Here is a 144,179-nt window from a genome sequence, read left to right on the forward strand (position 1 = left end):
GGGTTTAACTAAGTTGATAGAGGGATGGACATCAGAGTGATAGGGCTGAGGATTGGGCAGTTGGTATACAAGTAGATGCAGTGTGTGGTGAGATGGTGAGGAAGGACAAGCAGATGATGGGGCAAAATTGTCACTGGGATGAGGTGAAACGTAACATGGGGGCAAAATTGAGGGCAATGAATACAGAGAAGGTGGTGTTACATTTGAATGTACACAGTATAAGGTAGATGATCTTGTAGCACAGTTAGAGATTGGTTGGTCATGGCTGAAAAAGGATCATAGTTGTGAGCTTAACATCCAAGGATATACCTTGTATTGAAAAGATGGACAGGTAGGCAGAAGGGGTGGGTGACTCTGTTGCTCAAAAATGAAATTATATCCTTGGAGGTGACATAGGATCAGAACATGCAGAATCCTCAATAGTAGAGTTAAGAAAATGCAGGGGTAAAAACAAACAGCCCCCAGTAGTCAGGATGTGGGATATAAATTTCAACAGGAAATAGAAAAAACATGTAATAAGGGTAATGTTATAATAGGCATGGAGGATTTCAATTGCAGGCTGATTGGGAAAATCAGGTTGGTACTGGATCACAAGAACAAATTTGTAGAATGCCTATGTGATTGCCTTTTAGAGTAACTTGTGGCTGTGCTCACTAGAGAAAAGTTAAGTCTAGATTGGGTGTCATGTAAGGAACCAGATTTGGTTAGGAAGATTAAGTTAAAGGAACCCTTGGGAGGCTATGATCATTATATGATAGAGCTCACCCTGCAGTTTGAGGAGGAGAAGATAAAGTCAGAACTATCATTATTATAGTGGAGTAAAGGGAATTATGGAGGCATGGGAGGGAAGCTGGCCAAAGTTGATTGGTCGTGGACACTAGCAATGGCTGTGCTTTCTGCGGGTAATTTGGAGGGCACAGGGTAGATACTGTATATCCCAAAGATAAAGTATTCTCAAGGGAGGATGAAGCGACTGTGGCTGACAAGGGAAGTCAAAGAAAACAGATCACATATAGAAAATTAGTGTGAATTTAGAGCATTGGGAAATGTTTAAAAATGTACAAAAGTCACCTGAAGAACCATAAGGAGAGAACAGATGTAAGCTAGCCAAAAATATCAAAGAGGATACCAGAAGATTTTCCTCAGATATATAAAGAGTAAAAAAGGGGCAAGAGTGAATATTGGACCGCTGGAAAATAACACTGATGTAACAATGAGTGAATACAGAAAAGGCGGATGAACCTAATAAGTATTTTGCACCAGCCTTCACGTAGAAAGCACTTTCAGTATGCCAGAAACTTGAGTTTCAGGGGGCAGAAATGAGTGTAGTTTCTATTACTAAGGAGAAGGCGTTTGGGGAGCTGAAAGGTCTGAAGGTAGATAAATCATCTGAAATAGGGTCAGAAAGAGGTAACTGAAGAAATTGAGGAGGCATTAGTAATGATCTTTCAAGAATCACTGGATCCTGGAGGTCTAGAAAATTGCAAATGTCACTCTATGCTTTAAGAAGTGAGGGAGGCAGAAGAAAGGAAATTATACATCAGTTAGCCTGACTTCAGTGGTTGGGAGGATGTAGGAGTCCATTATTAAGGATGAAGTTTCGAGGTACTTGGAGCTCATGTTAAAGTAGGCCAAAGTCAGCATGGTTTCCTTAAGGGTAAATATTGCCTGACAAGTCTGTTGGAATTCTTTGAGGAAATAACAGGCAGGATAGACAAAGGCGAGTCAGTGGGTGTTGTTTACTTGGCTATCAGAAGGCCTTTGTCGCACATGAGGCTGCCTAACAAGATATGTTACTTATATGTCCATGGCATTACAGGGAAGACACTAGCATGGAGAGACTCAGAATAAAGGGTGCCTATTCTCGTTGGCTGCCAGTGACAAGTGGAGTCCAAAGGGATGGTATTGGAACCACTTCTTTTCACGTTATATGTCAATGATTTGGAAGATGAACTGATGAGTACCTCTGAGAACCTAACCTGGTCCCAATATATGGATGCAGCTATAAAGAAGGCAAGACAGCGACTATACTTCATTAGGAGTTTGAAGAGATTTGGTATGGCAACAAATACACTCAAAAACTTCTATAGATATACCATGAAGAGCATTCTGACAGGCTGCATCACTATCTGATATGGGGGGGGGGGGGGGGGGGGTCACTACTGCACAGGACCGAAAGAAGCTGCAGAGGGTTGTAAATTTAGTCAGCTGCATCTTGGGTACTAGCCTACAAAGTACCCAGGACCTCTCCAAGGAGCGGAGTCTCAAAAAGGCAGCATCCATTATTAAGGACCTCCAGCACCCAGGGCATGCCCTTTTCTCACTGTTACCATCAGGTAGGAGGTACAAAAGCCTGAAGGCACACACTCAGCGATTCAGGAACAGCTTCCTCCCCTTTGCCATCCAATTCCTAATTTAACATTGAACCCATGAACACTACCTCACTTTTTTAATATATATTATTTGTTTTTGCACAATTTTTAATCTATTCAATGTATGTGTACTGTAATTGATTGTATTTTTTTTCTTTTATATTATGTATTTCATTGAACTGCTGCTGCTGCTAAGTTAACAAATTTCACGACACATGCTGGTGATAATAAACTTAGTTCTGATGGCATTGTGGCCACATTTGCAGGCAAAACAAAGATAGGTTTTGAGGCAGGTGGTGTTGAAAAAGCAGGGAGTATGCAGAAGGACTTGGACAGATTGGGAGAACAGACAAAGGAGTAGGAGATGGAACATAGTGTAGAGAAGTGAATGGTCATGCTCTTTGGTAGGAATAAAGGCATAGACTATTTTCTAAATGGGAAGAAAATTCAAAAATCTTAAGTGCAAAGGGACTTGTGAGTCCTTGTGCAGTATTCCATAGGGGTTAACTTGTGGGTTGAGTCGGTGGTAAGGAAGTCAAATGCAATCATTTCGAGAGGGTCAGAATATAAGAGCAAAGCATTGAGGCTTGATAAGGCATAGGTCAGAACACACTTGGAATATGACATGCAGTTTTGGCCCCTTATCTGAGAAAAGATGTGCTGGCATTGGAAAGAGTCCAGAGGAGGTTCACGCGAATGAAAGGGTTAATGTATAATGATTGCTTGATGGCTCTGGGCCTGTACATGCAGGAGTTTAGAAGACTGAGATGGGATCTCATTAAAACCTATCGAATATTGAAAGGCCTATACAGAGTGTATATGGGAAGGACATTTCCTCTAGGACCAGACGGCACAGCCTCAGAAAAGAGGGATGTCCATTTAGAACAGATATGAAAAGGAATTTTTTTAGCCAGATGCTGGTGAATCGCCGACAATCAACACCTGCTCACCTCAAGGATGCGTGCTTAGCCCACTGCTCACCTCTCTATACACCAATGAAAGTGCGGCTAGACACAGCTCAAACACCGTCTATAAATTTGCAGATGATGCAAATATTGCTGGCAGAATTTCAAATGTGATGAGGAAGTGGTTTTGCAGCAATAACCTTACACTCAACATCTGTACGACCAAGGAATTGATTGTGGACTTCAGTACGGTTAAGTTGAGGCAACACACACCAGTCCTCGTCAAGGGATCAACAGTGGAAAAGGTGAGTAGTTTCAAGTTTCTGGGGTGTCAACATCTCTGAGGATCTATCCTGGGCCCGATATATTGATGCAATTGAATATAAGGCATAACAGCAGCAATATTTCATTTGGAGTTTGAGGAGAATTGGTAGGTCACCAACGACACATGCAAATATCTACAGACATACCATGCTGAGCATTCTAACTGGTTGCATCACCATCTGGAATGGAGGAGCCACTACACAGGCTCAGCTAAAGCAGCAGAAAGTTATAAACTCAGCCAGCTCCATCACAGGCACGAGCCTCCCAACAATCCTGTACACCTTCAAAAGGCGATGCTTCAAAAAGGTGGCATTCATCACTGGGGACCCCCATCACCGAGGATATGCCCTCTTCTCATTGCTACCATCAAGGAGGACATACAGGAGCCTGAAGACACACACTCTCAACATTTCAGCAACAGCTTCTTCCCCTCTACCATCAGATTTCTTAATGGACAATGAACCCATGAACACTCCCTCAGTATTTCCCCCCTCTCATTTTGCATTACTTACTTAATTTCTTTTTGTATATAAACTTTTTATTGTAATTTCTAGTTTTTATTCCGCTGCATTGCAAAGTACTGCTGCCGCAAAACAACGCATTTCACGACATAAGCCGGCAATATTAAACCTGATTCTGAATCTGAGTAACTCATTAGGGGTACAGGGTTTTTTTTTATAGAATATGACGAATAAACAGGAATAGGATACTAGGATGGTCAAAGATGGGAGGGTGAAGTGTAGGTTTGTGTGTGTGTGTGTGTGTGTGTGTGTGATTGGGTGAAGGGATTTAGAATGTATGTCTAGTGCACATTCTGGAGCAGAGGGTGGCGGTAATGCACCATTAAGCTGGATGCCAACCGCCGTAAAACAAGATACAGACAGACAGACAGAGTAACTCATTGCCAGGAGTGGCTGTAGAGGCCAAGTCATTTAAAAGAGAGGTCACTAAGTTCTTGATTAGTTAGGGCGTCAGAGGTTACAGGGAGAAGGCAGGAAAATGGGGTTGAGAGGGATAATAAATCAATCATGATGAAATGACTCGATGGCCTAATTCTGCTCCTATGTCTTATGGTCGTACCGTATAAGTATGGAACCCCTATAAATACGATGCAAGTGCAGTTTCAGAAATCAAAAAGAAAGCGACATCTCTATTTGATGATGACGAATTTCGCTTCTTCCACTTACTGATCTGCTGCGTGGCTTTCCAGTTCACGACATCTTAAATTTCTAGCAACCCTGGCACACGCTGCGGATCCTGAATAATCCTCCGAGGAATTTTTCAACAATTGATGAATTGCCAACAGGGCAGTTATGTAATTTTTAATGTTAATTATACTGCGATAAAAGTGAATTCAAGTTTTGAAAAATCACAATCAAAATACTTTAAAATGCTCAAAAGTATATCAACTGAGCATCAGAAAACGATGCGGTGCTGCTAAACACGCTGTACTTTGAAAAGATCTATCAGTTAATAAAGTACTCTAATTGAGTAGGATTAATGGAACTGTGCCCACAGAATGATTTGGGTATCTTCAAAACTATGAAGGGAAAGAAAATCACCAGTTGTCTGGAAAATTTAAAGCAGATTCAATAAATCTACGAATGAACACACAAAAATATAGTTAGCCCCCAGAGAGACGGCAGTGCGAAAACAAGGAATAGCATAGATGCGGGAAGAAGGAAGGAAGAAAGAAAACAATAACAGATGCAGGATGGCCTGAAATTGGGTGGGTCAAGTTGTCAGGTTTCGGCAGAATAGTTAACGGAGCTTGTACTTACTGACAAAAATTCCACTTTTTTTGTTTTCAGTCGCATATTTTATGTGGGTTCAGGTTTTGCATGAATGGGTGGGAGCAGGTGGGAAACTTCGAGCCATCGTGAACCCCCCCCCCCCGCCGCCCCCGATTTATTGACAGTATTCCAGCAAACAACCCACAACCCTGCCTGTCAGGTCGCTCCAAACCTCTCCTTTTGGTTTCTAACAATGCATTTACATAGCATCTCTTCTTGAGGCCTTTTGGACTGTGTCACAACGACTGCATCCCTCTCAAACACCGTAAATGCTTGAACGCCTGTGATGTAGTTTAAAACCCGAGCTTCCGCCGTGGTTCGGTACCAGGAACTGGGCTCGAATCTCTTCACCACAGTGGTGAAAAATGAAGCCGATCCCACGCAAAGATGCAGCTAAATATACAGCCAGAGCGAAAGCCTGGAAACGTCGATTGCGTTTCTCGCCGCACTGATGTCGGACCTGCTGAGTGATTTCGTTCCAAATTCATGCATCCTAGCTCAAGACTACACCTCTCTTGGGCCGCGAAAGTGTGAGCTTGGCAGCGGCCGGACTCCGCCGCGTTTCAATCGCCGCCTAGCAACGGCTCAGCCCTGGGTTCTACTCCCATTGTCTGGCTCTGCGCGGAGCTCCCGTCTGTCTCGACGTTCACTTTCATTGGCAGCGGCCGCAATCAGCGCAGCTCAGTGGGCGGAGGGTGCCTGATAGTGACGCAGCCGCCCGCTGATGGAGTGCGATCGCTTTCGTGGTTAGGCTGCCGGATGCAGCCACTGCTACCTTTGTAGACGATAAGGAGAGAAACAGAGAACATTGGACAGTGGATCTCGGTTTTGGGTAAAGAAGACGGGAAAAAGTAGAGAATAAACCTCTTCCGCTCCCAGCTTCCCTGGACAACCGGAGGTTAGCCTCTGTCCGCCTCGATAGGTTTTGCAACTGAACCCAAACAAAGAGACAAAGGTGGGTCTTGCATCTTAAAATCTTGAATGTCTCTGGCATGACGAGACAGGATGTGAATCTCTAGTAGTTCATGGTTTGGGCCTGTCTCTTTGCCCTTTATGCAATTAGCAGCTTGCGGCTCTCCTGACATTTCGGTAATAATGTCATTACCCCTCTGAACTGGGACTTCCAGTTGGCCGAGGCAACCTTTGTAATTTGCTAGATTCTTCGTAAGTATTAATACTTTGTTAATCTCGCAACGGGAAGCGAATTTTCATGCAATAAATACCGCTAAAAATTAGGAGCAATGTATTTTTTTACACTCTGTCCCTTGTTGCCCAATATTTACAGCTGCATCTCAATTGACAGGAGCGGTTTGCACCGATGGTAACCAGTTTGTATATTTATCTTCGGACATTACACTGACAGTACTGTACTTTGTAAAACCGGATAAATTTCAGTTTTTAAATTGCACGCAAGGATCGAAGTGCCAAGTATCAACTCCTCGATAGAATCGAACCCACAGATAATATAGTTGGTAGATTTTGCCTAAGCTATCCCAGTTACAGCTGTTATAGAAAAAAACATAGATAGTAATTAATATATTTCTTATACCAAACATTAGTTTTTTTCCATGACGAGTGTCAAGAAACTGGATCGGTTAGCACCAATTTTTCATGTACGGTAACACAATTTTAACCCAGTGTTGATTGTCGTTGCGTCGATCGGGAAAATGGACCAGGCACTAACGTGCGTCGCTCAATCCAGTATGATAAGTGATTTTCCGGTTTAAGACGCGCACCAAATTACTGCACTGTGTTTGCAATGACCATTTCTGCCTCTTAACGACGTAAATTGGATCTTAAAAGTTTAACCTTTGACCTTAGTGGAAAGCTGTCAAGTAGGAGTGTATTCTGCGACTTTGTTGCCATTCTTATTTTTTTTAACCGACCCGCTTCGCTGACATCGGGAGCCTCAGAACTGACTGCAGGCTGCTCACCTTCCAGTGGCATACGATGCTAAATTTGAGCAGCATCTAGTTGCTTACATGCTTCTGCTATGGATATTTCAGTGAGGACGTCATTGGCAGCAGTCCTTTTCTGGAGAAGTCATTGTAGTTGGTGTTGGTGTTTAGCCACGGAATAAATTGTAGAGCTTGGGGCTGGAGAGAAAGAAGCGCTTCACACTTGAAGACTTCTAGAGGTACCACTTCAGAAGGATGACAAGAATGAAGGTGGGGCCGCTAAAGGATAAAGAAGGCAACATGTGCCTGGAGGCGGAGGAGGTTGGGGAGGTCCTAAATGAATACTTCGCTTCAGTATTCACAAGTGAAAAGGACCTTGATCAGGGTGAGGCCGAAATAGAACAGGCCTGTGTGCTGGACAATGTGGAGATTACGGAAGAAGAAGTGTTGGATCTTCTTAAAAACATCAAGATTGATAAATTCCCAGGGCCGGACGTGATATACCCCAGGTTGCTGTGGGAAGTGAGAGAAGAGATCGCTGTAGAAGTAGCTATGATATTTGAATCTCTTTGGCTGTAGGGGAGGTGCTGGAGGATTGGAGAATAGCAAATGTAATTCCCTTGTTTAAAAAAGGTAATAGGGAGAATCCTGGGAACTATAGACCGGTGAGTCTTACATGGGTGGTCTGTAAACTATTGGAAAGGATTCTTAAGAATAGGATCTACGAGCACTTGAGGAAGTACAGTCTACTCAAGGATAGTCAACATGGCTTTGTGAAGGGAAGGTCGTGCCACACGAGCCTAATTGAGTTTTTTGAAGAGGTAACAAAAGAAATTGATGAGGGTAGGGCGGTAGATGTGGTCTATATGGATTTTAGCAAGGCATTTGACAAGGCCCCCCATGAGAGACTCATCCAGAAAGTCATGAGGCATGGGATCATTGGAACCTTGGCTGTTTGGTTAAAAAATTGGCTTACAGGAAGAAAGCAGAGGGTAGTAGTGGAAGGAAAGTATTCTGCCTGGAGGTTGGTGACTAGTGGAGTGCCGCAAGGATCTGTCCTGGGACCCCTGCTCTTTATGATTCTTATAAATGACCTGGATGAAGAGGCGGAAGGATGGGTGAGTAAGCTTGTGGACGACACGAAGATTGGAGGAGTTGTGGATGGAGCTGTAGGTTGTCGAAGGTTACAAGACGATATAGGCAGGAAGTAGAGTTGGACAGAAAAGTGGCAGATGGAGTTCAATCTGGATAAATGTGAGGTTAGATTAGATTATGAGGACACTCAGTCCTCGTTTATTGTCATTTAGAAATGCATGCATTAAAAATGATACAATGTTCCTCCAGAAAGATATCACAGAAACACAGGACAAACCAAGACTAAAACTAACAAAACCACATAATTATAACATGTAGTTACAACAGTGCAAAGCAATACCATAATCTGATAAAGAGCAGACCATGGGCACGGTAAAAAAGTCTCAAGTCCCAGTAGCCCCATCATCTCAAGCAGACGGTAGAAGGGAGAAACTCTCCCTGCCTTGAACCCCCAAGCGACGCAAATTTGCCGATGCATTGGAAGCACCCGACCGCAGCTGACTTTGAGCCCGTCTGAAAACTTAGAGCCTCCGACTAGCCCTCCGACACCGAGCACCATCTCTGCTGAGGGCTTCGACCCTGCCCCAGCTGCCGAGCAACAAGCAAAGCCAAGGACTCGGGGCCTTCCCCTCCGGAGATTCTCGATCACACAGCAGCAGCGGCAGCGAAACAGGCATTTCAGAAGTTTCACCAGATGTTCCTCCGTGCTCTCATGTCTGTCTCCATCAGATCAGGATTGTGCACGGCACCCTACTTGACAGATAACAGATATAATTCACTGGAGTGGCCGCTGCAAGCTGCGTCGCGCCGCCATCTTCTCCTCCTCTGTGATACATTTTGGAAGGACAAACCAGAAGGCTGAGTACAGTGTTAATTGTTGGTTACTTAAAAGTGTGGATGAACAGAGGGACTTTGGGGTTCAAACCCATACATCCCTCAAGGTCGCTGCACAGGTTGATAGGATAGTTCAGAAGGCCTATGGGATGCTAGGCTTCATTATTAGGGGGATTGAGTTCAAGAGTAGAGAGGCCATGTTGCAACTCTACAAATCTCTGGTGAGACCACACTTGGAGTATTGTGTTCAGTTCTGGCCACCTCATTATAGGAAGGATGTAGAAGCTATGGAGAGGGTGCAGTGGAGATTTACCAGGATGTTGCCTGGATTGGAAAACAAGTCTTATGAGGCAAGGTTAGCAGAGCTGGGTCTTTTCTCTTTGGAGCGTAGAAGGATGAGAGGGGACTTGATAGAGGTCTACAAGATTATGAGAGGCATAGATAGGGTGGATAGCTAGTACCTGTTTCCCAGGGCACAAATAGAAAACACCAGAGGGCATATGTACAAAGTTAAGGGAGGGGAGTTTAGGGATAAGTTTTTTATACAGAGGGTTGTGTGTGCCTGGAATGACTTGCCAAGGATGATGGTGGTGGAGGCTAAAACATTAGGGATATTTAAGAGCCTCTTGGACAGGCACATGGATGAAAGAAAAATAGAGGGTTACGGGGTAGTGTGGGTTTAGTACGTTTTTTTAAAAGGAATATATGGGTCAGCACAACATCGAGGGCCGAAGGGCCTGTACTATGGTGTAGTATTCTAGTGTCTAGTGTCTAGACCAGCTGTTTCTGATGAACAAAGTACTTTTAGGCCTGAGTTGTCATTCGCTAGGGTGTGTGAAATGTTGTGGGGATACCTTTGATGAGTCTTCTGTGCCTAGTGGCATTCCCTGGTTTAAGCAAGCTCTTGTTGACTCTCAGCTTCCTCACACAAGTTAATTCCAAGGAACTGCAGCAGATCCCCACAATGATTCTCAGTTTGCTGCTCACTAGGGCATCACAACAGAGTAGATGGAACATGCCTTCAGAGATGAGCCTGTGAAACCATAACCCCACAATAATATACTGCACTCAGTCACCGCAAGGGGTGTCCAAACACTTTGATTCATGTTGTATTGCTATGCAGATTCACCTGCACTAACTGACTATAGGATGTCAATGAATGAATCCCTATCAAGTTACTGAATTAGCTGGCAGAACTGTTCTTGGGTTGTTTGAAGCTCACTTTAGGCTTTTATTTATGAGGAAGAGTGCATTGGGAATTTGAATGAAAACCAGAAAGGGCTGGAAATTCTCTGCATGCCATGGAGAGGTAAGCAGAGCTACAAAACATTCCAAGTCAAACAACACTTTGATCTGCTGTGTTAATTTTTTTCACTGACCCTTCACCATTGCCAAATGAGTGTGGTAATACTGCAGGCATCTCCTGCCAGGATTTTCAAATGTTATCCTTAACTCATCTCCTGGCCTCCTCATCACTGAAGTTTAACTCACATATATGTCTTTCCAAGTCTCCTTCACTGAATTCCAAGCTCCTGCAGCCTCCTTCCTTGATGATTACTGCTGCTGTGATCCCACTGAGAATTGTGTAGATCATGTTTTAGCACATAGCAAGGTATAAGCCACCCTAACTGTCTCAAACATCTTCTTGGCCAATTGCACAGTTGTGGTTGTTGGGTCTGGAATGGAAGACAATGTCTGAGTGTGCTGAAAAAAGCTGAAGTCCACAGCATGGAGTCATACACCATGGAGAGAGGCCATTTGGTCTAACTCGTCCAAGGATCTCTGTCTGAGCTAGTTTTACGTGTCTGCATTTAGCACATATCTATTTAAACCTTTCCTATATTGAATCTGTCCAAGTGTCTTTTAAGTGTTGCAGTCATACCATAATACCATATACCATAAGATATAGGAGCAGAATTAGGCCATTTGGCCCAACGAGTCTGCTCCACCATGTCATCATGGCTGATTCAATTTTCCTCTCAGCCCCAATCTCCTGCCTTCTGCTTGTATCCCTTCATGCCTAGCCAATCAAGAATCTATCAATCTCTGCCTTAAATATACATAACGACTTGGGCACCGCAGCTGCTGTGGCAGAGAATTCCAGAGATACACCACTCTCTAGCTAAAGAAATTCCTCCTCATCTCCGTTCTAAAAGGATGCCCCTCTTTTCTGGCTGTGTCCTCTGGTCTTAAACTTCCCACCATTGGAAACATCCTCTCTATATCCACTCTGTCAAGGCCTTTCACCATTTGATAGGTTGCAATAAGGGCACCCCTCATTCTTCTGAATTCCAGCAAATACAGGCCCAGAGCCATCAGATACTCTTCATATGATAAGCCATTCAATCCTGGAATAATTTTCATGAACCTCCTTTGAACTTTCTCCAGTTTCAGCTCATCCTTTCTCAGATAAAGGACCTAAAACTGCTTACAGTACTCCAAGTGAGGCCTCATCAGTTCTTTATAAGTCTCAACATTAAATCCTTGCTTTTATATTCTAGTCCTCTTGAAATGAATGCTAAAATTACATTTGCCTTCCTCACCATAGACTCAACCTGCAAATTAACTTTTAAGGAATCCTGCACAAGTGCTCCCAAGTCCTTTTGTACCTCAGATTTTCGTATTTTTTTCTCCACTTAGAAAATAGTCAACCTTTTCATCTCTTCTACCAAAGTGCATGACCATACACTTCCCAACACTGTTTCCATCTGCCATTTCTTTATCTATTCTCCTAATCTGTCTAAGTCCTTCTGTAGCCCCTCTACTTCCTCAAAACTACTTGCCCCTCCACCTATCTTCATGTTGTCTGCAAACTTTGCAACAAAGCCATAATCCAAATTATTGACATATAATGTAAAAAGAATAGGTCCCAACACAGGCCCCTGTGGAACACCATTAGTCACTGACAGCCAGCCAGAAAAGGCACCCTTTATTCCCACTCTTTGCCTCTTGCCAATCAGCCAGGCTTTCTCCATACATTATACCCACCTCTACAGCTTCCTTTGGCAGCTTGTTCGATACATCCACCACTCTCTGTCTGGAAAACCTTCCCTTCGGATTCTTTTTAAATCTTAACCCCCTCATGATAAACTGTTTAGTTTTAGACTCCCCCATCCTGAGAAAAATAAAGACCTTATCTATGCTCTTCATGGTTCTATAAATCTCTATAAGGTCACCACTCAGTCTCTTATTGTTAAGGGAAAAATGTCCCATCCTGTCCAATTGCTTCTTATAACTCAAGTTCCCAGTCCTGTTCAAAGCAGTGGTTAATTCACGATAATGTCATATGTTGCTTGTATTTTGAACAAGGTTGATAATTTATCTTTGATACAGATCACGGTATATGTCAAATTTCTGGATATACCTGTTGAGTTTATTTCCCATTAGATTCTGCGAAATGTTCTTTTCTACATATTTATTATTTGCTTTCAAAGTGAGATAATTAATATTGAACATTGTTTCCATTTTGTAATCTACAAATAAACCATTAGACTGATCATACTGTATAGATTTATTCATGCTGTTGTTATGCAACTCTCTTTATTTTGTGAAGTAAAGCAACTCTTCATTAATATTCTCAAAAGAATTGAGCCATACCAGGAATCATAGAGAGACCGTAAGACTTTTAGAGTAAAGATTGTAGGGTTAGTGCATTGGAAAGTAGAGTGAAAGTGAAAGATTGGCCATAATCTTATTAACTGGTAAGCAGGCATCAGAGACTGAATAGTGTACTAATGCAAAACACACAAAATGCTGGGGGAACTCAGCAGGTCAAGCAGCATCTATGGAAATGTATAAACAGTCAATGTTTTGGTCTGAGATCCTTTAGCAGGACTGGAAAGGAAGGGAGAAGAAGACAGAATACAAAGAGAGGAAGGAATACAAGGTAAAAGATGATAGGTGACGTCAGGTGGGTGGTGGAAGGGGAATGAAATAAGAAGCTGGGAGGTGATAGATGGAAAAGGTAAAGGGCTGGGGAAGAAGGAATCTGACAGGAAAGGAGAGTGGACCATGGGAGAAAGGGAAGGAAAAGGGGCACTGGGGGAGGGGATAGACAGGTGAGATTAGGTAAGAGGGGGACCAGAGTAGGGATTTGAAGAAGGGATGTGTCTATAGTGTACATCCATGCCCATTCATTATGCCTCCTTTTTGTTGTGTATGATTGGCACTTATGGCTTTAAAGTCAACATTCTTCGGGTACATGTCCAGACTGTAACAGAAACATCGACATAAAATAGAAACTCATATTGTGCCTTGTAAGTAAATGCATTCAGGAAGCTAAATTTTGTAGGGCACAGTTAGAATGAGTGATTGATCATTTTGAGAAGAATTTTGAATGGCTGCCGGAAATGAAAAGACTGGAGGAGGTTCAGGTTGCAAGTTTGTCAGAAAGTGGAAAGATGTTAATTGAAATTTGGAAGAAGAGGCCAACATTAGGCCTAAAGATGTAAGAAGAGGCACAATGTTGGGGTATGCTGTGCATTTGCGGACAACATAGAACAGCAAAAGGCCCTTTGGCCCATTGTATTTGTGCTGATCATGATGCCAATCCAAACTAATCTTATTTGCATGCACATGGTCCCTATCCTTTCATTTTCTGTCTGCTCAGGTGCCCGCCCAAATATTTCTTAAACATTCTTAGTTTCTGCTTCCACCACTTCCCTTGGCAGTGTGTTCCATGCACCTACTGTTCCCCGTGTGTAAAAAAAATCACCTCTTAAATCCTCTTTAAACTTTCTCTGTCTTGCCTTGAAGTTATGCCCTCAAATATTTAACATTTCCATCCTGGGGAAAAAGTCTGGCAATGAAGAGGACTTCAAAAGCTACAAAGAGCCACAGTGTGATGGGTTTAAACATCTTAATGTGAAATTCTTGCTCAAATACCATTGGATTATTTGTTCTTTGTAAACTTCAGTAAGATAGCCCTTCAAACATGCTAGGTGAGACTTGCAGGTTGTACAGAATCATTGATTCGGAGGTTAAAAACACAACATTATTTTCATTTACAATCATGTTTCACATGACTAATGGTTCATATTTTGCTGGATTTTGTCTGTTGCTCTCAATGTCTGCTTACCATCTCCCTGCACCTGTACTGTCCTGGCCTGGATGTGGAGGGCCTGTGGATCCTATAGCAGGGCTGACTGGCGGAATACTACCCAGAGCTTCAACAGCCAGTAACTTTGAAGCAAATAATTTTTTAAAAAAGTTTTGGGAAAGTAAAAATATTTAAAACACATAAAACATGTACAAAATTCAGAAACCTTATGCCAAAACAGTATTTAAGAAGGAACCTGTCTTCACCATTCCCTGTATAATTCAAGCACTGAAATTTCAGTTGTCATTAGGTGACTCATGCCAGATCAAGAGATAAGTTTTCTCCAGCATAATCACTCTGGAATATCAGCAGTACGGAGCTCAGTGTGGTGGTGAAGTTTTTAGCATTCCAGATTTATCAATAGTTTGGTACTTCCCCATGGAGTTAAGCTCCAGGTTTACTTCCATTTAAGCAGCTAAAATGTCGGCGTCTTATCAGTCACCTCTGAACCCACAAAACAAGAGCGTAAGCAAGGCATCCTTGCTCTTGAGGGGCGCTTGAGAAGAATAGATGTCAGTTGTTCAGTTCAAGTCTCTGACAATTATCTGCAGTTGAGACTAATAGATACTGATGCTTGGAATCTGAGAGAAACTTGTTCAACATGGAAAAACAAATTCTGAGATCTGCTGGGTATTCATTGATCCACATGGTTCAGAGTTGCCCTGACGGGATGGTGTAAGTGACAGGGCTGTTTATCTCATTGACTTGTATGGAATGTTGTTGATGTCAGGCAGCAGAGTAGCGATGGATTGTGTTGGTACACACGGGATTAACACTGTCAGCTGATGTATGCAGTAATTTCTTACATCATTTACACTGTTGTGATTGAAAATGTTCCCGAATATGAAAAGCAAATTAGAGTTGAAGCCTTTTTGCATCATTGTTGTGAATGACAGTCAAACAGATCTCCTGCGTATCGTGCTCTATGCTATTGTTGTCTGTTCAATTCAAAGTTCAAAGTAAATTTTACTATCATATATGTTTCCATATACAACCCTGAGATTTATTTGTCTGTGGGCATATTCAGCAAATCTATAGTATAGTACTTCATAGTCATAGTCATAGTCATACTTTATTGATCCCGGGGGAAATTGGTTTATCATTTATCACAGAATCAAAGAAAGATCAACCAGAGTGCAGAAGTCAACAAACTATTCAAATGCAAATATAAATAAATATCCATAAATAACAAGAAAATGAGATAAAGGATTCTTAAAGTGAGATCGTTGGTTGTGGGAAACATCTTAATGACTGGACAAGTGAAGTTGAGCGTAGTTATCCCCTTTTATTCGAGAGCCCAATGGTTGAGGGGTAGTAACTCTCATTGAACCTGGTGGTGCAAGTCCTGAGGGTCTTATACCTTCTACCTGATGGTAGCAGTGAGAAAAGAGCAAAGCCTGAGTGGCAGTGATCTCTAATAATGGATGCAGCTTTTGTATGACAGCATTTCTTGTAGGTGTGCTCAATGGTTGGGAGGGTTTTACCCATAATGTGCTCGGCTGAATCCGCAACCTTTTGTAGGATTTTTCATTCAAAGACATTGGTATTTCCGTACCAGGCCATGATGCAACCAGTCAATGCACTCTCCACTACACATCTTTAGAGGTTTGTCAAAGTTTTTGATGTCATGCCAAATCTCCGCAGGCTCCTAAGGAAGTAGAGGCACTGCCATGCTTTCTTTGCAATTGTGCTTTCATGCTGGGTCCAGGACAGATCCTCTGAAATAGTGACACATAGGAATTTAAAGGTCCTAACCCTCTCCATCTCTGATCCTCCAGTGAGGACTTTCTCATGCTCCTGAAGTCTATAATCAGTTCCTTGGTCCTGCAGACATTGAGTGAGAGGTTGTTGTTATGACACCACTCAGCCAGATTTTCAGTCTCTCTCCTGAACGCTGATTTGGCCCATAGCAGTGTTGTCATCAGCAAACTTGAACATGGCATTGGAACTGTGCTTAGTCACACAGTGATAAGTGTAAAGCAAATAGAGCAGACATTGAGCAGACAGCCCTGTGGTGCACCTGTGCTGATGGAGATCATGGAGGAGATGTTGTTGCCAATCTACTGACTTGGGTCTTCAAGTGACGAAATCCAGGATCCAATTTCACAAGGTAGTATTGAGGCCAAGGCCCTGGAGTTTATTGATTAGTTTTGAGGGGATGATAGTATTGAATGCTGAGCTGCAGTCAATAAAGTGCATCCTGATATACAAACAAAACAGGTGGGAATCAAAACAGGTTGAGATAGGTAGGAATCAAAGCAGGTTAGAACTGCTTTTAAATACAGACTCATGTAAGTAGGCTTTTATTAAAGCTGAACATGTGTTGTTATATAATTTTGCCTATTCCATAGGTATCTACTGTGTAAAACACCTATAATTGTACAATGGAGAAATAGAGGAAATTGGCAGATGTGATCCTGAGCTTCAGCTTGCCTTTCAGTTCATTTCTTTACCCTGTTGACTGTCTGATCTCTCCCTATCATCCTCATTTTCTGCAAGCTCAAGAATCTTCAGATACAGTTTATAGATACTTGTAGATGAGTTAAGTGAATGGCAACAAGTTGGCAATTGGAGTATAATGTGAAGTTGTTCATCCTGGAAGAATAAAGAAATATTATTTAGATGGCGAAATATTCAAGAAAGCTAGAGCTCAAAGACGGTTAGATTTTCAGAAGGTCTTTGACAGGTTGCCGCACACAAGGCTGCTAAACAAGATAGGAGACCATGGTATTACAGGAAAGACACTAGCATGGATAGAAGATTGCTGACTGGCAAGTGGCAAAGTGTGGGAGTAATGGGGGCCTTTTCTGATTGGCTGCCAATGATTAATGGTGTTCTGCAAGGGTCAGTGTTAGGACCAATTCCTTTTACCTTATACGTCAGTAATGGAATTGATGGCTTTGCGGCCAAGTTTGCTGATGATACAAAGATAGGTGGAGGAGCAGGTAGTGAGTGCTGAGGAAGCAGGGAGGATGCAGAAGGACACAGACAGATTGGCAGAATGGGCAAAGAAGTGGCAGATGGAATACAATGTCAGGAATTGTAAGTCATGCACATTGGAGGAAGAAATAAAAGTTTAGACTATTTGCTAAATGGGGAGAGAAGTTCAGCAATCTGAGGTGCAAAGGGACTTGGGAGTCTTTGTGCAGAATTCTCTAAATGTTAACTTGCAGGTTGAGTCAGTGGTAAGGAAAGCAAGTGCAATGTTAGCAGTCATTTCAAGAGGACTAGTATATAAAAGCAAGGATATAATGCTGAAGCTTTATAAGGCATTGGTCAGACCACACTTGAAGTGTTGTGAGCAGTTTTGAGCCCCTTATCGAAGAAAGGATGTGCTGGCATTGGAGAGGGTCTAGGGGAGGTTCATGAGAATGATCCTGGGAATAAAAGGGTTAACGTATGAGGAGCATTTGATGGCTCGAGGCCTGTACTCACTGGAATTTAGAAGGGAGGGATCTCATTGAAACCCCTTGAATATTAAAAGATTTATATAGAGTGGACTTACAGAGGATGTTTTCTAAAGTGGAGGAATTTCAGACCAGAGGGTATAGCTGCAGAATACAAGGAGAAATTTTTTAGTCAGAGGGTAGTGAACCTATGGAATTCATTGCAGCAGATGGCTGTGGAGGCCAAGTCATTACATCTATTTAAAGCGGAGGTGTTAAGTTCTTAATTAGTAAGGGCGTTAAAGGTTATTGAAAAAAGGCAGGAGAATGTGGTTGAGAAGGATAATAAATGATAGAATGGTGGACCAGACTCAATGGATTGAACAGGCTATTTCCGCTCCTATGTCTTATGGTTGGTGGTCCCTTGTGCAGGGAAGATCCAAGCATAAGAGTTAATAGAGAACCTTATTTATAAACCATTGCAGGCTAAATTCCAGACCACAGAGATCACAATGCACAGAGTTCACCATGCAACCAATCAGCGACGAGACCCCCTCCCTACATCAGAATTGAGTTTCCATGATGATAACCAATCAGCTGATTATAAAGGCCAAGCATTCAGAGGATACACCATAATTAACAGCACACTGATGATGTCTCCTCCTATTGTGATTAAATGTTTGCAAATGAATTGCCAAGATTGGAGAACCACTCAGCCCAACCAAGGTAATAGAGAATGCTGAATGAATATTGGTGCTTATTTCAAGGTATATAGCAAGGTCACATTGAGAGTACAGTGAACAAATTTATTCACCCCATTTAGGGAATGATGATATTTCATTGGAGGTGGTTCAGAGGAGATTCACCAAGATGAAACTAGGATTGGAGGAGTTGTCCTATGAGGGGAAACTCAAACAGATTGAGATTCTATTCATTGGACTTGGAAGAGTGGGATGCTCAGTTTTGCTTTCAGAACATTTTGGTTTACGTAGTGGATCAAAATTGAAGTTAAAGTGATTTGTTCTTGATACTATGTTAGTTTTTGACTAAGTGTAGCAACAAAGAAGTCCTGGGAAAACGTGAAGTCAGCGGCGACTCTGGAAGAAGCACTCCACTTGATGATGTGTAAATTTCGCACAAAAGATGTGTCTGTTGTGTTGCGTGCCAGTATTCCCAGTTGTAACATTGATGCAGAACTCCGCAAGACAGTGTCTAAAACCAAATCATGACCAGCCTCTTTACCAGTAATCATTGCTTAACATGTGAGAGTTTCCGTGAATGTGTTCATATATTCATAATTCCTCAGATAATGGAGTCAATGCCCTCTTGCCTCAAGACCTGTGTAATTTCAGGACTTAGGCCAATAAGTTGACGAGTACCATTCATGTCACACAAATGTCAGGTAATGACCATCTCTATCAGTAGAAAATTTGGACGTTTTTGCTATATGTTCAGTAATATCAATTTTGTCAAGAGCCACCAAAATAGTGGATAAGGGTAGGCTATACTTTGACCAGAAGCATTACCAGACCAGTCATGCAAGTATTGGACACTTTACTGGATATTCAGTGGCAAGAAGCTCACCTTTTGATTCACCAAAGCCTTTTCACTACTGACAGGGCATGTCAGGATTGTGTTAGAGTACAGGTTATTTGACTAGGTGAAGGCAACTCCAGTAACATGAAGTGCAAAGCCGACCAGGACAAGTAGACAAGTTGATTAGCACCACCTATCACAATAAACATAGAAAATTACAGCACAGAAATAGGCCCTTTGACTCACCTAGTCTGTGATGAACCATTTAAACTGCCTACTCCCATCATCCTGCACTGGGACCATATCCCTCCATAGCCCTGCTATCCATGTTGCTATGGAAATTTCTTTTAAAGGTTGAAATCAAACTTGCATGAACCACTTGCACTAGGAGATCATTCCACACTCTCATGACCCATTGAGTGAAGATGTTTCCTTTTGTGTTTCCCTTAAACTTTTCATCTTTCACCCTTAACCCATGACCTCTAGTTGTAATCCTACCAAACCTCAGTGGAAAAATCTGCTTGCATTTACCCTATCTATATCCATCATAATTTTGTATGCCTCTGTCAAATCTTCCCCCCCCATCTTCTTCTATGTTCCATTAAATAAAGTCCTCATCTATTCAATCTTTCCTATATCTCAGACCCTCCAGTCCCAGCAACATCCTTGTAAATTTTCTCTGTACTCTTTCAGCCTTATTTATATTTTTCCTGCAGGCAGGGAACTGCACAAAATACTCCAAATTACGCATCACTTTCAACTTCAACATAACTTCCCATCTCCTTTACCCAATACTATTATTTATGAAGGCCAATTGCCAAAAGCTTTCTTTTTAACCCTATCTACCAATTATGAACCTGTATTCCCAGATCCCTTTGTTCTATAGCACTCTTCGGTGCCCCACCATTCATTGTGTAAGACCTACGCTGGTTGGTTCTACCGAAGTGCAACACAACCTGCACTTTTCTGCATTAAATTCCATCTCCCATTTCTCAGCCCATTTTTCAAGCCGGTCCAGATCCAGCCGCAAGTTCTGATAGTCTTCCTCGCTGTCCACTACACCTCCAATCTAGGTGTCATCTGCAAATTTGCTGATCCACTTAAACACATTATCATTCAGGTATATATAATATAGATCATCAATATCAACGGACCAGCACCGATCCCTGCGGTACTTCACTAATCAGAGAGGCAACCATGTACTAGCGTTGTCTGGCTTCTCCCACAAAGTCAATGTCTTATCCAATTTACCACTTCATCTTGAATGCCGAGTGACTGAACCTTCTTGACCAACCTCACATGCAGGAACCTTGTCATGTGCTTGGCAAAAGTCCATGTAGATATAGAAAAAACATAGAAACCTAGAAATCTACAGCACATTACAGGCCCTTCAGCTCACAATGTTGTGCAGACCGTATAACCTACTCTAGAAGCTGCCTAGAATTTTCTTACTGCATAGCCCTCTATTTTCTAAGCTCCACATACCTATCTAAGAGTCTCTTAGAAGACCCTATTGTATCTGCCTCCACCACCTTCGCTGGCAGTGCATTCCATGCACCCACCACTCTCTGTGTGAAAAACTTACCTCTGACATCCTCCTTACCTACTTCCAAGCACCTTAAAACTATACTCCCTTCTCTTACATTTCAACCCTGTGAAAAAGCCTCTGACTATCCACGTGATCAATGCCTCTCATCATCTTATACACCTCTATCAGGTCACCTCTCATCCTCCAATGCTCCAAGGAGAAAAGGCCAAGTTCACTCAACCTATTCTCATAAGGCATGCTCCCGATCTAGGCAACATCCTTGTAAATCTCCTCTGCACTCTCTCTAAGTATCCACATCCTTCCTGTAGTGAGATGACCAGAACTGAACACAGTAATCCAAGTGGGGCTAACCAAGGTCTTATATAGCTGTAACATTACCTCACAGCTCTTAAACCCAGTCCCACGGTTGATGAAGGCCAACACACCATAAGCCTTCTTAACACTGCCAACCTGCACAGCAGCTTTGAGTGTTCTATAGACACGGACCCTAAGATCTTGAGGATCCTCCACGCTGCCGAGAGTCTTACCATTAATATTATATTCTGTCTTCAAATTTTACCTACTGAAATGAACCACTTCACATTTATCTGGGTTGAACTCTATCTGCCACTTTTTAGACCAATTCTGCATCCTACTGATATGCTGCTATAACCTCTGACAACATCTGCTGTCTTGCTTTCATCAGCTTTTCTGGTAACTTCCTTGAAAAATTCTATAAGGTCGGTTAGACATAACCTACCACACACAAAATCATCATGACTATCCCTAGTCAGTCCCTGTCTATCCAAATACTCATATCCGATCCCTTAGAATACCTTCCAGTACTTTTCCCACTACTGAGGTCAGGCTCACCAGCTTATAATTTCTTGGTTTATTTTTAGAGGCTTTCTTAAACAGCGGAACATTAGCTATCCTTCAATCCTCTGGTATCTCACATGTCGCTAAGGATGATTCAAATATCTCTGTTGGGGCTCCTGCAATTTCTGCACTTGCCTCCCACAGGATCTGAGGGAACACCTTGTCAGGCCCTGGGGATTTATTCACCTTAATTTGCCAAACATCTCCTCCTCTGTGATCTGTATCCATGACCTCGCTGCTGCTTTGCCTCACTTCTGTAGATTCCATCCATCTCCGGAGGAAATACAGATACAAAAAAAGTCCATTTAAAATCTCCCCTATCTCTTTTGGCTACACGCATGACTTATGATCCTGATCTTCCAGAGGACTAATTTTGGCCCTTGCAATCCTTTGCTGTCTTACATTTCTTATAATCCATAAGCATATTTGATGTACCTGTCTGCCTGTATTTGCTATGTACCTCCTTTTTTTGCTTAAACCAGGTCTTCAATATTTCTTGAAAACCAAGGTTCCCTACACTTTTTATCTTTACCTTTTATCCTGACAGGCACATACAAGTTTTGTACTCGCAAAATTTCACTTTTGAAGGCCTCCCATTTAGTAAGTACACCTTTGCCAGAAACCAGCCTGTCCCAATACGCACTTGCCAGATAATTTCTGATATCATCAAAATTGGCCTTTTTCCATTTAGAATCTCGACCTGCGGACCAGACCTATCTTTTTGCATATTTGCTTTGAAAGTAATGCCATTATAACCACTAGATGCAAAGTGTTTCCCTACACAAACTTCTGTCACCTGTCCTGTCTCATTCCCTAATAGCAAATCAAGTATCGCATACTCTCTCATTGACAGTTGTATGTACTGATTAAGAAAACTTTCTTGAACATATTTGACAAACTCTATCCCATCCAGTCCTTTTTACAGGTATGGGAATCCCAGTCAATATGTGGAAAGTTAAAATCACCTGCAATAACAACCTTATGTTTCTTGCGATCTCTCTATAAATTTGTTCCTCTAAATCCTGTAATTCCTACCCATGTCATTGGTACATATATGGACCACAACCACTGGCTATCCATCCCCTCGCTTAAGAACGCTGAGGACTTGATCCCAGGTATCCCAGACTCTGGCACCTGGGAGGCAACAAGCCATAAGACCATAAGATATCAGAGCAGAATTAGGCCATTTGGCCCATCGAGTCTACGCTGCCATTTCATCTCAGCCCCAACCTCCTGCCTTCTTCCTGTATCCCTTCATGCCCTGACCAATCAAAAGTCTATGAACCTCTAAATATACATAAGGACTTGGCTTCCACAACTCCTTGTGGCAAAGAATCTCGTATTTTCACCACTCTTTGGCTGACGAAATTCCTCCTCATCTCCGTTCTAAAAGCCATATGGGAATCTCGTTCTCGTCTACAGAAGCTGCTGTGTGTTCCCCAATTAATGAATTCCTTATCACTACAGCTTACCTCTTCTGCTGCCTTCCCTTCTGAGTGACAGGGCCAGACTCAGTTCCAGAGATCTGACCGCTGTGATTTTCCTCTGCTAGGTCATTTCCCCAACAGCATCCAAAGGGTTAATGTGTGTTTGTGTGTGTGTGTGTGTGTGTGTGTGTGTGTGTGTGTGTGTGTGTGTGTTTGAGGCAGATAGCCAGAGGGGTACTCTGCCCTGGCTATTAACCCCTTTTCCCTTCCTGACTATCACCCAGTTTCCTTTGTCCTGCACCTTGGGTGTAACTACCTCTCTATATGTCTTATCTAGCACTCCTTAGTCTCTTGAATGATCCGGAGTTCGTTCAGTTCCAGCTCCAACTCCTTAATGCGTATTGTTCGAAGCTGCAGCTGGATGCACATCTCTGAGGTGTAGTTGTCAGGGACACGATGCCTTCCCATATCCCACAAGAAGAACATTCAACTATTCTGCCTGCCGTTTTAAGTGAGCAAATATACAAAGGAAAAACAATAAATAAACTTTAGGGAAAACAATCTGCCTACAGCTTTTCGCTTTCTCTCACTCAAGCCTCGAAGAGCTAAAGCCTTAAAATCCCCACTCTAAAACTGTCCACTCCAAAAATGGCTGTTCAGCTTACCTCACCTTATTTTCATTTTTTTCTTGCTAATCAATCCCAATCACTGGCTGCTGCTCAAAACACCAAAATGTCACAACTCAATGCCCTATGTACTCAATCGGTGAACTTGAGTGAGCTGCGTCTTGTTCTCTCTGTCACAGACCCAGTGTGATTTCTATGTGTGCCACCGTATGGTGTACTGCAGCAACTAATTAGAGATTCTTTAGCTGCATTTCCAAAAGTGCATCTTCCAATATCTTAAAGGGCAAGAGCAGCAGGAACATGGAGGCAACACCACCTCCAAAGACCCAAGTCACATGACTTTCCATAAATAAGAAAATAAGTCTCTGCATTTGTACTTGTTCAATAAAGTATTTGTGTATATTGCATTCGGCTTCCAAAATTAATTTTTTATTTGAAGTATGAGGATCTTCCATTGCATTTGAACATGCTTTGAAGGAAATATCAGAGCTCAGAATAATAGATTTCTCAGGCATATGAATGCTAATGGCTAAAGTGCTGAGGTGGATAAATCACACTGAGGTACAAGTCACGTGTGATCTGCTATATTGGCAGTGGGATGCAGACTTGCGTAGTTGCAGAATGGAGAGAGGAAATGCTATGGAAAGCCTGGGGTTAGTAAATAAGTTTGGAAAACAAAGGAAGTGATTTTGGAAAGTGATAAAAACAAATGCTTTTGGAAAAAACGGTAACAGCAGTTTGGCAGTGTTTAGCAGTGCATACTTAATACAAGGAATGAAGGGAAAAAAAGCCAAGAACTGAGGGCAGAAATGAACGATGGGAAATGTGATATTTTAGCTGTTACTGAATTTAAGCTTCACATGGAGTACGAATGGCAGTCTTCTGAACTTCTGATTTACAGTGTTCATCTTATGAAATGAAGACCAGGATTAAACAATGCTGAAGGAACAGGATTGGTTAAAGACATAATTACAGCTGTTAAAGGATGTTATGATTGAATGATGAACAAAGATGAGTTCTATGTTAATTGTTGAAGGTGTACTACAGTCCCTGGAAGGGTCAGGTAGGAGGAAAAACAATACTATCAGTAAATCTCTGGGTAGTGAAAAAAGTGATTTCAGATAACCATCTGGGACAGAAAATAGAGTAACACTAAAGAGGGTGCAGAGATCTTAAGAGCCATTCTTTCAATTAGCACATAACAAGTTCAGCATGAGAGGGGGTAGTTCTGAATTTAAGCTGAGATTGTCAAAGGTGTATTTTGAGGCTAGTGACTAATTCAGCAAATGTATTATGTTTGTCAATGGATAAAGGTAGACCAAAAGGCAAGGGCCATTTTTTCAAGTCTAAAATGCATTTTAGTGGAAGTGGACTGCAAGCAGCTTTTTAGTGGGAGTAAAGCTCCAAGAGAGTTTGCAGGCTTGCATACTGCCAAGGACCCAGAGAGCTTTGTTGGCTGAAGTTAGGGCTTTGTGCTTTGGCTCTTGGTAGGGTCACCCATGCCAAACAAGTCAAAGGGTAGAGGCCAGACGAAGAGTGGTCCACTGGTCTTCCAGGATCAGGGGTTCAGCTCAGGGCTGTCAACCCTGACTGGTAAAACAACATTGTTACAAAAACAGCAATGAAGCGTCATTCTACATCTGAGTGTGACGGTATTCTTGAGTCTCCACCCAGGACTTGAGTGACTGACAGCAGTGAAAACCGAGAGGAAGCTACTGACCTGATGAAGGAAGTCCTGAGCACTGCCAGAAATGGAAGACCTTCATTGCTGCCCTAAACACCAGTGGCATAATGGGCAGGAACTAACCGAGTGGGAGTAAAGATTCAGCTCAGGAGGGTTCCCACCATATAGGTTAGGATTCCAATTCTAGATTGTTTCACCACTGCTCCATTCTGTGTGGAGATGCATACATTGTAGGCTATTGGAAAATAAAGGGAGTTTATGTCTGAAACCTCGAACTCAATATTGAATAAAACCTAGAGGAATGTAGAAAATGTAAGGTTGAAATTTAGAAGAAAAATACAGTTGACTTTAATGTCGTGTGCATGATGAGTGAGTTTGGATATTTTGCATGTATGGGGTATGTCTGAGGACAGAAGACTGAAGATAACAGACATCCCCCCCTCTCCTGGAAGTTCCGGGAGTCTCCCGCATATGAATAGTGGCTCCCTGATGCCCGCAAATTATATACAATATTATGGAAATCAATTTTTTTGAGAGCGAGCGAGCGAGAGAAAGCAAGAGAGAGCGCGAGAGCGACCACGAGAGAGCGTGCACGCGAGAGGGAGCGAGAGCGCGAGAGAGAAAGCAAGCGAGAGAGAGAGCGCGAGAGAGAAAGCAAGCGAGAGTGTGCTAGCGAGAGAGAGAGCGCGAGAGGGAAAGCAAGCGAAAACGCAAGAGAGAAAGCAAGCGAGAGAGAGACAGCACGAGAGAGAAAGCAAAGGAGAGCACAAGCGAGAGAGAGAGAGCGCAAGAGCAAGCAAGCGAGAGAGAGAGCGCGAGAGAGAGCAAGCGAGAGAGAGACAGCACGAGAGAGAAAGCAAAGGAGAGCGCGAGGGAGAGAGAGAGAGCGCAAGAGCAAGCAAGCAAGAGAGAGAGCACACCATGGCAGAGTGTTCCAAAAAAATATAAAACATACGTCACCCCAGACTACACTAAAGTGTACCCCTGCCTAATAGGGGTCAAAATAATGACAGTGTTGCTGGCTGCACAGTTTGCAACAGTGACTTTTCTATTGTCCATGGTGGGTTAAGACTGTAAAAGACATGTTGAGGTGAGTTTAACAGGTGTCATTCGTTCATTAGCATAGCTAACGTTATTTAAACTAGCTGGCCAGCTGCGAAGGAGCTACTCTATTGCAGACATCCCACCTCTCCCGGAAGTCTCCTGCAAATTGACGGTGCTACCTCCCTGAAATGAGTTTTTGCAGGCTGGGATGTCTGAGATAAGACCAATGGACACAGGCATGGTAGGATGCTAATGAAGTTTTGTCCAAAGAACTGTGTGTTAATACATTAGGATATTGAAAAGTGTAGAGGATCCTTGGAGTACATTTCCATAGGTCTCTGATAATGGCAGCAGTTAATGTAATAGCTTATTAGCTGAGGCATGGGGAATGGTAACAGGTTAATCACACCAGGATTATAAAGTCATTGTTAAGCAACAGCATTGATACAATACTAAATGTTGGTTATCACTGGAAAAAGTTTGGAGAACCATGGCCAGATTTGGCTATGGAGATACAAGACTGCAGGTGCTAGAATCTGGACCAAAAAAAACTAATTGCTGGAGCAAATCAGTGAGTCGAGATGTGGGGTGAGGGAGGAATTGTCCAATTTCACGTACTGACGCAGGGTCTTGACCCGAAACATAGACAGTCTGTTTCTTCTCATTGATGCTACTTTATCCAGTGAGTTCCTGCAGCATTTTGTGTAACTCCTAGTTCGGCTAGCGGCTTAATCTAGGGGAAGACAGCCCTGGGCCCAGCCAAACTTAAGAAATCTTGTTTGGGTAGATGCTGTGTGATGTGTCCCCGTTACAAATCAGTACCACGAAATAACAAACAGTACACAATATGCGATTAAATGATTTGTAATTTGACTATATGGTTAGTGAAGAAATGAAAGAAAAGGGTCCATTCTCATGAAGCCATCTAATGCGCAATATTGGAGCTCATGGTTCAGTCCACTGGTTTCTCACCACCCCCTCCGAGTGTAGCCGACCCTCGGACCCTCACTCCGTCCACTCCGTCCGGTGGTCTACCTACTCTCTCCATTCGCGTCTTCTCTCCTCATCTCTTCCTGGCAAAAGACTGTGAAATTCCTGCTCCTAGACCCACAAGAAGGAACAACATCCCTCTCATTGGATAGCCCCACATTCCAAAGCCCTGTTATCTCCAGTCATAACGGAAACATTGCTGCTACAGAGGAACCATTACATTAGCAGTGAAACCTTACAGTGCATTACATTTGTTTTTCTGCATGAGATTTACTCTGATATTTCCACGGTTGGAAGTGTTTAGGGTCTTTGGAACAGGGGAGACTATGGTGGTTTAATTGAGATGTATAAAGCTATCAGAAAACCAAATAGGTTGGATAGACAAGATCTATTTCTATTAACACAGAGGATGAGGTTGGTAACTGGGGGGAATGTTTATTCATATTATCAGGCAAAATGATTTGAGGGGTGTTATGGAACTATTCAAAGGAGAACATCTCAGCTGGTGATTATCTATCAGTCAGCATCATCAAAAGATGTTGTGTGATCATTAACATGTTGCTGTTTTGTTGGCAACTCACTAGTTACAGCCCTGGTAACCAGTTAAGGGCCTTCAGAAGTCATTGTGCTTCATTTCTGTTCTTTGCGGTGACTTGCACTTGTGAAAGTTGGAGGAGCAATGCCTCATATTCTGTCTAGGTAGCCTCCAACCTGATGGCATGAACATCAATTTCTCCAACTTCTAGTAATTTTTTTCCTCTCATCCTTCCCTCTTCATTTCCCCACTCTGGCCTCTTATCTTCACCTACCTATCACCTCCTCCAGTGCTTCCCATCCTCTCCTTTTTCCCAGATACACTCACTTCTTCTATCAAATTTATTCTCCAGCCCTTTGTCTTTTCCACTTATCACCCCCAGCTTCTTACTTCATTCACTCCGCCCCACTACCACCTGGCTTCACCTATCACTGTTGAGCTTGTCCTCCTCCCCCTCCCCCCACCTTATTCTGGAACCTTCTCCCTTCCTTTCCCGTCCTGGTGAAAGGTCTTGATCTGAAGCATCAATTGTTTATTCATTTCTGTTGATGCTTCCTGACCTACTGAGTTCCTCCAACATTTTGTGTGTGTTGCTTGGATTTCCAGCACTCGCGAGATCTCTTGTGTTTATGTAAATGCTAGTCTAAAATGAAATTAGCACCAAAAATGGAATGCTAGATGAAAGTGTGAATTGGTGTGCATAATTTTCTTTCCCTCTTGCATCAAAATGCAGTTGCACATTAAATCAATAGTAGCTGGCTCAACAGTAATTTAGTTGTTCAGTGGAATTATTTTCTTCATAAATAATGCATGAGAGGAAAATTCCATGCCACAAAACTGAAATGTGGTACTCGTCAAACATTAACATATTTGTGTTCCAGTACTGTTTAGAATTTCTGTGAAGTGTCTACTTAGGAAATAATGAGTGTGATGGCATGTGAACGGAGGAGGTGTGAGGGGGATGATTACAGCCATTGATTATTTTTAATACAAGCCACTTATCGTGACTACCTGTATGTGAACATTGGAAATTGTATGGTTTAACAATGATCCTTACTAAATACTATTGCCCAGATGCAAATAAAGTGAACATAATTACGAGAGCTTTCCCAATGATGTGATTGCAGCTTCCCTGACTATTCAACTAACAGGCTACTTTAACATCAGAGACAGTATGCAGCAGCATTATGTGGCATTTATCGTTTTGTGTCTGTGAATCTATGATCAACTTTGTTAGGCATTTGTGGAGATTGGGTATGTCACCAAAGACTCACAAGTTTCTATATATATGGTGGAGAGCATCACAGCCCGGTACAGAGCCTCCAATGCAGAGCACAAATTCCTATAGATCTATGGTGGAGGGCCTCACCCCCTCATATACAGCCTCCAATGCAGAAGATTGCAAGAGGCAAGCTGTAGTCTCAGTCAGCTCCAGCACAGGCACAACCCTCTGCACTTCTCCGAGAGGTAGTGCATAAAGAAGGCGGCGTCAAAAATTAAGGACCCTCACCATCTGGGACATACATATTCTGTTTGCTACCTTTGAGGAGTGAGTAGAGGAGCTTGAAGACCCATACTCAACAATATAGGAACTGCTTTTATAGCTTCTTCCTCTCTGCCGTCAGATTTCTGAACGGCCATGAATACTATGTTGGATCCGACTATTTAATTCTTAGATTAGACTGTTAAATCGTTATTTTATTTGCAGTTTAACAATTAGTTAGCTGCTTGTATTTTACATAGAACTTGTTTACATGTAACAGTTTACTATGCCTCTAGTGGCTATACAAAGTACGAAAGCTCTAGAAGCTTCTTTGTTCTGGAGTATTTGAATAAGTGCTTTCTCATTGGTTGACACTTTTCTACAAATTTGATTGGAATTTTCCTTATCTCAGTAGTATAAAGGTAGCTGCTCCATGCTGGGTGCCATTTTATCAAGTTAGTCACTTGTCTTTGAGCCTTAAACATAGAAACATAGAAAACCTACAGCACAATACAGGCCCTTCGGCCCACAGAGTTGTGCCAAACATGTCCCTACCTTAGAAATTACTAGGCTTACCTATAGCCCTCTATTTTACTAAGCTCCATGTACCTATCTAGAAGTCTCTTAAAAGACCCTATCGTATCTGCCTCCACCACCATTGCCGGCAGCCCATTCCACGCACTCACCACTCTCTGTAAAAAAACTTAGCCCTGACATCTCCTCTGTACCTACTCCTCAGCACCTTAAACCTGTGTGCTCTTGTGGCAACCATTTCAGCCCTGGGAAAAAGCCTCAGACTATCCACACGATCAATGCCTCTCATCATCTTATACACCTCTATCAGGTCACCTCTCCTCCTCCGTTGTTCCAGGGAGAAAAGGCCCAGTTCACTCAACCTTATTCTCATATGGCATGTTCCCCAATCCAGGCAACATCCTTGTAAATCTCCTCTGCACCCTTTCCTTGGCTTCCACATCCTTCCTGTAGTGAGGCAACCAGAACTCAGCACAGTACTCCAAGTGTGGTCTGACCAGGATCCTATATAGCTGCAACATTACCTCTCGGCTCCTAAATTCAATTCCATGATTGATGAAGGCCAATACACCGTACGCCTTCTTAACCGCAGAGTCAACCTGCACAGCTGCTTTGAGAGTCCTATGGACTCAGACCCCAAGATCCCTCTGATCCTCCACACTGCCAAGAGCCTTTCAGTTAATACTATATTTTGCCATCATATTTGACCTACCAAAATGAACCACTTCACACTTATCTGGGTTGAACTCCATCTGCCACTTCTCAGCCCAGTTTTGCATCCTATCAATGTCCCGCTGTAACATCTGACAGCCCTCCACACTGTCCACAACACCTCCAACCTTTGTGTCATCAGCAAATTTACTAACCCATCCCTGCACTTACTCATCCTAGTCATTTATAAAAATCACGAAGAGTAAGAGTCCCAGAACAGATCCCTGAGGCACTCCACTGGTGACCGACCTCCATGCAGAATATGACCCGTCTACAACCACTCTTTGCCTTCTGTGGGCAAGCCAGTTCTGGATCCACAAAGCAATGTCCCCTAGGATCCCATGTCTCTGTACTTTCTCTATAAGCCTGACATGGGGTACCTTATCAAATAACAGGAATTCTGCAGATGCTGGAAATTCAAGCAACACACATCAAAGTTGCTGGTGAACGCAACAGGCCAGGCAGCATCTCTAGGAAGAGGTACAGTCGGCGTCGGGACCCTTGGGTCTCGGCCTGAAACATCGACTGTACCTCTTCCTAGAGATGCTGCCTGGCCTGCTGCGTTCACCAGCAACTTTGATGTGTGTTACCTTATCAAATGCCTTGTTGAAATCCATATACACTACATCTACCGCTCTTCTTTCATCAATGTGTTTAGTCACATCCTCAAAAAATTCAATCAGGCTCGTAAGGCATAACCTGCCGTTGATAAAGCCATGCTGACTATTCCTAATCATATTATACCTCTCCAAATGTTCATAAATCCTGCCTCTCAGGATCTTTTCCATCAACTTACCAACCACTGAGGTAAGACTCACTGGTCTATAGATTCCTGGGCTATCTCTACTCCCTTTCTTGAATAAAGGAACAACATCTGCAACCCTCCAATCCTCCGGAACCTCTCCCGTCCCCATTGATGATGCAAAGATCATCGCCAGAGGCTCAGTAATCTCTTCCCTCGCCTCCCACAGTAGCCTGGGGTACATCTCATCCGGTCCCAGCGACTTATCCAACTTAATGCTTTCCAAAAGCTCCAGCACATCCTCTTTCTTAATATCTACATGCTCAAACTTTTCAGTCTGCTGCAAGTCATCACTACAATCACCAAGGTCCTTTTCCATAGTGAATACTGAAGTAAAGTATTCATTAAGTACCTCTGCTATTTCCTCCGGTTCCATACACACTTTCCCACTGTCACACTTGATAGGTCCTATTCTTTCACGTCTTATCCTCTTGCTCTTCACATACTTGTAGAATGCCTTGGGGTTTTCCTTAATCCTTCCCGCCAAGGCCTTCTCATGGCCCCTTCTGGCTCTCCTAATTTCCTTCTTAAGCTCCTTCCGATTAGCCTTATAAACTGCTAGATCTCTAACATTACCTTGCTCTCTGAACATTTTGTAAGCTTTTCTTTTCTTCTTGACTAGATTTATTACAGCCTTTGTACACCACGGTTCCTGTACCCTACCATAACTTCCCTGTCTCATTGAAATGTACCTATGCAGAACTCCACACAAATATCCCCTGAATATTTTCCACATTTCTTCCGTACTTTTCCCTGAGAACATCTGTTTCCAATTTAAGCCTCCAATTTCCTGCCTGATAGCCTCATAATTCCCCTTACTCCAATTCTGCCTTCTGCTACCAGTTTCTGTTTCCTTTGTTTTATTAACACTTAATAAACTGTTTGTGAAGAAACAAGTGTTGTGCCTCTTTCCTAACTTGTAAAGCAGCCCAACATTAGAATCCAACAAGTCTCATTTTTTTTAGTATTTATTATGTAATTTATAGAATTTTATGTTTTCACACCATACTGCTACCACAAAACAACAAATTTCATCCAATTCTGACATTCTCTTCTTAGCTTGTTGAACGTAAACTATTGTATCCTGGTTGAATTTCATGTTAATAAGAAAAGTTTAAATGCCAAAATGTACGAGGTGTGTATGTGCAAAGTTAAAATTGAGCAAGGAAAATCCTTGAAGTATAATTTAAAGGCGCATGATTTTGTTACATTTTAATTTGAATTTTACTATTCCTGTGAAGTGTGTCGGCTAATCGAATTACAGTCCTATTGTATAATACTTGCAAACATCCTGGGAAAACTTAGAGCCCTATTTTTTCCTCATCATTCTAGAATTTTACTTTGTGTAACTTTCTGAAGTAAAATTCTTATGTCATTTTGTTTTGTGATGTCAAAATCAAATAGTCAAGCTTTGTCTTGTCCCTGTGCAGACTAAATTGTAGTGAGCAGATCAAATGCTAAATGTGATCTATTAATGTGCTCACATTCCAGAAAGAAGTTAGCTAATTTGAAAGTTGGACTAGGATTGATTAACCTATATGAGGGTCAGTATAGCTGAATGTTACTTCAACATGTTTATTGTTCAGTCTTGATGAGGTAAATATTTTATTGCTATTTGATCTTACCTGTGATTGACATCCACCTGACATCTGATTTGGTACTTTTTTCCCCTTTGTTTCTGTGCTTATTTTGGGGAGGAATGTTTTTATGTTGTTAATTTTTATCTTTCTTTTGTTGATGGTTCCCACTTAAATTTTACCACTTTTTCATTTCCTGTGTTCCCACTGTGCTGGATCCTATTATAAATAGTATGCACTGCAATAATGTATTAACAGATTTTCCAACCCAGTGTAATATATGATCTTAAAAGTCTTGAAGTAATTTCAGATGGCTTTCATCAAAATTGCTAATGAAGTGGTATTTCTGTGACTGTATTGTTTACAGGGCTGCAATGAAATAGCGAGTTTGCTCTGGGTTAGACGTTCCCTCCATGAGGTGTGTATGTTTCATCTGGTGGCTCTAGTTTCCTCCCATAGCCCAAAGACACAGGTTAATTAGTCATTGTTAATGGTTCTGTGATTTGATAGTGTTAAATTGATGGACTACTGTGCAGTACAGCTCATAGGGCCAAAGGGCCTGTTCCACACTGTATCTGTGATAAATCACTAGAATCCACTGTACCCGATAAGCTAGAGATTGTGTTTCTTTTCAAAAGGCAAGGCAATAGTTGTTGCTGTAGAACATTTGATTTAATCTTTACCCTTTTGCATGTTTCATAACCTCTGAAAAGAGAAAAAAATATACCTTTAATATTGAATAATAAAACTTAATAGGAAATTGAGGGAGACACTGAGTGTATTTTAATATTTGCACCTTTTCAATGTTCAGAATTTTGGTGTGGTACATGCAGTGCCAATAAAAAGTATTCAACCGCCCCCCCCCCCCAGAAGTTTTCATGTTTTACTGCATTAGAAGCATAGAAACATAGAAAACCTACAACACAGTGCTAGCTCTTCGGCCCACAATACTGTGCCGAACACGTACTTATTTAGAAATTACCTAAGGTTACCCATAGTCCCGAATCACAGTGGATTTAATTTGTTTTTTTGACACAGATCAACAGAAAAAGACTCATCTCAAAGTGAAAAGTGATCTAAATTGATTACAAATGTGAAACACAAAATGATTGATTGCATAAGTATTCACCCCCTTTAAACCAGTATTTAGTAGTTACACCTTTGGCAGCAGTTACAGACTTGAGTCTGTGTGGATATCAGCTCTACCAGCTTTGTGCATCTGGACACTGCAAATTTTCCCCATTCTTCTTTACAAAACTACTCAAGCTCTGTCAGATTGCATGGGGATTGTGTGTGACCAGCTCTTTTCAGGTCCAGCAACAAATTATCAATTGGATTGAGGTCTGGACTCTGACTTGGCCACTCCAGAACGTGAACTTTGTTGTTCTTAAGCTATTCCTGTGTAGCTTTAGCTTTATGCTTGGGGTCATTGTTTTGATGGAAAACAACTCTCTTCCCAAGTTGCAGTTCTCTTGCAGACTGCATCAGGTTTTCCTCCAGGATTTCCTATATTTTGTTGGATTCAGTTTGCCATCTACCCTCACAAGCCTTCCAGGACTTGCTGCAGAGAAGCATCCCCACAGCATGATATAACCACCGCCATGTTTTACAGTAGGGATGGTGTGTTTTTGATGATGTGCGGTGTTTGGCTAAACACAGCATTTAGTCTGAAAGCCAAAAAGCTCAATTTTGGTCTCATCAGGCCATAGAACCTTCTTCCATCTGATTTCAGAGTCTCTAGCATGCCTTCTGACAAACTTTCGCCAAGATTTTATGTGAGTTTTTTTTCAACGGTGGCTTTCTCTTTGCCAGTCTCCCATAAAGCTGTGACTGCTGAAGCACCTGGGTAACAGTTGTTGTATGCATAGTCTCTCCCATCTCAGTCTCTGAAACTTGTAACTCCTCCCGAGTTGTCATAGGTCTTTGGTGGCCTCCCTCACTAGTCCCCTTCTTGCACGGTCACTCAGTTTTTGAGAATGGCCTGCTCGAGGCAGACTTACAGCTGTGCCATATTCTTTCCATTTCTTGATGATTGACTTAACTATACTCCAAGGGATATTCAGTAACTTGGAGATTTTCTTGTATCCAGCTCTTGATTTGTGCTTTTCAATAACCTTTTCACAGAGTTGCTTGGAGTGTTCTTTTGTCTTCATGGTGTAGTTTTTGCCAGGATACTGACTCACCAGCAGTTGGACCTTACAGATACCGGTGTATTTTTACTATAATTAATTGAAACACCCTGACTGCACACAGGTCTCCAAAAACAGATCTCCATTTAGCTAATTATGTGACTTCAAAAACCAATTGGCTGCACCAGTGATGATTTGGTGTATCATATTAAAGGGGGTGACTACTTATGCAATCAATTATTTTGTGTTTTATATTTGTAATTAATTTAGATTACTTTGTAGAAATCTATTTTCACTTTGACACAAAAGTCTTTTTCTGTTGATCAGTGTCAAAAAAGCCAAATTAAATCCACTGTGATTCAAAGTTAGAAACATAGAAAACCTACAGCACAATACAGTCCCTTTGGCTCACAAAGCTATGCTGAACATGTCCTTACCTTAGAAGTTACCTAGGGTTACCCATAGCTCTCTATTTTTCTAAGCTCCATGTAGCCATCCAGGAGTCTCTTAAAAGACCCTATCATTTCTGCATCCACCACCGCTGCCAGCAGCCCATTCCATGCACTCACCACTCTCTGCGTAAAAAATCTTACCCCACACATCTCTGTACCTACTTCCAAGCACCTTAAAACTATGCCCTCTTGTGCTAGCCATTTCAGCCCTGGGAAAAAGCCTCTGACTATCCACACGATTAATGCTTCTCTTTATCTTGTACACCTCTATCAGGTCACCTCTCGTCCTCTGTTGCTTCAAGGAGAAAAGGCTGAGTTCACTCAACCTATTCTCATGTTGTAAATCAATAAAAGATGAAAACTTCCAAGTGGGATGAATACTTTTTAAAGCACATGTAAGCCGGGAGTTCTTCTTGAATTGTAAGAATTCCATCAGCAGTCAGCTTCTGAATTCAGAAAGTGTAAATTCAAGCCGATCTTGACATAGCTGTGGCTTTTTAGTAGTTGTGGATTTTGGATCCCTACTTTGTTTTTCGCATTTCCAATCCTGATCTTGTCATTGTAGATTGCGACAGCTTCTGTATCAGTGGCTTTTAGAGATGTGAAAGAGAGCTTGCAAAAGTAACTTCATCTGGTGTGAACTGCCTCACTTCTGATTTCTGGTAGATCAGCTTTATTGTTCTTAGAGTTATCAGCACAATACCAAATAGTGTTGGGGCCATGGGTGTTCCAATAACAGTAAACCTTATTCCTGGAAGTTACATCAAACTTTTCATGTTGTTCTAAAGAAAACACAAGGGGACGAGAACTGGCAATGTATGTGTGGTTGGTGGGGATGGGCTGTCTAAATTATATTTGGCTTTAACAAAGAGAATTAGAACCATCTTCCATTTGATGGATTAGGAGATCTAATGTGTAGTTTATTGGCTAGTCTTGTCTATTCTCTTGAATGGTAGGTTTGTACATATCGTCTAGGTCTAGTAAGTATTTGCGAATTGCTGGTTGTGAGCACAGCCAATATTTGAGCTCTACCCTCAAGAACGCTTAATGCCATTATAAGATGTGAAGACTTATCTGAACCGTGTCTTTCACCTATAAATCTTTAATGTGGTTAAGATGTCCAGAGGCTCTTTCTAGCAGAGGCATCAACACATTGGACTCCTTATCTTAGAAAGGATATGCTGAAACTGGAGAGGGTTCAAAGGAGGTTCACGAAAATGAACCTGAAGAGCACATGAAGAGCTTTTGATGGCTCTGGGCTTATATTCGCTGGAATTCAGAAGAATGAGGGGTGACCTCATCGAAACCTCTCGATTGGTGAAAGGCATTGATAGAGTGGATGAGGAGTGGACATTTCCCATGGTGGGAGAGGACACAGCCTCAGAATAGACGGGTGTCCTTTTGGAATGGAGATGAAGAGGAATTTCTTTAGCCAGGGAGTGGTGAATCTGTGGAATTCTTTGCCACAGGCAGCTGTGGAGGCCAAGTATATATGTGGAAGGATGATGGAACTACACTGTCACATGGGACTACAGTTACTCGTGTGGAGGTTAAACACTAGAATGTACTGGATGGGGCAATTGTTAAAAGTTCAATGTAGCCATTATGTTTACACTTGTCTGAAAGTCGTTTATACTTCACAGTATTCATAATCCAAAACTATGCTGCTGGTATTTGTTAGCTGCCCCACAACCTTATTGGTGGATAACTTTTTGTCATTTAATTACTTGCGCTTTAAATTGGCTGAATGGCCATTCCATGCATAATTGTTTGAAATATGGTTAGACTCTTTATGTGATAAGCTGACAATATAAATTAAATTCTGCATTAATCAAAGCACTTCTCAGTATCCCAAAGGATCGATTATTTCTGTGCAGAGTAATGAAGCTGCAAATCAAATTCCCATCAAGGACAATTAGTTCATTGATGAGTTTTTTTCAAAGATATCAGAATAATTGTTGGGTTGGGTACCTGATGAATGCAGACAAATGATCAAATTCTGGAATATTAATAGATTACTATAATTCCTGTGTCCTTTCTGCTACTTGACAAGCTAATTCTCATATGTCACCTGTGGTTAACTGATGAGAGTAATTAGTAAATGATAGCTTGATATTTTGTTTTATTTTCCCAGATTTACTTTGGGAAGCAATTAACCAATGGGGCAGAATCAAGTTTCTTAGTTTCTGCCCTATTTAATTCCTTCAAAAAGATGATGGTCAGAAAGATAAAGGGACTTGTGAGCTGAATGGCCTTTTCTTTCCTGCAACATTTTTCTTATATTGGTATTTCTCGTGCAGCTATGGAGGAACAGTTTCTTTGAGTAATTAAACAGTGCATCAGAGCAATGGATCAGCAAGTGGGCTTCCTGCTGTGCACCTTTGCCATTTACCAGAAGGACGTTGTTCAATAGTGGAATAAGAGGTAATGCATCTCTTAAGTCTCTTTTTTAGTATGTTGACTGCAGACACCAATTCTTTTCATTCATTGTAATCCACTTTACATTCTAATAGTCTTTGTAGTCTGATTGTACAGTAACTTGCTAAATTTAAATACAGAGCATTCTTGATCTGCTTTGTAGTTTTTCCAGTACAAATATGTTTGATCACGGAGCATATGTAGAACTGATAAGATCCTAATAATGAAAATTTCAGAGTATTCAAGATCCCTTAGACTTTCAAATTGTTTCGTGTCTTTTATTTTCAATTGAAGACAATTGCATAAAATTGTAAAGCTGCGACTTCTACCCTGGTTTGATTCTGGAAGTTGCTTTTGGTTATTGTGGAGAAGAAAGGTGAAAGTTTATTATAGAAATTATAATTGCAGTTCTTTTGACTGTTAAAAGGTTTGGGGTAATTTTATACCTGATTGCCATATTAAGCAAAGTTGAATTGTGCAGAACAGCTGTCTGAAAATTAACCTGCCGTTGAACAGCTGGCAAAAAGTATTTCAAGCCGAGAATGCCAGTGGGTGTGTGAGAAGTATGTTGTTACTGAACAGGGAATGTAACGACTTAAATCTTTACATTTTGTGACCTCTGATTCCTGGTTAAGAAACAGAAGAGAAAGGATATTCATCAGAAAGACTGTTGCTTAGAAATTCATTCCTTTTCAGTAGTACTACGTATATAGTATTATTATAGCAATATCAGCACACTGCATACAACTTATGAAATTCATTGAATGAAGTTAATGGAATGAATTTTGTAAACTGATTTCAGCATACTTACTTTACACAATGTTTACCACTGTCAACCACGAATGTATTTTGAGGCATATATAGTTTGTGTTGTAATGGGTTTTGAATGGGTTAGTTTTGAAGTTGGAACTAAAACTGCTGAGTGGCCATCGTATTCATCATGGTCCTATCTTGAAAGATGACCAAGTACGAAATCAATTTTTAAATCAAGTTTTCCCAAAGGGAACATTATTATCAATCTGCATTTCAGCCTCATTGTAAAAAGGAAATTCAATTAAATAAATTTATGAAAATTTATGAATGGTGTGCCACAATCTATCAGTCAATGTTCTTTTGTCTATGTTTGAAAATGTTAAGTATTCTGAAAATGAACTAGATTTTTAAAGAACAGATTTGGTTAAATAAGGAATTAAAAAAATTGCTTTTGGGAATATTTTTAGAAAATACTTTTCTTATACGTTGTGCATATTAACTAGAATAAAATGCTAACATTGTAGCGGTGTGCTACACACAGCGCTAGAATAACCACACGGAGTCCGTGAGTTAGAGCTGAGATGAAAGAGATTTATTCAAACTTCGTGGCCTGCTTTAAAGCCTTCCCCTTCCCGCCCTCCCTGGGGCGGGACTGCTGTGGGGAATGCATATTCCCAGACCCTTTCTGTGCGCGGGATTTTCCCCCTGCTGGTGAAGATGGCCGGGCGCCCTTTTTGGGGCTGGCCCTCTGCCTGCGCGCGCTGTTGTGAGCCGGTTCGTGTGCGCCAGAAAGTGGGTCGCCACATAAACCCCCCCCCCCAGAACCGGCGATACCTCCCCCAATGTCCACAGTCTGGATCGGCCTCTGTTTAGGAGGTCTGCCTCTGTGCCACGGTGCCTGAGCCTGGACCGGTTGCACCAAGTCCACATGGGCCGGTTTGAGTCGGTCCACCGTGAAAACCTCCTCTCTCCCCCCAATGTCCAGCACGAACGTGGACCCGTTGTTCCTGATCACCTTAAACGGCCCCTTGTAGGGCCGCTGTAGCGGTGCCCGGTGTCCGCCCCGTCGTACAAAAAGAAACTTACAGTTCTGCAGGTGTTTGAGTACGCAGGTCGGGCTCTGTCCGTGCTGTGAAGTGGGTATGGGGGCCAGTTACCAAGCCTCTCCCGTAGTCTGTCCAGGACTGCTGTGGGTTCTTCCTCTTGCCCCCTTGGGGCTGGTATGAACTCTCCTGGGACTACCAGGGGTGCGCCGTACACCAACTGGGCCGACGAGGTGTGCAGATCCTCTTTGGGCGCCGTGCGGATTCCGAGCAGGACCCAGGGAAGCTCGTCCACCCAGTTAGGCCCCTCCAGGCGGGCCATGAGAGCCGACTTCAGGTGACGGTAGAAGCGCTCCACTAGTCCGTTCGACTGTGGGTGGTAGGCAGTTGTGTGGTGTAGCTGAGATCCTAAAAGGTTGGCCATAGCCGACCACAGGCTGGAGGTGAACTGGGCGCCCCTGTCGGAGGTAATGTGGGCTGGTACCCCGAAGTGGGCTACCCAGGTTGCGATCAGTGCTCGGGCGCAGGATTCGGAGGTGGTGTCGGTGAGCGGGACTGCCTCTGGCCATCTGGTGAAGCAGTCTATCATAGTTAGGAGGTACCGCGCTCCTCGTGACACTGGCAGGGGCCCCACGATATCCACATGGATGTGGTCGAACCTCCGGCGGGTGGGTTCGAACTGCTGCGGCGGAGCCTTGGTGTGCCGCTGCACCTTGGCCGTTTGGCACTGCATGCACGTTTTGGCCCATTCACTGACCTGCTTACGAAGTCCATGCCACACGAACCTGTTGCCGACCAGCCGGACGGTTGTCCTGATGGAGGGGTGCGCTAAGTTGTGAATGGACTCGAAAACCCGCCGGTGCCAGGCTGCTGGGACGACGGGGCGGGGTTGGCCAGTAGCTACGTCACATAGTAGAGTCCTCTCACCTGGGCCTACGGGGAGGTCTTGGAGCTGCAAACCGGAGACTGCAGTCCTGTAACTGGGAATCTCAGCATCTGCCTGCTGTGCCTCTGCCAGTGCTGCATAGTCCACCCCCTGGGACAGGGCCTGTATGGTAGGTCTGGAAAGTGCGTCCACCACAGCGTTGTTCTTTCCAGAGACATGCCGGATTGCCGTCGTGTACTCGAAGATGTAGGACAGATGTCGCTGCTGGCGGGACGACCAGGGGTCGGACACCTTCATGAACGCAAAGGTAAGTGGTTTGTGGTCTGTGAACGCGGTGAAGGGCCTACCTTCTAAGAAGTACCTGAAATGCCGGATTGCCAGGTATAGTGCCAATAGCTCCCGGTCGAGAGCACTGTATTTGAGTTCAGGTGGTTGTAGGTGTTTGCTGAAGAACGCCAGGGGTTGCCAGTGGCCCTCGATGAGTTGTTCCAGCACTCCACCGACCGCTGTGTTGGATGTGTCCACAGTGAGGGCAGTAGGAATGTCCGTTCTGGGGTGCACTAGCATCACGGCGTTTGCCAAGGCCTCTTTGGTTTTAACGAAAGCGGTTGCGGCCTCTTCGTCCCAGGTAATGTCCTTGCCCTTACCCGACATTAGAGTGAACAGGGGTCGCATGGTTCGGGCTGCTGAGGGGAGGAAACGGTGGTAGAAATTCACCATACCCACGAATTCCTGCAGGCCTTTGATTGTGTTGGGTCGGGGGAAGTTGCGGACCGCGTCTACCTTGGCGGGCAGCGGGGTTGCCCGTCTTTAGTAATCCTGTGGCCCAGGAAGTCAATGATGTCGAGTCCGAACTGGCATTTGGCTGGGTTGATTGTAAGGCCGAATTCGCTCAGGCGGGAGTAGAGCTGGCGGAGGTGGGACAGATGCTCCTGCCGACTACTGCTGGCTATGAGGATGTCGTCCAAATAGATGAATGCAAAGTCCAGGTCGCGTCCCACCGTGTCCATTAGCCGCTGGAAAGTCTGTGTGGCATTCTTTAGACCAAATGGCATCCGGAGGAATTTGAAAAGTCCGAACGGGGTGATAAGTGTTGCTTTGGGGATGTCATCCGGATGTACAGGGATTTGATGGTATCCCTGGACGAGGTCTACCTTGGAAAAGATCCTTGCGCCGTGTAGGTTTGCTGCGAAGTCTTGAATGTGCGGCACAGGGTAGCGGTCTGGCGTTGTAGCCTCGTTCAGTCTGCGGTAGTCACCGCATGGTCTCCAGCCCCCCGTTGCCTTGGGCACCATGTGAAGGGGGGAGGCCCATGGGCTGTCGGACCGTTGTATGATCCCCAATTCCTCCATCTTCTTGAACTCCTCCTTCGCCAGTTGGAGCTTGTCCGGGGGAAGCCTTCGAGCACGAGCGTGGAGGGGTGGTCCCTGGGTCGGGATGTGGTGCTGTACTCCGTGTCTGGGCATGGCTGCCGTGAACTACGGTGTCAGTACTGATGGGAAATCCGCCAGGACCCTGGTGAATTCGTCGTTGGACAGTGTGATGGAGTCCAGGTGTGGGGCTGGCAACTGTGCTTCACCCAGGGAGAATGTTTGAAAAGTCTTGGCGTGGACTAATCGCTTCCCTTGCAGGTCGACCAGCAGGCTGTGGGCTCGTAGAAAATCCGCCCCCGGGAGTGGTTGGGCCACGGCGGCCAGTGTGAAGTCCCACGTGAACCGGCTGGAGCTGAACTGTAGCCGTACCGTGCGGGTGCCGTAGGTTTGTATTGTGCTGCCATTTGCGGCCCTCAGGGTGGGTCCCGGTTCTCTGTTGCCGGTATCATAACTCGTTGGAGGTAAGACGCTGATCTCCGTTCCGGTGTCGACCAAAAAGCGGCGTCCCGACTGCTTGTCCAGACATACAGGAGGCTGTCCTGATGGCCAGCCGCCGTAGCCATCAGCGGCGGCTGGCCCTGGCGTTTCCTGGGAATTTGCAGGGCGGTCTGCAGCGGCGGGCCTCTGTGCCCCACCGCTGGTGGTAGAAACACCGTTGTTCATTGGGCTCCTCACTCCCGTCGCCGGGTTTTGTAGGCTCTGCTGCCGGGCCTGGTCTGGTCTGTCGTTGGGCACGCGGCTTGGTGATCTGTGCGATGGATGCCCTTCTCTCTTTCCTGGCATTCCACAGCACATCTGCTCGGGCCGCCATCTCCCGGGGGTTGCTGAAATCTGCGTCGGACAGCAGCAGCCATATGTCCTCGGGCAGTTGCTCTAGGAACGCCTGCTCAAACGTGAGGCAGGGTTTGTGTCCTTCAGCCAGGGCCAGCATCTCGTTCATTAATGCTGATGGCGGCCTGTCTCCCAAACCATCCAGGTGCATTAAGCGGCGTGCTCGTTCGCGCCGTGAGAGTCCGAAAGTCCTTATGAGCAGGGCTTTGAATGCTGTGTATTGGCCATCCTCCGGGGGCAACTGTATAAACTCCTCAACTTGTGCAGCTGTCTCCTGGTCGAGTGAGCTCAGCACGTAGTAGTAGCGAGTGGACTCCGAGGTTATCTGCTGAATGTGGAATTGAGCTTCTGCTTGTTCGAACCATAAATGGGGTCGCAGTGTCCAGAAGCTTGGCAGTTTTAATGAAACTGCGTGAACAGATGCAGCGTTGGTCATCTCTGGTCCAACTATCGTTTGGGCTGTCGGGGTCACCAATTGTAGCGGTGTGCTACACACAGCGCTAGAATAACCACACGGAGTCTGTGAGTTAGAGTTGCGATGAAAGAGATTTATTCAAACTTCGTGGCCTGCTTTAAAGCCTTCCCCTTCCCGCCCTGCCTGGGCGGGACTACTGTGGGGAATGCATATTCCCAGACCCTTTCTGCGCGCGGGATTTTCCCCCTGCTGGTGAAGATGGCCTGGTGCCCTTTTTGGGGCCGGCCCTCTGCCTGCGCACGCTGTTGTGAGCCGGTTCGTGTGTGCCAGAAAGTGGGTCGCTACAGCATCTTTTTCACAAGTTTATTCCAACATACTGTATTTCAGTCTTTCAAAAACAATGTGGAATGGTTGATGTCAAATTTATTTTTGATGGCCTCTAGTATTGAGTTCAAATTTGACTGAGAGTAAAAATAGAAAGTGGTAGAAATATCTGCAGAACTTAACAGCGCCTGAAATGTTTTGGATCTCGCTCAGTGTTGTGAATGTATTATAATTGCACATTTGGGTATTTTCGGAGATCATTATTATTAGAGCAACCCATGAAAATTTTAAATGTCATACACTGCCGCAGGAAGAGTGCTATTTAGGAACAAACACTGTAAATCCGTGCTAATTCCAAAGTAAAGTGGTACTTCATATTCTATAAAAATAAGTTTGTGCAGGAAAGAATGGCTTTGATGGAGAATTAAAGAACAACAACTTTTAATAGAGTCCAATGAAGATTTATTTGCCTAAACTCACTATATGTTGGATGAATGAGATAACCATAACCGTATAACCATATAACAATTACAGCACGGAAACAGGCCATCTTGGCCCTTCTAGTCCGTGCCGAACTCTTACTCTCACTAAATATGATCTCATTAAAATGTACAGGATTCCAAAGAGCTGGAGAGCTGGGATATTGGGACAGAGGAGTGCAGTAGTCATTTAGTATTGAGCTTGCAGAGAGGGTTTAAATCTTTGGAGTTCTCTTCATTGGGGAGCTGTGGATGCTCTGAGTATGCTTAAGGCTTTAAGATTTTTGGACCCCAAGGAAATTGGGCTAGGGCTTTAGCTGTGGTAGTGAATTGCAGTCGTTTAGACTGTTATGTCCTTTGAAATTCTGCCTCCTCTTACTCCCATCTCAGCTACTGTTTATAAACAAGCATTTCCTTTGTAATTACTTATTTCCTTTTTTTAACTGTATTTGCAGTGTCACATTTATATTAACACATTCTTTCTCATTTCTATTTCCCTTTCCAGTTAGCAGGAGAGTAATTGTCTTGAGAAAGATACATGTATGACTGATCGTACATGTGTTAACATTCAAGCAGTAGGGCTTTGTCTCCAGCTGCCTTGGACTCTTCGATTTTGGATTAAGATCTAACTGTCACATCTGTGTGGTATTTAACTCACATTGAACCAACTCGCATATGGGCAAGTTTCATTCTACAATGTGAAGTTCATTAATCATAGCTTGGGAATTCAGATGTTTGACATTGACATCATTAGGTTGGGAGAGTTGGGCAGGAGATGGGCAGCTTGAAGGATAAGCTGTAAGGTGAGCGCTGTCTTCAAGTGTGAGCCAGTCTGGTATGTCTAAAAGTGTGCACTTCATGACCCTTGGCTCAACCTAATGTGGAACTAACACATTGCAGTCATTAGTTCATATTCCTCAATCCTAGTAAAAATAGGAAATTGCCCAGCATTCCAGAGGGAATCAGGCTAAGTCTTTGATGGTGACTATATTGAGAAAATAGTGAAGGATAGAATCCTCTGGCAAGGTATGAAGGGAGAAGGGTGGGCTAACTTTGAAAGAGTCCTCCTCTTTACAAAATTCCTGTTGTTCCATTGACATGAACAGAAAATCTTGTGGCAATATCCCTACATCAAGTACAGGCTATCATAGCACAAGTAGCAGATCACCCTTGCCATGGTGGGCACTAGTAACTGTTGAAGCAACCACTGCTTTATTTGTTGTGCTACCATCATTAACCTTTGCCCCTTAGGTAAATGCATCAACAGAAGAATTGCTGCAAGAAATTTGTTGTGTAAGGATTTGAGAACTTCACAAAGATATCTTATCTCAGACTCTGCCGAATGGCTTCCAAACAGCATGAGCTGTAAAGTGTACATTGTGTTTAGTCTGCCCTGAAGTCCACCACAATTAGCTCCTGTGAGGAGACTCCTGGTTTATCTATCAGAACACACCAGGACTGGTTCTATGAGAAGGACCAAGAGATGCAGGAGCTGTGCAGCACTGCCTTGGACTGGAGAATATTCAAGCTTACGGACACCTGAGGGCCGAGTTAAAACAGCCAACTCATGGTGGGAGCAACTAACTCACTGTTATTATATACCTGGATTCTTCTGCAGTATCAGGGCCAAATGGAGAGATGGTGAATACTCCTTGGAGGGAACACTTTGCGAGCAACTCTTCTAGTCTGACTTTCCTTGACATGAGCGCCCAAGACTTGTTGCATTAATTGGTCCAGCTTTGCTGACACATTTGATGGGCAAGAATCTAGGAAGGCCTTTGACAAAAAAACAACAACACCTCAGGTACAGATGATATTCCTACTGAAGTTATAAATTCACAAATTTATTAATGTCACCTCCCATGTATAGGAAGTAGAGGACATGCTGATGGACCCCACAGGTGCCATAATAGTGTCAATATCCAAGAAAGGAGATAATTCTGGTTGCAGAAACCAGACAGCGGTCTCTCTGCTTTCTGCTGTAGAAAAGTCGTCCTCAATTGTTTTCTCCCAGTGGTTCCAAAGGTGGTTCCTTGGAGATTCCAGCAGCCTTGTGTCACAGCGGACATGATCTTCACCTTGCATCCATTCTGAGCGATTTATTAGATTTTGAGTGCAGAATACAGCTACTAACATTTGTTCATAGACTGAACTGCATGTCATCAACCATTTGGTCACGGAAACATGCGCAACATGCACATAACCGTAACCATTGCGTTCAATGCTGGTGAAACAAAGTTTTTCTAGAAAGCAGTTCCCATTGACTAACAACGCCCTATGACAATTGGGGTCCACAAGGAGAAGCTGGAAAATGTGGATTGTTCCTTGTACCTCACTGTGTTCATTGGCCTGACTACAACATTTTTACCCTCAACACCAAAGTCCTGAAACATACACCCTACTGCGAGCTGTCATGGCAAGAGAACAGAGGATACACTTGAATTCCTCCCAAACCTCAATGGAAAAGATGTCACATTCTGGCTGACTCATCCGAGGTTAATGATTGAACAAGATGGAGAAGAGCATGAGGCATGACGCTGAAGACCTTGAGCTTCTTGACTGAAAAAATGGCAGCCCGGTGTAAAGTGTGAAAGAATGTAATGTCTCCCATCTACTCCTCCCTTCAAGCTCCTCCAGTCAGAGTTTGGGAGTTACACATTGACGTTAGCATTACCTCAGGATCCACAAAAGTAGAGTGGAGGTAAATCGCCTTTAATCTCTTGGGATTGACAAATAAGGCACTCTAACATAAAAACAAAAACTGAAGAGCCACTGGACCTCAATTGCACTGTAATAGTGACTGTCTCTAAGAGAGGAGATAAAGCCAGTTGCAGGAGCTAGAGAGGAGTGTCTCTGCTCTCTGCTACACCAAAATCGTCACTGGTGAACTCCATACACAAAGCAGTATTGGTGAGCAGACAGTAAGCATTTCCAACAATGTCCTTTCACCAGAGCACGGGAAACATTACTTTTGTGCTTGCCATAAATGTTGATTGTCTGCTAAGTATTTCTAACATTTTCAGATTTTCAGCTTTTGTATTTGCTTCCATGTTCAGATTTTGGACTAAGCACCAATGGAAATACATCTCTTTATCTAACCTATAAAACTATAATTATTTTAAAATATCTGTTAGATCACCAGCACCTTTTATTTTACAGAGGGGGCAGCACCACTTTGTATTTTTTTCCTGGAACCCTGAGAGTCTGTCAGTTCCAATACACATAATGATCTTGTTTATAACTATACCTTTCTCATGCCCATATCTTATTCTGCTGCAAGATCACTGACATAAAACAATACAGTACATTTGTTTTTCTCTCCAATGTGCTGCCTAATCCCCAGCATTTTCTGCTTGTATTATGTTCTCCATTATCTTGCCCTCTGTCTTGCTCGTTCATTTGAAGGCTGATGGTTTTAGCCATCCAGCTATCAGTCATCATCAGTCTAGACTGGGCATAATTGGGTGGTGTTGGAAAAGAGGAGGTAGACTGTAAGGCAGGTCTTTATAAATTAACTTTGGAGGCAAGTGTTCTGGGACGTCAGATGGTTCTGCTTCCCTGCAGGCCATTGGCTTCACCAGATTAGTCATCAAACCTGTATTACTAAATGGAATAATTTTGCATTTCCTAAAGGAGTATCTGTGGTGAGGGGTAGTTGAGTTCCCAGAAAACACTCCGCTGGTGCTTTTATGTGATGTGAAGCTGGAAGCCACAAGCTGAGAAACAGTTCCTTATTTTTACTTTGTTTTCACATACATTTTATGTAGTTACTTTTATTCTTGAGTACAAAGAAGGGAATGCCTTTTCTGGGAGAGAGGAAACCATTCCAGAAAAATAAGTGTGCCACCTGAAATAAAAATTCTGCACTGAGCATGTTAGTAAGACACAAATGATCTCAAAGCTTTTCAGAGGCACATCCTGGCTTGCCTGGTTATTTTAACAACAATAACGTTTTAAGCATAAGAAGGTCATTGAAGCAAACAGTTGTTACGACCTCTGCTCTCAGGAAGTAACACAAAGGAGGCGAGCCACAACAGGAATTACGAACAAAAGATACTTATTAAAGTTAAGGTAAAGGGAAAAAGGGTGTGGTAGCACTGGCTGCAGAATGAGAGAGAGAGTGGGAGTGGGAGTGACCTTGTTTTTGAACATTCCACAGCAGTACCAGCAATGTTGGTAACGTTGGTAGTGGGTAAGTTATTGGATGGAGTACTAAGAGACAGAATCTACAAGCATTTGGATAGACTGGGACTTATTAGGGAGAGTCAACATGGCTTTGTGCGTGGTAGGTCATGTTTGACCAATCTGTTGGAGTTTTTTGAGGAGGTTACCAGGAAACTGGATGAAGGGAAGGCAGTGGATATTGTCTACATGGACTTCAGTAAGGCCTTTGACAAGGTCCCGCATGGGAGGTTAGTTAGGAAAATTCAGTCGCTAGGTGTACATGGAGAGGTGGTGAATTGGATTAGACATTGGCTCAATGGAAGAAGCCAAAGAGTGGTGGTAGAGAATTGCTTCTCTGAGTGGACGCCTGTGACTAGTGTTATGCCACAGGGATCAGTGCTGGGTCCATTGTTATTTGTCATCTATATCAATGATCTGGATGATAATGTGGTAAAGTGGATCAGCAAATTTGCTGATGATACAAAGATTGGAGGTGTAGTAGACAGTGAGGAACGTTTTCAGAGCCTGCAGAGGGACTTGGACCAGCTGGAAAAATGGGCTGAAAAATGGCAGATCGAGTTTAATACAGACAAGTGTGAGGTATTGCACGTTGGAAGGACAAACCAAGGTAAAACATACAGGGTTAATGGTAAGGCACTGAGGAGTGCAGTGGAACAGAGGGATCTGGGAATACAGATACAAAATTCCCTAAAAGTGTCGTCACAGGTAGATAAGGTCGTAAAGAGAGCTTTTGGTACATTGGCCTTTATTAATCAAAGTATTGAGTATAAGAGCTGGAATGTTATGATGAGGTTGTATAAGGCATTGGTGAGGCCGAATCTGGAGTATTGTGTTCAGTTTTGGTCACCAAATTACAGGAAGGATATAAATAAGGTTGAAAGAGTGCAGAGAAGGTTTACAAGGATGTTGCCGGGACTTGAGAAACTGAATTACAGAGAAAGGTTGAATAGGTTAGGACTTTATTCCCTGAAGCGTAGAAGAATGAGGGGAGATTTGATAGAAGTATATAAAATTATGATGGGTATAGAAAGAGTGAATGCAAGCAGGCTTTTTCCACTGAGGCAAGGGGAGAAAAAAACCAGAGGACATGGGTTAAGGGTGAGAGGGGAAAAGTTTAAAGGAAACATTAAGGGGGCTTCTTCACGCAGAGAGTGGTGGGAGTATGGAATGAGCTGCCAGACGAAGTGGTAAATGCGGGTTCTTTTTTAACATTTAAGAATAAATTGGACAGATACATGGGTGGGAGGTGTATGGAGGGATATGTTCTACATGCAGGTCAGTGGGACTAGGCAGAAAATGGTTCGGCACAGCCAAGAAGGGCCAAAAGGCCTGTTTCTGTGCTGTAGTTTCTATGGTTTCTATGGTATGGTTTCAATGGAAGGGTAGTTGCAGGTGTCCCAAGGAACGGCAACACAGGTTAGAGGAAACACAGGCCAGGGAATGTACATGAGATAACAGACTGATATTTACTTGAATGTCTATTGCCAATACTGAATTTCACAACTGAGAGCCCTGATCACTCCATTATGGAAAATCCCTCTTTCTCTTGTCTCGCTCGGCTGTATTGTTGTTTTGCAGCTCAGATGGCTTAGCTGTACACTGGCAAAGGTTTGGATTTGTGCTTTCAAAATTTATGTAGACCTGTGATAATCAGAGTGTGAGCTATCACAATTATTTATGTAGTCTCTATCTTGAGAAAAACAGTGATTCTATGAGTCTTCAGGAGCTATTTGGATGTTGTCCTCCCTTCCTCCTCTGCAGCAGATTGTTCTGTCCATCTTGTTCCCTTCTTATTCATAGTGTAGGAAGGAGAGGATCACTTTGGTAGAGTTCCTCCCCCAACTCTTCTTCACCATTCCCCATTCCCATTTCCCCCTCTCACCTCATCTCCTTACCCACCCATCACCTCCCTCTGGTGCTCCTCCCCCTTTCCTTTCTTCCATGGTCCTCCACCCGCTCCTTTCAGATTCACACCTCTCCAGTCTTTTATCTCTTTTACCACTCAACTTCCCAGCTCTTAACTTCACTCCTCCTCCTCTCCCAGTTTCACCTATCACCCACCACTTCTTACTTCTTACCCCACCTTCTTAGTCTGACTTCTCAACTTTTTTTCCCAGTCTCGATGAAGGTTCTTGGCCTCGACTGTTTACTTTTTTCCATAGACGCTGCCTAGCCTGCTGAGTTCCTTCTGGCATTTATGTGTGTGTGTTGCTTGAATTTCTAGCATCTGCAGGTTTTCTCGAATTTGGTACAGGGCTTGGGTATCAATTAGTTTACCAGTTTACTAAGTTTACCGAAATTGCTTTGTAAAATTAGCACAGAAATCACAGCCTGCTCACTCCACTGATCCAGCATGGGTTATGAGAGCTACATATTTGTGGAAACCTATGCACGAGCTTGACTGTAATTGTAGCACAGAGCACAGGGATTGTGTCTCACATCACTTTTTCTATTTTTGTGTAAGTGCCGCTGAATCTGCAGCAGAACCAGAAGGAAAGAACCTTACGTCAAAGTTAGTTGAGGACTTCACACTCAAGATACAGTCCATATGCTAGAGGTATGGATTAGAAACGTCTGAATGTTCGAAATGTGCTGAAAATAACCATCAGCTTTCGGTTTCCTGAAATGCAGGAACGGCTGTTATTCTAATTGCAATATTCAACGCATGCTTGATAGATGTTGTAGATTGCAACAGTAGATGATTGACAATTCCAACACACAGGAATGTAAGAGGCTGTGGAAAGTAGTGGATGCTGCCGGTTACATCACGAGCACAGACCTTCCCGCCATCTACATGGGATGCTACATCAAGTAGGGGGTATCTTCTGTCAAGGATTCCTACCATCTAGATCATGGCCTCTTCTCGCTGCCACCATTGACTCAGCAAGCACAGAAGCCTGGGGTTCCACCACCAGGTTCAGGGATAGTTAATGTTCTACAATCATCGATTCTTGAACCAATATGTACAACCCTGTTCCAACCCCAGCAATGGAACACCAGAAGCTGCCTCTTGCACTAACACAGACTTGTCTCCGATTGCATTTTAGTTTTGCATTAATGCCTTGTTTTGTACGGTTTGTTTTCTTCACTCTGGTGTAATTTATGTTCTGTGTGTTGTCTGAATCTATGTGGCTATGATGCTGCTGTAAGCAAAATTTTTCACTACACCTGTACCTCATGATATTGGTGCATATGACAATAAACTCTACTTGACTTTACCTTGCAATCTGTATGCTTGTTTTATTTGGCACTTGTATAAAGGTACTGTATCTCTCAATGAATTTGAATTAAGTGATTTGTTGCCATTATCCAAAGTCAATTCAATGTCATTTAAAAAAAAATCAGAAAGAAATAAAGTTGTGAAAAAGCAAATTTAAAACCGCTGATTTATAGCACATGTAGTTTGTCGAAATAATTGCTATAATAGTGTGAAAGAGTTGGAAGTAGTTCCCAAGATCAAAAAAGCTATCAATGGTATTCAGTTTGAATTGCATTAGATGGACCATTATGCATCACTGAAGTACCTTTAGAGTCAAATTGATTTAGGTGAGTTTGGGTAATTCTGTTTCCCTGAATAACGTTAGATTTAAAGTTGTTGATCCAACTGAAGTTCCTCAGCATTGTGCTCCTCCAGTTTCCGTACATATAGGCATTAGAGGTTTGACCTGATCTAACTCTATATCCTAACATTTTTCTTATGATTCAAACAAATACAGGTGCACATTCCTTTAACCGAAATTCTGAAATCTAAAAAGCTCGAAAACGGAAGTTTTTTTTCGCCAACAGCTGACGTCACTCAGGTGTGACGTGGTAGCACTAGCAGCGACGGACAGATGTCAGCTGTGGCTCAGCGCTCATACTGGTTACACGTGCATTTGCTGTTTGCTGATATTTTGTGTTCACTGTTGACTTTGTGTTTAATTTCACTATGAAAATGTCAAAAAGAGCTGCAGATACCCCTATGGGTAACAATGAGAAAAAGAGAAGGAAGCATCTATCATTATCAATAACGCAGAAAGTGGAGTTATTGCAGAAGCTTGATCGTGGTGTGTCTGTGCGGCGTCTTACTGAAGAAAATAGTGTCGGAACTACCACTGTATATGATTTAAATAAACAGAAAGAAAACTTACTGAAGTTTATAGTGACAGTGACGTTTTACATTTATTCCAATAAGTCATTCACCATGTGTTTGATTCGGTTTGTTTGAAGCTGTATATTTTTATGTTTTATTGAATGTTTTTGTTGGAGATAAAAATTTTTCTTGTTATGATTCCCTAAACAATACAGTATAACAACTATTTACATAGTATTTACATTGTATTAGGTATTATAAGTAATCTAGAGATGATTTAAAGTATACGGGAGGATGAATGTAGGTTTGGTGTGCCGCTGGGTCCTAAAGTCCACCGCACTGAGACAGGTTAAATAAGGGACTTGAGCCTACATGTATCTTGGTAACGGGGGTGGGGGTGTCTGAGATCCAAAAAATTCTGAATCCCGAAATACAACTGGTCCCAAGGATTTCGGATAAGGAATTGTGGGCCTGTATTCGCATTTCTGATACCTTTAAATGTCTCTTTGCAGCTAAGATGCCAAATTGTTCATCATATTGCAGACATGAGAATTAGTATTCTGTGGTAACTAAGTGCTTAAGACCCAGCAAAATTACTGAGAAGATTTATGTTGAAAACCTAAATGCGCATGTGATAGAAGTACGTTCATTATAGAAGAAACATGTTTATAAAAACAGACTTGTCTTGGTCACTGAGACACACCCAGTCAAAGTGAAATCATTATGAACCACACTAATAATGTCCCAAGTACACCATGACACTCTTTCATTCTGTAGAATGTAACTGTTACAGGTCTAAGTTTGCAATATAATATGCAACTTGACTTCGCTTCTGCAAAAGCACAGTTAAAGTTAACTAGATTGTATTGAAATGTGAATATTTGGTGAATCACCTTAATAAAATGCAGAGATAGTTCATTTGGGGCTGGTCAAACCTCTGCTGAATCTTGCATTGAATCTGAAAGATTTCAGAAGATTCAGCAGTCTTAAAATTTGAGGGGTAGGTGATAGTCCAGAAGCCTGTATGATTCTGGAGTTTAGGAATCTAATAGGAACCGGTTTTGTATTCAAAAGAAGACTCTTATCTTTACTCAATAAGATAAGCAGCATACTTCCTTCAGTCATTCTAAAAATGGCATAAGGGAAGTGTATTGTTTACCTTATTGGGTAAAGTAGACGCATTCTTTTTTAGGCCCTGTATTCATGCCTGAAGTAGGCCATTGGTTATTTGAAAATGCAATGAGAGGTTGAATAACTGTTTTGTGATGATTTTATGTGGTATAGTAACTCTTTCTTCAAGTTTTCAAGTTTGGGATGATTTGTGAAAATGGCCTTGTGCATTTGATTCAGGCGTTTTGCCGACTACAGGAGAGAAATTCTCTTATGCTTCCAACACATAACTTTTCTGAGTTCAGGAGTTCACATAGTATAACCATGCACATCTTCAAGAGTCATTTGAGAAGTGTAACATGATAACAGTGACTGGCTCCTGCAGGTCCTGTGTTCAAAGTGGAATAAGGCAGAGCTGGAATGCTGGAACCAGGAGAGATAGGATGAAGATGGCGCCTAGCATCCCAGATCTCTGATGTGTACATTGATGACAAAGTTCAGCACCCAGGAGAAGCAGAGGAGTGATTGGGCTGTCTTTCTCCTGCCCATTCAAAGAAAGAAGGAAGCTTTACATTGACCTTGCAGACATCTAGTGTATTGGTAAAGATTTTATTAGTGGTTTTGAGGGGGACACCTCAGCAGGCACTGTAACATACACACAAGCAGCCCTCCATCCTCCCTTTAAAACCTGTTCCATTGGCCAAAACTCAATTCCATCGCCGACAAGTGTGGACTGCATTCATAGATAGCTACTGCATTTGCAATGATATCTGGAGTTTAAATAATAATCATTTACCATGTAGTTGAACTCATAGGGCTTTATTTTAGGATTCCATGGATGATTATGATTTGGCAGAAGAGAAACTAGAATTGTTCGGGGTTGGGAACCGAACTGAAGAGACTGGGGAAGAAGAGGTTAGCTTAAAAACAGAGAAAGCTTGTAGACAGTGCGTGAGGGAGGTGATAGAGAAGGGACGTGCTCAGACCGAAGGTTTGAGGTACATCTATTTTAATGCAAGGAGTGTTGTGAACAAAGCGGATGAGCTTAGAGCGTGGATCAGTCCTTGGAGACATGATGTGGTGGCCATTACAGAGACTTGGATGGCTCAGGAACAGGAATGGTTACTTCAGGTGCCAGGTTTTAGATGTTTCAGAAAGGACAGGGAGGGAGGCAAAAGAGGTGGGGGCGTGGCATTGTTGATCAGAGATAGTGTCACGGCTGCAGAAAAGGTGGACGCCATGGAGGGATTGTCTACGGAGTCTTTGTGGGTGGAGGTTAGGAACAGGAAGGGGTCAATAACTTTACTGGATGTTTTTATAGGCCACCCAATAGTAACAGGAATATCGAGGAGCAGATAGGGAAACAGATCCTGGAAAGGTGTAATAATAACAGAGTTGTCGTGATGGGAGATTTTAATTTCCCAAATATCGATTGGCATCTCCCTAGAGCAAGGGGTTTAGATGGGGTGGAGTTTGTTAGGTGTGTTCAGGAAGGTATCTTGACACAATATGTAGATAAGCCTACAAGAGGAGAGGCTGCACTTGATTTGGTATTGGGAAATGAACCTGGTCAGGTGTCAGGTCTCTCAGTGGGAGAGCATTTGGGAGATAGTGATCATAGTCTCCTTTACAATAGCATTGGAGAGAGATAGGAACAGACAAGTTAGAAAAACATTTAATTGGAGTGAGGGGAATTATGAGGCTATCAGGCAGGAAATTGGAAGCTTAAATTGGAAACAGATGTTCTCAGGGAAAAGTACGGAAGAAATGTGGCAAATGTTCAGGGGATATTTGTGTGGAGTTCTGCATAGGTACGTTCCAATGAGACAGGGAAGTTATGGAAGGGTACAGGAACCGTGGTGTACAAAGACTGTAATAAATCTAGTCAAGAAGAAAAGAAAAGCTTACAAAAGGTTCAGAGAGCTAGGTAATGTTAGAGATCTAGAAGATTATAAGGCTAACAGGAAGGAGCTTAAGAAGGAAATTAGGAGAGCCAGAAGGGGCCATGAGAAGCCCTTGGCGGGCATGATTAAGGAAAACCCCAAAGCATTCTACAAGTATGTGAAGAGCAAGTGGATAAGATGTGAAAGAATAGGACTTATCAAGTGTGACAATGGGAAAGTATGTATCGAACCAGAGGAAATAGCAGAGGTACTTAATACTTTACTTAAATATTCACTATAGAAAAGGATCTTGGTGATTTTAGTGATGACTTGCAGCAGACTGAAAAGCTTGAGCATGTAGATATTAAGAAAGGGGATGTGCCGGAGCTTTTGGAAAGCATCAAGTTGGATAAGTCGCTGGGACCGGATGAGATGTACCCCAGGCTACTGTGGGAGGCGAGGGAGGAGATTGCTGAGCCTCTGGCGATGATCTTTGCATCATCAATGGGGACGGGTGAGGTTCCGGAGGATTGGAGGGCTGTGGATGTTGTTCCTTTATTCAAGAAAGGGAGTAGAGATAGCCTAGGAAATTATAGACCAGTGAGTCTTACCTCAGTGGTTGGTAAGTTGATGGAGAAGATCCTGAGAGGCAGGATTTATGAACATTTGGAGAGGTATAATATGATTAGGAGTAGTCAGCATGGCTTTGTCAAGGGCAGGTCATGCCTTATGAGCCTGATTGAAATTTTTGAGGATGTGACTAAATACATTGATGAAAGAAGAGCAGTGGATGTAGTGTATATGGATTTCAGCAAGGCAATTGATAAGGTACCCCGTGCAAGGCTGATTGAGAAAGTAAGGGGGCATGGGATCCAAGGGGACATTGCTTTGTGGATCCAGAACTGGTTTGCCCACAGAAGGCAAAGATTGGTTGTAGATGGGTCATATTCTGCATGGAGGTCGGTCACCAGTGGGGTGCCTCAGGGATCTGTTCTGGGATCCTTACTCTTGGTGATTTTTATAAATGACCTGGACGAGAAAGTGGAGGGATGGGTTAGTAAGTTGCTGATGACACAAAGGTTGGGGGTGTTGTGCATGGTGTGGAGGGCTGTCAGATTTTACAGCGGGACATTGATAGGATGCAAAACTGTGCTGAGAAGTGGCAGATGGAGTTCAACCCAGATAAGTGTGAAGTGGTTCATTTTGGTAGGTCAAATATGATGGCAGAATATAGTATTAATGGTAAGACTCTTGGCAGTGTGGAGGATCAGCGGGATCTTGGGGTCCGAGTCCATAGGACGCTCAAAGCAGCTGTGCAGGTTGACTCTGTGGTTAAGAAGGCGTACGGTGTATTGACCTTAATCAATTGTGGAATTGAATTTAGGAGCCGAGAGGTGATTTTGCAGTTATATAGGACCCTGGTCAGACCCCACTTGGAGTACTGTGCTGAGTTCTGGTCGCCTCACTACAAGAAGGATGTGGAAGCCATAGAAAGGGTGCAGAGGAGATTTACAAGGATGTTGCCTGGATTGGGGAACATGCCTTATGAGAATAAGGTTGAGTGAACTTGGCCTTTTCTCCTTGGAGCGACGGAGGATGAGAGTTGACCTGATAGAGATGTATAAGATGATGAGAGGCATTGATCATCTGGATAGTCAGAGGCTTTTTCCCGGGGCTGAAATAGTTGCCACAAGAGGACATAGGTTTAAGGTGCTGGGGAGTAGGTACGGAGGAGATGTGAGGGGTAAGTTTTTTACTCAGAGAGTGGTGAGTGCGTGGAATGGGCTGCCGGCAACGGTGGTGGAGGCAGATATGATAGAGTCTTTTAAAAGACTTTTAGATAGGTACATGGAGCTTAGTAAAATAGAGGGCTATAGGTAAGCCTAGTAATTTCTAAGGTAGGGACATGATCGGCACAACTTTGTGGGTCAAAGGGCCTGTATTGTGCTGTAAGTTTTCTATGTTTCCGTGTTTCTAAGAATGCCTGTTTGAGGCTTTTCAGAATCAGGTTTATTATCACTGACATGTGACGTGGAATTTGTTAACTTAATAACAGCAGTTCAGCAATACATAATCTAGCAGAGAAAAAAAGATAATAAGCAAGTAAGTCAATTACAGTATATGTATAATTAATAGATTTTTAAAAAATGTACAAAAACAGAAATACTGTATATTTTAAAAAAGTGAGGTAATGTCCAAAGATTCAATGTCCATTTAGGAATTGGATGGCAGAGGGGAAGAAACTGCTCCTGAATCGCTGAGTGTGTGCTTTCAGGCTTCTATACCTCCTACCTGATGATAACAATGAGAAAAGGGCATGTCCTGGGTGCTGGAGGTCCTTAGTAATGGATGCTGCCTTTCTGAGACACTGCTCCCTGAAGATGTCCTGGGTACTTTGTAGGCTAGTACCCAAGATGGAGCTGACTAGATTTACAACCTTCTGCAGCTTCTTTCGGTCTTGTGCAGTAGCCCCTCCATACCAGACAGTGATGCAGCCTGTCAGAATGCTCTCCACAGTACAACTATAGAAGTTTTTGAGTGTCTTTGTTGACATGCCAAATCTCTTCAAACTCTTAATGAAGTATAGTCACTGTCTTGCCTTCTTTATGACTACATTGATATGTTGGGCCAGGTTAGGTCCTCAGAGATCTTGACACCTAGGAACTTGAAACTGCTCACTCTCTCCACTTCTGATCCCTCTATGAGGATTGGTATGTGTTCCTTCGTCTTACCCTTCCTGAAGTCCACAATCAGCTCTTTCGTCTTACTGACATTGTGCCAGGTTGTTGCTGTGACTAGTTGGCATATCTCACATCTGTATGCCCTCTCATCACCATCTGAGATTCTACCAACAGTGGTTGTATCGTCAGCAAATTTATAGATGGTATTTGAGCTATGCCTAGCCACACTGTCATGTGTATATAGAGAGTAGAGCAGAGGGCTAAGCACACACCCCTGAGGTGCACCAGTGCATCATCGTCAGTGCGGAGGACATGTTATCACTAATCTGCACAGATTGTGGTCTTCCGGTTTGGAAGTCGAGTGTCCAATTGTAGAGGGAGGTACAAAGGCCCAGGTTCTACAACTTCATAATCAGGATTGAGAAGTGAGATAGAGGGAGCAGTTTCTGCCACACCTATCACATGCTTGCCGAGCTTCCAATGTACATATTTCCAAAGTGTCTGCTGTGTGCTCCAGTCAAATGGGGTATCTGTCGTGGTAAATAACATTACCTCTGGGAGTAGATATTAGTTGGATTAGTAGTAGTCGTATTTTATCCAGGTCACCAGCTGATTTAAGAAGCAGCTTTCCATTGTATGTGGACTCTGTGTGCCTGATCACATTGAGATTTGCCTGAAAACTGTTTTGCAAATTGCAAGCTCTTGCCTCTTACACTAAAACCACCTCACAAAGCTAAATGTTTCATCATTTTCCTTTCTATTGTGACTGGCTGGGCTTCAGCACCAGACCTCTGGCTTAATATCCTACTTGAAATACGGCAAAATGCTGCAGTTAGGCATCATCCTGGACTTTTAGGCTTGAATGTCTGGACTGGGGCAGTGAGACTTGATTCATGGCTTACTGACTTAGAGGTGAGAATGCTTCCATAAATGACTTTCCATTCCCAGGGAAGTGCTATAATCCATCTTCCTCTGCTAGATTTTAATTGATACTGTAGATGGAGCCATGTTTCTCCCAATATACTTCCTTTCTAAATGAGCATTTGCACCCTCCAAAAGTTAATGCTTTTTATGGCCCATGCCAATGTCCTTTCCACATCCATAGTAAAGATTTTTGAATTCCTTATGTAATGCCTCTGATATGGTGGGTAGGGTGTAGATACAGGACAGGAAGATGTTTGGTAGTTTCAAGTTTAGCTTGTTGTGCAATGATAATTATGGTCTTATACAGGTGCTGTGGAGACCCAGTCATCAGGTATATTTAAGGCAGAGGTTGATAGACTCTTGATTAGTCAAGACATGAAAGGATATGAGGGGAATGCAGGAGAGAGAAAAAGGATCAGCCATGATGAAATGGTAGAGCAGACTCGATGGGCCAAATGGCCTAATTCTGCTCCTATATCTTATGGTCCCATGGTCCAATTTATATAGCCATGCATGAAAAGTATTCCAGTTCCTGACAGATATACATATAGCCAACTGTTTTTGTTGTGGATTGGACTACGTAATAATTGTATGGAAACACATTTAGCTGCAATGTTCAAGATTACAAGGACTGTGAAATGACATTCAGGATTTTTCTAGAACATTTGTTGGGTTGTTATTAATTCACAACTTTAATAACATTAAAAAAATTGCATTTTATGATCCTGCTGTCTTTCCCTGAAGACATTTACACGCTTTGTCACAGACAATAGCAGAGTCGTCATGCAACGAGACTACAGCTGCCATGACCTTGCTAACCATTTTTTTCCATCTACACGATTCAGTTTGCCTGTCTATGCCTTTCTCTGTATCTCTTTATCTTGGTAACTATATCTGACTCCAGCAACTCCTCTGACAGTGAGTTCTGGATATCAACCACTCTGTGTTTAAAAAAACTTTACTTTTACAAATCTCTTTTAAAGCTCCTTCCTCTGATCTTAAACCTTGTTTTTGAGTAACATTACCATGGGAAATGATTTCGACTGTATCTTATCTGTGTCTTTATAATTTGCACACCTCTATCAAGTGCCCCCTCAACCCCCTTTGTTCCAGGGATAACAAACTTCATTTCTTATACTCCGTCTAGCTAGCTTCCAACCTGTTGGCATGAACATCAAATTCTCGAACTTCTAGTAATGCCCCCACCCCTTCACTATTCCCCAATCCCTTTACCCTCTCACCTTATCCCCTTATGTGCCCATCACTTCCCTCTGGTGTTTCTTCCACTTTTCTTTCTTTCATGGCCTTCTGCTCTCTCCTGTCAGATTGCCCTCTCTCCAGCCCTCTATCTCTTTCACCAGTCGACTTCCCAGCTCTTTACTTCAACTCTCCCCCGCCACCCCAGTTTCACTTATCACCTTGTGTTTTTTCCTACCCTCCCCCCATTTTCTAACTCCTCATCTTTTTTTCTTCAGTGCTGATGAAGAGTCTTGGCCGAAACATCGACTATAGTCTTTTCCATAGATGCTGTCTGGCCTGCTGAGTTCTTCCAGCGCTTACACAAATCTCCCCTCATAAGTAACGTCTTCCAAACTCTGCAACCACATCCTATCGATAGTGTGCCAACTGGAACTCCCCACAGGGCTCCAAGCAAGGTCTAACTCGCGTTTTGTGAAGTTGCCATATAATGAATCAACTTCTATGCTGTTTTATTCTATTAAGTTGAACTGCATGTTTGTTACAAAATTCTACCAGTGAACATTTTTGGGCCACACTTATAACTAGCAGTTTGCTGTTCACAAATATCCAAGGTAATTTAAAAATTAAAATGACTGGAATTTTCTGATGTATCTTGCATTGTAAGTTGAATATAATTTTTCACTTTGCTTTTATTTTTCATCAACTTTGCACATTAGGATTAGCAATAAGATTTAATGAAGTTCCACAGGCAGCCCCTGAATAATATATTATATTTTAATAGCGAATATATTCATTTTGTCTATAAACCTTAAATGGGAGTGATGCTTTGAGGTTTGTATCAGGTTATCTGTGATTTGTAGTCCAGCCTATGTGTTTCTCTTCACTGGCCTGAATGCTGAACTAATAATTGTGGCATTGAAGCCGCTCTTAGAGTTTTAAACTCTGGGCGTTTCCCGGTTACTGGCTACTGAGCTGCTTGATAGAACTCCTTGGATTAGAAACCTTAGCTCATATTCTCAGAAAGAGGACATATGTGGAAAAGTATGTGCTGGGAAATATAATCGGTATAAACAACCAGAGTTCTTTTGCGCAAAATACTGCAGATGCTAGAAAGTTGAAGTAAAACAGATTAGGCTTGAAGCAACACATATAAAAATTGCTGTTGAACGCAGCAGGCCAGGCAGGACAAAGGGTCTCGGCTCGAAACATCGACTGTACCTCTTCCTGTAGATGTTGCCTGGCCTGCTGCGTTCACCAGCAGTTTTTATGTGTGTTGCTTGAAATTCCAGCATCTGCAGATTTCCGCATGTTTGTGCAGATCAGGCTTGAAGTGCTCAACAAGAAAGGCATCACCCATGGTGAAAGAAACTGAGTTTTCATTTCAGGTACAAGAAAAGGTATTGGGTTATCTGAACATGCTTTGAGACAACAATGCTACAACATCTTCTTGTAGACGGATTGCATGATCTATTTCATCTGTCTATCCACTACTTGCTATAAAACAACACTTTATCTACTAACATACATCAAAGTTGCTGGTGAACGCAGCAGGCCAAGCAGCATCTATAGGAAGAGGCGCAGTCGACGTTTCAGGCCGAGACCCTTCGTCAGGACTAACTGAAGGAAGAGTGAGTAAGGGATTTGAAAGCTGGAGGGGGAGGGGGAGATGCAAAATGATAGGAGAAGACAGGAGGGGGAGGGATAGAGCCGAGAGCTGGACAGGTGATAGGCAAAAGGGGATACGAGAGGATCATGGGACAGGAGGCCTAGGGAGAAAGACGGGGGGGGGGTGACCCAGAGGATGGGCAAGAGGTATATTCAGAGGGACAGAGGGAGAAAAAGGAGAGTGAGAGAAAGAATGTGTGCATAAAAAGGAGTAACAGCTGGGGTACGAGGGGGAGGTGGGGCCTAGCGGAAGTTAGAGAAGTCAATGTTCATGCCATCAGGTTGGAGGCTACCCAGACGGAATATAAGGTGTTGTTCCTCCAACCTGAGTGTGGCTTCATCTTTACAGTAGAGGAGGCCGTGGATAGACATGTCAGAATGGGAATGGGATGTGGAATTAAAATGTGTGGCCACTGGGAGATCCTGCTTTCTCTGGCGGACAGAGCATAGATGTTCAGCAAAGATGTTCAGATCTACGCTCTGTCCGCCAGAGAAAGCAGGATCTCCCAGTGGCCACACATTTTAATTCCACATCCCATTCCCATTCTGACATGTCTATCCACGGCCTCCTCTACTGTAAAGATGAAGCCACACTCAGGTTGGAGGAACAACACCTTATATTCCGTCTGGGTAGCCTCCAACCTGATGGCATGAACATTGACTTCTCTAACTTCCGCTAGGCCCCACCTCCCCCTCGTACCCCAGCTGTTACTCCTTTTTATGCACACATTCTTTCTCTCACTCTCCTTTTTCTCCCTCTGTCCCTCTGAATATACCTCTTGCCCATCCTCTGGGTCACCCCCCCCCCCGTCTTTCTCCCTAGGCCTCCTGTCCCATGAACCTCTCGTATCCCCTTTTGCCTATCACCTGTCCAGCTCTCGGCTCGATCCCTCCCCCTCCTGTCTTCTCCTATCATTTTGCATCTCCCCCTCCCCCTCCAGCTTTCAAATCCCTTACTCACTCTTCCTTCAGTTAGTCCTGACGAAGGGTCTCGGCCTGAAACGTCGACTGCGCCTCTTCCTATAGATGCTGCTTGGCCTGCTGCGTTCACCAGCAACTTTGATGTATGTTGCTTGAATTTCCAGCATCTGCAGAATTCCTGTTGTTTACTTTATCTACTAGTTGTAGTAGGACAGCTTTTTTGGCCCAAATTGCAGATTGCTTTTCCTTTGACAATTTTTTTTTGTTCCGGTTTGAACAATTATGGTATATAACACCATGGTGGCTGGGCCAGTGCTGAGATCCTGCTCACGGATAAACTCCTTTTGTTTGGATGTGTTCGCTGTGACTAATCTGGCACAATGTATGCTTCCTGGTTTAAGAGATTCACATTGCAGAAGTAGGCAGGTCAAATAAATGCAATTACTTTCCAGTTTTACAGCTGGTGTGGTAATGGAAGATCCAGCTCTGTTTATTTAGTTAATCTATTACATATATTTTATGTGTCAGTACTTAGATTAGAGGCATATAATCATGTAGGCAGCAAAGTTCGAGTTTTTTTAATGTTAAAAATCTAGTTATAGTGTAAAATTATAAAAATAGGTGCAATAATGCTAAGACTTATTAATATAATTTATACAGCAGGTCAGCATCAATTTATTTGCTTTATTTTTGAATACTCTCAATTAATTTTGCTCTGAATTTGCAATCTCTCACCTGAAACCATGGTTTATTATCCCTCTAAGTTTATCCACTGTGGTTCCCCAGCTATATCCACGTTAGTCAGTAACTAGCTGGTGGTCTGAATCTTTAAAAAAAAGCACTAGTGCTTGACAAATATGCTGATAGGGACAGTAAAGATCAGTGAGTCTGACACTTTGCCTGGCCCATTGCATCCAGTTTGCCTCGTATCTGCTGAGAATTGTGGTGTGCAGCTGAGGAGGCATGCTCCAAACCTCCATCACCCACACTTCGAGGAAGTGAATGCCTTCCTGAAACTAAAGGGAGAAATATGGTATGGGTAAATCTTTAAAGATGTGTTACATGATGAGAAGGTTGCTAATGCAATTGGAATTGTTGGGTTTATTGTACTAAGTACAAAAGCAAACAAGCTGCACCGTGCTCTGGTTAGCTACAGCTGGAGATTTGTGTCCTTTTCTGAGAACTGCACTTAAGGGAGATGTTAAAGCATTGGAGAAAGTCTGGAAGAGATTTTACAAAATTGTATCAGGAATGACTTGCAATCAGTGGCCACCTGCTTGTCAATGCAAATATCTAATCAACCAATCATGTGGCAGCTGCTCAATGCATAAAAACATGCTGACATGGTTAAGAGGTTCTAACACTGCCTGGAAGGGTGGAAGAAGCAGTTTCAGTGGCAATTTCTGTAAGATGATGGATATTATGGAAATATAGGGAAAATTGCACCAATCTGATGAAAGAATTTGAAAGATTATCCCAATTGGCCTATTGGTGAGAAGGTAAGGTCTTCATATACTGTATCATTTTTGGTTCTATGTTAATTAAGAGCTTGCCCAGAAAAAGTGATAAGTTATGTAAAATAAATAAACTCAAAAAAGTAGGTATGGGAATGTACTTCAAAATTTCAGCTAGATTTTATGTAGGTGGTAACTTATCTTTACTTATGTTACCATAGATTTGGATGTATATAGAATTGAGTTTTAATGATACTTTTGAAATGTGTTACACAAAAATATTTGTCTAACTCTGCTTATTCCAGTTATAGTGTTATAATAGAAACTTAAATTTTGAGAGTGAGTTGTTTTGAAACTTTTTGATTTAGCTAAAATTCAGTGTGAGATTTATAGCACCAACTTAAGAGTCTTTAAACCTTCTCACAATTTTCTGCATGTCATTTCAGATCAATTTCATGATATATTTACGAACAGCCACCAATGACCTCTTTGTTCTCCGGCCTGTTTGGAACTTGGTCCACCAGTAAGTAGATTACTACAGCTAAATTTGAAAACATGAAGGAAAGAATTGATGTACAATTAAAACTGATTAATATAGTAATTTACAGAAATTGAACATGTTAGTAAAGCCATGTAGCAGCATATGTTATGGTTATCAGCATTTTCTGCTGTTGGAAAAGAGTGGAAAATGTTCAGACTTAATAATGAGTTTGAAGGCCTATGCTGCACTGGGAGCCAAGTGCTGAAGAAGTTGCCTGTTAAATCAGCATGTTAATAAACCATGTTGCATACTTCTCAAAGTTTTACAGAATTTTCCACTAATATTTCCAAGCTAATGATATTAGGATATGTGCATTATCCAACTGAAATTTTGAGGAAAAAAGGTAAGGAAATTTAGTGACATACTGTGAGGATTGGAAGATCTATTACTGTATTTCTGAATCAGTTGAGCACCGCACACATGAAGATATGAAGACATGGTGACCTCCAGCAGTGTGCCATGTGTCACTGACGCCATTTCCATGTATCTTGCTAATTTCTTGGTATGTGAGGCGGCTGCTGCTGCTGTGAAATTGCTTGAATAGATCCCAGCTGCTGGAAACTTATTTTTGGTTGGCCCAGTTGAAATTATTGATGTCTCCTGACTATCTGAATCTGTTTTTCATCCACCACATCACCAATATTTTCCACACCCACCCTTGATCTATCTGATTATGACCTGAACGTTCTTTTCCACCTCCCCCTTCTCCACCTCCAGCTGATTACAATCTTGACACCCCACTCCAAAGCCAATCCTGACTCTTGAGTTCCCCAGCACCAAAGCTAGCACCTTTCCCAGGCAATGATGAGTGGAAGAAAGATCTTTGAAGACATGGTGTGTAGCCCCTCTCTTTTCCATCTGGTCTTTTCAAGTGGTGGGCCTTTACATAAAAATGTCACCAGCACACTTGAGACTGCATATATCTTGGTGGCAAAGAATATTTAAGACTTGTCATCTAAATTGGATATGATGTTGCTTACTGAAGGAATTAATTTACTTGTGGACTTGGCACTTAAATATTAAAGCAGGTTTTCAGATCACTGTCTAATCTGAAGTAGTACTACAAAGATTATTGAATTAAAAATGGTTTAAAACAACTAAATTTGTTTTTTAATCACTGAACTTACTGAGTTAATACGTAACAAGGTGAGAATATTTGGAATTGTTATTGCTCATCAATGTAAATTACTGTAAGTAATTTCTCATGCACGAGAAAAAGCTTCCACTGTGCAATTTAGAATCAAAACCAGAATCAAGTTCATTATCACTGACGTATGTCATGACATTTGTTCTATGACAGGTGTGTATCTCAGATGGGTAGATTGGGGTTGGTGTATTTTGATCTTTATCATGAGTGAGGCAATTACTACTTGATTAATTGATGATTCATCCCATGAAAATTTAAGACTGACTTTCCTGGTGGTGATGATGATCATTATTCCTGGTGTTGGAGGTAGCTTCTCTTTTTTATTCTTTCTGGGAACTGCGACCGCATTTCAATTGTAATTTCAGGCAGGGCTTGATGGGTGCAGATGGATATTTTGGTGGCAGCAGGGTGAATCCTGAAGAGAAGTCATCATTGTGCACTGCGGAATGGGCCCATCATGCATGTGCTATCTCTCAAAATAATCATTTGGTCTCATTGCCCTGATACTTCATCAAGGCTTTCTGTTAACAATTATTTATCTACTTCCTTATTCTGCTTTTATAAATTAAGCCCTGAGCCCTGTTTTTGATGGGGAATTCTATATGCTAACAGTCCTCATTATATCAATGTTGCCTTTTTAAACCTAATGTGTTGTTTAGCGAAGGATTTAAATTGCTGAGAAAATTCTGATAATATTTTCCCCCCCAAATTGCCTTTTCAAAGCTTGAAAGTAAAATGAAACATGGGTTTGTTTCTTCAAATTATTCTGAGTTAGTGAGGCTAATTATAATGCCCAGAAATCAGTTGAGGTAAGATAATTTTGCACATAGTGGTCAGTAAACTAGGAGTTTCCTTATAAACAAACATTTCTAGAGGCAGGGTTTTAAAAGTAAATTGGCTGTAGCAATACAAAGTTGTGTGGTTTGACATGTAGAGCTCTTCCAAGGTGACATGACCATTTGACAAAGATTAAAAAAGAGATAGGTATTTGCAACCCTTCACTGTGAATAGATGCAGATAAAAGCCAGATAGTCATGCCATTTTTTTTCCCTATATAAGATGCTGGTTACAAATTAGCTAGAGTACCATGTGCCATTTTAAGATTTCAAGACTGTAGAGAAGATTTATCAGGGGTGTAGGCTTACTTACAGAACTGGAGAACCTGTAGGTTGTTAGAGCGAAGTTGAGAGACTTTCAAAAGGGAGAGTGAAAGAGGAGAATCTACAACCACTGGCAAGAAGGGCAATCACAAAGAAGGAGCAAAATTGACCAAGGAGATGGAAGTTAAATGAGTTCAATATGCAGAGAATTGTTATGATCTGGAATGTATAGGCTGGAAGTTTGATGGGGACAGGTTGAATAAGAACTTTGAATAACAAGTCAGATAAATGCCTTGAGGGGAGATGGTTATGATGCAATGAAGAAAACAGTGTGCTAGGACTAACAGGAGAGCTATTTCAAAGAGCTAGCTCAGCCGCAGTGGGCCAAGAGACTTTGATGTAAGGTTGAACTACAATTTTCCACACAGGTTGTTTGTTTGAAAGTGTCATGAAATCCTAGCATGTTTAAAAATTGAAATAATCAATTCCCTTTTAGCTAATGGAGAATTTGAACCCCCCTTCCCCCCCCCCCAAAATGAAGTTGGTAAAACTATGCCTGCAGTGATGTGTATGGTGTACAGCTCAGTTTTACCTCCCAAAATAACGTATTTACCTGCCACGTTATGTTCTGCACATTGTAAACATTAAATGTGACTAAAGCTGTTTAGTTTGAGGAAATTCATCAATGTCAGTATCACATTTCATAGCTCTGTTGTGCTTTTATTAAAAAAAATGAACGTGATTAAATTGTTGCACTTGCAGGTATTTTCTTTCTTCCAGATTCAACATAGAATGACAACAGAAAGGTATAGGCCTACATGGGACCTGGCATTGGATCCCCTTGTATCCTGTAAACTGTGCCTTGGGGAATATCCTTTGGAGCAAATGACAACAATATCACAGTGCCAATGTGTATTCTGCACTCTGGTTGGTATAATTATTTTTGTTACTCTCTTAACAATTGTAGGTACTTGAACCAATTTTGCAAAGTGTTCATTTGTCCCATATGCAATAGTCTTAATAGATTTGACACTTTCATCAATTTCAATTATAAAAATTGCAGGAAGCAGAATTTATCACTGCTGAATTTGTACATCAAAGCATGAAATAGCAAAAATCTTTTAAAATCACAGAATGGGAAGAATAACTTAAAATGTTAATATTGTAATCAGCTTATTTAATATACAGTGGATTCCAGTTATTTGGGCCATCAGTTAATCAGGGCAGCCACTTATTTGGGACAACTCTTAAAGAACAAAACTAATTGTGGAATAGCCAAATTCCCTTTGTTTATTTGGGACATCATGCCACTTATTTGGGACAGGAACTTGTTGAACAGATTCTAACTAGTGTCAGTTGCGTGCACTTGTGTGGCTGTTAGACACTACACTGTGCTTAGAGTGAACAGTTTTTAAATAGTGCCAGTTGTGTGTATTTGTGTTCAAAAGGTAGTGATTTTTTATCACAGGAAGTTGGTGAGAAATAGGCAGTAAGACAATTCCGAACTGTATATTGCTCATTGTGGTTTCAAACATTGAGGCTTGGAGAAGCCGGAAGTGGCCGGGAGTGAAAATTTCACTACTTCAGCAAGTTAGCGACTACGAAGAATTTGAAGGTATCGACAATATCTTGAATATTACAATGAAAATGAAGATTTAGAAGATTATTGAAATCATTGTATGAAGGTGTTTGGTCTGATTTTGTTATTTTACAGTCAATCAAAAGAACCAGATGAATTCCTCCATTGATAACTATTGGAACTAATACCCAGTTTTATAGTATTGTGGTTGTGTTTTAATTTGTTCTGTATTATGTACATAATTTGTTACTCTGTTAAACAGCAGTTTGTCTTTTTCATTCCTTTTTAATGATTTCCATAAAGCTTCAGCTAATTGGGTCAAAAAGTATTGGTCCCAATGCGTCCTAATTAACTGGGAACCAGTGTAGTAATTTAATTCACAGTTCCTCCAAAATTAAATCTTTGTCGTTTCTGGATTTTATTTTTATTTCACTGTTATCGGTGTGGTGCTTGATTTGGTATGATTATTAAATGATTTGTTCCAATTTTGATTTTGTAAGATATTGCTCAATTTGTTTTACCAATAATGCTGAATCACCTTATATTTTATAATTCAAAAGGTAGATTTATTTTGCTTTGTAGTAATTTTCCACATTGAATGCATCATCTCCTGTGGATGGAACTCAACAGATTTTCTATTTTAAGAGCTTTTGGCATTGAGATTTATTTTGCATCCTGTCACGAATTTTGGATTATTAATATATCTGGTCTCTATTACTTATTGAATTTAAAATGATTAACTTTGTGTTTTTAATGTAATTGTTAATGATTTTCTTTAGCCTATAATTTTTTTGACACAATGCATTGAGGAAGCTGGGCATGGCTGTTGTGGCTTCGCACAAGTAATCCCTCAGCTTTGACTCCATTTCCACTAAAGTTACCATGCTGCTCTAACCCATTATCCCACAGAAATCCTTCTAAATCACCCTTCTCCCATGAACAATGATCCTTAAATACTACCCCTTTCCCAATCCCTTTCCAAATCCATGAGGCTCTTGGCTCAAAGAAAATGCCTTGTCGATGAAGAAGCACATTCTGTAACACCTGCTCACATGTCCTCAGTCTGGTGAGGGCATTGTAAAGGAGATATTCGGCTGTGACTATGAATCCGATTGACACCGTGGTATCATCCAGATCTTATTGCCCTGCAGTATTGAGTGGCTAAGAGTGAAAAATGACACACATGGTTGTTTCTTTTGCACTATCCTTGTTTGTTCCCCAAATCTAATTAGCCTTAGCTGTAAAATAACAATCACTTTGCCTTTGCCGATAAAATGGCTTATATGAGAGGAAAACATCCCGGAGGAGCTCATCAATAACATAAGATTTAATGGGATAAGTGTGATGGATCGCTTTACTGAAAATCACAATATAGACCATTTCATAGGAATACAACCCTTCTGTAATATGGCCAGCTTAGATAGAGATATCGTCATGTAAGATGGGATAAAAATTGACAGGAGTGGCTTTAAAGTAAGCTTGCACTGAATATTATTTTGGAGTAAGCCAATGTAATTTTAATTTGGTGAAAGGCAAAATCAAACTTAAAAATGCGAAGTCTTCAAGTCCTTGTGAAGGTGCCTCCAGGTTGTATTGGTCAAATCTAGCATAAAAGGCATTGAGCTCAACTAGGTGTGAAACCTTGTTGTCGCCTATGTCATTTGGTTTTAAGTTGTAGGAGATGGTAGCATTCAAGCCCTGCTACAGCCATCAAGCATCCTTCTCTGATTCATGATTGTTCCAGAATTGCCACTTGTGTTTGAGAAGGCTTTCTGGAGGTTGTACCTAGACCTTCCTTGGTCACCAGTCCTGAACGCCAGCAATCTAGCTCTCAGCAGATTGTGGATCACTTGGTTCATCCAGGGCTTCTGGTTGGGGAAGACTCCGAATGATTTTGTGGGAACGCTCATCCATGAAGCCTGAGAACATGGCTATCTAATGACTCAAAGCAATCCCAAAGTCATTCCTTTGTCTCTCATGACAATCTGTTTATTGTCCTTGTCTCTGGCGCCGTGCTCTTTAGTCTCTACCTGTATGCAGGTAGGAGGAGGACAGCAAGGTAATAAGATTTCCCCAAATACAGTAGGTATTCCTGATGGTAGTGTAACAAGGTTTGAGTGTGTTGGGACCCCTGGTGCTGCAGGTGGAAGACCTTAGCAATGATATGAAAAGTGTCAGGGTAGGCTGTTCCTTGTTTGCTAATCATGGCACTCAGTATATAAAATGCTTGCTTAACATCTGCCTTTGGGAGTCATAATCACAGAGGAGAACTCGCTTTGTAATTCGAATAGATGGCTCCTCATTAGATGTTCCAGATCGGGAGAAAAAGAGTGAGTCAAGACCACTACATCTGAGTACCACAAAGAATTTGTCATGAAACACAAACCCCCACCCCTTGCTTTCTTTGAATCGCGAAAGCCTCTGGCTGGGCTGCCATACCTAGTGTCCAGAGTGAGCCATCTCTCTGTAAAACAGAGAAAGCAGCAATCCCTCTTTTTCCTCCAATACAGAAATGTTGCAGTTAGGTTTTCTATCTTCTTCAGTTACTGTATATTAGCTAATAAGATTCTGGGGAGAGGAAGTTTCATACCCTGAAACTTTAGTCTGGCTTGAAGTCTGTGTGATACCTGCATTCTTGAGAGTCAAGTTCAAGTACTGCAAGAGGCTGCGCTCCTCCATCCCCGCACCAGGAAAGCTTCAAAGCCCTCCACTTCTTCCTGAACACCAGACCCAACCAGTTCCCCTTCACCACCACTCTCCTCTGTCTGGCAGAGCTGCTCTTCACTCTCGATAATTTCTCCACTTCCTTCAAGCATAAGATGTAGCTGTGGGGATTTGCATGGGTCCCAGCTATGCCTGTCTGTTTGTTGGCTCTGTGGAACAGCCTATGCTCCAACCCTACACTGGTATCACTCCCCCACTTTTCCTACACTACATTGACAACTACATTGCTGCTGCTTCCTGCACTCATGCTGCACTTGTTGACTTCACCAGTTTTGCCTCCAACTTCCACCCTGCCCTCAAATTTACGTGGTCCATTTCGCTCACCTTTCTTTATCTGTGGAGGCAGATTATCCACTGATATCTTTTATAAACTCACTGTTTCTCACATCCACCTGGACTATTCCTCTTCCCACCCGGTTACTTGTAAAAATGCCACCCCCTTCTCTCAATTGCTCTGTCTCTGCTGCATTTGCTCTCAACGTGCGACTTTTCATTTCCGAGCTAATGAGATATCCTCCTCCTTCAAAGAAAGGGGTTTTCTTCCTCCATCAACACTGGCCTCACCCGCATCTTTCCTTTCATGCACTTCTGCCCTCACCTGTTCCTCCTGCCACCCCACCAGGGAAAGGGTTCCTACCACCCCATTAGCCTCTGCGGCCAGCACATAATTCTCTGTAACTTACACCATCTCCAATGGGATCCCAGCACCAAGCACACCTTCCCCTCCTCACTTTCTGCTTTCTGCAGGGATCACTCCCTACGCGACTCCATTGTCCATTCGTCTCACCCCACTGATCTTCCTCCTGGTATTTATCCTTGAAAGTGGAACAAGTGCTACACTTGCCCCTACACCACCTCCATCACTACCATTCAGGGCACCAAGCAGTCCTTCCAGGTGAGGTGACACTTCTATTGGGGTTAGCTACTGTACCTGCTGCTCCTGTATATTGGTGAGATCTGATGTAGATTAGGAGACTGCTTCGCTAAGCACCTATGCTCCATCCACCAGAAAAAGTGGGATTTCCTGATGGCCAGCCATTTCAATTCCACTTCCCATTCCCATTCTGACATGTCAGTCCATGGCCGCCTCTACTGCTGTGATGAGGGCACACTTGGGTTGGAGGATGACGTGAACATTGATTTCTTGAACTTGTAGTAGTAGACCTCCCCTCCTTTTCCTTCACTATTCCCCATTACCATTTCCCTTTCTCACCTTCTCTTTACCTACCCATCACTTCCCTCTGGTGTTCCTCCCCCTTCCCTTTCTTCCATGGCCTTTTGTCCTCTCCGACCAGATATTCCCTTGTCCAGCCCTCCATCTTTTTTACCAGTTGACTTCCCAGCTCTTTACTTCACCCCTCCCCGTCTCCTGCTTTCATCTATTACCTAGTACCTTGTACCTCTTCCTTTCCTCCCCCAATTCTTATTCTTACTTCTAATCTGCTTTTTCCAGTCCTGATGAAGAGTCTCAGCCCAAAATGTTGACTATTCACTCATAGCGATAGTAGTTCAGAAGAAGTATCTCTAGAGGTTTTGTGTTTTGCAGGCAAGCCATCATGTATCACCAATGCCATCTTAAAATTCACCTGAGTTATGGGCCTGTGGGATTAGGGCCATCTCCTGCTTTTAATCCAAACTGCCACCTTACCATAAGAGAGGAAGGAGAGGATATTGCATTCTTGATTGATGGTAAAATTGGATCTTACTGCTGTCATAGCTATATGCAATCAGTATTGTCCCTCACCCAATATCACTAGAACAGAATGATCGGTCATATGTTCATCACTATTTGTAGATTCTTGTGTGCAAATTGTTTGCAAATGTATAATAAGAGTAGACTTAGGAAAACAAGGTACTCAGTGCTAAAGCACTTTGGTTATGAACAGCACAGTATAAAGGGTTTTACATGAGTGCAGTGGTTAGTGTAAGCCTTTACAGTGCCAATGACCAGGGTACAATTCCACTGCTGTCTGTAAGCAGTTTGTACATTTCCCCTGTGACCGTGTGTGTTTCTGTTTCTTCCACATCTCAAAGACGTGCGGGTTAAGTGGTCACGTGTGTAATTGGGCTGACCAGGTTTTTTGAGTGAGAAGGGTCTGTTACTATAAGAGACCATAACCTCGGAGCAGAATTAGGCTATTTGGCCTATCAAGTCTGCTCTGCATTTTTACTGTGCTGTATCTCTAAATAGAAAATAAATCAACTCAAGTCTTTCACTTTTTTTTAGCTAGCTGAAGTTGCTGGGACAAACGTCTCTATGTATTGTAAGTTTGTCAGTTTTAATCCAGCTTCTATAAGCTATTCATCCATAGCACAAGCCTGCTAATACCCTGCTACTAACTGGCAATCTTATTTGAAAGCTTGCATAATATCTCTTGAATCACATGACACCACAACATACTGCTGCTCCAATGTTAAGACTTGCTGAAGAATGAACTCTTCTCAGACTTCCAGTCAGTTACAGGTATTGATTTTTAACTGATGTTTCAATGACAAACTCTGCCATCTTCATCAGGGATGATGCCTGGGCATATCTAGTTTGGTGGTATTTATTGATATCCTGATTGGTTAGTCCTCATCTGCTTAGGTTTTCACTGTCCTAAACAAGGGAAGGCACTAGATCCCTTTTTTTTTTGCTGAAGAAGGTTTATCTGAAACTGTAAGGCCTGACATGGTTTCAGATGCGTATGGATGGGGAGGGGTAGGGGTGGGTGGAACTGGGCACAAAGTATACTTAAATCATGTGAATTTCAACGGCCTTGGCATATCTAGATGCAATGAAAATTCACCCATATAGTGGAGAGAATATATCTGTCAAACTTCTCTCTGGTTTGCCAACAGTGTCTGAAGCAATATGTGGAGCTTTTAATAAAGGAGGGCTTGGAATCTGCAGTTAGCTGTCCTGATGCTGCTTGCCCTAAGAGAGGCCACCTACAGGAAAATGAGGTATTTCTCAAATTTAATAATAAAGAAATTATATAAATTACAAGGCTTTTGTAACACTCTCCATGTCGCTATGCACTCACCAGAGTGAATTTTTGACTTTCTCTTCATCCCAGAAATAATATTTAGTATTGGATTATTACATCTTGGGGGCTTTCTCATTACAAATATACTGACATAAATTATTTCAAAGTATAACACACAAACTCCAAAACTGTTCTCAGAAATCTTTACTGAGCACTTTGTCATCCTTTTAGCTTGTTTTTTTCCATTCCATAACTGTTTCTCATTGTTTATCTTACGAACAGATTGAATGCATTGTAGCAGCAGAACTTATGCAAAGATATAAAAGACTGCAGTTTGAAAAAGGCAAGTAAATTGTAATATATACTGGTAAATGCTTTGTATTTTGTCTTATTTTTCAAATTCTTTTTGATTTTGGTTGTAATTCTTGTATTTGAAGATTTTAAACAACCTGATTTTGGAATACTGGTCAAATTTACCAATCATTGCAGCATATAGTAATAGACGGTTTGTCAATATAATTGCCTATCCTGCTATTTTGCTTTCCCATTCATTTTGGCTAAACACTGTTTGTCAAGAGAAAGGGAACCTGTAGCATTGTTTCATTTTCATCTTGGAAAATGATGAAGCAGCTCAGGTCCTGATTCAGCAAGACAACAGTCTGGCTTGCACGAATGAGTGCCAAGCAACAAACACTCTACACATTCTAATCTCTTACTAGCTCTTCCTTCCGTTAGTCCTGACGAAGGGTCTCGGCCTGAAACGTCGACTGTACCTCTTCCTAGAGATGCTGCCTGGCCTGCTGCGTTCACCAGCAACTTTGATGTGTGTTGCTTGAATTTCCAGCATCTGCAGAATTCCTGTTTACTCTACACATTGGCCAGGCAGTGACTGTTTTCTTATTGAGAGAATATCTGAGTACCTTCTTTTGATATGCAAGACCATTGCTTTGCTAAAACACCCCTCATCAGAGCATGATGCTCATAAAACTGAGGAACTGTTGTGGTATAATAGGCCCATCAAGTCTTTGCTGGCTGCTGGTGGAGCCAGCATCAGTTGAATTCCCTTGCTTTGTTCAAAGTAACATCATCTTTTATAAACTGCTTCAAATGTGCATGTACATGGTTTTTAGAAGAACATCATATGTCACATTATTAATATAAAAACAAGTTAGAAAACTTATAGCCCTTTAATACTTATGGATGTAAAGAAGAAATATGAATTAGAAGATTTGTGAAACCATTTATCGAGTACATGCACCCTGCAAGCTGACTGCGTAGTACAAGGGTGTAGTGTGTTTTAACTTTGAACTATAACTGGCCTTGTACTACCCAGGACAAGATATGTTTTAGCCAGGTGCTAGAATATGATTTGGTAGAACAGCTTGAATAAAGGGAAAAGTATTAATTCTAGCGTAGAATCAAAGTGCATATATGGATCATAAAAAATACGTGATGGCTAGAAAAAAGCAAAACTTTTTTATTTGAAGATAGACTTTTGTGTGCTGCTCTGCTGGTCCACATGCCTGCTGAACTCCAGTGAGACTTAATGGGATGAAATTGATTTCCATTGTTTAGCATGAAACTATCAAGGTTTAGGAGGCAAACATGAGGAAATCTGCAGATGCTAGAAATTCAAGCAACACACACAAAAAAATGCTGGTGAACGCAGCAGGCCAGGCAGCATCACTAGGAAGAGGTACAGTCAACATTTCGGGCCAAGACCCTTCATCAGGACTAACTGAAAGAAGAGACAGTAAGAGATTTGAAAGGGGGAGATCTGAAATGATAGAAGACAGGAGGGGGAGGGATGGAGCTAAAAGCTGGAAAGTTGTTTGGCAAAAGGGATACAAGGCTGGAGAAGGGAGAGGATCATGGGACAGGAAGCCTAGGGAGAAAGCAAGGGGGAGGGGAATCCAGAGGATGGAGAGCAGGCAAGGAGTATAGTGAGAGGGACAGAGGGATTAAAAAGAGGGGAAAATTTATAAAAAAAAAAGGGATGGGGTACGAAGGGGAGGAGGGGCATTAATGGAAGTTAGGTTTAGGAGGGTGTTCCACTCACTGGAGAGAGCGGTGTCATATCGTAATGCAAAGGCGTATTTTTATCCACACGTTATTCAGTTTTAAAGGAAAAAAAATCAGACATACAGAGCCATAGAGCAGGAACTCTATTAACTGAAGCTATTACTGTTATGGAAAAGTATTAATGCATTCAAATGGCTAGGCTCTAAACAGCATCAAAAACATCGATTGTGGGTGTGTTCAGTATTCAAATGTGTATGTAAATACACATGTAACTAAACAAGTGTTTTTGATTTCTCATTTGCTTTCTTCATGGAGCTGTGATCATAGGTGTAAATCATAGTCATAAGTATAAAGCAACTCATCTGTTTTTGTTTGCTTTGTAGCTGAAATAGTTTGTCTTGAACTCTTTGTTGGCTAGGACATTGCTTGGTCATCCCAAGTATTTGCCTTGATTAACTATCAAGCCCATAATTTGTACAGCCTTGACCCAATCCTCTCTTCTTTTTTCACTGCTAAATTGGATTATATTAGATCACATGTTTCCCAAAGATTCAATCCAATTTTCTCTGCCTGCGAGCAAACCTCAAATGGAATTCTGGAAGCTGCTCTTCAAAGATAATGGAAAATCTTCCCACTTTCTCAATTGACAGCTGGGGAAAGTAGAAATGTTCCATGTTGAACCTGCAGGCTGTTTCCAACCACAGCATACTTGCACGGTCTGCATCCTTCTCCCTCTTCTATCCAAGTACTACTGTGGATCTAGTGCCAGAATTTTTAACAGATGAACTTCATTCTTGCCATGACCATGAATTTCAACATGAGAATTGCATCCTAAAAGTGTAACTGGACCAAAAATCCAATTATGTGTAATCAAAATCCATGCACACAGCTGTGTGTGTTCTTGCCCAATAATAATAATAGTTTTCTCTGTATTTCTGTAGTGGTGGAATTTACCCCCTGGGGCTCTGGTGTGTCCATCTGGTTTAAGCATTTGTATGTTCAGAGGTTAATTATTCTCTTAAAGAAAATGCCAGACAGTGTTAAGCAGCCCATGAGAAAACAAACAGTTTATGAGTAACAATGTTACTTGGACATGGTGAATGATTATAACAAGCAGTTAACTCTGCTGGATGTCAAAGTAAATCAATTACTAGGTGAATAACTAGTAATAAGCCTTTGGTGCAGCATTTATTGGTGGGGATTGGGATACAAGATTCCATTGCTGAGTGCGTTGCATAGGAAACATAACATGTCAGATGGGAAATTAAACTAGTGTTTAGAAATTAGATTATACTCCAATAGGTGGCTATGATTAGCATTAACAAATCAGAGATAACCTGTAGAAAGTTGTGAAGTTTGTTGAAATGACAACCTAGCTGACATCTGTTCCCAGAAACAAGCACTGAAATGGGTCCTATGTGATTCCACATTTTCACATGCCAAGCTTCAAAGTAAATTTATTATCAAAGTATATATGTCACCTTATACAGAGCCTATTAAAAGGTACTTGCCCTCCTTGGAAATGATCAATTTTTATAGTTTCAGAATATTGAATTGCAATGGATTTAATTTGGCTTTTTTTGACTTTGATCAAAAGATTTGTCAAAATAAAAACAGATCTCTACAAAATGATCTAAATTAATTACAAATATTGAACACAAAGTAATGGATTGCCTAGGTATTCACCCCCTTTATAATGACACACCAAATCAACACTGGTGCAGCCAATTGGTTTTAGAAGTCACATAATTAGTTAAATGGAGATCACCCGTGTGCAGCCAAGGTGCTTCAATTGATTGCAATAAAGGGGGAGGGGGTAGTAAAAATACACGTGTATCTGAAAGGTCCAATGGCTGGTGAGTCAGTATCCTGGCAAAAGCTACACCATGAAGACAAAAGAACACTCCAAGCAACTCTGTGAAAAGGTTATTGAAAAGCACAAGTCGGGAGATGGATACAAGAAAATGTCCAAGTCACTGAATATCCCTTGGAGTACAATTAAGTCAATCATCAAGAAATGGAAAGAATATGGGACAGCTGTAAATCTGTATAGAGCAGGCCATCTTCAAAAACTGAGTGACCATGCAAGAAGGGGACGAGTCAAGGAGGCCATCTAGGTACCTATGACAACTCTGGAGGAGTTACAAGCTTCAATGGCTGAGATGGGAAAAGACTGCATATAACTGTTGCCTGGGTACTTCACCAGTCACAGCTTTATGGGAGAGTGGCAAAGAGAAAGCCACTGTTGGGGGTGGGGGGGAAATGCTCACATGAAATCTTAAATAGAATTTGCCAGAAGGCATGTGGGAGACACTCAAGTCAGCTGGAAGAAGATTCTGTGGTCTGATGAAAACAAAATTGAGCTTCTTGGCTACCTGACTATACGCTATGTTTGGTGTAAGCCAACCACCGCACATCATCAAAAACACACCGTCTCTACCATGAATCATGGTGGTGGCTGCGTTGTGCTGTGGGGACACCGTGACAATGACTCCAAGCATAAAGCCGAAGCTATACAGGAATGGCTTAAGAACAACATTCATGTTCTGGAGTGGCCAAGTCAGTGTCCAGACCTCAATCTAACTGAGAATTTGTGGCTGGATTTGAAAAAGACTGTTCACTCCCAATCCTCATGCAATCTGACAAGAGCTTGAGCAGTTTTGTAAAGAAGAATGGGGAAAAGTTGTAGTGTCCAGATGTGCAAAGCTGATGGAGACCTATCCGCACAGACTCAAGGTTGTAATTGCTGCTAAATACTGACTTGGGTGAATAATTATGCAGTGAATTATTTTATGTTTAATAATTAGAATAAGTTTAGACCAATTTGTAGAAATTTGTTTTCACTTTGACAGGAAAGAGTCTTTTTCTGTTGATCAGTGTTTTAAACTGGTTGATGTGAGTTGGCAACAGCACATGATGAATGTTGAGCTCTATAACAGCCTACTGTTGCTCTCCACTAAAATCGAGGTGAGAAGACTGCAACTAGCAGGGCACTGTCTACCTCCCTGAGCTACCTGCCAGCCTAGTCATCATATGGGAGCCCAAGCACGGGAGGATGAACCCTGGGTGCCCTCCCAAGACTATGGTCAACGTGCTCCTAGAAGACAATGGCGCGGCTAATGTAGATGAACTAAACACACTGATGAGAGAAGTGGAGAGTCTGTCATTGTTCCCGAGGCCGGCCCCCTAGGCCTGAGTCGATGTTGTAGTAGTAGTGTTTTTAAAAAAAGGCCAAAAAATCCACTGTGAATCCACTGTTGTAAAACATGAAAACTTCCGGGGGTGGGGGGGGGGAGCACGGGGGAGTGATGAATTGGCATTGTACAGCCCTGAGATTCATTTTCTTGTGGGCATACTCAGTAAATCCAAGAAACATAATGGAATCAATGGAAGATCGCACCCAACAGATCAACCAATGTGCAAAAGGCAACCAACTGTGCAAATACAACAGAAAAAAATAATAATTGATAAGCAATAAATATTGAGAACATGAAGAGTTTTTGAAAATTGTGGGAGCAGTTCAGGGGTGGGGTGAGTGAAATTATCCCTCTGGTTCACAAGTCTGATGGTTGAGGGGTAATAACTGTTCTTCAGTCTGCTGTTGTGGGTCCCGGGGCTTCTGCACCTTTTGCTTGATGGCATTGGTGAGAAGAGGGCATGGTCTTGGTGGTGGGAGTCTCTGCTAGATGCTGCTTTCCTGTGACAGTATTCCATGTAGATGTGCTTAGTGGTGGGGAGGCCTTTTCCCATGATGGACTGGCCATCATCTTTTGCTTTGCCATGTTTTAATCACAGAGGGCTCACCCATTAAAGGCACCCATCACTCCCATGGCTGCTATTCAACAGCTATAAGCTTTGGGAACCATATAGGAGATCTAGATAGGGAAGTAGAATCCAAATTCACACAATGGGACGTGGAGGTTTGGGTCAATATGGCTGGAGTAAGGTTCTGCACACTGGAGTAGGGGGTGATGAGGAGCAGGTTGGGGAACAGGACACCTGCCAGGATCGCTGTAGGAAGAGCCGTATAGGAGAAGGCTGCTGTGGTTTCCACCAGGAGACAAATTTTGCACCCAATAATGCTGATCAAAATTTCATGATCTTACCATGTACATCAAGGTCACCTACTTGGTTCCTTACTCCGTAGACTGGGGGTCCTCGCAGAAAACCTAGAAGCTTCACTTGCTTAAGTAGAGTGTCCTTTTTCAGGAAATGCAAAGATGTTGTTTCAAAAAAAACATTTAAATGAGTACAGCAGGAATTCATTCCTTCACATGTTGCATTCATGTAAGTGGTTTTATGCATCCCCTGAGATCTCCCAGATGATTATTGGTATACTATGTTGGCATTAGGAAGAGACGTTTGATTTGCTTTAGGGGATTTTATTTTGCAAAAATCACATCTGTAAGTAGACTCTTGTGTCACTGTAGTCAATGCCTGCCTCCCTCTGGCCACTGAAAGATAAAATTGCAGGTGTTCAGCAAGATATTCTGCTGTCTCCAGGTCTGTCTCATGGTCCTTGGGTTCCATGGCTCCCTGCTCATTCACCTCTGGCAGCAGCTGCTGCCTTCACTTGGTATAGAATGCAACAGATAATGGATGTGCTGCAATTGCCCCCTATATGTAGCCATCAAAATCTCATACTCGAGAGACCTGTGGCCTTGACCTCAAAGACTTGCTGTTGAAGGTGTGGAATGTTGCTTTAACCTCCTAAGAAAATTAAGACACTGGCACACTTTCTGATTGAGTCTACACCCAGTGCCACACTATACAGGACACCTGTACACCTGCTTGTTAATCAGCCAGTCCTGTGGCAACAACCCAATGCATCAAAGCATACAGACATAGTCACTAGGTTCAGTCGTTGTACAGACTAAACATCAGAAAAGGGAAGAAGTGTGATCTAAGTGACTTTGACCATGGAATAATTGTTGTAGTATCTCAAAGTTGAACTCTTGGGATTTTCATGTAGTTTACAGAGAATGGTGCAAAAAACAACAAAAAAAAATCTAGTGAGCAGCAGTTCTGTGGGTGAAAATACCTTGTTAATGTCAGAGGTCAGAGGAGAATAGGCCAAAATGGTTCAAGCTGATAGGAAGACGACAGTAACTCAAATAACCATGCATTACCATGGTGGTGTACGGGGAGCATCTCTGAATGTATGATATATCAAACCTTGAAGTGGATGGGCTACAGCAGCAGAAGAGCATGAACATACACATAGTGTCCACTTTTTTAGGTATATCAAATACGTAATAAAATGGCCACTGAGTCGATGTGTTGGGCCCAAGATGGGGCTTGTAATATGTTAATGCATTGTTATGTGGGGGTCATTTTATTTGTTGGTCAAAAACAGCTTCTATCGCTTGAAGTATGCAACATTTCTTTCCCATTGGTTGTATTGTATGTGTACTACAGCAGCGGTCCCCAACCACCGGGCCGTGGACTGGTACCGGGCCACGAGGAAGCTATATGATGTGGTGATATGAGTCAGCTGCACCTTCCCTCATTCCCTGTCACCTCCACTGTTGAGCTTCAACGCACGCGAGGTTATTACCCGCACGTCATCCGTTTCAGCGCGGGAAGGAGATCATCAACTCGAGCTTGCAAATGACAGCGGGCTGAAAAGTCTGCTTGACATAACATCTCTGCCGGCATTCTGGATCAAAGTCAAGGCTAAATATCCTGAGAAAGCCATGAAAGCACTTAAAACGTTGCTTCTATTTCCAACATATCTCTACAATGAATGCAACGAAAACTAAACTGCGGAATAGACTGGACATAAGGAACCCCCTTCGAGTATCGCTGTCTCCCATCACCCTTCAATAGGACCGTGTTGTTGCAGGAAAACAAGCCTAGTGCTCCCACTGATTCAGCGATATTGGTGTGTTGCAATGATTTTATATGTTCATATGGGGAAAATACGTGCTGTGTGTTTAATATCCAAACATTACTTAAAATGTTATGATGCTATTGACTTATATAACCATATAACAATTACAGCACGGAAACGGGCCATCTCTGCCCTTCTAGTCCGTGCCGAACGCTACTCTCCCTAGTCCCACCGACCTGCACTCAGATCATAACCCTCCATTCCTTTCCTGTCCATATATCTGTCCAATTTTTCTCTGAATGATAATAATCGAACCTGCCTCTACCACTTCTACTGGAAGTTCATTCAACACTTCAAGCTCCTCTGATAATTGACTTATCGGCTGGTCCACAGTGTGAGAAAGGTTGGGGACCCCTGTACTACAGCACCTGTGTCGGGTTTCAAGTGCCTGAAGGAGGCTTGGCCTCTTTCCTTTGTCCTCGGGGTCTGTTTGATACTGAGGTCGTGACCAGTGCTGAAGAACCATTGGGAAAGTATGCTCCAGGATTAAGGCCCACCCGCATGCTTAACTAAGTATCTGTTTGTTGAATATTTAGTTTTGTAGTTTGTGCAACTTGGGAGAACTTAGATGTTTGGTCAAATCTTTTGCTGGTTGTAAATAAATGATTAATGAAATTATTCATAATCAGTGTCTTCTGTCTCGCTCACCAAATCCCTGCTTCCATGTTACAGGCATATAAAGTTTATTTATAATTTGAAGTTGTTTATATATAATTCATTCATTATGTGCTGTGCCATATAAATGGGGCTGTCATGGTTTTTCCATGACCATGATTGTTTTTGGCAAATTTTTCTGTAGAAGTGGTTTGCCATTGCGCTCTGAGCAGTTTCTTTACAAGATGGGTGACCTCAGCCATTAACAATACTCTTCGGAGATTGCCTGGCGTCAGAGGTCACATGACCAGGAATTGTGATGTGCTCCAGCTGTTCGTATGACCATCCACCACCTGCCCATGTGATCCTGATCGGAGGGGCTGACCAGGCGCTACCTGTCCAAGGGTAAACTGCAAGCTAGCAGAGGGAAAGAGCGCTTTACACCTCCACCCTGGTAGAGATGTCATCCCTATTTTATATAAATATAAAATTTATATTTACATTATTTACATATAATTTAAATTAACACATATAATTTAAAGTTGTTGACTGAGTCCGCTGCCAAGTACCTAGTGTACACTGCCCGATGTTTGTCCTCCTATGCCTTCCTGAAGTCAAGAGTCAGCTTTTCTAGATTTGCTGACGTTGGGCGAGAGGTTGTTGTGGTTTCCCTCAACCAGGTATCATGTCTGCTCTAATAACTCATTGACTCATTGCCACCTGATTTGCCCAACAGTAGTGCCATTATCGTATTTGAAGATGGCATTGGAGTTTTGCTTAGCCACACAGTCACGTAGAAAGCAGAGTAGACCGCTCCTATCCATCTGCTTGACCAAATGACTTTTAAATATTGTTATTATACTGCCTCAACCACTTTCTCTGGCAGCTCTCTCCGTATATGCGCCAGCCACTGTGTGAAGAAATTGCCTCTCAGATCCCTTTTAAATATTTTACCTCTCACCTTCAAACTTTGCCCTCTAGTTCTTACTTATCCTTTCCTGTATCAGGACAATTTTGACCCTCAACACCCACGTATCCTTTCCCTCACAGATGCTGTTCTACTCATTGAAATCCTCCAGCAATTTGTTTGTTGACAGGTCCTATACCTTCTGGTTACTATAATGATACTGTTCTACTTCTAATGTCTCAAAACTAGTTTTGCAGGCTAATAAGATGAGCACAGATAACTCTGAAATTTAATAATATAGCTAGTTGCATGTTCTGATTATATTGTAACCTTATTCTCTCTGCATCTGCTCCTTTTCTAGCAGATCTTTTCAAATAACTAATGCCATGTGTAAAAGTCTATGGGAGGTTGACATTCATTATAAAGAAAGTTGGATTTTTTGTGTTGTGTCTATACTGACCCTTTCCATTGTCCTTTGCAGCATAATCTGGACATGTAAATTATTTTGCCTGACTTGGCCTATTTTCTTTAGCAAATAAAGTATTTGGGAAACCTATTTTAGTAGGAAACCAGAGAGGAGCACAGTAGGTATTTTGAGCCGAATGTTCTGGACATCATAAGAATCTGCCTTTGTAAACCCACATTTTTTACTGAAAAAAGTACAACTAATAAGTTACAAACTTTGCAAATAATAGCTACTTTTATCAGTTATTTATTTAAAGTTCTCTGCACCGTAACCACTTCAATCTAAGTAAGTAACCTGAAAATATTCATAATGTCAAAGATAATGGGTCTTTCAGCAAATACATGCTGTGGGTTGTAAAGAATTACTGCCTTGTGTTTGCACAATTGGTTACATAACTAAATGTCTTTCAGACAACTCTTCCTTCAGTTAGTCCTGACGAAGGGTCTCGGCCTGAAACGTCGACTGTACCTCTTCCTAGAGATGCTGGCTGACCTGCTGCGTTCACCAGCAACTTTGATGTGTGTTGCTTAAATGTCTTTCAGAAGTGCTTTTGGATCCGTACCGAACTTGGTGCCCGTCCTCTACTTGCCAGTCCGTCTGCCAAATCAAGGAGGTGGAGTTGCAGCAGGCCCAGATGGTGCAATGTGCAGCCTGTAACTTGCAGTTTTGTTCTCTCTGCAAAGCAAATTGGCATCCAGGGCAGGCTTGCCAAGAAAACATGCCCATTACCTCATTCCTTCCTGGAGAAAGAAGGTACTCCTTTGCTTTACTGACAGCAGATGCTGCTTTTGCATTTCTTTATGCCTCTTCTGCTGATACATTGACAGATCTGTAGCACTTCTGCTTGTAAAGTTGGGGGGGAAACTGCAGAGAAGATTTCCATCTTGAGATGGTCTTATATACAATATTATTTTGTGAGTGAATTGGAACTACAAAATTGACATCATTCCACTTTTCAAAATAGTCATATAATTATTCATCCTTGAAATTATCAAAATAGTTTTATTGCTACATTTTTTACATCAGTATAATTTGCAGAAAATGAAATTAAGCTTAATAGTCTCAAAGGTAAAGGTTCCCATCACAAAAGAAAAGACGCAAGTGTAATGCTTTGGACTGTGGCATGGTCCTGGAGGACTAGAAAATTGCAAATGTCATTCCCACTCTTTAAGAAAGGAGGGAGGCAGCAGATAAGAAATTATAGACCAGTTAACCAGACCTCAGTGGTTGGGAAGATGTTGGAGTCAATTGTTAAGGATGAGGTTACAGAGTACTTGGTGACACAGGACAAAGTGGGACAAAGTCAGCATTGTTCCCTTAAGGGAAAATCCTGCCTAATGAACCTGTTGGAATTCTTTGAGGAGATTACAAGGAGGATAGATAAAGGGGCTGCAGTGGATGATGTATATTTGACTTTCAGAAGGCCTTTGACAAGGTGCCACACATGAGGCTGCTTACCAAGTTAAGAGCCCATGGTATTACAGGAAAGGTACTGGCATGGTTGAGCATTGGCTGATTGGTAGGAGGCAGTGAGTGGGAATAAAAAAAAATCCTTTTCTTGGTAGGCTGGCAGTGAGTAGTGGTGTTCTGCAGGGGTTGGTGTTGGGTCCGCTACTTTTTATGCTGTATATCAATGATATAGATGATGGAATTGATGACTCTGTGGCCAAGTTTGCAGTTGATAGGAAGATTGGTGGAGAGATAGGTAGTGTTGAGGAAACAGGTAGGCTGCAGAAGGACTTAGACAGATGACACATGCCAGTGAGAATAAACCTGATTCTGAGATTAGGAGGATGGGCAAGAAACTGGTAAATGAAATACACTGTTAGAAAATATACAGTCATGCACTTTGGTAATAGAAATAAATGTGCAGATAATTTTCTACAAGGGGAGAAAATCCAAAAATCTGAGATTGAAAGGAACTTTGGTGTCCTCATGCAGAACACCCTAAAGGTTAATTTGCAAGTTGAGTTGGTGGTGAGGAATGCAAATGCAATGTTAGTATTCATTTCATGAGGTGGTGGGGGAGGGGTGGAATCTCACTGAAACGTTTCGAATGTTGAAAGGCCTAGACAGAGCAGATGTGGAAAGAATGTTTCCCATGGTGGGTGGTGGGGGGGGGGGGGGTTGTCTGGAACAACAGGCCACAGCCTCAGAGTAGAGGGTCATCAATTTAAAATGGAGATGCAGAGGAATTTCTTTAACGAGAAGGTGGTAGATTTGTAGTATTTGTTACCACAGGCAGCTGTGGAGGCCGGGTCATTGGGTGAGTTTAAGGAGGGGATTAATGGGTTCATGATTGGCCATGGCATTGAAGGTTATGGGGAGAAGGCCAGGGTTTGGTGCTGAGGAGGGGAAGGAAAAGATCAGCCATGATTGAATGGTGGGGCAGACTCAATGGGGCAAATGGCCTAACTCCGCTCCTGTGTCTTATGATGTGTTGAAATATGCAGGGTAGGTGCAACTGCACCATAAATCCAATTGAAACGTGTGGAGCTTAGTGATAACTAGCAGTGGTGGTATAAAAGGTCTGAGCCCAGTCTGCCAGTTCAGAACTAGAAGCAATCTTTAATGAATTTTGTGTATACAGTTACAGTATATCAACTGTGCTGACCTTTGTGACTGGTCTAGATGGACAGGATTTGCCCCAAACCTGGCATAAGGTTCCAATTTTACCAGTGCAGCAAATTGCAATTATCATGGTGCTTTAGCATGATTTGCAGATGTATGTTTTGGCTGAGAACAAGGTTATAATTTAAGCAGTTGTAACGTAAAGGGGTATGGATTTAAATGTCATTCATTGTTTTGTAACCTTTGATACAGCACAGTATTTTAGACATTTCATCTCATCAGAAAAGTGTGTCATCTGTGCACCCATTTTCATTTTCTCAGTTATGTTTCTCTTGTTTACTTTTCCCACTGGATCCTTGCTCTGTCACTTCTGTGCAAAATTAGCTCTAGTAGCTGTCCCAGAGGCAACATTTCTGAAATAAAGAAGAAATAAATAGGGTTACATTTATGTCATTTCTCATCACATCTTTTGAGAGTCTGACACACATTATACTAAAGAACCAATATTAACACGGACAAGAGAGAATCTGCAGATGCTGGAAATCTAAGCAACACACAAAATGCTGGAGGAACTCAGCAGGCCAGGCAGGTAAAAAGTACAGTCGCCATTTCGGGTCAAGACCCTTTGGGAGGACTGGGCAAAAAAAGATGGGGAGTAGATTTGAAAGGTGGGGGAGGGTAAAGAGAGATGTGATAGGTGAAACCGGGGTGGGGGGGAGGTGGGAAAGGAGGGATGAAGTAAATAGTTGGGAAGTTGATTGGTGAAAGAGATGCGGGGCTGGAGGGGGGGGTGGTCTGATGGGTGGGGATAGAAGGCCATGGAAGAAAGAAAAGGGGGGGAGGAGCCGCTAGAGGGAGGTGATGGGCAGGCAAGGAGGTGAGGTGAGAGAAGGAAAAGAGGATGGGGAATGGTGAAGGAGAGTGTGGGGGGGCCACAACACAAAAGTTTGAGAAATTGATGTTCATGCCATCAGGTTGGAGGTTACCCAGACGGAATATAAGGTGTTATTCTTCCAATCTGAGTGGCCTCATTGTGACAGTAGAGGAGGCCATGGATTGACGTATGGGAATGGGAAGTGGAATTAAAATAGGTGGCCACTGGGAGATCCCACTTCTGGATTCTTTTAAATCCGCTTTTTAAATCTACTCATTTTTTTTTCTCCAGTCCTGTTGAAGGGTCTCGGCCTGAAACATTGACTATACTTTTTTTCCACGTATGTTGTTCCGCCGGCTGAGTTCCTCCAGCACTTTGTGAATGCTAACAAGTGCTCACTATTTGCTTTATTGGAGCTGTCAATTCGGAACAGTGCACTCTCCCTATGGTGTATATAGCAGTCTTCAATGTTTGACCAAAGTTAAACAATTAGCATTTGATTCACCTTTTTATACTTGTACGTATGTCTGGTCATTTTGTAAGTTTGCCATTTTACAAACGTTTGTAAATGCCGTTTACAATATTAGTATTGATATTTCTGAAGACTCAATAGATCTGTCAAAGGTTCCACTGTGTGGTATTCCTTATTCAAAGTTGTCAGAAAGTTTATCTGGTCATTTGCTGTGTGCAGGATATTGCTATGCTCAAGTTTAGCAGTTACGTTAACTTATAGAAACATAGAAAATAGGTGCAGGAGTAGGCCATTCGGCCCTTCGAGCCTGCATCGCCATTTATTATGATCATGGCTGATCATCCAACTCAGAACCCCGCCCCAGCCTTCCCTCCATACCCCCTGACCCCTGTAGCCACAAGGGCCATATCTAACTCCCTTTTAAATATAGCCAATGAACTGGCCTCAACTGTTTCCTGTGGCAGAGAATTCCACAGATTCACCACTCTCTGTGTGAAGAAGTTTTTCCTAATCTCGGTCCTAAAAGGCTTCCCCTCTATCCTCAAACTGTGACCCCTCGTTCTGGACTTCCCCAACATCGGGAACAATCTTCCTGCATCTAGCCTGTCCTATCCCTTTAGGATTTTATACGTTTCAATCAGAGCCCCCCTCAATCTTCTAAATTCCAATGAGTACAAGCCCAGTTCATCCAGTCTTTCTTCATATGAAAGTCCTGCCATCCCAGGAATCAATCTGGTGAACCTTCTTTGTACTCCCTCTATGGCAAGGATGTCTTTCCTCAGATTAGGGGACCAAAACTGCACACAATACTCCAGGTGTGGTCTAACCAAGGCCTTGTACAACTGCAGTTGTACCTCCCTGCTTCTGTACTCGAATCCTCTCGCTATAAATGCCAGCATACCATTCGCCTTTTTCACCGCCTGCTGTACCTGCATGCCTACTTTCAATGACTGGTGTATAATGACACCCAGGTCTCGTTGCACCTCCCCTTTTCCTAATCGGCCACCATTCAGATAATAATCTGTTTTCCTGTTTTTGCCACCAAAGTGGATAACTTCACATTTATCCACATTAAATTGCATCTGCCATGAATTTGCCCACTCACCCAGCCTATCCAAGTCACCCTGCATCCTCTTAGCATCCTCCTCACAGCTAATACTGCCACCCAGCTTCGTGTCATCCGCAAACTTGGAGATGCTGCATTTAATTCCCTCATCCAAGTCATTAATATATATTGTAAACAACTGGGGTCCCAGCACTGAGCCTTGCAGTACCCCACTAGTCACCGCCTGCCATTCTGAAAAGGTCCCGTTTATTCCCACTCTTTGCTTCCTGTCTGCTAACCAATTCTCCACCCACACCAATACCTTACCCCCAATACCGTGTGCTTTAAGTTTGCACACTAACCTCCTGTGTGGGACCTTGTCAAAAGCCTTTTGAAAATCCAGATATACCACATCCACTGGTTCTCCCCTATCCACTCTACTAGTTACATCCTCAAAAAATTCTATGAGATTCATCAGACATGATTTTCCTTTCACAAATCCATGCTGACTTTGTCCGATGATTTCACTGCTTTCCAAATGTGCTGTTATCACATCCTTGATAACTGACTCCAGCAGTTTCCCCACCACCGACGTTAGGCTAACCGGTCTATAATTCCCCGGTTTCTCTCTCCCTCCTTTTTTAAAATGTGGGGTTACATTAGCCACCCTCCAATCCTCAGGAACTAGTCCAGAATCTAACGAGTTTTGAAAAATTATCACTAATGCATCCACTATTTCTTGGGCTACTTCCTTAAGCACTCTAGGATGCAGACCATCTGGTCCTGGGGATTTATCTGCCTTCAATCCCTTCAATTTACCTAATACCACTTCCCTACTAACATGTATTTCACTCAGTTCCTCCATCTCACTGGACCCTCTGTCCCCTACTATTTCTGGAAGATTATTTATGTCCTCCTTAGTGAAGACAGAACCAAAGTAATTATTCAATTGGTCTGCCATGTCCTTGCTCCCCATAATCAATTCACCTGTTTCTGTCTGCAGGGGACCTGCATTTGTCTTTACCAGTCTTTTCCTTTTTACATATCTATAAAAGCTTTTACAGTCTGTTTTTATGTTCCCTGCCAGTTTTCTCTCATAATCTTTTTTTCCCCCTTCCTAATTAAGCCCTTTGTCCTCCTCTGCTGAACTCTGAATTTCTCCCAGTCCTCAGGTGAGCCACTTTCTCTGGCTAATTTGTATGCTACTTCTTTGGAATTGATACTATCCCTAATTTCTCTTGTCAGCCACGGGTGCACTACCTTCCTTGATTTATTCTTTTGCCAAACTGGGATGAACAATTGTTGTAGTTCATCCATGCAACCTTTAAATGCTTGCCATTGCATATCCACCGTCAATCCTTTAAGTGTCATTTGCCAGTCTATCTTAGCTAATTCATGTCTCATACCTTCAAAGTTACCCCTCTTTAAGTTCAGAACCTTTGTATCTGAATTAATTATGAAAATAATCTTCTGCAAAGTAGATCTTTTTTTGCTTCTCAAAGTTCAAAGTACATTTATTATCAAAGAATGGATAAATTATGCAACCTTGAGATTTGTTTGCTTGCAGGCAGTCACAAAGCAAAAAAAAAATAAAGACCAACACTTGACGCGTAGAGAAAGAGGGAAAAACATAAATCATGCAGACAATAGAATTGAGCAACAACATTACGAACCAAAATGAGTCCTTGGATCTGAACCCTGTAGCAGCCTGGAATAGGCCCAAGCCTCAGTATCAATTCATCATAGTAGTGGGCATGGAGTACAACAGCTGGGGGCAGCCTTCGTAGCCTCAGTGCCATGGAAAGAGGAGCGAATATCATGGGAGAGCAAGTAAAATCAGCTCTCATCTACAATCCAGATTACCTGTCTTTCCAGTATCCTTTAAATTGTCCGAACGGCATATTGTACCTTGCACTAGGATCTGGGCACTGGTGCAGCAAAAGGCTCCGGGCCTAGAACACCATTTGAACAGAAAAAACATGCAAAGAACAGATAACATTGAAGGAAATGCCACTTCATTTCAATTAGTTTTGACAAAATCCCTTAAACTTGTGATTTATGAGGTACCTTGCACTGAAATTACAAATGGGCTGCAAGTTTACTTTATGAGAGTGTTTTACATTCAGGTGCAGATAACAAATGAAAATCATTGCTTGAGTAGAAATTATTTGCTGATTTTTCACACTGGTTACAGTATAGGGTGGGTCCATTTTTGTTGTATTGCTTGAGATACTTGAAGCAGGTATTTGAAAATGATTTTCTTTTCTCCATTCATCTAGTTCATTCTTTGAAAATGATGAAGGGGATGATGTCCCAATCAAACGTTGTCCAAAATGCAAAGTCTATATCGAAAGAGATGAGGGTTGTGCACAAATGATGTGTAAAAATTGCAAGCATGCCTTTTGCTGGTACTGCCTGGAATCCCTTGATGTAAGTGAAGCAACGATTGATTCAATGAATGAATTAAGATGGAAGTATGTGCTTATGCACATTGATATATGCTGTCATATTTGCACATGCCATATGGTAAAACAAGTTAAGACTAATTTCATTTGATTTTCACACAACGGGAAAAAGCAAATCATGCTGAAATAGGTTATTTTGCTGCTTGTACCTTCACCATCCAAGAAGATCGTGGCTGATACTTTCTTTTACAAATCTGTATCCTTTGAGTCCCTTAATGTCAGAAAATCTTATGAACGTTTTTCTTGAATACATTCAATTACTGATTCTCCAATGCCCTCCTGAGTGGAGTATCTCAAAAATTCTTCTCATTTCTGTCCTGAATGGCAATCCTTTTATTTTGAAATTCCTATTTCTAGTTGTCGATGACCCACCTGAGGGAAATGTCATCCCTGCATCCATTTTGTTAGGCCCACTAAGAATCACATATTTTTCAATGGAATCATATCTCATTCTTCCAGACTTTAGAAAGTATAGAGCCAGTCTACTTAACCTCTCTTTAAATGACAAACCAGTCAGACTTGAGTATATCTGGTGAAACTTCTCTGTGTTCTGTCAGTTCAATCTGTGGTAAAGTGTAATTTGTGGTAAAGTGCAGCAATAACAGGGTTGAAATTGGTAAAGTGCTCTTACTATAACAACTTGTTAAATCAACCAACAGTAATATGCATTTATGAATCACATGGTTCATCACCTTAGGTTAACAGAATAAAGGCACCAAGTCCAAAGAGATTTTTTGGAAGAGTAACCAAAATGTTGTTCATAGAATTCAAAATTCAAAGTAAATTTATTATCAAAGTACATAAATATCACCCATGTACAACCGTGAGATTCATTTTCTTGCAGATATACAGAGTAAATCTAAGAACTACAAAAGAATCAATGAAAGACTGCACCCAACAGGATGGACAAGCAACCAATGTGCAGAGACTACAAACTGTACAAATACAAAGGAAAATAATAATAAGCAATATGAATATAAGATCAAAAGTCTTTGAAAGTGAGTCCATAGGTTGTAGGAACAGTTTAGCGATGGGGCGAGTGAAGTTCTAGTTCAAAAGGCTGTTGGTTGAGGGGAAATAACTGTTCCTGAACCTGGTGGTGTGGGTCCTGAGGCACCTGTACCTTCTTTCTGATGGCAGAAATGAGAAGAGGTTATGGCTTGGATGATGGAGATCCTAGATGATGGATGATGCGTTCCTGCAACAGTGCTCCGTGTGGTTGTGCTCAATGGTATTGAGGGCTTTACCTTTGATGAACTGAGCCGTATCTTCTACTATTTGTAGGATCTTCCATGCAAGGGCATTGGTGTTTCCATCCCAGTCTGTGATGCAACCAGTCAACATAGGAGGGATGATTGATAAGTTTGCGGCTTAAGATAGAAGGAATCAATTTTAGAAAACCTAGCACATTTATTTTTCAACATAGTCCCCTCCTACATTTACACACTTAGTCCAGCGGTCGTGGAGCATATGGATCTTGGACCTCCAGAAAGTGTCCACAGCAGGGGTGATTGATAAGTTTGTGGCGTAAGTAAGGTAGAAGGAGATGAGTTATACAGCTCTCATTACATGCACATGCAGTTCAACTCTTTGAGTGATTATGCAGAAAGTTTGAAGTTAATAACTCATCAGGGGTGATTGATAAGTTCGTGGCCTAAGGTAGAAGAAGAGTTATTAACTTCAAACTTTTTCATAATCACTCAAACAGTTGAACTGCATGTGCATGTAACGAGAGCTGTATAACTCATCTCCTTCTACCTTAGGCCACGAACTTATCAATTACCCATCTGTGGACACTTTCTGGAGGTCCAAGATCCGTATGCTCCACGAACTTTGGGCTAAGTGTGTAAATGTAGGAGGGGACTATGTTGAAAAATAAATGTGCTAGGTTGTCTACAAGTGACTCCTTCTACCTTAGGCCACGAACATATCAATCACCCCTCGGACTCTCCACCATACATCTATAAAAGTTTGTCAAAGTCTTAGGTGTCATGCTGAATCTTCGCAAATTTCTTATAAAGTAGAAGTGCTGCTGTGCTGTCCTCGTAATAACACTTGCGTGCTGGACTCAGGACAGATCCTCTGAAATGATAAAACTGAGGAAGACAAAGTTGCTGACCCTCTTCATCTTTGATCCCTTGATGAGGGCTGACTCATGGATCTTTGGATTCCTCCTCCTGAAGTCAATAATCAGCTCCTTGGTTTTGCAGACATTGAGTGAGAGTTTGTAGTCATGGCACCGCTTAGCCAGATTTCCAAACAGCCACCTGTATGCTGATTCGTCACCACCTTTGATTCGGCCGATGATACTGGAGTCATCAGCAAACTTAAATACTAGATATTAAATATGAGGGTGTGTTTTTATAGGGGAAAAATATAGTAATTTAACTAAGTGAAGCAATCCCGTAAACAAGCCAGACAATAAAGTGCAAGGCCATGAAACGTAGATTGTGTGGTCCATCTTAACTAAAGTGAGGTCTGTTCAGTAGTCATTGGAAGCTGTCATTGACTTGGTGTTCCGTGCTTTCAGGCTTTTGCACCTTCTATCTGTTGAAAAGCTTCCATCTGTTGAAAGGATGGGCCCAGACCTGCTGGAAGTGTACAACGCTATGCTTCTGGCCGGCAGCATGTCAGAGTCCATGAGGAAATGCATTATCACCCTCATCTACAAGCAGAAGGGGGAAAGGGAGGACATTAGAAATTGGAGGCCCATCTCTCTCCTGAATGTGGATTACAAGATCCTGTCCAAGGCTATCGCCAACAGGGTCAAGTCTGCTCTGGGTCAGGTGATCAACCCGGACCAAACCTGTGCTGTACCGGGCAGGAAGATCTCAAAGAGCCTCGGGCTGCTGAGGGACACCATCGCCTACATGCAGGACAGGAGGGTGAACGCCTGCCTGGTCAGCTTGGACCAGGAGAAAGCCTTCGACAGGATATCGCACACGTACATGGCAGATGTGCTCTCCAAAATGGGATTTGGGGAGGGAATCCGGAATTGGATCAGAGGGCTTTACTCAGACATCCGTAGTGCAGTCCAGGTCAACAGGTGGAAACAGACAGCTTCTCCATCAGGTCCAGAGTTAGACAGGGCTGTCCCCTCTCCCCTGTCTTGTTTGTCTGCTGCATAGAACCCTTTGTGGAAGCCATCAGGAGGGATGAGGGCATAAGAGGGGTGACGCTGCCAGGCAGTGGAGGGACCCAAGTGAAAACCTCCCTGTACATGGACGACGTCACCGTCTTCTGCTCTGATCCGAGGTCAGTTCGCAGGTTGATTGGCATCTGCGAACAGTTCAACCTTGCGTCAGGGGCCAGAGTCAACAGCGTGAAGAGCGAAGCCATGTTCTTTGGCAACTGGCCCGACCGATCCAGTGTCCCCTTCACCATCAGGTCTGATCATGTGAAGATGTTGGGGATCTGGTTCGGAGGGGCTGAGGCGTGCAAAAAGAACTGGCAGGAGCGGACTGTCAAGGTGAAACAGAAACTGGGACTGTGGGGAGGGTGCTCCCTATCGATAACGGGCAAGAACCTGGTCATCAGGTGTGAGGTGCTCTCAGGGCTGCTGTACTTGGTACAGGTGTGGCCCGTCCCCCGCTCCTACAGCTCGGAAATCACCCGAGCTGTCTTCAGATTCGTCTGGGGATCCAAGATGGAGCGGGTCAGACGGACCATTATGCACAAGTCCCTGGACAATGGGGGCAAGAATGCCCCCAATGTTGCCCTCACCCTGATGGCCAACTGTGTGTGGCTGCATCAGGTTGTGTGTAGAACCCAGGTATGTGGGCACCAAGTACCACTATGTGCCCAGGTTCTACCTGTCGCCCTGGCTACGAAGGATGGGCCTGGCCCCACTCCCGCGCTACGCTCCAGTCAGCTGGTCGTTGCCGGCATACCTGTCCTTCGTAGAAAAGTTTTTCCAGGAGAACGCCTTTGACCACAGGGCCATCAGGCAGTGGTTGGCATGTAATGTCCTGCAGGCACTGCAGGAGAAGGACGTGATAGACACAGTGGGGTGGTTCCCTGAGCAGACTGTCCAGTTCATCTGGCAAAATGCCTCATCGCCAGATCTCACCAACAGGCACCAGGACCTCGCCTGGCTGGCGGTGAGAGGGGCCCTCCTGTACGCCTGGAATGTCGTCTTCACATCCCACTGCCCACGGGAGGATTGCAGTGAGGAGGAGTCTGTGACCCACCTCTTTGCACACTGTCAGTTCGCAAAGAGGGTGTGGAGGAGGATGGACGGGCTAGTGTCACATTTCATCCCCAGCAGCTGCATAACAGAGGACTCTCTGATCTCCGGGCTGTTCCCGGGGACGCACACGGAGACAAACATCCGGTGCTTCATCAACTTGGTGAAAGACGCTCTTTGGTCGGCCCGAAACTTGATGATCTACCAGCACATGGAGATGTCCGTGGGAGAATGCTGCCGACTGGCACATTCTCGGCTGCAGGAGTACGTACTGAGGGACGCACTGAAACTCGGTTCAGCCAACGCAAGGGCCCGGTGGGGAAGGACCACAGTATAGGTTTCTTCACCTGCGGGAGTGGGAGGGGTCGGGTGGTGGGGAGTATACCCCTCAACAATGTGGTAAGGTGAACAACTGGAGTGCCACGTGGGTGGCCATAAGTATGGATATTTACAGACCATGATGGAAACATGTAAAGGATGGGAAGTTATTGAATGGTTTATTCTATATAATTTTATTTTTGAATAAAGTATATTTTGAAATTTAAAAAATCTGTTGAAAGAGGGGAGAAAGAGAGAATGCCCAAGCCATCAGTACTGAGAGTATGTACAGACTAATACATTAAAATGCTCAATGTGTGGATTGACCAATGCCTTATAAAGCCTCAGTTTTATATTCTTGTTCTTATATTCTAGTTCTTTCGAAATGAATGTGAACATTGCATTTGCCTTCCTTACCACTGTCTCAATCTGTAAATTAAACTTTGCGAGATCCTCCATAAGGACTCCAACATCACATCGCACGTCTGAAGGGCTACACCCTTATTTCTTCTACCAAAGTGCATAACCATATAGTTCCCTACACTATATTCTATCTGCATTCTGTCCTTCTGCAGACTCCATGCTTCCTCAATTCTACCTGCACTTCCCTGTTTTCATATCATTTGCAGACTTGGCCACAAAGCTATCAATTCCATCATCCAAATCATTGACATATAATGTGATGAGTGTTCACAACACCAACCCCTGCAGAGCACCACTAGTCACTGGCAGTCAACTAGAAAAAGCTACCTTTATTCCCACTCTTTGCCTCCTGCCAATCACCCAATCTACTATCATCGTAGCATCTTTCCTGTATTACTATGGGCTCTTAACTTATTAAGCAGCTTCAAGTGTGGCACTTTGTCAAAGGACTTCTGAAAATCCAAGTAAACACTATTTATCTCTCACACTTGTTACTTCCTCAAAGAATTCCAACAGATTTGTCAGGCAAGATTTCCCCTTAAGGAACCCATGTTCACTTTGGCCTATTTTGTCATGTGGATCCAAGTACCCAAAACCTCATCCTTAGTAATGGCTCCAACATCTTCCCAACCACTGAAATCAGGCTAACTGGCCTATAATTTCCTTTCTGCTGCCTCCTTCCCTTCTTAAAGAGTGGAGTGAAATTTGGAATTTTCCACTCCTCTAGAACTTGTGCATAATCTAGTGATTCTTGAAAGGTCATTACCAGTGCCTCCACAATCTCTTCAGTTACCTCATTCAGAACCCTGGAGTGTCTTTCATCTGGTCCTGCTGAATTATCAACCTTCAGAACTTTTAGCTTCCGAAGCAACTTCTCCTTAATAATAGCAACTACATTCACTTCCATCCCAGGACCTTCTCAAATTTCTAGCACACTGCTAGTGTCTTCCATAGTGAAGCCTGACACAAAACTCTTATTAAGTTTGTCTACCATTGCTTTGACCCCCATTGCTATCTCTCCAGTGTCATTTTCCAGAGGTCCAAGTCCTTTCTCGCATTTCCTTTACTTTTCATATATCTAAAAAAACTTTTTTTATCCTCTTTTATATTATTGACTAGCGTACCATTGTATCATCTGTTCTCTCCTTATGGCTTTTTTAGTTGCCTTCTGTTGAGTTTTAATTGCTTCCCAGTCTTCTAACTTTCCACTATTTCTTTGCTATATTATATGCTCTCTCTTTTGCTTTAATGCTGTCTTTAACTTGTTAGCCACAGTTGCCTCTTCCTCCCTTTTAGAATACTTCAACTTGGGGATGTATCTATCTTGCACCTTTTGAATTGCTGTTGGAAACTCCAGCTATTGCTGGTCTGCCATCATCCCTGCTAGTGTCCCCTTCCAGTCAACTTTGACCAGCTCCCCTCCCATGCCTCTGTAATTCCCTTTACTCTACTGTATTTATATTCACTTTCTCAAATTGCAGGGTGAATTCTATCAATTTATGAACACAGTTTCCTAAGGGTTCCTTTACCTTAAGCTCCCTAATCAAATCTGGTTCATTACTCACAAACTCAATCCAGAGAATTCTTTTCTCCCAGTGAGCTCAACCACAAGCTGCTCTAAAAAAAAAAAAAAAAAAAAAGTCATCTCGTAGGCAGTATACAATTCCCTCTTTTCAGTTTCAGCACCAACCTGGTTTTTCCCAGCCTACCTGCATATTGAAATTCCCTAAGACCTTTCTCTCTGAACATATCTTTTTTTTATCTCCCTTTGTAAAGGATATTCCAAATCGTGGCTGCTGTTCAGAGGCCTGTACATAACTCCCATCAGAGTCTATTTATCCTTGCAGTTTCTTAACTCTACCCACAAGAATTCTATATCTTCCGATCCTACCTCGCCTTTTCTAAGGATCTGATTTAATTTTATACTAACAGAGCTCTGCTACCTACCGGTCCTTTTGATATAATGTGTATCCCTGGATGTTAAGCTCTCAACTAGGAACATGCCTGAGAGAGAATATGTTGCAAGGGTGTATGGGAGTAGGGAGAAAGGGGAATGAGACTATTAGGATTGTATTCTCTTATTTTGCCATACCTTCACCATAATTCAGTGAAATGTGGTTTCTAAGTAAAAGTATTTCAGTTGGTGTACTTACAACCTCCAGTTTGAATTTGTGTGTGACGGAAACATGGCTAATTTTTTAAGAAAAAAAATATGGCCATAGTGTTGGCTAACATGCCCAGGGTGTTACTTTTAACTATTGCCCAGACTGCAAAGCATCTCTTCACTGTAGTTAGCATCTTTGGCATTAAACCTTGTGCTCGGAGTATCACATAAGTTCATAAGAAGCTGACGTTGGCATCCTGTTAACCATTCGTTGAAATCATGGCTGACCTTGTACCTCAAGTCCACTTTCACATTATATTGCTACAGCATTTACCAAAATTTAATTGATCTTAACCTTGGATATACTCAACTAAATAGATGTAGGTGTTATGTCACAAAATATCATCAAATTATTTGACAATTCACTAAAAAGACAGTACTGACTATTAGGTGTGGGAGGTAAAATAACAAACCATTGAGTTAAGCAACACGCATAAAAGTTGCTGGTGAACGCAGCAGGCCAGGCAGCATCTCTAGGAAGAGGTACAGTTGAAGTTTCGGGCTGAGACCCTTCGTCAGGACTAACTGAAAGAAGAGCTAGTAAGAGATTTGAAAGTGGGAGCGGGAGTGGGAGATCTGAAATGATAGACAGGAGGGGGAGGGATGGAGCCAAGAGCTGGACAGTTGATTGGCGAAAGGGAAATGAGAGGATCATGGGACAGGAGGCCTAGGAAGAAAGAATAGGGGGAAGGAGGAAACCCAGAGGATGGGCAAGGGGTATAGTGAGAGGGACAGAGGGAGAAAAAGGAGAGAGAGAGAAAAAGAATGTGCATATATAAATAAATAACAGATGGGGTTTCGAAGGGGAGGTGGGGCATTAACGGAAGTTAGAGAAGTCAATGTTCATGCCATCAGGTTGGAGGCTACCCAGACGGAATATAAGGTGTTGTTCCTCCAACCTGAGTGTGGCTTCATCTGTACAGTAGAGGAGGCTGTGGATAGACATATCAGAATGGGAATGGGACGTGAAATTAAAATGTGTGGCCACTGGGAGATCCTGCTTTCTCTGGCGGACAGAGCGTAGGTGTTCAGCAAAGCGGTCTCCCAGTCTGTGTCGGGTCTCGCCAATATGTAGAAGGCCGCATCAGGAGCACCGGACTCAGCATATCACCCCAGCCGACTCACAGCTGAAGTGTCGCCTCACCTGGGTCTGGGGCCCTGAATGGTGGTGAAGGAGGAAACCATTCTTTAACCATGGAGTTAAAGAAGCTTTGGATGAAGTTTCATTTCTGTTCTCCCCACTAGTTACATTAGATTAGATTATGAGGACACGCAGTCCTTTTTTATTGTCATTTAGTAATGCATGCATTAAGAAATGATAGAATATTCCTCCGGTGTGATATCACAAAACACAGGACAGACCAAGACTGAAAAAAACTAACAAAACCACATAATTATAACATATAGTTACAACTGTGCAACAATACCATAACTTGATGAAGAACAGTCCATGAGCACAGTAAGAGAGTTCAAAGTTTCTCGAAAGTCCCACATCTCACACAGACAGGAGAAGGAAGAAAACTCTCCCTGCCATGCCCGACCACAGTCCGACTCTGAGTCGTCCGAAAACTTTGAGCCTCCGATCAGCCCTCCGATACCGAGTACCGAGCACCATCTCTATCCGAACGATTCGACCTCAGTCTCGGTCGCCAGCAGCATGCAAAGTCGGTGATTTTGAGGCCTTCCCTCTGGAAGATTCTCAATCGCGCAGTAACAACGGCAGGGAACTGGTGTTTCAGAAATTTCTCCAGATGTTCCTCTGTGCTTTCACATCTGTCTCCATCAAATCAGAATTGTCCATGGCATCTATTTAACGGATACGATATCATTTTTACCGGAGAGCTGCGCGCGCGTGGCTCTCCCGCCAAACTGCACTTTTGAAATTTGGTTCTATTAAGAGAGGCCAGATTTCAGATGACAAGGATAATCCTACTAAATGATACATTTAGAACACACAATAGAAGAGATAGGAATAAAAATATTTCTACATCCACTATTTCCCGTTGGTGTATTGTGAAGTAAAATATCTGAAAATGTGAACTTTGGAAACAGAGTTACAGAATATGTTTAAATACCTGATTTTACTTGGACACAAAGTAAATTGGTAATATAATGTGCATCAGAGATCCCTGTAAAGTCCTGTAAAATGTATCAGACACAGTTCAAAATTCAGAGTGTTGGGATTGAACCTTACTCTTTGTGATAGTGATAACAGGTGCGACATTGTTTGCTGAAAGATCTGGGTTAGGATTTGATCAGCCAAATGTATATTTGCTTTGCTGCTTATTCATTGATTGGATGAACCCTAGCTGGGATTTGCGCAAAAAGTTGTGTAGCATACATACGTAGGTTTTGTTCAGATAGGAAAAGACTTGGGCATTGTGCATTTTCACTCAGGATTGGAAGTGTTATATGCTGCAATTTAAAATTCCTCAGCATATCCTTTATACATAGCTTAAGCTCTACACAGTGATGTCATTGTGAAGAGAATATGTTTATAAAGTTTTTAAATGTGTGATACACAGAAGAAAAATAAAAAAAAGTCACACCCAGCTTGCAGATGCCTATAGAAGTATCATTAGAACACAGCACGGCAGGAATTTTCTTTTAGTGGAATGCATTTCTATTGAGAATAAATGCAGCATCTTATCATTGTAGGTGTTAATTATTGAAAATGTGTTCCAAATGCTTCACAAGAAGCTACCAATCTGAATAGTTAATTACACAGGATATACAGCACATAAACATCTTTAGCAGCTGCAAGTTCTTGTTGTGATGCTTTTCCAAGCTTCCTCCCATAGTTCCTAAACTTATCAAGAAACTCATTTCTCACTCCACAGATGCTGCCTGCTCTGCTCGATATTTCTAACAGTTTCCGATTTTTTATGTCTTGTGCCTGATTTTGCAACTGTGCTGTCTGGTCTTAGTACAGTTCTCTACCTTTCCCCGTCAAGTCAAGTCAAGTCACTTTTTATTGTCATTTCGACCATAAACTGCTGGTACAGTACACAGTAAAAATGAAACAGCGTTCCTCCAGGACCCTGGTGCTACATGAAACAACACAAAACTACACTAGACTAAGTGAGACACCACAGACATTTGCAATAAAGCAGTGCTGTTTGTTACTCAGCTATCATAAAAATGAATAACTCAATCCCTCTAGTTGCTAGACAGATACTTGAATTAGCAGGACATAGAAATTAATGCAGGCAAGAGGGATTAGTATAGATAGGGTTAGGGTTGGCATAGATGCAGTTGGCCTGTTACCATGCTGTACTATTCTGTTACTACTGCAGTTTCAGTGTTAGATTTATTTTCTGTGGAAAATCATTTCAGAATATTGTGATTTTCACAAGCTTAACATTGTTCAAGGGAATTTGCAGAAAAAATGTCACATTAACTTTAGAATAATGACTGGCACTAGCATCCTTTTCACTGTTCACTTAAGTTTGAAGTTTGTGTTAACTGATTGCTGTTCTCGCTAGAGTTAATTTGATTGAATTGCCAAACTCAGCCATGTAACAGGAGAGAATTAATATTAAATAATTACAAGATGCAGATAGTGACAGAAAGCAAGACTAAACATGTTGGTTCTGGGTGCATTTGGGAGTATATGAGTACAGTCAAAACAGTGAAGTTAAACTGGTCATTTTACAATTTAAGTTTCTAATCATAAATGTAAAATTTTCATTGAGCCATTATGTTTGGCCAGTCCAATGGAATTGCATATATATTTTTTCTCCATTAAGAAGGATTCTTGATATATTTGGAAGAGGTAACCTGTTTGAAATTTTATTAATGTATTTGAAACTGAGTTTATCAACAGAAATTCTTCATTTGGATATTCAACTCCTCCACCCGCATGTAACCTGACTTAAACCAGCAAAAAGTATTACTTTAAAGAAACCTGAACTGAACAAATCTTACATATTTTATGCTTTAGTCTGCTGTAGGTCATTTTTTTTAGATGTGAAAATATAGTTAATAAGTGTTCACAAGTGGCTGAGCGCTTAAGGCAAGCTCTGTTTAGAGAGATTTTCTGAAGGATTACAAAAATCTTGCAATCTATTCCTGAGGGCATGTGGAGTTTATAGATGGGGTGTTGTCTGGTTAAATTAAACTTAAATCATGGTTTAAAAAGAAACTACACAGTAAATGTGGATACGGAAATATCTGCGGATCTTAGAGTTTGGAGCTAAAATAAACTGCTGAGAGAATTCAGTTGGTCAAGCAACATCTGTGGACACAAAGAAATGGTCAATGTTTTGGGGCAAGATCTGCACGAGGACTGAGAGTGTAGAGGGGAAGTAGCCAATGTATAGGAGTGAGGGTGAGACAGAACCTGGCAGGTAATACGTGGAACCATATAATGGTGATGGGCAGATGGAGCCAGTTGGGGGAAGGGATAAGATGGGTTGGCCAAGGGAGTATATACCTAGATAGATAGATAATATGGATGAAAGAGGAGATGGAACCAGGAGTAAAAGGATATTGAGTCTTGGTAACATGGGTGGGGGATGGTGCAGGGTGGAAAAGGAGAGCAAACCGAGAGAGACCCCTAGTGGATTAGTGGGTCTGAGAAGGAAACACGTGGAGTGGATTACCTGAAACTGAAAATTCAATTTCCATATCAAAACCATGATTCCAAACAAGTTCATCTCCAAACTCTCAGACCTGGGGTTCAGTGCCTCCCTTTGCAATTGGATCCCAGACCTAATGACCAACAGACTGCAATCAGTAAGGATAGACAGCAGCACCTCCAGCACGATTATTCTCAACACTGGTCTTCCACAAGACTCCATTCTCAGTCCTCTATTCTACTCACTATACACTGACAACTGCATGTTCAGATTCTGCTCTAACTCCATTGACAAGTTTGTAGATGATACCACTGTAATGGGCTGAATCTATGAGTACAGGAAGAAGATAGAGAGCTCAATAACATGGCGTCACGGCAACAGGCTTTTTCTCAATGTCAGCAAAAAAAAAGAGCTGGTCTTTGACATCACAATGGGAGTTGCGCACGCGCTCCTTCTCCTTCGTGTAGAAGATAAAATAACCTGCAAACGTGTATCCAGGTTCAAGAACAACATCTATCCACTCTTTATAAGACTACTGAGTTCTCCCCTAGTACAATATGATGGACTCGACCTCAAAGTCCACCTCATTCTGACTTTGCATCCTTTTGTCTTCCTGCACTGTACTTTCTCTGTAACTGATACTTTTCTCCATTCTGCTAATGTTTTACCTTGTACTAACTCAGTGCACTGTTTTAATGCATTAATCTATATGGATAGTATGCAAGACAAGATTTTCACTGCACCTTGGTAAATGTGACAATAATAGACCAATTTCCCTCTGGGCTGTAGGTTTTTCAAGTGGAAGCTGAGGTGTTGTTTATTGAGTAAGTGTGTGGCCTCGCATGGCAGTGAAGAAGGCAGAGGGCAGATGGGTTGAAGTGGGAATCTGAAGGAGAGTTGAATTAAGGTGTTACTGGAAGTTCAAGATGGCCATTACAGACAGAGCACTGATGCACTTCTAAATGGCTGACCAGTCTTTGCTTGGTCTTGCCAATGTAGAGATGGCCACATCATGAGCACTAAATGTAATGGACCAAGTTGGGAGAGGTGCAGTGGATCTCTGCTTCACCTGGAAGGGCAGCTTAGGTCTCTGGATGGTGGTGAAGGAGGAGGTGCTGGGACAAGTGTTGTCTATCCTACGGTTGCAGGGCAAATTGCCATGGGACAAGAAAGGCAAGGTGGGAAGGGTCGAGCGGGCTAGGGACTCTTAGAAAGAAGGGTCCCTTTGGAAGGCGGAAAGATTGGTGGTGAGGAGAATGTGATGGATGATGGAGTCCTTTCGGATCTGGTGGAAATGGCCAAGGGGGATACTTTGGATGTGGAGGCTAGTAATGTTAGCATAAAATACATGATTGCAGGGGACTCTGGGGGTAAATGACTTGTAGTTAAAAATCCTTGATTAAACTAATGGCCATAATTTCCAGTATTACAAGTGGAGACCCTACTCTCATGCTTATACTCACACATACCTCCAGCAAAGGGGTAGTGTCAGGATTTGGAGACAAGCCTGACATGTTACCCTTCTCCAGCATTGGAGCAGCTTGTGAAGCATGGCCAAGTATATCCTTATGCCTTGAACTTTCCTAGCTCTGTGCCCAAAGAACTCGGGTCTCTGGGCATGCAGCCAGCTCGCTGCTTTCGATCTTCCAGCTCCCACGACACACTGGATTCCTGCAGAGGCACCGACCTTCAGTCCGCCCGTCTCTACAGCCATGAGATCCCTGAGCTCTGAAGGCAAGCTAATCTCCTAGGCTACGTACTTGGCATATCAAATAACGGCCAGTCGTGAAACCCTGAGACCGGGTCCCATTCCTGCAAAGAACCAAAGTCAGCGTGCAATTCCAGGTCAGGGTCTTCAAAAGAACCCTGAAAGGGAAAAATAGAGATATTAAAAATAGAAATAGAGCTGTTTCCAAAGATGCAAGCAAAGGAGTGGCCGTTAGGTATTGTATGCTGTTGTGAATTTCCTATGTTTATCACTTAACAGAATGGGTCCTACTAGTTGACGTGTGACTAAATGTGAGAGACAAATTTAAAACAAGTTACCTCATAGGCTATTTTTATTTTTGAAAGTAGCAATAGAACACTAGATAATTTTTGCAGTGCTGAGCCAGCTGCCTTTTTACATATTTAACTGGGCAGCCCATTGTTGGTTTTTAGGGATCAATTCTTCTCACCCTTGCCCCAGTGTGTATTTGTCATGTTTCGCAAATCCTAAGAGGCGAGTGGAAGGAAATAAAGCTAGCAGGAGGTTAAAAACAGTCTGTTACAATGTCGCAAGATCTGTCTTTGTAAATAAAAATACTCTACTAATCATTTTAATTTGTTGGAAGATTTGAAATTCAAGTTTAAAATTGGAATACATTTAAAAAAAATTAACTTGTACAATGTTAAGTGGATTTTGCTTTGAGTGAAAGAATGTACATCTTTTAAATTTGTTTGTTTTAAATAGGATGACTTCCTATTAATTCACTATGATAAAGGCCCGTGTCGAAACAGGCTTGGCCATACACGTGCCTCTGTCATTTGGCACAGAACCCAGGTGAGTGATAAATGCTTGGCGTTTACAAAGATTTGATTGTGAAATGGAGACTGCTTATGATGGCTGTGAGACTAATGAACTTCCCTTTATCTACCAATGCAATTCACGGGAATCCCTGAAGTACACAAGTGTATCAATAGCAATTTAATTACAATTTACATTCCTTTCCTTTCACAAGAAATCAGAACATGAGTTAAGTGAGGAAGAAAAGATAAAAGCCGACTGATATTTGAGCCCAGAGAGGCTTTCCCCTTTCTGCGTACATCACTATTGTTCTCTCCCTCCTTACATAGGTGGGATAAGCTCCTAGCTAGTCATAAGAAGAGTTGAATTATCTTTTGGATACTTTGTATATTTGGTTCTGTGACTCATGGGAACTATTTGGCATTTAGTTTCCCACAGTTTACTTACTCACTGGGTAGGTGGCTGGGATTGATGATATTAGATTTCGTTTAGCCACCTATCAAGCTGTTCTTTCAACCTTGGAAGGAGAGAAGCTTTTGCTTGTGTCAGGACACATCAACACAATGGTGTGCCAAATGCTCTGTAGTCAAGGGGTTAGTGTCTTCCAGACCATGTACTAAGCTGGAAACTTGGTCACGTGTAAACTCTTGGTGAGGTCGGTTCTGTTGTTGAAATGCATGAGGTGTTGTTCGTTATCCTGGAGGTTTATCTAATGTGAAGCCCTCTCAGTTGGCCTAGAAATAAAGTGGGTGAAACTCAAATGAGAAGCAGCCACACAACCTGAACAAACCACTGGAGACCCTGTTAAAGTGGTAAAACCAGTCATTCATCTCAGCAGCATCTGCATTATAATGGAAATAGCAACATAGAAATGAAGCTTGTTTCCATTCAAAAGTATGAAACAGTTTAAAAGATTCAGCTAACAACAGGAATTCTGCAGATGCTGGAAATTCAAGCAACACACATAAAAGTTGCTGGTGAACGCAGCAGGCCAGACAGCATCTCTAGGAAGAGGTGCAGTCACCTTCCTAGAGATGCTGTCTGGCCTGCTGCGTTCACCAGCAACTTTTATGTGTGTTGCTTAAAAGATGCAGCTGGCATTTTTGCATAAAAACAACAGCAAAGGTAGACCATCGCATCATGTGTACTCTCCATAATGTTCATAACCTAGAGACCTGGTCACAGATGGTGTCAGTACATGAAGTTGGACATTTTAACCACCAATGTCTAGATGGCTACTTTGCATCAACTTCAGTGGATGCATTACCAACTCCAAGCTCAATTGCCAAACACTAAGTTGGACTGACGATGATCGGGTTTGGGAGACTCCATTTCACGCTGCAGGTTATCCAGGCAGATTCCTCAGACAGTCTGTTGTCCTGTGCACTAGCATCACCTAGTCAACTTCAGAATGGCAAGCAACTGAGGAAGGAGGTATTCCAGTGGTTGGTGTTTGACCTGAAACTGTAATTCTTTTTCTCTCTCCTGACCTGCTGAGACTTGCCGGCACTTTTTGCTTTATTTCAGATTGACAGTAGCTGCAGTTTTTTTAAAGGATAATATATAATTATAATGTATTATATATAATTTGGGGCAGTTCAGTACCAGTCACTTGGGTTCAATTTCTTCCACTGACTGTAAGGAGTTCGGAAGTTCTCCCCATGACCACGTGAGTTTCCTCCAAGTCCTCTGGTTTCTTCCTGCAGTCTAAAGACATACCAGTTGGTAGACTAATTGGTCACTGTAAATTGCCCCGTGATTAGGCTGGGGTTAAATTGGAGGGGTTGCTGGGCAGCGCATCTAAAAGGGCAGGAAAGGCCCACCTGTTCTACTGTATCTCAATAAATAAGTAATAATAAAAAATTAAAATCTAATAGTGTTTTTGTATTCCATACAAAACAGAGTTTTCTGATGACATATAGTATATTGCGTTGAAGTCTGTAGGAATTTGTGCTAGTTTTAACTTTTCAAGGAATGTGTCTGCAGCCCAACATCTGGTTTACCAGTGCAGTTTCAAGACTGTATGGGCTTGAGGTCTTTTGATCTGCAAACACCTTTTCATCCTGTGCTGAAATAGCAGCTTAATTTAGAACTCAAACACATTGCTACAAAATAGAGTGAAGAAAGGACAGTTGTGACTGCTAAATGGAAAGCTCTGTGGCTGTGAGGATTGTCAGGTTTATCCCAGACATCCCACCTCTCCCGGAACTTCTGGGAGTCTCCCACGTATTAATAGTGGCTCCCTGATGCCCGCAAATTATATACAATGTCACGGAAATCAATTTTTTTGAGAGCGAGTGAGAGAAAAGCAAGAGAGAGTGCAAATACGGCACAAATTTCCATTGCAATCACATACTTTTTCCTTATTTTTCAACCCTTATGTCTGTCTACTGCATATGATTGTTATTGTTACAATTAATAATTGTACAAAAAGACAATAAAGAAATCTTTGGTCCATTTTTACTAGTGATTGCCTCATGTTTAAAATTCTTGCATGAGCATTTTCATTCTTTATTATTGCAGACTGCAACAATCATATTTTATTTTCTTTCTCTCTTTTAGGTAGTTGGAATATTTGCAGGCTTTGGCCTTTTGCTATTAGTAGCATCTCCTTTCCTTCTGCTTGCCACGCCGTTTGTCCTCTGCTGCAAGTGTAAATGTAACAAAGGAGATGATGATCCTTTGCCCACATAAGCATGATGCCCCGATAAAGAAAACCGGAGGATGAAATTCTATGAATGTTCTTTCCTACATAACTATCATCTCAAAATGTCTGATTTTTGTCTCATAATATTTCCCAACGTAAGCATTTATTTTCCACCTTGCACAAGTCCAGGGTCTGTGAGAGTGCAGTGATTTTTGTTAGGTGCAGAAAAGAGGCAATTAGATCATATAGGGGACAATTTAGTCCAAGTGAACACACTGGAAAATGGTATACTGCACAAACTTCTGGAATATGTGAAGCAAGCTTAAAATTATACTTTCTTGAATGGTTCTAAAAGAGTGGTGCACTTGACCATGTACAGCTGTACAGTAAAATGCTAGATTTATTGGTTATATCAAGAAGGAAAATGAGCAGTTTTGGAATAAGCAAACATGGATGAGAAGCAAGCTGATGTTTCAGCAGAAGGAGAGAGAAGGCATTCTCTCACGGTTGCAAGTTCTATCAGAATTATTTTTTTAACATGAAAAAGCCCACATCCTTTTCTATAAAGAGACTAAGGTCAAATTTTCTGTATAAAATTCTTTCAAAAGGCATTTTTGACTATTTTAATTGGGGATCTAAAGGTTTCATAATTTCTATGTCCTGTGATTTTTTTTCATGCCATACGTAGACTCAATTTGAAAATAATATTGCCATGTTTATTCTCTGAATACCTAAAGGTGCATTGATTCTTAATAGAAATCTGTAATGTATCTGTAATTTTGACTGCTGATTAGAGACTGGTTGCTATCTATGGGACTGTGAAGATGCAAAAACCATGCAACACCTATCATGCTCTTAATGTCAGAATGATATTTATTGAAATTCATTCCTCAAAAGATGCTGTGTTTTGTGCTAAGCATAAATGATGTGAATTTTCACTCATTTCGACAAATCAGACCTTACAAATTAACTCTGAACAGATAAAAGGAAAGTGATGTGCCCTTCAACGTTTATAAAATGCTTTTTAGATTTTAGCAAATACATTTTGTGATATATATCAATACAACAGGATCATAAACTATTAAGTTTAAATCATTACGACTCCTATTCTTAAAATTATTCTTGGGTTTGTGTAGTTGAAAGATGAATGCCTAGTAATTGGAAGCATGAATTAATTATCTTGCGGAGTTTTTCATTGTACCAGGATTCTGAAACAAAAGTAGATAACAAGCAACTGGAATCACTAAAACTATAACACACTGAGGAGTGGAATTGAGTCATGCTATGAGCTGTGCATTCATGTCTGTTTGGATGTTTTAGTTACAAAGTTCTTACAGTACACTTTGATTTATCTCCATGTTAATTGTAAGAGATTTTATTCTAACTTTAAATAATAATCTTTACATTAATAAATGATTATTAATGGCTATAGTAACCAGCAACAAAAATTAGATGGTGTTTTTATCGTTTAATTTCAGGGTTAGAAAGTGAACACAATTTTAGTGGAAATACAAATTAAGCCAAACACAGGAGTACAAACTAGGAAGCAGAATAAACAAGAGAAAATCTGCAGATGCTGGAAATCCGAGCAACACACACAAAATGCTGGAGGAACTCAGCAGGCCAGGCAGCATCAATGGGAAAAATTAGTCGACATTTCGGGGCGAAATCTTTCAGCAGGACTAGAGAAAAAATGCTGAGGAGTAGATTTAAAAAGTGGAGGGAGGGGAGAGAGAAACACCAGGTGATAGGTGAAACCCGGAGGGAGAGGGATGAAGTAAAGGGCTGGCAAGTTGGTTGGTGAAAGAGACAGAAGGCCATGGAAGAAAGAAGGTGGGTGGGGTGGGGAAGGAGGAGCACCAGAGGGAGACGGATGGCAGGCAAAGAGATAAGGTGAGAGAGGGAACTGGGGGTGGGAAATGGTGAAGCGGGGGGGGGGGGGTGCACTGGAAGTTCTAGAAATCACTGTTCATGCCATCAGGTTGGAGGCTACCCAAACGGAATATGAGGTGTTGTTCCTCCAACCTAAATGTGGCCTCATCATGACAGTGGTCACCCATTTTAATTCCCATTCCCATTCCTATATATCTCTCCATGGCCTCCTCCACTGTCATGATGAGGCCACACTCAAGTTGGAGGAGCAGCATCTTGTATTCCTTTTGAGTAGCCTCCAACCTGATGGCATGAACATCAATTTCTCAAACTTCCAATTACGCTCTCCACTTCACCATTTGCCATCACATTTTCCTGCTCTCACCTTATCGCCTTGTCTGCCCATTGCCTCCCTCTGGTGCTCCTCCCCCTTTTTCTTTCTTCTATGGCCTTCTGTCTCTTTCACCAATCAACTTTCCAGCTCTTTACTTTATACCTCCCCCTTCAGATTTCACCTTCTGTTTCTCTCTTCCCCCCCCCCCCACCTTTTAAATCTACTCCTCAGTTTTTTATTCTCCAGTCCTGCTGAAGTGTCTCGGCACGAAAAGTCAACTGTACTTTTTTCTATAGATGCTGCCTAGCCTGCTGAGTTCCTTCAGCATTTTTTTTAGGAAGCAGAATAACTAAGTTGAATTAAAGAGTATCGTGAATTCTTTTGAGAGAATTGGGGTGGGGATTGGGCCTGTAGGGGATAGAAAAATTTCTAATTGGGTTGTGGAGACACAACATATTGCAAATGCTGGAATGTTGAACAACACACAAAGAGCTGGAGGACTTCTGAGTATCAGACAGCATCTATGGAGGGAAATAGTTGGTCTCCCATCAGTTCCATCACCTGGATATGCCTATTACTAACAGTTCTTGCCCTACCATTCCTTCCACCTCTTTATGCTGGCTGTCTCTGCTCTATTTCTCAGTCCAGATGAAGAAACTTGACCCAAAACGATGGCTGTCCATTTTTCAAAATTGATGCTCCCTGACTTGCTGAGTTTCTCCAGCATTTTGTGTGTTGCTCTAGTTGAGTTGTCTTTGCACTTCTGTTATTATTTTTAACAATGCCATCATGAAATTTTTTATGGCTTTAGTTGCTATTTCTTTAAGTCAAAACAATTACTGCACATAGAGTTATTTTCTTATTTAGTAATGCACCATTTACTTGCCTTCGATAACTTGCAGCTAGTTGTAGGATTGTGGGATGACATTGCCATTGTGTTTTTACAGGGGTATTTCTGTGAGATCTGGAGCTCCATATGTCACTTTCACTTGCTGAGTAATAGTGTTGCATTCTGAAGGATTGAATGGAGGCCTGATTTCACTCTTTTCATTTTTACTGTTTAATACAGTTGTTTTTTCCAAACAGTTTTATTAAACAGTGAAGGACTAAGCAATTAAAATATCAGGCATAACTTTTGGTGTGGTTATTAAGCTTATCTTCTGCTTAGCTAGGTAATTGTCCGTTGTACAATGTAAGATGATATGTTCTGCAGTGTTCATTCCTATTTTTGCTGTTTTGCTGTCAGAAACTTCACACCAATTTTTTAATTGGCCCAGATTAATAAATACTTTCCATTAAATTACCAGGATCAAAAGATCTATTAACAATGTATAAACTGTGTAAGTGGAAAAAAATTGCCAAATAAGCATAACCCATACAAAGACTAAAGTCAAAGTAAATTCATTATCAAAGTACATATATGTTACCATACACTACATTGAGATTAGTTTCTTTGCAGGCATTTACAGGAACATAGAGAAATACAATAGAATTTATGGAAAACTCTACATAAAGACTGACAATGAACGTGCAAAGGAAGACAAACTGCAAATAAAAATAAAATAATACTGAGAACATGAATTATAGAGTCCTTGAAAGTGAGCTGTAGGTTATGGAATCAATAGAGAATTGTGGTAAGTTCATTTCAGGAGCCTAATGTTTGCAGGGTAATAACTGTTCCTGAACTGAGTGGTGTGGGGCCTAAGGTACCTCCTGCCCGTTAGTAATAGCAAGAAGAGACCATGACCTGGATGATAGATGCTGCTTTCGTGTGGGAGTTCTCCATGTAAATGTGTTCAATGGTGGGAGTGTTTTGCCTGTGATGGTCTGGGCTGTATCCACCCAGTCCATCACAAGTCTGCAGACTTTCTGTCACTGGGGTTTGGTATTTCCGTACAAGGCTGTGATGCAACCAGTCCGGATTCTCTCTATCTATAGAAGTTTGTCAAAGAAATGAAATGGGGATATACTCATCCCAGCATGGACAGTCAGCTCTGATGGAATGGGTGGATAAGAGAAGGAGCTGGTTCTGTAACACTCCATTGAGACTGAAGGGCATGATGAGGCGCAGATGAAGTCATGTCATTCACTGCAACCAAGGAAACTATTATAACCCAGTTGTGATGACTAATTGTACCACTAGACCTAGACTGTCGAGATCGAGAGTACAGCTGTCCCAGTGTTATGGCCTTTCCACTTTTAAAAACCCTCCCACACAGGTTTCCAGTCACTATCGGATATGCAACCACTTGTATTGGTAGTGTTCTAACTTGTTCTGTAATTCATTTAAATACATAATTTGTTACTCAGTTAAATGGTAGTTTTTATTTATACCTTTTAAACTATTTCCATCAAACTTGGGCTAATTGTAGTAGTTCCTTAATTGGGCCAAAATGTAGTGGTCCTGCTGTGTTCCAGTTAACCGGAACCCACTGTGTATGTAAGCTATTGGAAATGTGGATTCTCAGTGCACCCTGACTTTAATACACAATGAATGTACAATTGAAGTAGGTAATTAAGAAGGATGCAAACTGGATAATGCTGCACCTATCGTTTTGGATGATTTCTCAAAGTGGTAAAGGAATGGAATATAATGGGATGACCCACACCACACCCATTTATTCAATATTATCTTTCAAATCAGACTGCTCAGGGTTTGACTCAGTTTCTTGCATCGCGGGAAGCACTTCCTAAAATATCATTCTCAAGTTGCTGCAAGTTGCCACAATTGGTTAGAAATGGCAAGTCCTACAGTATCGTAGCCTGACCTGCTACATTTGTTAAAGCTCTTTGAATTTGTGAAATACCTCACACAAAGCAGGAGCCAACAAATGATTGCAAAAACCTGTGTGCGTATGTTTCTGGATAATCCTTCACGGAAAGGAGCACATAATCTAAAAACTGCAAGACTACTTTTTTTTAATTTTACACTGAATTGCATAGAAACCACAGCTGATCTGCTTCATCTCACCGTATCAACTTGTGTTTCATTCCTTTCTCTCGCCATGTATTTACCTACATCCTGTTCAATGGCATCTGCACTGCTTGTCTGGAGATGTTATTTTTGTGTCAGTGGCCTTCGGTATATTCTGCTTGCTTTCTGTACGTATATATTTAATGCTGAATAACATCTGTTTACCATGAATATTTTTCTTTAAAAAATATTTTAAGAGGAAAAAGAGTAAATACAATTGTTTTCCATCAGGAACCACATTTGGTCTTAGAATATTTTTATGTAATCATTGTAACTTGTAATTTGTGTTGCACCACACATTGCCTTTTATTCTTTCTTTGTTTCTTTTAATGACAGCAAAAAGGTGGTAATTGTCTTGAGAACTTTTAACAGTTTATTCATAGCTATGCTTCCATGCAGAAATGTTGCCAAAATTGTTATTGTGTATGTTTTTTTTTAATATGTTAGTGATAAGGAATGTCCAAATAATGTCAGCTTTATTCTTCCTCCTCCTTTCTAAAATGTTGCCAGGTGGTTTAAGCCCAGTCTCAATATCTGATTTGTAATCTACTGTATGTATTGTGCTAAGGGTTCTATTTTATGCCTTAAAATGTTTCTGTGAACCATGTTAACGTTAAAGGTAATAATCTATATTTAAATCATAGCTTGCTATTGCAAAATATTTCTATAATCTCATATAAATATGGGGAGCTCTCATAATCTCCATTCTGTGTATTGCTAAGCATGAACTACCCTGCCTGTAAATAACTAAATGTGTTTTAAATATATATAATTGGTATCTTATCTTTTTTAAAATAAAATGATTCAGATATTCAGAATTCCTTTGTGCTGCCAGAACTTAAAGTTGTCCTAAATCTTTAGAGAATTTTCAAATGGAATTTGGACAGGTATGTGGATGGGAAAGGTATGTAAGGTTATGGGCCACACACTGCAAGTGGAACAAGCTTTGATGGACCAGTTGGGTTGAAGGCCTAGTTCCTTACTGTACATATCTATAAACCTTATCAGAGTGTCCTGAAAAGGCTAGAAACAGAACCCTAGTCATCTGATTATTTCTAACAATAATTCCATTAAAAATCCAGATTATTCATTATGAAAATAAATATGCATTAATTTTAAAAACCACCACCAACTTCACAAAGGAAGCAATCTAGCACCATCTCAGTTGTATGATTTGAGTGTCTTTTCCATTGTTTTTGGATTAATGGCCTGGCAATTCTATTCAGTCATATTGTGTGCTGATTAATGGACTGTTATTAGAAATCCCACTTTGTACTTTGAGGTCATCCTCGAAATTGATCTGCATGAACAAGGCTATTGTGTGGTGTGGTCTGTGCTTATGTAGGCCTTTTACAAGAGGCTTGCAAGCTACTAAAGTGTTAGATAAAGAGTCTGACTTTACCTGACCCACCACTAGAGAACTGGAGACATCCATCTTCCAGGCAAGTTCTTCCTTAAATGGTTTTAATGGTGTTTCCTCCCACCCCTCACTGCTAATATCCCCAGCTCTGCCCTCCTCCTCACCACCCAATACTGGTCTCCAACCTTCAGCTCCCCCATGTGGAACTGACCCCCATTGTCTGATCATCAACTGGACTCAACCCTTACTTCATTCTGTCTTTATTGATATGGTGTACTTGCTTCTTGAGTCAAACAGTTATGTTAGTAACAGTCCAAACCCACTGGGAACCTTGTAAAGTAACATGGACGACTTTATCATGTGATTCATCATCACTGGAGATGCTCTTTGAATAGCACTGCGTGACTAGGATCTATTCAATTCACTGCCCCCTCCATGCAGAGTCAATATCCCCTCCCAGTCTAGCATTGTCAGTAGCTCTGTAGGTAATAGCTCTCTAAATATACACCACACTCTAGTTCTGTTTAAGTGTGCTAAGGCTTTCTGCCTCTACACCCTTCTGGACTGAATTTGAGAACCCGCTGGGCGGAATATTTTTCTCTTGATCTCCTTTCTAATCCTACCACTTGTTTTTCTGTTTATCCATGCCATCCAGTTTTAACCATGTTGTTGAGGAGTAGTGAGTCCTTCCTATTCTGATCAGGTTCTTCATAATTTTATCAATCTTAGCTAAGTTTCTGTTTGGCCTCCTTTCTTTCAAAAAAAATACAGCCTATCCAAATTTGGCTTACTTTTAACATTATTCAACCCTCTCATCCGTGTAAATTTCCTCTGCATCCTCACAAATGCAACATGTCTTTCTTATAACCATATAACAATTACAGCACGGAAACAGGCCATCTCGGTCCTTCTAGTCCGTGCCGAAAAGAAAAGGATGCTATGCGCAAAACGGACTTGCCATTATATCCTCAGGAACGTGGAAAGTATGTGAAGTTCTATAGCAATGAGATGTAAGGCAGATCAGGGTTTCTACTCAGTTTCATTTAGGTGGCCTGTAATAATAAATGTTTGGAAAAGTGATGCCCTACATTTCTCTTTGAACTCTGCACACTGGGACAGGATCTCCCTCGGTGTTGTGTCTTTGAAATAGATGCCTATGGCTCAGATGCAAATACCCTTTTGCATGGATTACATATGTAAAATCTGTCTCCAGTATGAATATCAGTAGCTATGTTGGTCATCTTTTCTTAGACTTAACTATTTATCAGGTCTATTCATGATGAGATATTTGCAGGAGCAGCATCAGCAGTATAGTCTTTTGAGCTCAGTCAGCCATGCTGTTAGACCCACGTGAAATGATTGAGTTTCCCCCAGGATCAGGCCAGCACTGCAGTAGAGTGCTGTGCTACTTCAGGTGTCATTCATTGTCCTCTCTGTCCTGCTCCTTTGTAATTTAGGCTAACCCTGCTTTCCACTGTGCTTATCACTATGTGTTATGACTCATTCCGGACCTTTTTTACTGTGATGAGGATTTCTGCCTTAGCTATTTCTTTAGGCAGTCTTTAAGTTAATTTCTTCGAGTAATACTCTGCTAATGAGTTCTCCTAGATAATGTCTCTGTGTAAGTTTCTCATTTTATACAACCTTACCTTCTACAGTTCCACAGAAAACAACCTTAGCCTAGTCAATCACCTCTCGCCATTAACATTTTTTGTTTCTGGCTATATCCATGTAAACCTTGGGTGTTTTCAAATCTTGTATTCTGGAGACTAGAAGAGTACGCTCTTGTCCTATCTAATATTTTATACAGTTGTAGCATTAACTCCTGGCTCTCATAATCTCAAAGGTTTTATATAGTTAGTGTGACCTTTGAATACTAATGATCAAGGTTGGTATTCAAACGTCGCACTAATCAATTCAGCCTTTGAGAATCTAGCCATGTGCTTGGAGCTTGTCTATTTTTCTGTTCTGTTTAAAATCCATCTATTTATCATGTGTTTCCTTGCCTCATTTACCTCCATCAATGTACTGTCTCACGTTTGTTCCGATTGAAATGCACTTGTCAGCCCACCCACAGTTAAAAGATTCAAACAGAGTAAAGCAGCGCACACAAATGTCTTGAGATAGTATTGGCATCCTAAGGCAATACTTTTGGCTGCACCTGCTGCAGCCAAAACATGGGCTTTTCAATCATTTGAAAGCTGTTTGAACTAAGAAACAAATTGCGTGAGAATAAAAGGAAGTCAAAGATTATGTCAGAAACTATGGGGCACATATGTCTTGCCCTGTGTTAACTCATTTAAGTGACTAGACAAATATCCCATTTAAATTTGATGCAAAAGAAGTATTTAAAAAATTCACTGAGTTTCCAATGCTAGCATTCCACTGTGTAATTTCAATGATCAGCGATGTAAGGATGAATAATTTTATTCAGAGAGCAGTTATGATCTGGAATCCTTGACATGCTGTAAAACCTTTAATAATATAGACTTAAATTTTAATTAGAAAGTATCATGCTCTGATGTTTCCAATAATACTAGCAGATTTAAGACAAAGTTTTTCTGAGTGTATTGACAGTACCCCTAGTGTGTTTGTAATAACCATGTATTTGAGAATTCTTCATACCAATCCTTGAGGTTGCTGTGTTGTACCAAGATGAGGAAGCAATGTCCTCCTCCTACAAACCATTAGTCTCTGTGCAGGATGAGTATCCACCCTGTATTGATAATTATTTTTAAAAATTGTTATGTGTTCCTTTCTCATTCAGCTCAACATATTTACATATGCATTCCCAAACAAGAAGACACTACATGTAATCAAGGTCACAAAAAACACTTCATTAGGACTAGCACAAAAATACAGAAAGAAAAACAAAAGTTTACAGTAGAGGCAGTACTGAAATCAAAGTAATACTTCTCAGCCACAAAACAAGTTGATCTCTGTAATGTCAGAATCACAATTACCTCCACACAAAATGGAGAAAAAAAACACAAGAGAATTCAGTGGGTCAAGTAGTATCCGTGCTGCATCTGCTGAGAGCTTCCAATGTTCTGTGTAATGTTCCGTATTCCAGCATCTGCAGTCTCTTGTGTCTTCCCTGTAAGGGATTATTTTGCAGTAATGAAATTATAAGGATAACAAGCTGTAATTGTGCTGAGGAAAGACCTTTTATTGCAGTCCAGTTACAGCTTCCATGTAATTTAGTTCTGCATCACATTTCCCTAAAAGGAGTATTATCCCAATTCAAAAGATATAAAATTCCACATCTACTCTATTCCGTGTATGGAATCTCTCAATGAGATTTGTGGCATTCTCATCTATATCTTCTCTTTGCTGATACAGAGTTGATGTCACAAGTCACCTCCCATTGCCCCCTCAGCTCAATGGAAAGATGACAACCTCTGTTCCGTTTTCAATAACTAGTTTGTTTGCTCTTCAAAACAGTATGGAGATTATTTGAAATAGTTTTGAAATATTGATGTGGTTGCCAAAGAAATCCATCAATTTTGATAAAATCACATAATAATCACACATATAAAACCCCCATTCAAGGCCTGGTCACAATCTTAGCCAAAAGTTAAGTTCATCACTTGACAAAGTTCAAGCAACACACACAAAAAGCTGGAGGATCTCAGCAGGCCAGGCAGCATCTATGAAAAAGTGTATAGTTGATGTTTTCGGCTTAGTCCCTTCAGCAGGACAGATCTCAGCCTGAAATGTCAACTGTACTCTTTTCCATGGATGCTGCCTGGCCTGCTGAGTTCTTCCAGCATTTTGTGTCTGTTGTTTGGACTTCCAACATCTGCAGATTTTCTCTTGTTTGTAACTTGACAAAGTTCGGTGAGCCAAACAAATGTCACATTTTGAAAATTGTGTAAGTTCAAGGCCTATAGAGGCAAATTTGGCCACTACAAATATAACTCTACAGCAGTGTGTATTGATTGAGGAGATCGTATTTTCTCCTTATGCAGCACACCAGGTGACAGATGTTACTGTTTTTTGAATATCAATTCCCTCTGGACAACCAGTTCAGCATAGATGTCCGAATATGTAGGGATATTTGGGTTCTTCTAATTGGTCAAAGCCAGCCATGTTGAATAACAGCCTGCAGCTCTATCTGAGCTTGGTTACTCACTGCAAGTTGCTGCCAATATGCATCTCTGACCGGAAGAAATTTGTAGCAATCAGTTTCTTTCAGCTGATGTAAAACCACAAGCAGAAATAACATCTGGCCAGTTTGCTTTTCTCCCCTTTTATGAGACACTTTCAGGCAAAACATTTGCCATTTAAAACATTCCTAGGTACACTATTTGTAGGGTTGAGCACATTTTATTTTCATGATAATTGTTTCAGGTATTACCATATTGGAATTAATCTCAGGAACTCTAGGAGCTCATCCCTGATCTGTTGGCTCACCTGTTCTGCTTTTAATTTGCTTGAAGCAGAGGTGACTGGGTGTATATTCTGCATCATCACAACTCCAGTTTACAGGTGGCCCAAATTCCATTTAAGTGCAACACAGGGCTTGCATTCATTAGCACCACCCGATATTGATCACTCTATTTGTGTGCCAGTGGTTCTTTTCTGTGTCATTTTGCTGTAGTATAGTTGCTTTTTGTTCTCACGTGCCATGCCTTATCACAGGCATGGCACTTCCCTCGCTTGTGGAACTCCTGTTTCCGTCTGCTTTAGGGGTCTGTTAACATTGTTCCCAAGATAGCTGCTGTGATCTTTGGGGTCACTGAGCTTTGGGTATTGGACATGCTCTGTCCTGTCGCCTCCCAAGTAACTTGGCATTGAGCCCTCATACACGCAGCCCGGTGACATTTCTCACCAAGTTTCTCCAAGGTTTAAAGTACCTTTATAAAACAATCTCTCTTCCACCCTTCAGTCTAAAGTTCTGAATGATATTTGGTTTTGGGCTCCTTGGTTTTTATTCTCTTATTTAGAGATACGGTGAGGAACTGGCCCTTCCAGCTCAATGAGTCACGCCTCCCAGCAATCCACCTATTTAACACTAGCCTAATCACAGGACAAATTAACCTACCAACCAGTACATCTTTGGACTACGTCAGGAAACTGGAGCACGTATTCCTCTGGTCGTCTACAATCTGACAGCATGAACATTGAATTCTTCATCTTCCGGGAACTACTCCAGCACCACCAAAGTCCAAAGTACATTTACTATCAAAGAATGTATACATTATCCAATATTGAGGTTGGTCTCCTAACAGGCAGTCACAAAACAGAGGAACCCAAAAGAATTACAAAAAAACAAGTCAAACACTCAATATGCAGAGAAAAAAACATCATGCAAACAATAAATGCAAGCAAATAGCATTCTGAACTGAAGTCCTCAAAAAGAGTCTGTCCCCATATCCTTAGTTCAGCACAGAGTGAAGCAACAAGCTGAACTGGCCTGTCTCTCACCTTGGGCCCCAAAACCCTGACCTCAATTTTGCCTGGCACCTAAATCCTCATCCAAACATCAGGTTCTGTTGCTCCAGTACAATCTGAGTCCTGGAACACCCGCCTTGATTTGGCCTGTAACCTGACCTTTCTAATTCAGCCCAGCTCTTAAATCAACATCCATACACCAGGCTCAGTCACTTAGATATGCTCTGGAGCCTGGGCCTCGCCACTTCGATTCAGCCTGTACCTGACCTTTCCAATTCGGCCCAGCATTTAAATTGATTGCATCTCGAGACTTCCTCGCTCTTGGCTGCCTCACCTTGCCTCGGTTCTGCCACAAGGATTTGACCCCATATCCAAAGGGAAGTTATGGACTAATGCTTGCAATGATCATTTATCAGAAAAAGAGAGATTCATGAAGTATTTAGTTGTTTTCCTTGTTTCATCAGCCACTGGCCAGGAAGTTGCTGAGATTCACCAGCACCATCTTAAAAATAAAGAGTAATGGGCATGTAATCATTTCACCCATAATACTGAAGATGGACATAGTCCAAAAATGACATATTTAAATCTTTGCATTTGTTCTTGTTATACAGAAATAGGAGCAGGAATCTTGTTAAATAACTTTGACTGCAATTTACAACTGAGACTTTTTCCAATTGTATGTTACTCAGAGAGGTGTGCAGCAAAGTAATTTCATTTTCCGAGGCTGACAGGAGAGCATCCTTCAGGAGGATGCACCCACAGAAAGCATCCAGCCCTGATAGGATACCTGGCCAAGTACTAAAGACCTGTGCTGATCAACTGAGTATTTACTGAGATCTTTAACCTCTTGCCTCAGCAATCTGAGGCGCTCACCTGCTTCAAGCAGACTTCAATTATACCAGTGCCCAAAAATAACATGGTGACCTGCCTCAACGACTATTGTCCAGTGGCACCTACATCCACAGTCATGAAGTGTTTTGAGAGGTTGCTGACGAAATATATCAACTCCTGCCTGAGAAGCAATCCAGTCCAATTTGCATACTGGCACAATAGGTCCACAACACATGCTATTTTGTTGGCTCCTTACTCAACCCTGGAACATTTGAACAGCAAAGTCCAAATTTGGATGCTTTTTATTGACTACATCTTGGTATTCAATACCATCCTCCCTTCAAAACTAATCAGTAAGCTTCAAGACCTCAGCCTTGATAATTGCTTGATTTCATCACTTGTAGACCCAAGTCAGTTCAGATTGGTAACAATATCTCCTCCACAATCTCCATCAGCACATGTGCACCACAAGGCTGTGTGCTTAGCCCCTGCTTTACTTGCTTTGTACTCATGATTGTGAGGGTATGCACAACACCAATATCATACTTAAGTTTGCTGATGACACCACTGCCGTTGGCCAAATTAAATGTGAAATATCAGCATTTAGGAAGGAGACTGAAAATCTGGCTGAGTGGTGCCACAATAACAGCCTCTCTATCAATGTCAGCAAGACCAATGAGCTGCTTATTGAGTTCAGGAGGAGGAAACCAGAGGTCCATGAGCTAGTCCTCATCAGGAGATCAGAGACGGAGAGGATCAGTAGCTTTAAATTCCTTGGTGTTATCGTGTCAGAAGATCTGTCCTGGGCCCAGCACTTAAGGGCAATTATGAAAAAGCATGACAGTCCTCTACTTCCTTAGAAGTTTGTGAAGACTCAGTACGGTATCTAAAACTTTGACTAACTTTTATAGATGTGTGGAGGAGAAAACATTGACTTATTGTCTGATAAGGAAATTTTATAAAAAGTAGTGGATACGGCCCAGTCCATCATGTGCAAAGCCCTCCCCAGCATTAAGCTTATCTATACAGAATGTTGTCGCAGGGAAGTAGCGTCTATCTTCAGGGATCCCCACCACCCAGGCCAAACTGTTTTCTTGCTGTTGCCATCAGGAAGAAGGTACAGAAGTCTCAGCACCCACACCACTAGGTTCAGGAACAGTTATTACCATTCAACCATCAGGCACTTGAAACAGAGGGGATAACTTCACTCAATTTTACTTGCCCCATCACCGAACTTTTCCCACAAACTACGGACTCATTTTCAAAGTTTCTTCATCTCACGTTCTCAATATTTATTGCTTATGTATTTAGGATTATTATTTCTTTTATTTTCCTTTTGTCTTTTACACACTGGTTGTCTGCTCTGTTGGGTGCAGTCTTTCATTGATTTTATTATAGTTATTGGATTTATTGACTATACCCGCAAGAAAATGAATCTCGGGGTTGTATATGATGACAGATATGAACTTTGATAATAAATTTACTTTAAACTTTGAAGTAGGGAACTCCTGCTCAAGTTCAAGTTCAGTTTCAATTGTCATTCAACCATGCACAAGAATACAGACAAATGAAACAACATTCCTCTGGGCTCAAGTTGCAATATACATTAGCAACAGTCACACACACCACATATAGATAAATATAATTATTTTCACAGAGAAACTCTTACACAAAATAATATAACAAATAATGTAGCGCATGTCCCTGAGTGTCATGGCATGTAGATTGTTGATGCATGGAGGTTGTCCTGGTGCCACGTTCCTGCAAGAACAAGCCACAGAACTTGATCATTTCATGTAAGGGCAGCCGCAGATGAATGTAATCCACCTTGTCTTCCTAGGATCAAATCCTGGAGAGCAGCACCAACAGGAGGGGCATGGAATCTAGCAGCTCGCTGCCAGCTCCGGCATCTCACTCGTCAGGGACTGCAACAGCCGACCCTGAGGCACGAGTGCCTTGTCCATGCAACAACTGAATCAATGCTGCTCCCCTCTGATGGTCTCACCAAAGAAGCAATGTCCAACAGGGTCTTGTGATTACAAGAAAAATATCAAAGCCAATAGTTTCTACCATTTTTTGTATTGTGCACCGCCTGGGTGGCAGAAGCAGGCTGCAACCCATTGTGAAAGAAGTCCATCTCCATCATGTTCCATCATCATGCTCGTGGGGTAGACCTGACCTGCCATACTTGATATTCTTAATATTCCTCTGTGTCTTGCACTTGTAAAAAAGACATAAAGTATAAAGAATTGCACTTTTGGACCCAAAGAGGCCACTGCTTCTGAGCGCACTGCCATCTTACCAGAAGAAAATAGTGCCTATCTTTATACATGCCAAGCCAATTCATAATCTTTAAAGTGTTTAAGAAGGATTTAAAACAGAGCACTTTTTTCTCAAATAAATGCTAGTTATAACACATTACAGCAGGATAACATTAAATGCAATACTTGCAAACTGTGGAATTTTGCTCAAATATATTAAATGAAAGGTGCGTCTTTGGATTGTGGGAGGAAAACAGAGCACCCGGAGGAAGCTGACGCACTCATGGGGAGGATGTAAAAACTTCTTACAGGCGATGTCAGAATTGAACCCCGACCTCCGATACCCCAAGTTGTAATAGCGTTGCGCTGACCCTGGCGCCCTAATTTGCAAGCCCATAAAAAAATGATTTGCAAAGCTGCTTTTATGCTAGTGACAAAATGGCAAAACTAAGAAAATCTTTTTGTTGGTATACTATATTTGAAGTAATTTTCCAAGATTATGATGCTATTAATGGATAGAATCTTTCAATGTCTCTGTTATAATTTATTAATAGTAAAACAATGAATACATGTAAATAAGCAGCAGGACTTGCGCTTTTTATCCTTTAAAAGTCCATTATTATTGATACTAATGCATTACATAGAAAACATAGAAAATAGGTGCAGGAGTAGGCCATTCGGCCCTTCGAGCCTGCACCGCCATTTATTATGATCATGGCTGATCATCCAACTCAGAACCCTGCACCAGCCTTCCCTCCATACCCTCTGATCCCCCTAGCCACAAGGGCCATTAGTCAATGATAATCTCTGCTCAAAATTACGATGGTATAGTTTTAGGAGATTATCATCAATTTGGGCACATGTTCTCATAATTCACAATTCACTAAATAGTCCAGTATTCTCCCACATACCGATTTTTTGAAGTTATTAAGAGAATGAATGAACCTCAGCGTGGGTAGGTGGTAGGAAATTCAAGGGGAGAATTGATGGGCACATGAGAGGTGATATTTGCAGGGAAATAAACTGGTAAAGGCTCATTTGATGTTGGTGCCTCCAATGTGAGAAATTCTCATTTGTAACTACCTCATCCCAAGAGAGAGTGGGCCACTCACAGTGGCAGCACTGGCACCATTTACAGGAGGAAAGCAAGCATGCTACTCTGTTGGGCAGACAGGTGCAAATTACCTCTAGTTTTTCCAGGAGTGAGTCAAGTATTGTTGCAAGTGTTGGTTGAATATGGCTGACTGCTTAGCACTTTAATCACCATATTACGTTTTTTAAACCATGGATTCTTTCATTGTGGAATAAAAGTAGGAAGTGTGGAGGAACAGAGTAAATGAAACTGCGATGTCAGTAAAAGTCTATTCAGTATTACAGGCGCATGGTATTGTTTCAAGAGCAAGTGATAGAGATGTAGAGTTAAGAGTCATCGTCGTGGCTATCCCTCGAGTCCAAGGATGATAGTCTTCGTTCTGTTGATCTACTTATGGGTTCTCAAGTGGCTTATGAGTCCAATCTCAGCTTTGAAAGTTCTTACGCATTCAGGACAGGTAGTTTTAAGATGGCAGATTGGGGTTTGGTTGTTGCTGCCTCTCTTTCCATTTTCTTCTCTTTTCTTCTAATTCTGCACATCTGTTGGCTTTGAAAGTTGCTGTTCCTTGGATGATGGCTTGCCAGAGTTTTCTGTCCTTGGCATTTGTTTTCCAGTTGTTGATGTCGATGTTACATTTCTTCATGTTGGCTTTTAAGACGTCTTTGAATCTCTTTTGTTGTCTGCCTCTTTTACATTTGCCTTCTTCAAGCTGGGAGTAGAAGATTTGTTTTGGCAGATGTTCGTCTTTTATCCAAACAACATGACTGCTCCATCTTAGTTGGTTCTTGATGACGTAGGCTTCAATGCTTATTGTTTTTGCTTCATTTAGCATGCTGACGTTGGTTCTTCACATCTTCCCAGCTAATACTCAAGATGTTTCGAAGACAGCATTGATGGAACTTTTCAAGTGCCTTCAGATGTCGTCGGTATGTTGTCCAGGTTTCTGATGCATACAGGAGCATTGGGATTACCACTGCTTTGTACACTAACATTTTGGTGTCTGTTTGGATGTCACGATCATGAAAGATTCTTGTTCAACCATCCTGAAGAGCAATGCTGACTTCAATTCTAGATGGAGGGAGCACTTTGAAGACCATCTAAATCAAACAGTCTCATTTGACAGGAATGTGATTAACAACATTCCAAAACAGCCCATTGACGACTCCCTAAGCAAAATACCAACACTTGAAGAAGTCAAGGAAGTCATCAAAACCTTGAAAAACAACAAGGCTGCTGGACTCGATGGAATACCAGCCGAGGTCTACAAAATTGGAGGTAACCCACTTCATTATCAACTGCATCAACTTCTCATCAAGACCTGGATAAATGAAGACGTACCAGCAGACTTTAGAGACTCAGCAATCGTTACCATCTATAAAAGGAAAGAGTTAAGAGTAATACAGCGCAGAAACAGGGCTTTCAGCACAAATGCCTCTTAAATGTTGTAATTCTATGCATCCCGATCACTTCCTTTACAGCTCATTCCAGGTACTCACTACCCTCTGTGTAAAGAAGTTACCTCTCAGGTCTCTATGAAATCTCTCCCTTCTTGCATCTGTGCTCTCTAGTTTTGGATTTCTCAACCCTAAGGAAAACACAATGACCATCCACTTTACTCTGACTTCTCATGATTGTATATACTTCTCTGAGGTCACCCTTATTCTCTTGTCTCCCAGGGAATGTAGATCCAGTGTGGCCAACCTCTTCCTATAACTCAGAGCCTTTACTCTAGGCAGCATTATTGTAAGTTTGTTCTGCATCCTGTCCAGCTCTATGATGTGCTTCCAATAACAAGGTGATCTAAACTGTACACAATAGTCCAGGTACATTTCCACCAACGAACTATGTAACTGCAACATAATGTCTCTACTCCTAAACTCACTGCTCTGACTGAAGACCAGCACGCTAAGCACCTTCTTCACCACCTTGTCTACCTGTCCAACCACTTTCAGGCTCTTGATATGACCCTGTAAAAAATTCCCTCCTTTCCAACTATTCCATTGCCTTTAAAACAGGACATCCAGTTGGACCCAGCTACATCCTGTCTAATGCCTTCAAAGTTGATCTTGTTCCAGCTCTATTTAAAATATTGATTGAATTGTGGTCACTGGACCCAAGTGTTCCCTAATAGCCACTTCAGTTACTTGGTCTGCTTCATTCCCTGAGAAGAGGTCTAGTATTGCACCTTCCCAAGTAGCTTCCTCTATAGCCATGGGTAACAAAGGACATTAAGGACATCCTGAATGCTAAAAAGAGGGCGCTTAGAGTTGGAAATAGGGAGGAGCTGGGGGCAATACAGAGGGACCTGAAAACCAGGATCAGGGAGGCTAAAGACAGGTATAGGAGGAAGCTTGAGTGGAAACTCCAGCAAAACAACATGAGAGAGGTCTATAGGGGAATGAGGACCATCACTGGGTTCCGGCAAACTAGCGACAGAGGAGCTGAAGGCAGTGTGGACAGGGCCAATGAACTTAACCTGTTCTTTAACAGATTTGACATTGTGGCCCCTGCCCATCCCCCACATGAGTCATTTGTTGTCGGCCCCCAACCAACACATATTCCACTCTCCCTGCCTACCCCTCCTCACAATCCCCCACCCTGCTTCATGACTATACCCCTTCCCCACATGAAACCACCATGGTGGGCTTCACAGCTGAACAGGTGAGAAGATAGCTGAAATGTCTCAACCCAAGCAAGGCTGCAGGACCGGATGGTGTCAGTACCAGGATGCTCAAAGCCTGTGCCCCTCAGCTATGTGGAGTACTTCGCCATGTCTTCAACCTGAGCCTGAGGCTCCGGAGGGTTCCTGTGCTGTGGAAGACGTCCTGCCTCGTCCCTGTGCCGAAGACGCCGCGCCCCAGCAGCCTCAATGACTACAGACCGGTGGCATTGACCTCCCACATCATGAAGACCCTGGACAGACTTGTTCTGGAGCTGCTCCATCCTATGGTCAGGCCACACTTAGATCCCCTCCAGTTTGCCTACCAGCCCCGACAAGGAGTTGAGGATGCCATCGTCTACCTGCTGAACCGTGTCTACGCCCACCTGGACAAGCCAGCGAGCACTGTGAGGGTCATGTTTTTTGACTTCTCCAGTGCGTTCAACACCATCCGCCCTGCTCTGCTGGGGGAAAAGCTGACGGCGATGCAGGTGGATGCTTCCCTGGTGTCATGGATCCTTGATTACCTGACTGGCAGATCACAGTCGTGTGCTTGCAACACTGTGTGTCCGACAGAGTGATCAGCAGCACTGGGGCTCCACAGGGGACTGTCTTGTCTCCCTTTCTCTTCACCATTTACACCTCAGACTTCAACTACTGCACAGAGTCTTGTCATCTTCAGAAGTCTTCTGATGACTCTGCCATAGTTGGATGCATCAGCAAGGGAGATGAGACTGAGTACAGGGCTATGGTAGGAAACTTTGTCACATGGTGTGAGCAGAATTATTTGCAGCTTAATGTGAAAAAGACTAAGGAGCTGGTGGTAGACCTGAGGAGAGCTAAGGTACCGGTGACCCCTGTTTCCATCCAGGGGGTCAGTGTGGACATGGTGGAGGATTACAAATACCTGGGGATACGAATTGACAATAAACTGGACTGATCAAAGAACACTGAGGCTGTCTACAAGAAGGGTCAGAGCTGTCTCTATTTCCTGAGGAGACTGAGGTCCTTTAACATCTGCCGGACGATGCTGAGGATGTTCTATGAGTCTGTGGTGGCCAGTGCTATCATGTTTTCTGTTGTGTGCTGGGGCAGCAGGCTGAGGGTAGCAGACACCAACAGAATCAACAAACTCATTCGTAAGGCCAGTGATGTTGTAGGGATGGAACTGGACTCTCTGACGGTGGTGTCTGAAAAGAGGATGCTGTCCAAGTTGCATGCCATCTTGGACAATGTCTCCCATCCACTACATAATGGACTGGGTGGGCACAGGAGTACATTCAGCCAGAGACTCATTCCACTGAGCTGCAACACAGGGTGTCATAGGAAGTCATTCCTGCCTGTGGCCATCACACTTTACAACTCCTCCCTTGGAGGGTCAGACACCCTGATCCAATAGGCTGGTCCTGGCATAATTTACATATTACTATACAACTATTTATGGTTTTATTGCTGTTTATTATTTATGGTGCAACTGTAACGAAAACCAATTTCCCCCAGGATCAATAAAGAATGAATATGACTATGACTATATCTTCTTCTTCTTCAAGTGCCTTGCGTGTTACACACTTGGGCGATCATGGCTCTCCACATCGAACGATCCCTCACAGCGTCAATGATATCTCGCACACTTAGATCTGTTAGTTCTTTCACAGTGTCCATATATTTTTTTCTTTGCCTTCCTCTACCGCATTTCCCAGGCATACGGCCTTGTAATGTAAGGCATTCTATTTCTCCCTTTCTGATGACATGGCCCAGGAATTTAAGTTTCCTCTCATTTAATGTTCTCATTAAGGATCTTTTTATATGGACATGTTGGAGTACTGTCTCATTAGTTACCCTATCTCTATATGATATTTTCAGCATTTTTCTAAGAAACCACATTTCTGTTGCTTCTAAGTTTCTTTGGAGTTCTGGTGTTATAGTCCATGTTTCGGAAGCATCCAGCAAGATTGACCAGATGTAACATTTTAGTAGCCTAAGCCTTGTTTTCATAGAAATGTGTCTGTTGGTAAAAAGGGGTTTTATTTTTTGGAAGTTGGCTTTGGCAATGACAATTCTTCTTTTTACCATAGAAACCATAGAAACTATAGCACAGAAACAGGCCTTTTGGCCCTTCTTGGCTGTGCTGAACCATTTTCTGCCTAGTCCCACTGACCTGCATACGGACCATATCCCTCCATACACCTCCCATCCATGTATCTGTCCAATTTATTCTTAAATGTTAAAAAAGAACCCGCATTTACCACCTCATCTGGCAGCTCATTCCATACTCCCACCACTCTCTGTGTGAAGAAGCCCCCGCTAATGTTCCCCTTAAACTTTCCCCCCCTCACCCTTAACCCATGTCCTCTGGTTTTTTTCTCCCCTTGCCTCAGTGGAAAAACCTGGTTTTATTTTTGAAGAACTCTTCATGTAGCAAATGCCTAATCAAGCTCATATGGCCCTCAGTAATGCACCCGTTGATGACTATAGGGAGCTTTCTAAAATGGCTGGTAGTCTACACTCAGCCAGGCAGAGGTGCATCATTCCTCCTCTTTCCCCTGTCTTAATAAGCCCAGTCAGAAAGATCTCCTACATAAGGATGCCCATGGCTGTGAAACAGATAATGCCGGGTCTGTGCTTTTACAACGCTCACTTTGGTACGAACGCTAGGAAGTGCTGACTGCCTTGTAGATTCAACAGTGCCAGCACATTGGAACATCAGAGGTCTGTGAATGCCATGGGTTCCAGATGTCTACTGTTCACTACAGACCCTTCTTCTGTGACATGGGTGCTCAAGTGAATGTGCTGCCAGCATTGCCTATTGATGAGAAGGCAAGGAGTGAAGAAACCTCGTTAGAGGCTGCCAAAGGCAGCAGGATCCAGACTTACGGGATACAACAGGTGAGACTCTGCATCAGTGGGTGATGTTACACATGGAACTTCATCCTAGCTAAAGTGGCTAGACCTCTGCTCAGTGCTGATTTCCTGTGTGCCCAAGAACTGTTAGTTGATCTTAAGAACTGCTGGCTTGTGGATGTCAAGGACATTGGGTTATTACCCTGTTCCCCACAACGACTCTGTCAAGCATATGCACCACTGCATGTGAGTGTACTTGACTGCTGGGCGAATTCTCAAATCTCACCAAGCCCACATTCTCCACTACAGTCACAAAACATGGGATTAAGCACCACTTTTCCACAACTGGTCTGCCATGTTTATAGACTGGGCCCAGAAAAGTTGGCAACCATGAAGGCTGATCGTGTCAACATGAAAACACTAGGCATTATATGCTGATTGAATAGTCCCCGGGCTTCATCTGTCTTTATGGTACCTAAGTCCGATGCCGCTCATGTGGTCATTATTGATGCCTAAATTAGGTCAGCGCTCCCTCCCCCCATGCATTACCCAGTCCCACACATCCAAGACTTTTTGGCACATTTAGTCAGAAAGTTATTTTTTTCCAAAGTCGGCTTAGGGGCTACCATCAGGTACCAGTGTGCTTGAAGGACCTTTCCAAAGTGGCAGTGGTAACCCTGTTTGGCCTCTGAGTTTCTGCACATGCTGTTTGGGTTTCCACTGGCCCACACTACTAAAAAAATACAAACGTTTTTAGGTATGGTGAGTTTCAATCAACACTTCATCCTGTGAGCTGCTGAACTTATGCTGTGTGTGTGTGTGTGTGTGGGGCCTCCGTCGGTTGTGGTCGACCATGGGTACTGCACCTCTGGTAGTCACTGGTTTGTCGAGCAGCGTCGACTGTGGCTATTGAGGCTGATCCTGGAACGGCAGGCTCTGCCACAGTTGCTGCGTGCGTAGGGCGTTGCGGAATTGTCATCCGCTGTCCGCTGTGCTTATAGTGTGCTTAAAGGCCCTATTAATGTGCTTGACTTGTCAGTGGACATGACCAGAGTGTTTGATGATCCCAAACAAGCTCTTTCCAATGCAACCCTCTTGTCACACCCACTCCCTAATGCACCTATAGCCATGACTGCTGATGCTTCAGACTGTGTGCTCTGTGTGCTGTGCACGAACAGTTGGTAGGAGGTGTGTGGCAGCCGCTCACCTTCTTCAGCCATCAGCTCTGTCCCCCTGAAAGGAAATACAACATGTTTGACTGTGAGCGTCTCAGTATCTATCTGGCTGTCCACCATTTTTGTTTTCTCTTAGAGGGTGGCCATTTTACGGGATTCATTGACCACAAATCCCTTGTGCACACGATGGTCAAGATATCAGACCCTTGTTTTGCACGGCAGCAGTGCCACCTGGTCTACATATCTGAGTTAATAACTTTCACAACGTATCAAGCAGAAAAATAATGCCTTGCCTAATTGCCACTTACGGCCTGCTGTTAGAGGGGTTGACTATGTCGGCATGGCTGCCAACCAAGCTACTGACTCAGATGTTCAGGCTTGCCAAACAGCAGTTGTGAGCCTGCAGTTCGGGGAAGCTGGGTTTTCTCTCCTGTGTGATGTCTCAACCAGTCACCCTCGTCCTATAGTGCCCACAAACTGGAGGCAGACTGTTTTTAACTCCATGCATGGCGTTTCTCATCCAGGCTGGAAGGCCTCTTAGAAACTGGTTGCACTAAAGTTGGTGTGGCATGGCCTTAGATAGGACGTGCTTGATTGGAGTGCTACCTGTGTGTAGTGCCAGTGGGCAAAAATTAACCGTCGTGTCCAGGCACTATTGGCACCTTTTGAGGTCCCTAAGTGATGGTTTGACCATGTCAATGTGGACCTTACTGGTCCTCTTCCCCGCTCCTATGGTTTCACACACCTTCTTATCATGGTGGACCATACCACCAGGTGGCCAGAAATCTCCTGGAGTATCGATGACGGCTGCAGGCGTGGCTCATGCATTCATCAACACCTGGGTTGCTTGGTTTGGCACCCCGTTTGATATTCCCTCTGACTGAGGTCCCCCAATTCACAACATACCTCTGGGCTGTGATGACCCAGATCCTTGTCGTTAGGCTACATCACTCCCTGGTGTATCATCTGCAGTCCAATGGCCTGTGTGAGCTGTTTCACTGCTCCTTATAGTCTGCTCTGAGGGCTTCCCTGATTGATGAGATGAATGTTGGCATGATTGTCTCCCGTGGGTCCAGATGGGCTCAGTACAGCTCCAAAAGAGGACCTGCAGTCATCCACAAATGAGTTGGTATAAGGGCAGCCATTTCAAGTGCCCAGCGATTTTATTCCTGATGCCATGGCCCCCTGGTTGGCCATAGCATTCCACCTTCCTTAGCAATTCCTTTGCACCTATTCCTACCTCTCATCATGGCATACAGCTCTCTTAGGTTCCTGTTGACTTACATTCCACCTCATTTACTTTCATCTGCCATGATGCACACCAACATCCCCTTAGGCTTCCTTATGATGGCCCAATTCACATTTTGGAACGGAGAGAAAAGACTTTTATCATAGTTAAGAGGTAAACATGAATGTTTTTCGATAGATTGCCTTAAACCGGCCCACCAAGATTTGGAGGATTCCGTTACCATGCCCCACTATTACAATATGATCATCAGCATGTCAACACACCTCTGGACAAGCCAGAGGCTGCTGCTGTTACTCCACCCATGAACATAGGACCCAAGAAGGGCCGCTCGTCTGAGCTCCAGACAGGCTTACAATGCCCGTTTTGATGAATTCTGTGTGTGTGTTGGTGGGGGGTGGTGAGTGCCAGTGTAGGGTAATGTAATTGGTGGAAACGTACATAAATCACAACCCCCAACATAGATTTGGGGTTCGCTTTAAGAGGCTTCTCTGACATGATGATGTTTTTATCAGAGATGGAACGCAGGGTCATGAACAACTCCATCTCCAAGTGCCGAGGAAGATTGAAGCATCGAGGTGAATGTGGACGCAGTCAGCAATCACTTCCAACGGAGGCCACCGAGGTAAGTGTGGGGGGGGGGGGGGTGTCAGCAATCGCTCCCAATGGAAGCCACTGGGTCGATGACGGTCAGCAGCTGGGTTGACGGCATTCAGACCCGGTCAGCGATGGCTCCCAACAGAGGCCACCGAGGTGAATGTGCGGGGGGTCAGCGATCGCTCCCAGTGGAGGCTACTGGGGCCAAGATGGTCAGCAGACGGGTTGGCAGCTTTAGGACCTGGGTTGGACCGGTGTGGTCACTCTTCACAGAAGGTCTGTGTTTATACGTCTGCTCTCCTCGAATGTTGACAGATAGATGTTTTCAATATTCTGAGCTTTATGTGATTATTGGACTGTACTTTATATTGGTCTCCTTCAGCTTTTTGGCATTTTCTTTCTCGTGGTCGATTGGTGTATGGGTGATCGGTTAGTTTTTTGTGTGTGGGAGGGTGAGTTAGGGGTGTTGATGCTACTGTTGTTCTTTTTTGTGAGTGAGGTGTCAGTGATTGCTATTGTTGCTGTTTTTTTCTGTGAGTGAGGGGGTCGGAGATTGTTATTGTCATTGCTTTTTTCTCTATGGGGGAGGGGATGAGGGATTTTGGGGTTTGCAACTTTTGTTTCTTTTTCTTTTTTGTGCCAGGGTGGGAGAGTTGATGCCTTTTCTTTCAACAACTCCTTGGTCTTTCTGTATTTCATGGCTATCTGGAATAGACAAATATTGGAGTTGTATTGTACATGCATACTTTGACAATAAAATGAACCTTTGAACCATCTAATTACGTGAGGATCTGTTATCTTGCTTTGTGTTCAGTGTTTGGACTACAATAAATGAAATGTTACAGTTTTTCTTAAACACAAAATGCCTTACACACCTATAAGTCCCTTGGGGTCATCTGCTGTATCCAGTGTTTCTGGTGCAGACTCCTCTGCATTGATGAGACCTGACGCAGACTGGGAATCTGCTTCATCAAGTACCTTCACTCTGTCTACCGCAAAAGGCAGTATCTCTCACTGCTCACTCATTTCAATTTAACTTCCCATTCTTGTACTTGCAAGTCTGTCCTTCACCTCTTTTACTGCCACAATGAGACCAAACACAGGTTGGAGGAGCAACACCTCATATTCCATCTGGATAGTCTCCATCCTGGAGTCATAGAGTCATAGGACATTACATCACAAAAACAGGCCTTTTGGCCCATCTAGTCTATGTCAAACCATTAATCTGCCTAGTCCTATCAATCTGTTCCTGGACCATAGACCTCCCATCCAGGTACCTATCAAATTTCACTGAAATGTTGAAATCCATTATATGCACTGACAGCTCATTCCACACTCTCACCACTTTGAGTGAAAAAGTTCCCCCTCATGTTCCCCTTAAACATTCCACCTTTCCCCGTTAAGCCATGACCTCTCGTTGTAGTTTCCCCCAATCTCAGTGGGAAAAGCCTGCTTGCTTTACCCTGTTTATACCCCTCATAATTTTGTATACCACTATCAAATTTCCCCTCAGTCTTCTACATTCTAGGCAATATAGTTGTAACCTATTCAACCTTACTCTGTAACTCAGGTCCTCAAATCCCAGCAACATCCCTGTAGATTTTCCCTACACTCCTTCAATCTTACTTACATCTTTCCTGTAGGTAGGTGACCATTTCTCCAAATTAGGCCTCACCCATGTCTTATACAATTTCAACATAACATCACATCACCTGTACTTAATATATTGATTTATAAAGAGCTATGTGCCAAAAGCTTTCTTTACAAACCTTTCTACCTGTGATACCACTTTCAAGGACTTATGGATCTGTATTCCCAGATCCCTCTGTTCTATCACACTCCTCGGTGCTCTACCATTCACCACGTAAGAACTTCCCTGGTTGGTTCTGCCAAAATGCATCATCTTACACTTGTCTGCATTAAATTCCATCTGCCATTTTTCTGCCCATTTTTCCAGCTGGTCCAGATCTAACTGGAAGCTTTGATAGTCTTCCTTGCTATCCACTACATCCGTAATCTTGATGTTGTCTGCAAATTTGCTGATCCAGTTTACCATATTGTCATCCAGATCATTGATTAAGATTGGTTAGACATGACCTACCACTCACCAAGCCAAGCTGACTATCTCTAATCAGTCCCTATCTATCCAAATACTCATATATCCGGTCCCTTAGGGCAGGGGTCCCCAAACTTTTTTGCACTGTGGACCGGTTTATTATTGACAGTATTCTTGCGGACCGGCCGACCCCGGGGGGCGGGCGGGTGGAGTAGGGTTGCCAACGGACAAGAGTAGCAGTCAAATACGTTGTGTTTACCCCGAGAAAGACTACCATGACCATGAAGCCTTGCGCGGGCACCTGTGTGCACATGCGTGACTTGTGCATGCGTGTACGTGCTAATATTTTTCTACAAATCGTTTTTGGCGATTCTGTTCGGGGGGGGTGTTAATCAAGAACTAGAAAATAGGTGATAAGTGGCTAATACATTCAATTTCGTTTCTAAAAGGGTTTATCTAACAAATTTAATATTAAACACACAGCACATATTTTCCTCGCATGAATATAGTGATAAGTCAGTTATCAAGGGAGCTTGACGTAAGTGTTGAACGAACTTCCAGTAGAAGTGGTAGAGGCAGGTTTGATATTATCATTTAAAGAAAAATTGGATAGGTATATGGACAGGAAAGGAATGGAGGGTTATGGGTTGAGTGCCGGTCAGTGAGACTAGGTGAGAGTAAGTGTTCAGCATAGACTAGAAGGGCCGAGATCGCCTATTTCCATGCTGTAATTGTAATTGTCACTTATAAGTCAATAACATGATAACATTTTGAGTAACGTTTGGATATTAAACACACAGCACATATTTTCCCCATATGAACATATAAAATCATTGCAACACTCCAATATCGCTGAATCAGTAAGAGCCCTGGGCTTGTTTTCCTGCAACAAGATGGTCCCATCGAGGGGTAATGGGAGACAGCGATACGGAATGAAGTTTTCGTTGCATTCATTGAAGAGATATGTTGGAAATGCAAGCAACATTTTCAGTGCTTTCATGGCTATCTCAGGATATTTAGCCTTGACTTTGATCCAGAATGCTGGCAGAGATGTTATGTCAAACATACTTTTCAGCCCGCCGTCATTTGCAAGCTCGAGGAGTTGATCTCCTTTCCGCACTGACATGGATGATGCTTGGGTAATGACCTCGCGTGTGTTCAAGCTCAACAATGGGCATGACAGGGAATGAGGAAAGGTTTCCTCGCGGCCCGGTAGCACATGCTTTGTGGCCCAGTACTGGTCCGCGGCCCGGTGGTTGGGGACCGCTGCCTTAGGGCTCCCACTACCGATGCCAGGCTCATGGGCTTATGATTTCCAGTTTTATTCTTAGAGACTTTCTTAAACAGTGGCAGAACAACATCCTCCAATCCTCTGGTACCTCAGTGTCGTTAAGGGTGATTTAAATATTTCTGCTAAGGCCCCTGCAGTTCCTGCACTAGCTTCTCACAGGGTTCGACGGAACATCTTATCAGGCACTGGGGATTTATCCACCCTAATTTGCCTCAAGACAGCAAACACCTCCTCCTCAGAAATCTGTATGAGGTCTGTGACCTCACCACTGCATTTCCTCACGGCCATAGACTCTGTGTCTGTCTCCAAGTAAATGTACATGCAAAAAAATTTGTTCAAGATCTTCCCCATCTCTTTTGGCTTCACACATAGATTACCACTCTGATCTTCCAAAGGGCCAATTTTGTTCCTTGCTATCACTTTGCTCTTAATATATACCCTGTATGTAGAAGCTGTTAGGATTCTCCTTGACCTTATCTGATAAAGAAACCTCATGTCTTCATATAGCCTTCCTGATATCTTTCTGGTGTTTCCTTGCATCTCTTATACTCCTCAAATATTTCATTTGCTTTTGTATGTCTATACCTACTATGCAACTCCTTTCTTTTTCTTAACCAGTGCCTCAAAATCTCTCAAAAACCAAAATTCCATAAACCTGTTATCCTTGACTTTTATTCTGACAGGAACATACAAACTCTGTACTCTCAAAATTTTACTTTTGAAGTCCTCCCACTTACAAAATATATTTTGCCAGAAAACAACCTTTTCCAGTCCACACTTGCCAGATCTTTTGTGATACCATCAAAACTGGTCTTTCTCCAATCTAGAATCTCAACCCGAGGACCAGACCTATTTTTTTCCATAATTACCTCGAAACTAATGCATTATGATCAAGAGATGCAAAGTGTTCCCTTACACAAACTTCAGTCACCTGCTCTGTTTCATTCCCTTATAGGAGATCTAGGATCACACTTTCTCTAGTTGAGACTTCTATGTACTGATTAACGAAACTGTCTTGAGTATATTTGAAGTACTCTTTCCCATCCAGCCTTTTCATAACATGGGAGTCCCAGTCAGTATGTGGAAAGTTAAAATCACCTATTATCACAGCCTTATGTTTCTTGCAATTGTTTACGATCTCTCTACAAACTTGGTCTTCTAGATTTTGCGGACTGTTGAGTGGTCATAGCTTTCTTACTGCTCAGTTCTACCCAGAGAACCTCACTAGATGAGCTCTCCAGTCTGTCCTGACTGAGCACTGCCATGATATTTTCCTTGACTAGTAATGCTCACCCCTCCCTCTTTAATCTCTCCTACTCTATCATTGTCTGAAACAGAACACTGAGCTGCTGGTCCTGTCCCCTCCTGCAACCAAGTATCACTAATAGTTACAATGCTATCATCCCTTCTGTACAGGACCCACCTTCTCTGGAAGAGAGTCCAATGATCCAAGGACCTGAAGCCATCCCTCCTGCACCAACACCTTAGTCATGTGTTAAACTGTATGATATACCTATTTCTGACCTCACTAGCACGTGGCTTGGGGACCAATCCTGAGATCACAATGGTGGGCGTTCTGTCCTTTAACTTCGTACCTAACTGCCTGAACTCACCTTGCAGGAACTCGTCACCCATCCTACCCATGTAATTAGTACCATCGTGGACCAGACCTCTGGCTGTTCACCTTTCCACTTAAAAATGTTGTGGAATCAATCTGAGATGTCCCTGACCCTGGAACCCTGGAGGCAACAAACCAACCACGAATAGCAAACAATAAAATCTGCAGATAGATAGATAGATAGATAGATAGATAGATAGATAGATAGATATACTTTATTGATCCCGAGGGAAATTGGGTTCGTTACAACTGCACCAACCAAGAATATGGGATAAATATAGCAATACAAAACCACAAGCAATCAAACAACAATATGCAAACTATGCCAGATGGAAATAAGTCCAGGACCAGCCTATTGGCTCAGGGTGTCTGAACCTCCACGGGAGGAGCTGCAAAGTTCGATGGCCACAGGCAGGAACAACCTCCCGTGACACCCAGTGTTGCATCTCGGTGGAGTATGGCTGGAGTCCAACAGCAAAAAGTTCAATATCCGGGCTACAAACACGTTCCTTGATCGTAATATGACCAGGATTGCACCATCTGTTGTTAACCAGAACAGGACGCCCCCTTCCTTTACGCTTACCACTCTCAGTGCACTTCCGGTCAGCCCGAACGGTCTGGAAGCTCTCTGTGGAAACGTTTTGGTTGGGTATGTCCTCGTGCAGCCATGATTCAGTTAAACACATAACACTGCTCTCCCGAAATGTTCTCTGACTCCTGGTTAGCACAGTCAACTCGTCCATTTTATTACACAGCGATCTCACATTGCCCATAATGACAGAGGGAAGACACGGCTTATGACTCCTCTTCTCCATAAGTCTCTGTTGTCTCGACCCGGTCCTCTTTCCTTGCCTTTTTGATCCCCCTCTGCATCCTCTGTGTGTTTTCCTCCAGATTTCAGCTGGGGTGTCCGCCACTCCATTCGCTAAACCGGCCGGCATAAGCGCAATCAACTGGTCCCCGGAATAAACAATGCGACCATACTGCTGCCCCGCTAATGAGACGTGTCCGAATGAAGGAGATGCTGGAAATCAAAGAAATACACACAAAATACTGGAGGAACTCAGTAGGCCAGGCAGCATCTACGGAAAAGAATAAACAGTCGATGTTTCAGGCTGAAACCCTTCCTCACAACTGGGGAAAGAGATAAGAAGTCAGCAGGGGGAGGGGAGAAAGAAGTACAAGATGGTAGGTGATAGGTGAAATCGGGAGAGGGAGAAGTGTAGGTAAGAGCTGGGAAATCAATTGGTGAAAGAGATAAAGGGCAAGAGAAGAGGGAATCTGATAGGAGAGGACAGAAGGCTATGGAAGAAAGGGAAGGGGGACGAACACCAGGGAGAGGTGATGGGCAGGTAAGGAGATAAGGTGAGAGAGGGAAATGGGAATGGGGGATGGGGAATTGCCAGAAGTTGAAGAAATTAATGTTCATGTAGTCAGGTTAGAGGCTACCCAGGCAGATATAGGTGCTGCTCCTGCAGCCTGAGTGTGCCCTTATCTCAACAGTAGAGGAGGCCATGGACTGACATGTCAGAATGGGAATTGGAAGTAGAGCTGAAGTGGGTGGCCACCGGGGATCCCGATTTTTCTGGCAGATGGAGCATTGGTGCTCGGTGAAGTGGTCTCCCAATCTATATCGGATCTCACCAATATACAGGAGGGAAAACTGGAAGCATTTGATACAGTAGATGACACCAACAGACTCACAGGTGAAGTGTTGCCTCACCTGGAAGGACCTTTTAGGGCTTTGAATGGTAGTGAGGGAGGGGGTTTAGGGGCAGGTGTAGCACTTGTTCTGCTTGCAAGGATAAGTGCCAGGAGGAAGATCAGTGGGAAGGGACGAATAGACAAGGGAGTTGTGTAGGGAACAATCCCTTTGGAAAGCTGAAAGTTGTGGGGGGGAGAGAAAGATGTGCTTGCTGGTGGGATTCCATTGGAGACTGCAGAATTATGTGCTGGATCTGGAGGCTGGTGGGGTGGTAGGTGAGAACAAGAGGAACTCTATTATTGGTGGGGTAGTAGGTGAGGACAAGAGGGACCCTATTCCTGGGGGGGTAGTAGGTGTATGGGTTGAGGACAGACGTACATGCAATGAAAGAGATGTGGGTGAGGGCAGCATTGATGATGGAGGAAGGAAAGCCCCTTTCTTTGAAGAAGGATGACATCTCATTAGTTCAGGAATGAAAAGCTTCATCCTCAGAGCAAATGCAGAGGAAACGGAGGAATTGAAATCAAATTAATCAAATCAAATGAAGTTTAATTGTCATTCAAACCATACTTGGATACAGTTGAATGAGACAGCATTCCTCTGAGGCCAAGGTGCAAAAGCATTCATGTGCAATCAACATAATGAGGAAGGAAAAAAAAAGAACAGTCACTTAAGAAAATAAATTTTTAGTCCAAGTCCCTGTCTCGCAAATTTTATGGTTCCTGGCAGTCCTGCCTATAATTTACCAATCCATCACTGGAGGGTAGCACCGACAGGAGAGGACACCCCCAAATGAGCCTGGATGTCACGCTACAGTGGAAGCCCAAAGATTAAGGCCTAGTCCTAGCTACAATCAAGGCGACACTACTGTCTCTGTCTGTCTCACGACCAAGCAAGGGAAGCAGACTTGTGATAATCAATGTCCAACAGAGTCTTGTAATCACAAAAGGAACGACCAAGACAGTCACTCATGGTTTCACTGCATGTCGTCTTTGTGCCAACTCGAAGACACCAACTTTAATACCTCTGAGTAACAGGCAGCAACATGGTCTGTACCCAGGCCAGCTCTTCTGAATCATATCTGGTTTCTCATGCGGCCCAATGGCCTAACTCTATTTCCCCTGCCTGTCGGCTCAGCTTGAATCCCCAGGCTTGACGGCCTGATGGCCTGATGGCCTGACTCGAATCTCCAGACCTGATGGCCTGTGTCAACATCCCTGGCCCAATGGCCTGATTTGACATCACTGGCCCGACAGGGCGACTTGCCTTCTCTGAACCGTTGGCTGGCTCTTACAACACTCTGGCCAGCTACCCTGAATAATGAGCAGCTCACTGATGCAGTAGATTTGCTGTACAGGTAGTTATTGATGTCAAGAATAGTCTTAGTATGTATAAAAACACATTTAACAAGGAAAAAAGCACTTCTGATTGGCTCGCAAGGGCAGCTGCATGTACATGCGCCACCATCTTACCAGAAGAGAAGGGGATGGCATTTTTTCGAATGACAGGGTGGGAAGAGAAATAGTCCAGGTAGCTGTGAGAATCAGTGGGTTTATAGAAGACATCAGTGGATAAATTGTCTCCGGAGATAGAGACAGAAAGATCGAGAAAGGGGAGGAAGGTGTCGGAAGTGGAGTATGTGTCTGTGCTTTTCCAAGCCTGTTCTCTTCTAAGCCTGTTGAGCCAAAGCTGGACCACACTAACACTGCCCCACTCCAACAATGGCCAACGCCCTAATGACACGAACATCGATTTCTCTCACTTCCGGTAATTTCTACTCCAACTCTACCCCAAAATCTTTTGCCTCCACCTCTTCCCATTTTGGTTACCTTCTCACCTTTTCTTTTCTCCTCCCCTGCCCTCATAACATGCTCATAAACTCCCTCTGTTTCACCTCCTCCTTCTCTTTATTCCTCGGTGCAATATCCTTTCCTATTAGGTTCCTTCTTATTCAGTCCTTTACCTCTTCCACCTATCACCTCCCAGCTTCTTACATCATTCTCCCCCCCCCACACCCACCCACATAGCCCATCACCTGGTCTCCTCTATCACCTGCTGTCATGTACTCTTCCCTCCTTCTTATTCTGGCATCTGCTCCCTTTTTATCAGAATCAGCTTCAATATCACTGGCATATGTCATGGCATTTGTTGTTTTACAGCAACATTACATTGCAATACATAATAGTATAAACTATAAATTACAATAAGAAGTACAGTATATATAAAAAAAATAAAAGTCTTTGAGCTCCTCTGGGAGTGAAACATCACTGTGATTCATCATGTTAGCTTCCACTTTGTAGGAAGTAATAGCTTGCAAACCTTGCCAGAGCTGACATGTATCCGATTCCACGTCTAACCTCAACTGGAATTGCTTTCTCATTCTTAAAATATCTTTCTGTAGGTTGTACTTGGACTTCTTGTATAGTTCTGGATCACCAGTCTTAAATGTCAACTGTTTATTTCCCTTCACAAGTTTTGCCTAACCTCTGAATTGCTCCATAATCCGTGTGTGTTGCTCAAGATTTCCAGCATCTACCTACTGACTATTGGAGGCTCTATAATATAGCTTTATCAAGGTGACGATCACTTTCTTATTTCTAACTTCTATCCAAATAGCCTCCTTAGATAAACTCTTATGAATATCCTCTGTAAGCACTGATGTTACAGTGTATCCTCCCATGTCAAAAAGGCAACACACCCTCCACTCCTACTTTTTCCTTTGTCAAGTCTAAAACATTGGTATCCTGGGACACTGAGTTGCCAGCCAAACCATGTTTCTGTTATGGCCACAACATTCCAGTTTCTAGAGGCAGCCATGACCTCAATTCGTCATTGAATTGACTTTGAATTAAACATTGAAATAAACAATGGTTCTATCTATCATTGTCCTGTAAACATGGCTATGTTGATGGCTAAGTTTACACTCTGTGGTAGCTACACTAACCTCTGTCTTCTCACTGATTTCACTCTCTCAAGTCCCACCCCACTGTCAATATAGTTTAATCTCTCGCTAGTGGAGAAAGCAAATTTTCCCTCGAGGATGTTGGTTCACCTCTGTATCAGGTGCAAGCTGTCTTCTACCCCAGATCCTAATAATCCAAGAAAATGAATCACCACCACCACCCCCACACACCAGCTGTTCAGCCTATCTTTCTATTCCTGGATTTACAAACATGTGGCACTGGGGCAATCTGGAGATCATGACTCTCCAGATCCTGCATTTTCATTTCTTTCCTGACTCCTTATACTCATTCTCTATGTTCTTTGTCACAAATATGCGCAATGAGCAGCCGCTCAGAGACATCCTGACCCTGTCATCTGAGAGACACACAATATCCCGGCATCTCTTCAGCAGCCACAGAGTCTCTTGTCTGTCCCCCTGACTACTGAGTCTCCTATTACTATCGCTCTGTCTGACTGTACCCTTTCCCTCAGCCTCAGAGCCAATGACAGTGCCGGGGAGCTGACTACTGCTGCCAGCACCTGAAAGAACATCTCTCTCAACAGTGTCGTGAGGGGACTAGTCACACGGGAAGCTGTATTAACTGCCTATTACCCTAACTTCTCCTGGTGGTCACCCATCAAGCTGGCCTAACTGTTTAATGAAAGGCAATGGTGAAATCAATGCTCCGATTTATTTAAAAGCGCACAGCCTATTGCGTAAGGATTGTGGAACATAAGCTGATTCTGATGGGCCAAGACAAATAGACCCATCCACAGTGTAAGTGTGTATGGAAGGAGGAGGGGTGAAGAATTTTTAGGCCAATAAATCTATTTTTAAATATTTAAAATCCTCTCCTTTGGACTGTGGTGTTGACTGGACATCACAGACTGCAATAGTCACTCAGGGCTAGTCGTAAATGATGGCTTACACTGGGACTGTGAGGGGTTGGGTTGGGGAGTGCAGGGGAGAAAGAACTGGTTGGGGAGAAAGAAATTAGGAAGGGGAACAAATCGGGAGTGAACAAATGCACAAGCAACATAATACTATGTTTTAATTGCACTTGAGGGCACTCAGCTTCAAGATGCTGTGACTGCACCAGGATTCTAGCTTGTTTACTTCCTGATGGAACTTGGATTCATCGCCTCTGTTGATTCGGAGTCTAAGGCCACCATCGGTCAGAGTTAACCTTGCTCTCCAGGTACGCAAGACTGGGAGGTACGATATGGACAGCAAACTCCCCCCTCCATGCATTTGATGGACCCAAAGGAACAGCAGAGACCGATAGAGTTTGGTACCAGCAGCATCACAGGAGTTGCCAGTTAACATTGAACTCAAAGTAGGACTGCCTTAGGGACTCCAGCTCCGGATTTTTCCCTTGGGGTTTACTCCTGAAGCCTTCCCCAGGAGTGAGGTTTGAGATCAGAGTTTTCCTTCTCCTAGCTGAGCTGCCAACCACGGCTGATGAGACCCATT

At 42.4% G+C, this 144,179-nt stretch overlaps 1 protein-coding gene across 7 annotated transcripts; it reads left to right on the forward strand.

Moving 5' to 3' along the window:
- Window positions 1-6,062: 6,062 nt before the first annotated feature.
- Window positions 6,063-110,135, forward strand: LOC134340674 (probable E3 ubiquitin-protein ligase RNF144A-A). Of its 7 annotated transcripts, none has more exons than XM_063038125.1 (10): window positions 6,063-6,349; window positions 37,943-38,066; window positions 64,706-64,782; window positions 67,810-67,974; window positions 74,192-74,296; window positions 74,602-74,662; window positions 84,744-84,954; window positions 91,443-91,593; window positions 105,752-105,841; window positions 108,368-110,135. In XM_063038125.1, the coding sequence occupies exons 4-10, from the start codon at window positions 67,840-67,842 to the stop codon at window positions 108,497-108,499; spliced, it is 885 nt and encodes a 294-aa protein (XP_062894195.1). In that variant the 5' UTR covers window positions 6,063-6,349; window positions 37,943-38,066; window positions 64,706-64,782; window positions 67,810-67,839; the 3' UTR covers window positions 108,500-110,135. The 7 variants fall into 7 exon arrangements, with proteins under 7 accessions (XP_062894195.1, XP_062894211.1, XP_062894184.1 ...); XM_063038141.1 differs by having other exon boundaries at window positions 67,828-67,974; XM_063038114.1 differs by lacking the exon at window positions 37,943-38,066.
- The last annotated feature ends 34,044 nt before the right edge of the window (window positions 110,136-144,179 follow it).

Source organism: Mobula hypostoma, chromosome 2, assembly GCF_963921235.1.
Source record: "Mobula hypostoma chromosome 2, sMobHyp1.1, whole genome shotgun sequence".
Lineage (NCBI taxonomy): Eukaryota > Metazoa > Chordata > Chondrichthyes > Myliobatiformes > Myliobatidae > Mobula > Mobula hypostoma.

What these genes read in the sequence shown, in the direction of transcription:
- LOC134340674 (XM_063038125.1), top strand. Translation starts at nt 67,840, where the DNA reads ATGACAACAGAAAGGTATAGGCCTACATGGGACCTGGCATTGGATCCC. An exon ending in AATGTGTATTCTGCACTCTG is followed by an intron (nt 67,975 to 74,191) that starts GTTGGTATAATT and finishes GTTTGCCAACAG; the next exon opens with TGTCTGAAGCAATATGTGGA. An exon ending in TTCCTTCCTGGAGAAAGAAG is followed by an intron (nt 84,955 to 91,442) that starts GTACTCCTTTGC and finishes CCATTCATCTAG; the next exon opens with TTCATTCTTTGAAAATGATG.